The 144,179-nt window shown below is 39.6% G+C and overlaps 2 protein-coding genes across 21 annotated transcripts; one reads left to right on the top strand and one right to left on the bottom strand.

The window, feature by feature from the left end:
- Positions 1–7,486: 7,486 nt before the first annotated feature.
- On the bottom strand, positions 7,487–42,458 carry ICE1 (interactor of little elongation complex ELL subunit 1). Of its 11 annotated transcripts, none has more exons than XM_087766086.1 (21): positions 41,982–42,456; positions 41,091–41,149; positions 39,502–39,536; positions 39,037–39,055; positions 38,147–38,258; positions 37,083–37,159; positions 30,747–30,784; positions 28,742–28,824; positions 28,432–28,471; positions 28,286–28,342; positions 26,465–26,554; positions 26,330–26,383; positions 24,507–24,859; positions 19,157–23,950; positions 17,976–18,131; positions 17,261–17,429; positions 14,205–14,365; positions 11,699–11,889; positions 10,169–10,275; positions 9,315–9,413; positions 7,487–8,396 (listed from the first exon to the last, which is right to left on the bottom strand). In XM_087766086.1, the coding sequence occupies exons 1-21, from the start codon at positions 42,063–42,065 to the stop codon at positions 8,215–8,217; spliced, it is 6,960 nt and encodes a 2,319-aa protein (XP_087622212.1). In that variant the 5' UTR covers positions 42,066–42,456; the 3' UTR covers positions 7,487–8,214. The 11 variants fall into 11 exon arrangements, 9 of the variants coding, with proteins under 9 accessions (XP_087622212.1, XP_087622156.1, XP_087622152.1 ...); XM_087766030.1 differs by lacking the exon at positions 17,976–18,131 and having other exon boundaries at positions 7,487–8,100; positions 8,328–8,396; XM_087766026.1 differs by lacking the exon at positions 17,976–18,131 and having other exon boundaries at positions 41,982–42,454.
- A 27,505-nt stretch (positions 42,459–69,963) lies between these two features.
- On the top strand, positions 69,964–141,773 carry NFX1 (nuclear transcription factor, X-box binding 1). 10 transcript variants are annotated; one of them, XR_015706511.1, is made up of 25 exons: positions 69,964–70,094; positions 78,265–79,314; positions 81,817–81,978; positions 88,142–88,219; positions 90,316–90,421; positions 97,802–97,873; positions 99,003–99,142; positions 100,215–100,314; positions 100,449–100,666; positions 101,771–101,868; positions 103,241–103,271; positions 104,381–104,463; positions 105,025–105,133; positions 109,679–109,798; positions 110,471–110,550; positions 110,880–111,110; positions 111,404–111,477; positions 114,305–114,406; positions 117,376–117,417; positions 117,765–117,863; positions 124,194–124,260; positions 130,080–130,225; positions 131,818–131,880; positions 136,081–136,182; positions 137,716–137,747. XR_015706511.1 is itself a non-coding variant. In XM_087765982.1 (24 exons), the coding sequence occupies exons 1-24, from the start codon at positions 70,070–70,072 to the stop codon at positions 137,789–137,791; spliced, it is 3,411 nt and encodes a 1,136-aa protein (XP_087622108.1). In that variant the 5' UTR covers positions 69,964–70,069; the 3' UTR covers positions 137,792–141,773. The 10 variants fall into 10 exon arrangements, 4 of the variants coding, with proteins under 4 accessions (XP_087622108.1, XP_087622117.1, XP_087622126.1 ...); XR_015706515.1 differs by lacking the exons at positions 131,818–131,880; positions 136,081–136,182; positions 137,716–137,747 and adding exons at positions 120,290–120,338; positions 120,604–121,699; positions 122,399–122,471 and having other exon boundaries at positions 130,080–130,135; XR_015706516.1 differs by lacking the exons at positions 131,818–131,880; positions 136,081–136,182; positions 137,716–137,747 and adding exons at positions 120,290–120,338; positions 120,604–121,699 and having other exon boundaries at positions 130,080–130,140.
- The last annotated feature ends 2,406 nt before the right edge of the window (positions 141,774–144,179 follow it).

The following is a 144,179-nucleotide window of genomic DNA, read 5'->3' as shown; positions in this document are numbered from 1 at the left end:
TCTGAAGGTTAAGCCACAATGAGAGGACAAACTTTACTATACAGACAATTTCCATCATTTGCCCTAAATAATAAAGAACAGAGAATTAATAACCAACTTAGGTATCAGAAATAAATTATTATATGCTATATATACATCTAAAAGCCTGTAAAAAATGGCTTTGTATTGCTCTGTGCTCTCATCAGAACTGAGTAACAGGTGTTGCAGAATAAACACACGCTCTGCTTCAGGGATTCAGGCCAGGCAGGAGCAGTTTTATTGCTATAGCTGTAGGAGAGAAGGCAGAGCAACAGAGGTTCAGCTCTCCATCCATACTGGCTTAAAAGAAAAAGTACTAGGGCATATACGCATTTACAGCAGGTATAAACAACTTTGTGAAGGAGCCTGATATGGCAGAGCAGTGTCTGCGCAGCAGGAAGCTTTGTCACAGCAGATATACCCCTCTGCTCCTGATAACTCAGAACCTGCAGTGCTGCCTGTGCATCTCCTCAACCATCCCCCTCTCACTTGTGACACTGCTGTGTCCTTGGCCGACCTTTAGGCCTGGTGAGTCCTGCTGCCACACAGTTACCTGTTGTGACGGAAGACAATTTCTCCCCCAGTGTTTGCTTGGTTAATGAATTTTTTTCCAATTTTTCTATTATTTATTTACATAATAAATGAATTATATATGCACATGAAATCATGAGTTCTATGTTTTTCTGCCCATCTAAATAACTTAAAGCATACTCATTCAGGGAAGAAGGCATTCACACTGCTTAACTGTGGGAATCTGACTTAGGTTGCTTGATGGAGAGACAAAGTGAAAGAAAAATCTGAGAATGTCAACCCTGAGAACCAGAGGGACACTGGAAGGGTGAGCATAACACCACAAAAAAATGATAGATACTAGGAAGGGCTCTTTCTTTGTGTAACAATCTTAACTGGACCATTGAGGCCTTTCCCCATTAATTTGAACTATGAGTGGGTATTATTGTAACTGGTCTAATACACTAACTAGAGTAAACTAACAGCACATTCTTGGTTCCATATACATGCCCATACAGGTAGTTGCATATATCTATATCTATATCTATATCTATATCTATATCTATATCTATATCTATATCTATATCTATCTATATATCTCCCCTTTGTCTCAACAAGAGTTTGTAACAGAAGGGAGAACAGACAACTTTAATTTACGAGGCATTCCCCCTGCAGCTCCCGTAAACAGGCAGTCATTTGGCTTGAAAAGTCTGTGAGCTCTGATGCCAGTCTGCTGAAGCTCAGCTCTGAACATGTCTATATCACTGGACTGAGGAGGTGGTAAGATAGCTTTAAGCTTTTTTTGGCTGTTATGGAAAACTTCAGTGTCTTTTACATAAATGAGTTGAAACTGACCATTGTTTTTACCTAGATGTTAAGATTAATTAGTGTTTCCAATTTGAAACTGGACACTGAATGAAACATTCCTGTTTCATACAATTTGTTTCTAAGTTATTCGTGAAAAGCCCTATGTTAAGTGGTGCTTTGAGCAAGAAATTAGTAAGTACAACATAAGTCTAGACAGGCCACAAACCAATGCTTGGATTCCAAGTACAGGCTTTAACACATTTTTTATTCTATGGTTAATGGATCCATTGTGCTGCACCACAAATAAAAAAAAAGGATAGTAATTTAGATACGGAAAAATGTAAAAAGTGAAAAAGAAATGAAGAATAAAACACTACCTGCAGTTTCTTATTGATGAAGAGAACTTCAAGCTTTATTTTCTATCATTTTCTACACAAAACTGAAATTGAAGTAGTTTTGAATATGTGGACAATCACAAGAAACTGTTTTGAGTTAAATAATTTTACCTAAAACAAGTTATGTGTATTTTATTAAAATAACATTACGTTCAGAATCCTCAGGGAGGCAGTGCTTGCTCTTCTTTGTACCTTCATGGCTAAGTCGTTGCCATTCATTTTCAATTCAGGGACTTTGTCTATATGCTGCCTACATGCTGGTTTACTTTTGGGCTTTAATATCAAGTGAATCACATAAAACCTCTGATGGGAAGTCCTACCAGCTTGCAGAGAAAACCTACCAAATCAGAAAATAATATGCCAGATCTAGACAGGCTGATAGCCTAAGAGGCATCCACCTCCTTATCTGTGCTCAAGTTTGTTATAAAGAAGGGGTATATGGAGGTCCAAAGAGACTCGGAACTTTATTAACATATGTAGGGATCTTGTCTTCAGGCAGAGATTTGCTATTGGGCCAATGTTCCAGCAGTGATACGAAGCAGCGTACTGATATCACACTACCATTGAAGCAATGAGCAATTACAAAATCTCAGAAGAGCCCTAAATGAACACTACACATTTGTCCCTAGCATGCTGAGATTTAAAAAAACAAACCCAAAACAAACAGGTTATTGCCTCTGCAATCAATAGAGAATCCACCATCATCAACAGCTCTCTGGAGCCAGGCTCATGGCTGTATGTGAAGACTGAGGAGACAGGTTGCACCAAGTACTGAGCTGTCTCCTACTTGATGCTTAAACCATGTCAGAATTCATTCTGTCCAAGCCAAAGAATGCCAACAAAATGAAGGTTTTTATTTAGAAAACCCAGGCCATTTTCAGCAGCAAACATTTAGACATCTCCAGGGTGATGTGGCAGCTCAAGAAATTTGAGCCATCTAAGACTAAAATTCAAAATAATCAAAACCCAGTCCATTTGCATAAATATTTCCCTTATTTTCTTTCTAACTCCCATTAAATACCTATTTCCTTCATGAAGCTCCAGAATGGTTTTTAAAAAAATTAAATTTAAAAAGTGCAAAAAGTAATTTCATAAAGTGAGTTGCATTAAGTTGAGTGCAATAGATGGGCTCAGAACACCCAAAAGCATTAACATTTTATGGATCTATAAAACCTTGTAAAATTAAACAAGGTTCAGAATTTTGCAGATGGAGACCTCAGCCTACTCAGTCCAATAACAGTGTCATTACAAAGCCTGTCTCTGAAGAATCCCTTTCTCTCTAATTTGCCAGTCTTTTGATAGTAATCTCTGACTTTTCTTAAAGACAAAAGTTAGGTAGAATGGGAAGAATGTGAAGCTGTATGGTGATATTCCAAACTGATTTAACCACCTAATTTGAGCTCCTTGAAAACAAATATTCAGGTTCTCTGATTGGTTTCCATTCATACATGCAATTTCATCAGTTTAAACTGAGGGTAGAACATGTAATTTCATTAGTCATTTCAAACTGGAAAACTTGTAACCGCTTTGGCCTTTTTAAAGTGTCTGTTTCAGCAATCCTTTTTGTTCAAAACAGACAGGTGAAAGCAGATGGTAGGAAAGACAATACATCAGTTTTAGAGGGTTTGATAAAATAACTAGAGCTTAATTTTAAACAATCTAGAGTCCAGACCTTTCTCTTTTATGATGACAAACCAAGAACTGATTCACACCAGAAAAGATTTGCTGCTATACCTAGACAGGTAGAATCACCCTGGAAAATACCCTAATGGTATAACAGGCCAACAAAAAAATGGTAGCATAGCTCAAAGATGCTGCTTTTTATAGAAACATGGTTTAAAAAAAGGTATATACGTCCAAAATTAGTATTCCAGCAAGGGATGACTGTATGACTGAGTGTACAGTGGCATACTTCTGCCAATACAGCATGCTAGGATACAGACACGCAGGAAAGAACTTTTAGTATAGAGGCAGCTATACAAGTAAAATAAATAAATATAATTTTTCCTAGAATAACTTATTCCAGCATCCTGTTCATCTATACAGAAACAGACATAAAGTTAAACTGCTCCCCAATATTTATGACAGGTTTCTTTTCCTGAAGTAGATACATGTCTGTCAGGGATTTTTCAAATACCTGATAATACAGCTATGAAGTCAGAAGCCTGCAGTACAGAATTGTCCTAATAAATACACAATTGCACGTTTACTGTCTCCTATATTTGGGTGGAGAGAAGTGCTAGAGCTGAGTGTTTTAAACGGAGATCAATTTTGATGGGTAGCATTTTGTCTCAAAGGGCCCTAGATTGCTGACGTTAATTTCTTAGCAGCTGAGGCACCTTTTCATGTCTTAGTTTAGGAATATGAGAGGGCATGGAGGAAGTGCAAACTTGAACGTTCTCTGATACATATAGTTTGGGACAGACCACGTGGTCAACATTCGTGTGAGAACACAAGAAAGCAAAAATCTGCAAATGGTGACAGAAATCTGAAAATCCCTGTTTTAACGGACTAGGTGTTTTACACAAAATAGGATTTTAGTATTTGGAACACATATCGAGATGAGAAATGTACTTATGCAATTTCTGATTCTGAGAATTATATAGAGAAAGTTTTCCATATGGTGAAAATTGCTGTACTTTCTTCACCTGTTTATGGACATCGGCATTTTACAGGTCTTTAAATACTGTAAATTTGACACTGTGTATGGGAGGTACAAGTATTATTTTTATACGAGTGATTAGTATTTAACAGAATCAAACACCTTCAGGTATTAATGATTCTGATTTTGCTTATTTAAATGCAGTTTGATTGGACAGGAGAGAGTAACAACAGAATTAAAATCAGGCTCACGTTCTGGCACACGAAAAAATTATTCTTACAGTCCTATTAGCAGAACAGAAGATTTTTCATGTAAATGGCTTTGTGGGTTTTTCTTTTTTGTTTTTTATTTTGTTTCCAAATTAGTATAGCTGTAGATTTTTGGTCTTGGAAAGCTCTGATATTTCCCCTGTGAATTTCATATACTTGAAATGTCAGTGTTTTATAAAAATTCTAAAGGCAACAGGATTTTCTGTTTGCTGTGAAGATTTTTGGGTTGGAATGTTTTTGCATTGAAACATCTGGGATCCTTTTCTCACGTTGTTCCTTTCTTTGTTTTCTTTTATTTGATCTATTTCCCATTAATTTTCTTTACCAGATTTTTTAACAATACTTTTATTGTCAACCTTTGCTTACTTTTGTCCTTCTTCCACTCCAGATATTCTGTGCTCATTTTAATGCAAGAAAGATAAGTAAAGGCTATACATAAAATCTGCATAGCCCTCACAATCACCAAAATGCCCAGTGTTCCAGACATCATACTGTTTCAACCTGAGGCAAATTAATTTCTACGTATCCTTATTGGAAGCCTTCTTGATAGACACCTGTATCAATGCCAGTTGTGCACAGGTATTACCAATACTGCTAGACATTTTTCATTTACTTAGTTGGCTGTGTTTAAACTCACTTAGGTCAATTTGATGTCCAGAATGCTAGCAGCTATATCTGCAACTGAAATCAACGGACACTTTGCTCTGCATGGTTTCATTTCAGAGGAAAGGACCTCTCAGAGGGCTAGGAGACTGCATTGGTAGTCAAGCTCTGATGAGGCACAAAAATCACAGTGCTGTCAACACCAGCTCTTTGCACCAGAGCTGACCATGCCAGCAGCACTGGCAGCAGAAATGAAGACAGAGTTGAATGCCCCAGACTACAGTACTAGCACAAAGCTGGAAATGGCTAAGGGCCAAGGCAGCACCAACAAAAAATCAACACTAATGCAACTGAAGCCATCACATCACTGGTGCTGGCAGAAATCAGTCTCATAAGGTTTTGCCTCAGGTGTGGCTGGAAGGAACAGCTGTCAGCAATGATTTTCTTGGTGCTGAAGGATGGCCTGAATAGCTAGGCATTAGTCTGTAGTAATTACCAAGGTCTCCAGAGAGGCAGTGTGCTGAAATCCAGAAAAAGCAGGTAAGAAGACTAGATGGCTTGTAAGGCACTTCTCCTTTGGTCTTCCTTAAGCTAGTAGCTTTCAAAGGCAGAATGATCTGGCACAGATAAAATGACCCAGCCTCCTGGATCTGAAGACCTAATCCTTCTGGCACAAAGCCCCACAACTTGGAAGCTACTATGCTTCATCGGTCATATAGAAGAGCAGTGGAATTTCTCAGGCATGTTGTTCTAAGCTGTGACAATACAAATATGCCTGGAATGAAAGTCATGTAATAGAACATGACTATCACAAGTGGTACAAAAAAGATGCTTTTGAAATCAAAATATAATCAAAAAGAGTTAGACACAAAGTATTGCAATTCAGTGAGGAAATGAGAAGAACTGAAGGTTTGGCGTATGTGTTACCCCTTATGTCATGCACAGAGCATAAAGAACATGGCAGCTACAGATACCGCAAAGACAGACTAACTCTGGTGGCAGAACTGAAGAATGGACGTGTGAACTAAGAACTTGCTTCTATAGATAAGCAATAGAGTGTAAAGCAATTTGATCAGAAACACAATATTTATATAATATTTTGTACAGATTGTGTAAATACACAAAATATACAATTTGTATTTTATAAAATATATGATTTTGCTATAAATTTTGAACTGTCAGTACCACCTATTCCAACCCAGAATTTTACATTTCCAATGAATATTTAGAGACATTAGTGAATTGATTTTACTTCTTAAGTGTCTTTATCAGGGAGTCTAGAATAGGAGGCATAAGATATAAGGGAGGTTCTTATAAAATTCCATTCACACCAAAACCAGCCAGTACGTTTTAAGACATTAATCTGAAGTAGATGTAAAAACAAACTGGCAAGGCAGAATAAGCTAAAGCTTGTGTCTAAATTAAAGTTAAAGTATGATGCTACAGGCATCAATACACAGGCAACATGAAAAGCAGCACATCCTGTCTGTTGAACACAGTAGTTCTAATCAAGCAGAACTGCAGGAAGGGGATGGCTTTTCTTTCTTTAATGAGCAACTCAGCATGCTGCAGAGCAGAACCTCCAGGAAACACAAGATCTGTCAACAAGAGCTGAGAGCCTGCAGCTCATGCAGCAACTCAGAAACTGTTGAGAGGACTAAGAAACGCAACTTGGTCCTCAGGTGCCAAAAAAGTTTACAAGAACCAGGAGAAATTGTAAAGTGCTTGCTGCAACTGAAAGATACTGAACTGACTGAAGAGAAGCCTGAAAGCATAGATGGGCCTGCAAGGACACAATGCGTAGGAGAAAGAATTAGGTGTAAACTGTATGTTGCCCGATTCACTCTGAGTTAAAAGATTTCATCATCCAAGTTCATAGCTGGCTTCAGCAGACTAAAAGCCTTTTGACCTTTTTACAATCAAAATAAAAAGGAAAGAAGACTGACACCACATCAGAGCTCTGGCGGAGTCTAAGTCCCACTACAATGAGAATCTGCATTAGCAAAGCTCGCCCCTTCATATGGTTATAAATCAGGGGGTGAAAATAGAAGTTTTCAATGGATTTTTAAAACTACCTCCCCAGTCATCCCCAAGGCATACCAGAAAATTCTGGAAAGATTCAATATACCCTCTTTCCAGTGGCCAGAACTGCAGTGTTATGGGCAGCTCATTCAGTGAAATGACCTCATAGGTAATTTCCTCCTGCCCTCCAAAGTAGTATTTATATAAGCTAGAAACAACAGTTCATTCTGTGTTATTTAAAAAGACCAACAAAAACACAATGGTGTTTGCTTCTTTTATTATGAAAGATACAAAACCACAGAGTGTAGTGAAGCTATCATTAGAAACGTGAACTTTTTTTGGAACCAACTTTCTATTTACATACACAGAATTCCCCAAGTGGAACAATATCAAATGTGAGACACATTATCAGAATATACCATATATACAAGTTCAGAGATTTAATATCTCTGTTACTCTATACATGATTGTTATACAAAAAGTCAATTCCTACCTGTCTTACACAAGTATTTTAAATTAAGCTTATGAGACTACTCAAGAAAGATAAAGCAGAATCTGGGCAAAGTTCTGCTATCTGAACAGTTACTTTATAAATATAGTACAAAATAATAGAGCCAGGTTTTCAGCCAGGCTCAATCTTCTGTTGTGTTAAATAGCCCATGCTCCAAATTGATGGAAGTAAAATAATGGAAACTATTACTGATTTTTATTGACATCAAACCAGAAATATCTCAGGAGTCAAAGATCCACTGGTTTTCAGATCACTGATCAGTTATTAGGAAAAGCAAGTCTTTGTATTTATTTTTGGAAAACTCTTCCCTCAAACAGAAAAGCCAAATAAAATACTTCAGCTTCCTTTGTGTGATCAGACATTCTGTTAAAAAACAAAAAAAAACAAACAACACACCACTTTGTATTGTTTTTAACTGGAACCAACTATTGCTTAGTAAAATAAGGCACTTCTTCCTTTAGATCACTTCCCTAGATTTTAGTTTAGTTCCATTTTACACAGAGAAGTGATTTCAGCTATGCCACTTGTGACAGCAAAAGGGATGTTGTTAAGAACTGTTGCTCTCCAAGCATGGATGGCCTCAACAATACCTTCTGGATTGCTTGAACCCAAGTCACACAGTGAATATATGGCTGCCAGCTGCACACCCCAGGGAACATCTGCAAAAAGTTAACATAAATCGGCTTACAGAAACTTTGATATGCAATAATATTTTTGGGAAACCTGAATCTAAAGAAACTATTAGTTCAAGAATTGGAATTAAAACACATCAACAATTGGGATGCCTAAAACCAGAAAGTAGCAAGATGACAAGCTGCACACATATTTTGCAACATCTCATTTTATACTAGCACTTTCCAGTTTTCAAAATTCAGCAGGTTTTCAGTATTCAAAGGGCATAAAAGATTTGAGCATCTAGTGATTTTAGTCTAGTTAAGGGTGATCAGACTTTTATGAAAACAGTCAGGTTTACACAGAGTCTGAAGCAGACATGGACATATACCACTTACTGAGAAGAACTTGAGACTGCAAGGAAGAGGAGCTATGCAAGTGGTTCAAATCAGCTCTCTAACATCAACCAGTACTTCACTGCAAAATGTACTTAACATCCACAATAACTTAGCAATATAGATCTTTGCTGCCCTAATTGTCTTGCTTTGTCTCAATCAGGAATTTGGACTGTCTTGCAACCCTCTTCCAATACAACAATCTTGCTAGTAGCAAGCTTCAGCATGAGCTGCTCAGGTAACAAATTAGCTATTACTGCTCAAGTCAAATCACCTTTTAATTTCTCTGAGGCAGCTGATATGCTGTTACATGAAGCAGTGTAATTCCAAGGTGGCTGAAACTATCTCAGAGTTGTTCTCTGTCTCAAACAGAGGGTAATACATATGCTTCATTAACTTCGGAAGAGAAAGGGACTCAAACTGAAAACTGTTTGTACTGCTATGCACTAACATAAAACCGCACAAGCAGGCTGTTTTGGCATGTGTGTCTCAATTTGTGTGTGTTTGGTTTACATTGGCAAAACTTCATATTGCAGATGTTACACTAAAGTTCATCGAAATAAACATTACCTTCCTCTTTTGCATGCTGTACAAACAGTCCAATTACAGAACTAATATTCTTCACCGCAGCAAGATATCCTTCCTTCAAACCTATTTGGCCCAATCGACCTGAAAGAAAAAGGGTTACTATGTATCTGACATTTAGACAGTTGACTTCCTAACTTTTAGACTTACTGATTGTCTGTTGAAGTATCAACAGAAAATGCAAATTTCAATTACAAAAATTAGTCATTCTTGTTACCATGTTGTCTTGAGAATAGTTGTCCTATTCTTTTTCTGACTAAAGACCCCAAAGCATTTTTCATCAGATTGATCCAACCTCCTGCAGGTTTACAATTTGTAAGTGTAAAACTCTCAAAGAATGCAAATTCTGTTTAACAACCAATATTGTATAGCCTACATACTGAAAATATCTATTGAAACCCAAAGTTTATCTGTTTACCTTGAATGCAAAGGTAAATCTAGCCCCCCAAATAAATGAATCTAACTTAAAATTGCAGGAAGAGGCATTAAGTTGCATATAAAACCTTATTTTATACACTTTGCTATAAAGCATATGTAGCTACAGATGATTTCATTTTAAATACATAAAACATGTTGGTATTTGTTATTGTGAAATCAGAGTAACATCTCTCAAAACTTAAGTACATGCTTACCACAGGCTGCCAAACAGAAAATATCTGCACAGGATTGTAAAAGTTTGGCTTTTAAGGTGAAAATCTTTGAAGCAATTGGGGGGGGGGGGGAAATCAAGATCAAAAAAAAAAGCAAAAATACTTAAATTCACTTTCCAGGCAGGCTGACACTTTCAAAGGACATACTTACACAAAGCAGAAGTTCAAGCAAGAATTTAGATTACTTACCAATTAGCCTGAGTGTCAATGCTATAACAGTATCAGGAATGGATTGAGCAGTTTCATGCCCCTTTCTCTTCTTTACCCATTTATCCATAGAAGGCCAAAGCACTTTGCTGTGAAAGACAAATGAATTTGAAAATCTGATACTGCATGAAGTGGTGGTACAATATTTATACAATAATGAATACAAATGGTTCTTCTGTTTACCATGTATTTCCATAACTCTACTCACATCTTTAGTTCACCTTCTAGGGACACTCACAATATTCCAAGCATCCACAAATCTGAGTCATGTAAAGAAGGTTTTAAACCCAAACAATCAAAGCTAACTTTCTGGAGGAATCATTCCTGTTCAGAATAGTATTCCTGTCCATCTTCCTGCAACACTGTGCCTCTCTACCTAAAGTCAAAAACTTACTCCACTGACTTCATACATGTATATGAAATTGTGTTACTTTCAAATGTCATGCTGAGATGTTATGCAAGCTTCTTATATGACTGAAATTTCAGTTTGCATGGTATAAGGAGGATCTGATGCTTGTTTTTAAACCTGAAAGGACCTGAGTTAAGACTTTTTTCATCCTTAAAATGATGCTAATACACCTAGTTACCTATTATCAGCACAACTCCACACAGACAATCAAATCTGTATGGCTTTAGTTAAAATGACATACCTTTCACTGAAGCTAATTTGTATCATTTTAAAAGTATTTCACTAAAAATAACTTCTTTACTATTTGAAAGCATGGAACCTGTATGACGATTGTAAGTTATTTGCATTTACTTTATACTCAATGATTACGTTATGTCATAGTTAAATGCCATATTTTTGGAGATTCTACTATGTTATGTAACCTCTACATAGAAAATAGGGGTTCTCAGATCAGTGCAGGTATCAAAATGAAGTATTTCAAACCAAGTTAAGTATGGCAGCAGTCCATGCACTGGATTATAGGGTTCAAAGAAAATTTAAGACAGTGAATCTAAGTATTATAATGATTTTAGAATTAAAATCAGGCTGAAATCAGGATAGTACACTAATGAGTATGGTTACATTTCACTTTCAGTGCTGAAGGAGTGCTATTTACACATCAAAAGTTCCACCCCCATTTCTAGTGATGGGGGGGAGAAGAATTCAACAATTAAGTTCAGAGGAAGACAATCAATCATTTTGCTTCATTGACAAACAATCCCTCTCAAAATCTTTCACAGTTCTCCACATATAGCTATTTTAAAAGGAATTCTTTATTAGAATGGTTCAAAGAGGGTTAATTTCTTGGACAAGTACCATAAAATCCTACATTTCCTCATTGATCCCTCATTCTATCTTAAAATAAGGCACATAAACACAGTAGTCTAGGCCTCATCAGGTTAAAACACCCTCATTTCTAAGTATCTATGCAATGTTTTATTACGTTAAAAGCTAAGTCATAATGTCTCAAGTTTTGGGGAAAAAAAAAAAACAAACCACCACCAAAACAAACCATGAAAAAAAATGCTCAGGAAAACATTTGAAAGAACTGCTTGCCACAATACCTTATAACATTGTCATGTGTCCAATCCCACTTCAGGTGAGAGCAGAGTAGATCAACAGCAAATATGTACTGCCAAGCATCTTCACTCAGATCTTCTCCGTATTGCTCACTCAGTTGAAATTCTACTTTTGGACATGACTGCATTTCTAAAAGCAGGTTTGAGACCATAATACCAGCATCTAAAGAGGAACTCTGGAATTTTAGAAGGTGAGTATCTTAATGTATGAAAAGTTACCAACCCAGAACCAAACTCTTTCTTTACATATATTTGATTCTGACTGTTCACAGCACCTTACACCATAAATTCAACTTTCGGTTTGACTTAACACAAACAAAAAGAGTACATAAACTTCTTCAACACTTTCTTGATGCTTTTATTAAAAGGGGAGTTTGGAAAAAAAAGAACCCAACAGAAACCACAAACCTTACGCTCACTCCCTTCTCTCCTCCTACAGTTTGGGAATTTTTGTTTCTTTCAGTGAAGCTTTAAGGTCAGAAGAGTAATTCCAATGCAAGAAGATTAGACTAATCCTGCTCACTTTCTAAGTTGTTTTTTTTTTTTTTTTTTCCTGATGATGAAATTTGTTACTGTTTATTGTTCATTAGGGGCTAATTTCCAAGCAAGTACTTTCAATAATTGAGGTAGTAATAACTGAAAACGTGTCATGTGAACCAATTCTGCTAATTAAATAGCTAGGGCAATCAAGGAAATTTAAAAACAAACATCCTCTGAATATCTGAAGTATTAAGCAAAAAGTCTAGGCTTATCACATAAACACAGTAGGTGTTCAGCATATCTTCTTAGTACAAAAGCTCATAAAACTGGCAAGTTCTGCAATGGTGCAAGTCACTAAAATGGCATACTTTGACCAAGAACTAAATACCCATTCTACATGAGCTTTACATTCGTAAGTGGAATAATCTTCTCATAAAATTGTATGTATAACAGACTGTCGACCACAATCCACTTGAAATTTGTCCCTGTATTTCCACCTAAGTAAAAAACATCTTACAGATAGGATGATGTCATCTGTTATCATCAATACAGAAATTCCTGAGTTCTTTCTCCCCAGCTGCAGCAGCTCTCATATTTCATAGAGATCCATAAAGAAAGCAGGTAGTATGAGTGCACAGAATTAATATTTCCAGGAACATTTACTGAGACATACTTATGTGCATCTCTATTGGCATGAGATTGAAAGCTGTAACCTAACAGAATGGAGAATACAAATTCTTTGCTAAACAGGGATTGCAGTACAGCATAACTCTGAATACCAGAGCTTAATGCTACATCACAACTGTGATTTAATCAAAAAAGAAACATATACAAATCCATGCCCTCTTAACTCACTCCACTGTAAACCTGCACTAAATCAGGAGTGGTTTAGGGGCTGTAATTCCAGTGGTACCATATTAAATTCAGAGCTAGCTTCAAATCTAAGAAAAAACAAACATCATGCTTTTTCCACTGGGTACAACACCTAAAGCTATGCTGACAGCAGTAAGCCTAGCTGCAGTCCCCAAGGCAGCTGTGGAGCAGCACGTTAGGATAGGGAATAGATGAGCTATGAATCAAGATGACTTTGTTCACTTGATATTTACAGAACTATAGCACTTCCACCAAGCCTGCCTGGCATTAATATGGGGTTTTCAAAACTACCGGGGCCCTAGCCTTCAAGCAAACGCACAAGCCTGTTACACAGACGCCTTCTCCAGAAGCGAAGTACCTCTGGCTTTCCATCTGCATGACATAAATTTGCTCCTACTAATATCAAGTGTGTCCCAATTTTTCCTTTTTGCAACATCCCTTTCAGGATGGTAATATGTGCCTGCTGAAAACTGACAGAAATTAAATTACTTGCCCAAGGGCTCAAAGACTTGAAGTCAAATCTCAAAAGTCCTTAGGTTCTTAACATTGGTCACCCTTCTTGTGCCATCACTGCAGTTTTGTACTGATCATGCTAACTGCTTATGAAATTAATAGGCTGGTTTTTTTGGTGATAAATGGATATTTATAGTCTACGTCACAGAAAGATCATGAGTAAAAAGAGGCAGGCTCATCTTGAAATTAACTGTGATACATAATTACCTATTAGAAAGAGAACTATGACAGGCAGACCAGCCCAGTACATATTAAAAAAAAAAAAACAACAAAACAAAACAAAACAAACACCTCAAAGAACAAAGTCACAGTTCCATAGAGGGACAGAATTCCCTAGTCCAAGAACACTCCAGTCAAAGTTTAAAAATAATGATTACTTTTAACGTTTAATAGAGAGATTAGTATTTAATAGGGAAAACAAGAAAAGTGTTGTGTTCTAGTAAGGTATAGACAATCACAGGAAAAAGGCCTGAAGCAGCATTACTTGTGCAATTGTACAGACTCTATGGGAGACTCACAGAGTATCTTCACACCCCTCATCAGAAGTAAGCTGCTTGATTTGACTCAGCCAGCAAAGCGACCAATGCAGACAAAAGCTGATACTGACAATGAAAGCAGACTTTACCTTTTCCCAGTTGAGATAAGCACTCAAACAGGCCAGCACCTCATTGCTTGCCCTCTGCCTGACAACTAATTGCACAGCTTTGTTAATTGCACCTTGGAAGACAAATATGTCAGACCATACATTTGTGATAAATAAAATCAATTTTTCTGAGTCTGGAAAGCCTGTGGAAAAAAAAGAACAAACTAAGTTTTTAACATTAAAAAACAACAAAAAATATATACTCAGGCATTAAAAGCTAGTACACTCTTCAGCAAGTAACTAGGAAAGAAGGCATATAAGTCACATAACAGCTGCAGCCCAGGGAAGGGGAGCCATACTTGGTCTTGGAGCACTGAAACTGGGTTCTTTTAGGATGAAATTAAACTGGAAGATGCACTCCAGAAGCCTACCTAATACACTCCAGTCACAAACAAGCACTCTGATCAATGGCTTAAACCAGAGCTAGTCCAAAAGAAAAAAATAATCCTGAGATGTGCAATAATGCTCTCAATAATCAGGTCTTCAGTACAAATCCACAGCACTTGCTAACACCTTGCACCCACACACCTACGAAATCCACATGAAAAAAAGAAAACAACTTTGCAAAGAACTTTCATGCAATTCAAATATGAAATCTGATATTGCTCAGCAATTTTCCCAGACTCCATCAGGGAAATGATAGATTATACAAGTTGTAGGTAAGCGTATATGAATGATGCATGTCAAAATTTGTAGTTCCATAGACACAAAATGTGTGCTACTGATACAGCTGAAGAAACCTCATTCATTAAATTAACTCACAGCAAGTATCTGACAACTGTATATCCACAACTATACGAATAAGAGAGGACAGAGTTCCAGGCCATCAAAGGGAAGCTAATACACCCTTCTGAACACCAAAGCAGAAATCTTCAAGGCAAAATATTAAGATAAAACATGAATGTGTAGACTGCAGGCAATAAAAAGTACATTGGAATAAGCAAGAAGTAGATATTACTGTCAAGCATGAAATGCAATTCTGCAACACATATGCCTGAAACACTACTGTCACTATAAAAAGCTACAAAAAACAATGAAAACTGAAAAGCTAAATGCGTCTTCCATCTTCACTTCAGCATACCTTCTACATTTTTAGAAAGATCTTAAGAACTAGAGAGCATATGAAAATACATCAAATCAAGAAGCTTTAATGGATTCGCTGAGCATAAAGAATTTACAGAGTTCTATCCGATGTCTTGGATGGACCTTCTCTACTCTGAAGTCTCTCATCACATAAGAATGAACTTTTTTTTGTCAGAACAAGGACTGTTGCTAAACTAGAATTATCTACATGCTGCAACTTGAATTGCCTACCCATGAATTTGGAACACTTAAAAGTGATGAGTAAGAGTTAAAGAGGCATCAAAAGAAGAAAACAAAAAAAGAAAAGAGGAGGGGAACAGAGGAGGGGAACAGAGGAGGGGTAAAAGGAAAAATAACCAGAGAAAGATAACATTCAATTTATAGTCATTTAAGGCAGAATACCTGAAACGAGAACAGGAAAAAAGGATGGACAAGAAGTCAAGAGAACAGATGATGCAAGTCTAATGAGGTAGTGCTGACTGACTGTAGTCAATTTGGCAACTGTGTAGCTGGAACATAGCTCACACTTTCGTTGCCATAATTCTGATGGGAATTAATACATGAAACTACATGAAAGAGAAAACCCTAAAATGAATGCATTGTAATCAAATAAAAATAAACAAATTAAAAAAAAAAAAAAACAGCCCATAAGATGTGTTGATAGCTGTTCACACTCAAAAGATAACAATAAAACCACAGAACAACCACAACAGGAATTTATGCAATTCAAAGTACAGAACAGAAAAACATTCAACAAAAATACGCATTTAGCTACTGAAGTTTGGATCTTACCCAGAAAAAGAAAGGAAAAAAAGAAGAATGTTTAATATTTGAACGAGCCCAGAAAAAGTCAAAGTACCAAGGTACTGCAAAACAAAAGGCTTAATTGTTAATTTAGACTAAGAAAAGATATCTGACAAGTAATAGTTTCTGACATGGTGCAGTATTAAAACTATTAACAAGAAAAAAAGTGAAAGGAGAGTTATGATGGACTGCACGAAGGACAGAAAACAGATAAGAAAACAGGAATTCCAAAAAGAACCCAAGCAAAAAAAAACCCAAACAAAAATATCCCAACCCAACAAAAAAAAGATAATTAAGACAAAATAAAATCACAATCCTTAATAAGATAAAAGAAAGAAAAAAGAAAAAAGATAGGAATGATATGTGGAAGATAGCCACTAATTGAAGCAATCAAAAGTTGTAGCATTTTGCTCCTCAGTGCTCTCAAAGTTTATTTTATTTTAATTTGAAACATAGATAACAGTATACTGCTTTGAGCCCTGGAGGGCTCGGTATTTTCAAACTAAGTGAAGTCCTTCCAGAACAAAGACAGACTCTTAATTAGTACAGTCATTGTATGTATTACCTTTGTTACCGGAAACAAAAGGAAGGGGGGAAGAGGAGGGGAACCAAAATGAAAAAAACTCTCAACCAAGCGAGACTTTGGATAATGGGAAGTAATTAAACTTTAAGCAAGATATGTTGTACAAATGCACTGGTTTTGATCAAGGTATTGTCCAACTCCTGACACTATTTTAAGCCGCTACATGTTTTTAAATCACACTTGCTTTATGAATCAATGCTTACTCAGTTAATATAAGAAAATACTAATGAGCAAAAAGTACAAAATTCCCTGGAATCACATTATCATTTTGGAGATGGTGGGGCAAAAATGAAAGCACAGAGGATCCTAAATAAAATATTTGGAAAAATGAGTAGACTACTAAGAGCCCAGGTCATCACCAAACTGAGACACAGATGTGGAGGAACTGTGAGAAGGGAAATTTCTTCTAGAACAGTTTATACTTCTTCACTATAGAAAAAAGTTCTAAGGAAAATGTCCCTTTCACAGGATTTTTGTTTGTTTTTTTTTACAAACATAATCATTCTGGAACACTACAGCAAAGACACACAGCATATTTAAGATACAAGACCACTAAGTAACACTATACCTTCTTTAAGTAGGCTATAGCAGAAAAGGCGGGCTCTTTCCAAATCTCCCAACTGTCGACAAATTCCTGTATAGACTCGACATAGAGACTGATTGAAATTGTAATTTGTGGCATTCTTCTGAGCCTTGAGTTTATTGAGAATAACATGCAGCAAGGACTCTGCTAAATGCTATAAGGTACAAAAAATATTGTTAAGACTATTATATACTTGAGAATATTTGATAACATTACAGTAGTATGACAAGCAAAAAGAACTACTATCTTACTTGCAAGAATAATGTTTGCATACATAAAATAATGCAGAAAAGTAAATCAGAGGCAACCAGTGAAAGAAAAAAGAGTGAGGAGCAACTTCCCAGAATAAACATGCCTTAAACAGATGAGGAATAGGACTACTATTCATTAAATAGAAATTTTTTAGTTATGTGATTAAAAATTCTTCCTTAAACAAAAAGTGAGAAGAGGAATAACGACAGGTAGAGGAACCACAATAACTTAATCAGAGCAAATGGAGCACCCTGACTTGGCTACTCCCCAAGCTGTCACAGGAGGATGAACAGCCCATTGTCTAGGTGTAAGACCCATTAGATCAATCAACTCTACCCAGATCACCTTACACACTGCAGGAGGTGGGGAGGGGGTGTTACTGTCTACAGTAACAGGGACTCAAAATGAGATGCAAGGAAGGAGAATATTGGGATTGTGCAAGACTTACTATAGGATGTTTAGAGGGAGGACTAGAACTGGGGAGTAGAATGAGAGGCTTAGGAGCCAGGTGCTGGAGAGGCCACAGGTTTAGACTGGGTACCTGCAAACACCAGGGAGTCTGAGTGCTGGCTTTGTGAGGAATCAGAAGGTCCAAGCCAGCGACCTGAAAACCAGGGTTCTGAGGATCAGATGCAGGTAAGGCCATAGGTCTGGACCAGCTACTGGAGGGATGTGTGTGCACTTCTGTGTCTGTAAGTCTGTCAGTGCATGAGACAAGTGGGGAGAACAGGAGTTACCTACTGGATATACTAAGTGTCTAATGTTAGCTACTGGAGGGATCCATACTGTCTGTATATATATGTAAGTATTTTCCACTACCAGGCTTTCACCCTGATCAGCCAGAGAAGGGAACAAGATTAGGCACATACCGCGTGCACGTATGCCTATTAGGAGTACATACTCTGCCTTGCTACTGGCTGGACCTGAAAACATAAAGCTGCTGCAGCCTTGCTTCTATGAAGTTACCAGATTTGGCAACTCCTAACCAAGATGACCCAAGAACTTCTGTGGAGAACTTAATTACATTCAAGAACTTAAACAGGGCAAAATGCTGCCATGTTAGTGAATTGCTCTGCTGTAGACTACAAATTCTCTATGAGAAAGACGGCAATTGAAGTGAATTTTTTCAACACCAAGTTCTGAGAAACAAACTAATGGAAGATTTTTCCAATAAAATGCATTTGAACAACCTGATGTAGAATAATAAAGGCAAACATGGAATGAAAGGGTATGTCACTATTGTATATACAATGCAGTTTATCTTATTTAATTGAAAAAATGAAAAAAGGTAATCAAACCTCACACTTCTAGAGGAACTCCTTCTACAATTTTTAATGTTATCCACTACAAAAAATGCTGCAAAAATAAAGTGTTTTATGCACACATCAGGAAAGCAAAAGTATTTACAAATACAGTTTTGCATCTTGGACACCACTGAACAGTAATTTCTTGTAGAGTTCTACATTTTCTTAAGTTATAAAAGTTTAGATGTGCGATAAACTTCCAAGACTACAGTTTGGCACTGCAGATTTCCTGAACAACTGAGAATTCAAATACTACATACTTACACCCTTTTCATCTGCACAGAAGTCATTATTAAAACACAAAATCAAAAATTATGCTACTTACCTTGTTTTTTATACCAAATTCATAGACAACTTCTTTCTCTTCATTTCTCATTATTGGAATCTTTGAGATATTGCCGACATACACGTGACCTTTAATAACTGGCAACAAGTCAAAACAGGAGTCAGCAATTTTCTTCAATGCCAAAGAAACTTTCTGGCAGTCAGGATCAATAACCTTCTTTACTGGTAGTGATGCTTCTAAACTGGAACTGTGTGCTGAATCGCTGATTTCACAGCTTTTGTCATCGAAAGCCTCCTGCATTTCAGAGATTGTATTTTTAGTATTTCCAATAGCAGCAATATCATTGAGCTCCAGCTTTGGTGGTTCACTGTCCAACCTCAGTCTCTTTGCACTTTTTGGCATAGATATTGGCAATAGCGTCCGTTTTTCAAGATGATTTGATGAGCCTGAAAACAATTGCTGATTTTGCACACCTTTGTCTTGATCTTTGCTACTATCAGATTTTAAATTGCTCCCAGTTTTAACAAAAGCAGTTGATGTAGATGCAATTGCTTTGAACCCACCTATTTGAGCCACAGGTCCTGGCAAACTTTGGCTGTCTGAAAAAGCACATCGGTTAAGCTGAATATTGCCTTTCAGAATGTTTAATGTCCTTGCCCTTGCAGACAGCTCTGGATACATAGTGTCCAATATTTTCACAGAGTTCTCCTGAGGAGCACCTGGAGCAGCACTATCAGCTGCAAACAGAGGAAATCTTCCTGGGACAGGAAGTGCATGCTTTGGAATGGAAGTACAAAATTTCAAAGGTGAGGAGCGAATCCTTCTACCTACTGCCATTTCTGAGGGTGAGGGAGGAGAAAATAAAAGAGCAGATTTTACTGTTGGAGTATCTGCTAATGGAGACATGAGAGGAGGAACAGGAGTTTCACGTAGTGGGGATATCAGGTCATCAAGAGGGGAAAGCAAAGAGGATTGACCAGTAGAAGACATTACTGGGGATATGGTACATGCAGCTTTTGGAGGAGTAGCAATCAAAGGCAGTAGCAAGGGGGGCAGAGGAGGACCCATCTCTTGCCTAATTTTATTTATAGTCTCGGATGAGCATTTTGTTGGCACAGAGGTATCAGCATTTGCGAGAACTGGCTGAGTTAGTTTAACTTTGAGTGTCTTTGTTTTTCTTTTACCTTGAAACAGCCTCTTTGATAGCTTGGCATGCATTACTTGGGCAGCTGTCTTGGCCGAAACAGTCAAGATTTCAGATGGTTCTTGCTCTTTGCACTTCAATTTATTGCTGTCTTTGAGAGCAACATCCACACAAGACTCTGACTCCAACATACATGGCTTCTCAAATACTGTTTTTTGTGGCTCAGAAGGCTGCCTAACTGTCTGACAATTGCACTCTACATCAGATATGGCTGGATTTGGAAGATAATTGACAACATTTTTTTTTCTACTGCTACCATCTAGGATAACATCAGTACTGTTTTCTCCTATGTTGCAAGCAGTGCAAGTTTGATTATGATTATATTCTTCAAACACTGAGACCCCCATATCAACACCATGTAGTAGACTTTGCTCCACATTTGACTGAAGTTTTTCAGAATCATTTTCTTCTAAGAAATTGCCAAGGCCTGACATTCTTGTATTTAATTTACTGTTTTTTACAGCCAGTCTGCATGTTTCTGAGAATCTGGTTAACATCTGGCATAGTGGTAATCTATTTTTTGATGCATTTGGCATCACAGGGCTTTCTTTTGATGCCCCAGTTTTTAACAGACTTTCCTCACTGTCACTGATGCATCCAGCTCTGTTAGAACCTACCATGCGTTCATTAGCACCCTCAGCATTTTCAGAGGTTACTAATATACACTCTCTTTTGCAACAGGCTAAGTCTTTAGGATAACCCTTCCTAACCACACTTGACAACTCATTTGCAGTATCTGGAGAGGTGTTTGTTTCACTGTGTGTTTCACTGTGTGTATCCATATCCACCATAGTGTCTGCATTTAGATGACTAACTGTCAAAGTATTTCCTGGGTGCATTGTTGAATGAAGTTCACATACTTGGTAATTAGCATCAACAATTGCACTGGTTTCCAGAGCACCCACTGCAGTTCTCCTGGAAGCTCTCAGTTCCTTTCTGCACATGGGAACACATTCAGAACATTTCACATATCTAACTTTTTGTACAGAACAGTCTTTCTCTTCAGATTCATTGCTCTGCTCTGGCACATCAAGATCATTTTTAGATCTTTTTATGGCATTTTTCCCAGACGCCTCAAAACTATTCAATTCTTTGCTTTCTCCCCCAGCTGTTAGTGAACCAGTGCTAGAAGGATCTGTTCTAACCTCCCACATAGAAGTCCTGCATCCTGATTCTTGACAATCAAACTTTTGGAGAAGAGAAGTATTATTATTATAAGAGTCTGCATCCAGGATCTGTGATGTAACAGATGCCTGAGGTTCTTTATCTACTGGCTGCTCCTTCTCATCTCGAATTTTCACTTCATTTTTGTGTATGTATTCCCTCTCAGGGCAGTCCAGTTCTTTGCACATGTTGTCTTTTTCAGCAGATAGGGTCTCAGCACCCTCTTCCAAGCTTTCTAAAGAACAGTTAAATGCGCTACCCGTAACACAATTTTTATCTCCTTTGTTTTCCTGTGTACGGGAAAAAGCAGTCTTTTCTGTGAAATTAGTTTCAACAAAACTGACAGCTTTCTGAAGACTGAAATTTAGATCATGAGGCATTGTGGATTCTGAGCAAATTCCCACTTGCACTGGAGAATATGTTTCTTCAGTATTTATACAGCCCACCTCCGAGTCACCTTGAGTAGAAAAAGCCACGCCACTGTTAAAATCCATTTCTGAAGTAGGCTGGCAGATGATCTCTGAAACATTATTTTTCTTCACAACATTCTCTTCCCAGTTAAATGAACTGGAACAAGTCTCTGTCACCAATTCCTCACTTTGTTTATTTAATTCCCCTTTTATTTCATCACATTTAACGTTTTCAGTTACCGAGAACTGATTCAGAGGTTTTGGAAACTGTGCCTGAGAAGTAAGATTACTTTCTACTAAGACAGATTCAATGGTATCCACTCTTTCCAACAGCTCACTGCTTTCCTCTCTGAAATCTTCTGGATTAATTTTGAATTCAGTCTCTTGAGATTCAAACACTCTCAAGTTTTGAGTTTTGGACAATCTACATTCTAATGTACTACACAGGTTTTCAGGTTGTTTTATTTCACCTTTTATTTCTGTAAAATCTAACACAGAGGATTCAAACTTAGCTACACTGCTTTCTGCATCAATAATGCATGCCATCTTCGGTAATGCAAGTATACTTTCCAAGTCTGACTTCCCTTGTGATAAATTACTGCCATTTTCATCCTGGTGTGGTTTGCCCTTTAAATATCCTTCCTCCTTTATATCTCTTAATTTTCCATTTTCTGAAATATGGAGTAGCTCTGACGATTCAGGTATTTCTGGAACACTTTCTCTGTTAAATTTCACGGCTAGTTCAACAGTTTCAGGTCTGGTTGTATACCTGTCTTCAATTTTGAGCTGTTCATCATCTTTTGGAAAGGCTGACAAAGCAGTCCCCTCCATACCTACATTTTTGTCTCTGTCAACCACAGACAATGAATTTCTGATTCCTTCAATAGCAGATACAGGTAAATAATGTCTAGGGACTTTAACAGTCTCTTGTTCACATTCTCTGTCCACTTCATCTTTTATTGTTTGCACACATTCTTTCTCCAGTATCTCTTCACTGTCATGTTTTATTTCAGAGCACTGAGAGTGTGCAGAGATCTCAATAGCTCCAGTGTCTGCCTCAGTCTCCATAATTATTCCCTCCCCATCACACTGTATCATTAGGTCTTTAGGACACTCCACTTCACAGAAGGATTTTGAACTACTGAAATTGGACAATACATTTTCAGAGAGCTCTCTCTCATTGCTTGCCTCTGCAGAGAGTCCTTTCATCCGTATTGTAGCTGTTAATTCCTCTCCAATTATCACTTGTTCTATGTTTTCCCCTACATTACTCGTCATATTAGTTACTTTGATTACATTTTTTGATTCATTTTCAACCACTTCATTCTGTATCAACACACCAGATTTCTCCTCAGAATCTTCACTCTGAAGCACAATGCATTGCTCGGGTGGCAAATGAGTAACATTTTGGGGAACAGATACTGCCCTGGGAGTTACTCTCTCTCCTGATAATCCACCTCTCTCTGCTTTCATTAATTCACCACGCTTTTCATGTGTACCCTCATAATCAACAGCTCTGATTAAGATTACATTCTCCTCTGTTTGCTCTACCTCACTACATTTTTCCATCTGATTCTGAAGCTTGAAACTGTGTAACATAAAATCAGCTGAAGAACCTTCCTCTTCACTGTGTATGTCCTCACTATCTCCCTTCTGTTCTTTGATGGCTTCCAATTCATGTGCTGCTGCTTCAGTTAGTTCTCTCTTCTCAGTTTCCATATTCTCAGAATTCTCCTCCAAACAATCTTTGTTGGCTTCCATGTTTGTAATTAAAGTAGCAGCTTCAGCTTGCTTTGTTTCAGCATCTCTCTCCTCCTTGCTTGACATCTTTGGACCGATATGAACATTTTTTTCATTCCAACTCAGGTTACGTGAGATTTCTGCATCAAGACCATGCTCACATGATTTGCTCTGTCTGTTACACTCCTCATTGAGGCTGAATACATTACAACTCTGAGGCTGAACTTGGTTGTCTTGTAAAATATCCTCCACTGCAGAAGCACCACAATCAACTTCTTCATCACTGGAACCTGTGACTTCTCCAAACAATATATCCTTTAATAAAAAATACAAAGTTAATATTCCAAAGCCTGGTATCAGTTTTAAGATCTATTTCTCTAAACAAATACACTGATGGCTCTGACATGCAGTAGTTTTGAGAGATTAAGACTTATCAACAGAATTACATCCTTCTCCAACGTTGCTCTTCACAGCAAATGGAAAGTACCTCTGTGAAAAGTTGGAGACTTCTTCACCTACCTACTTGCATTCTAAGATTACTGGAAAACAACATTTGAGTAGGTTCCCCTTGACTTTCAAGCTGTAGAATTTTGCTATGAAAGCCACGTTTATAGTCAACAGGAGCTGGGACTGTAAGTCGGCAACATTGGGAAAAGAAATTATGACAGCAGTTGAGACACGGGTGACTTTGTTTTAAATATACTTCTGAAAATTATGTTTTATCTAAACACTCACACAGAGACCCTTTCAGTGCATGAGTAACTGATACTGATACTCAAAAAAATTAAAAAGCCCAGGAATATCAAATCATTATTTTTGCAGTAATTATACGACCAAGTTGGTGCCAAGTCAGGCACATCCTGAAACTCACCTGTGTAGTTGGTGGTGAAAGCTGTACTGGAGAAAGCAGAGCAGGGAGAGGCCTGGCCCAATTCAATATATCCATCACGTTTCCACCTGGGCCCTTTTGCTCCTGGTCAGAGAAGTCTGAACTGCTGTGTGCCCCATCTGTCTGTATTATCACATCTACAGTTTTATCCTCAACACCATGCAGACATTCTTCAGTAGTCCTGTTCTCAACAGAGTCACCTCCAAAAGGCTCAGTACTCACTTGAAGTTGCATGGCTGTTACGGAATTTTGCTTTCCAGCACTTTCAAGTGGAGAATACCAAGGTAGCGTTTTGCCATCACACTTCCTGATCTTTTGGTGGATTTGTACAGTTTCTAAAACACAAGAATATTATTATGAATTCTTTTCCCCTCCCATTTTTCTTTATAGAGATAATACACCATGGTAATAAGAATGCATTACCATCTTTTCAAGTGATGTTCCCATAGACTAGTAATAAGAAGCACTTAATGTCACTTTCAGGAATATTTTCCTTACAGAGATCAGATGTTGTTATTCACAAACAATTCTTTTTTTCATGAAAAAGTTATATGTATGTGCAAAGACCTCCCCCCCAAACCACTTTCTGACTTGAATCATTAAGACTGTTCTTCCCAATTTTTCTTATCAGGAATGGCCATACTGGGTAGGACTGAAGGTCCATACAGCTCAATGATTTATTTCAGTTTTAGCCCAGTAACTGATGTTCAGGAAAAGCAGGACAAGCATGCAGTGACATTCCCCACTCAGGCTGTAATTCTCAGCTTAAAGCAACCTGCAGCTTTGAGCCAGCAGCTGCACTTGCAGGCCAGTTACAATTATACCCTGCCATAAACACAGTAAGGGAGTTCTTAGCTATATTCCTAATTGTATGATTTAATACATACACACTTTTAAAGTGTTTGTTCTTTAAATTTCAATATTGAGTCTAACTGTACAAGATTTTGTCTTCAATGATGTGACTCAGTTAAAGCTGAAGTCTTAAAAAAAAAAAAAAATCTTAGAGGTGAGGTTCCCCCTGCGACATACCTATGCACAATTTTTACAATATCTAGCCACTCCAACAAAAGCAAAAGAGGGACTGACTAGAAGGGACTGTTATGGACAATTGCTTCCTTTTGTGAAGGTACTGTAGTTTCCTTGAGAAGATATGAATAGGAAAGATGGGACAGGACTTCTGGAATCTAAAGTTCCCCTTGTGGTGGCTGGGAAGGGGATGACACTAGAACCTGATATCCCTGAAATCACCCATATTTCACACTCTTCAGTTTCTTGTTCTTGTTATTTGATTGGCCCTTTATCAAGAAATCAAATTCAGAATCTCAGGGGACAACTGTCTAGCTCAGTTTTGGAGCTGAAGCCACAGATCTGCTGCATTAAACTGGTGGGAGTGAGGCTGATAAACTGGCTTACGAGCCGGTTATTTTGGCACCTCTTATGTGGATTCCACTGGAACACAATCTGAAACTAGATTCATTGGGATCTACACTGGTAGCAAATTTTCAGACTTAACAGGGTAGGGAGACAGGATAACAGTTCACCTTCAAAGCTCTTAAAAAGGCAGGGTACTTATCCCAGACAGTATCTCTACAGCCTGAGTCACTGTTTACATAGCTGTTCAAATTAATATATGCAATTATTTTCAAATATTCTAATCACACATGTACTTGACCAGGCAATCACCAAGGAAAGTACTTAAGTCTGTCAAAAAAGTGTTATGCAAACAGTACCCAACCTGATGATATCCCAGTAAGACTAAATTAATGCACCTGCATATCAATAAATTCACATTTACTGGAACCTACCTTCTGTAACAGTCAGTCTTCTTTTTTCAGGCCATGCCTCATCCTGAACAGAAGCTGAAAAAATGTAGCAGTATTTATTTTTGGTCAGAAAGAGACAACTTCAAGAAAATTCCAAGACTTTGCATGCCATCTCACCCAAGACAGGATCATTTTCCTGATTCTCTCTTTTTCCTGTTGCACTGTCAATGCACATCCAGAGTTCTTCTAACAAAAGCTTTATTTTTTCTGTTAAAATAAATATTTTTATAAATTGAGGAAAACCTCAGTTGCTCAGAGAGCTAAGAATTTATGTTTCTTTATTTTTACTCAAAACACAGACAATACCCACAGCAAAAATTAAGACAAGGGACATAGGGGCATTTTAGCTTCAGAGAAAGAGAAACGCTAGATGCCATTGAGACAATAGATCATGTATTGGCCATTGCCACACAGCAGACTGAAGGAACAGTTGCAGGATGCTCTAGCTTTTCCTTTCTATAGTGAGGGTGGCAAAAAGTTGTAGCAGCCCCCAGAGTAAAATGTAAAAGCAGCATGTATGTAGCAAAATGTAGCATTAGTGAAATTAAACAGCTTTCTAAAACAACTCAGGTGACATGAACATAAATGGGGGAGGAAATCTTTTAGGAAGAAAGTATTTATATCACATTCTTTCTTTATGCCCACTCAGTAGTAACTCATCTTAGTCTTGCCATGCAGTAACAGCACATTGAATGTTTCTGAACTAATTATCAGGTCACAACATTAGTAGGCATTGTCTGGAGTCCTAACAGCACCATTGCTAGGTGATGCCAAACAACCTAGTTCCAGAACCAGAAGGGCAGGTGGAGAGGGAGAAACAGACCAAAAACTCAACAAAATACACAAGCACCTCACCTACTTATGCCAAAACCATCATCAGATCCAACAATCAGGAACTGAGACTATTGGTTTTGTGCCAATTCCGTAAGTCAAAGACCACAACAAACTGCTATTGTTTTATGAAGAGACATATTAAAAAAACCTCAGCACATAAGAGGAAAACCTGCCAAATTTTGTATGACAGTTATTAACAACACTAGCATTTTCTCATTAGTAATAAAGCCTTGTTGCTATTTGAAACTCAAATTAGAGCTCAGATCTTAATTTTCCCATTTTGCCATTAATTAAAAATTAAAAGATGAAATTGGGTACCAATGTAGTACAATCCAAAAGGCAATAAAAATATGCCAAGACACACAAGAACTGACAAGGTCTTCAGAAAGTTTAACTTTGGCAACAAACTTTATATACAAATATTGCAAAGCAAGAAATAGAACAGGGAAGTTCTTCTTTTGCCTGCAAATTGCCTTCAGAATTTCTAAACAATTCAAAAGCAATATCAGTAGTTTAAAAGACTGCAAAAATGCAAAAAAATAAATTTGCTTAAAGTTTGGCCTCAGTACTTTAGAGGAAGTTTAGGAGTTTGCTCCATTACACAGTTAGATCTGGATAATTTGTAGCAGGTATTTTAGATCATTAGGGAAAAAAAAGTCAATAGGGTAAGAAACAACTATACATCCTGGATTTCCACTTGATTTACAGAGCCTCACATAGAAATTGTAGCAGATTACACTCCTATATTGTGTCTTTTGCTTTGCATGCTTCCTTTATGATTTCAATGAACGTCAAAGACAATAGGATTGTTTGTATTTTTCGCAGTGTTTGCATTCTGTTTTATAATTGCACATCAGTTGACTTCACACACGCATGGGGTAGACTAGTGATTTTAACGAATCAAGTATTTTCCTTATTGCAAAACTGAAAATAGTCACCTATTACATTAGTCCTTCATCAGTGTAACATATTTGTATCAACCATATCTGCTCTTACAGCGTTCCTGTCAGTATCCTCTGTTTCCAAAAATGCAACTCCAGAAGAGTTGCAATAAATTCATAATGGTTGGTTCTGCACAGAGAACCATCTTGCAAAAAATCTTACCTTTGTCTATATCTGTTGTAACATCTTCACTTGAACTCTGGGTCTCCGCGTGCTTAACTATAAAAAAGAGGAGAGGTGGGAAAGGAAATGTTTAAATGGAACAATACCACACATAAATCTGAAGGCATTCAAAGGTGAACACTTACCTTTTCTGCACTTCTCTTTAAGTACACCATCAAGTTTTCCCTGTTAAAATTAAATAATATTAATTTTTCATGTCATACATAGTTTGTAGAGCATCTACTCTTAACTAGCATGAAATCTAAACCAACATTTCAAAGGTCATGCTTCAGTTGGAAAATTTCTATCTTTTAAGGTGAATTGCTATGTTTAGTTACTCAATATCCCCAACAAATGTAATTTTACTATTTCAGTACCTCTATTACTAGTAGCTTCCTTTTCCCCCCCCCAGAAATACTAAAAGAAGCTTCATACAAGAGACAAGGAAAGTCTTACTTGTGCCTTCTTTAGCTCCTTTTCAAGCCTTTTCTTTTCAGTTTTCAGTTGTCTGAAGTCCTGTGTATGCTTTGTTGCAGCCTCTTCAAGAAAGAGAACCAAAATTCAAGTTAGAAACTACAATGTAAGAGACAACTAATTTAAGTTGACCAACTAATTAATTGGTCACCAGTTTGCAAATGAAAATACCAGAGAAAAAAAAGATAGATAGTGTGAAATACAGATCCATTGAAGTTATATTTTGGCTAATTACGACAACAACTCATGCATACAAGTATGTCATCTTCCACTGCATAATTACTGTTCTGAACTACTGAAATAGATTTATTACTTTTCTCGCTTACATGCAAGAATGGAGGGTGGGTCATATTGTAATGATACTGTACTGTAGAACAATAGACACCAAGTGAAAAAAAGGAATAAAATTAAGAATCAGGTGCAATGTTTTTTTCATGTGTTTTATTCTCTTATTTAAAAGAGGGCTCTGGTTCAAAGATTAAAACAGCATAGCCAACTGCATTAGAAAGATGTAGATAGCACTCAAGACTAACAGAGAAGAGCACCTTACCTCTTAATGTCTAACAGACACCTGGGAAGAGTGCAGATGGGTGTGAATAAAAACTACAGAGCAGGTAAGTGAGGGCTGAATATGAGGTTCCTAGGGAAATTCTCAAGCAAGAGAGATACTTGGGAGAACTCCTGAGAGATCAGCTTGGTGACTTATACACAGACAGCAGAGAAAAGACAGAGGGAACTTGCCTGCTGATCAGATCAGGTCACAGAAGATAGCGTATCAAAAGAAAGAGCATTAAAAAAGCAGCTCAGGTGGTAGGTTGACAAAAAACAATCATGGGAAAATTTCAGATTGACAAAAGATACCAGGTTAAAATACAGGTTCAGGGACATTTAATGAACACAGAAAAGAACAAACCAGATAAACTAGTCACTCAAATTGGACCTAATGTAAACTATCTCACAATATTTTGTTCTAGCTCTGCCAGCATCTGAGTTTTGGGCGACAGGAGCCTATAAAAACCTTGCTGCCACATAATGGAACTCCAAAATGCTCATCAAAATAAACACCCTTTACCTGTACTTTACAGCAGGATTTGGGGAGTTTCTAACACCAAGATACAAGTCACTCAGTTCACCGTACTTTAAACTGTGGTAAGCACAGCTTAAGTGTGCCATGAATGAAAGTATTTGCCCTGCCAACTAACAGTACAGCAAGTTAAGTATCAGAATGCTTTATGCATATCTACCCTCTACTAGCGAAACAAGAAAACCACAGTGCCACGAGGCAAGTGCTTTATCTCTACTTAAAAGGAAAAGAAACAAACAAATAAAAAACCAATTGCCAGAATATTTAAAAATCAGAAAACATGTGTCAGGATCACTGCATATTTAAATATGATTACAAACATGACTAGAAGAATCCTGCCAAGATTATTAGAACGCTGGAGCACATACCCTATGAAAACAGGCTTGTTGAACTAGACTTAATTAGCTTGAGAGGGAAAAAAAAAAACAATTAAAAAAAAAAAACTTTAGAAGGGATCCAAGCACAGCTTTCCTGTACCTACAAGGAGGTCTCCAGAAGATGGAACATGACAGTTCAGTGGTGCGTGGTGGGAGGACAAGAGACATCAGGCATAAGTTGAAACAAGAGGTTTCCAACTGACTATAAGGAAAAGCTTTTTCGCCGTGAAGACAGTCATGCAGTGAATCAGGCTGTCCAGACAGGCTGGGCAGACTCCATCCTATGAGGTTTTCATGACCAGAAGTTCCCTTCCGACTTCATTTACGCCATGCGGCTAAGATACTCAACAAAAAACATTTTGCAGGAGGGCTGATGTAATTCAGAGACTTAGCACCATGCATAGTCCTGCCCTGCCTTGTTCCTTGGGGCCTCAGAGTTAGAAAGTTGCAATTACTTCTTTGGATAAAAAAAGGAATGAAGAGATGGAGTAGGACAACAGCACAGTAACACAATGTAGAAAGTTACCTTCAAGTTTCTTCACTTTTGTTTCCAGTTTCTTTCTCCTGTTAAAAAGAAGGCATTAATACATCATTTTTGTATAGAATTATGTTGCATGAAAAGAAAAAAAGAAATCTAGCCATTTCAGAGAAAACACATTTCCTAGACCCAGGACCTTTGAGATGAATGTGTCCCTGAAGCTGAAAACTTAAATCAGTGGAATGTTGCTGACATTCTCACAAACAGCTGTATCTGTCACAGAGGTAGAGTTTGCTCTTAAGAGAGTCAGTCCACTAATCCAGTTACATAATATACCTTCAGCTACAACTTGGAGTTACAAACACAATCCAAGAAAACTGGCTTCTGGTTTTTGCATTTCTATGATGCAATGCAGACAGGTTAGTTTTACTCCTTAAAAACAATTAAGCCTTGCTTACAATCAATAAGACCTAAGCAATGAGATAATCAGGAATAGCCTTCAGCCATCACTTATGTCCCACAGCTTGTTGTTCAGAATACCCAGGTGTTTACTGAAGCCAAAACAAAACAAAAAAAAGTGATGCATCCTGAACAATTTTGACTTCAGCATTTCCAACCCTACCTTACATGTAAAACATACACAGAACTGGAAAATAAATAAAAAAGTAAACACTTCTATTATTTCCTTCTGTTAGATCCCAATATCCCAGAAACAGTTTTTAAACTCTTGTTGATAAGTAGAGGACTCTGTCCTGACAAACACAAGCTACCAATGCGCGCTGATCACTTTCATGAAGAACAACACAGTTCACCCATTCCCCATATTAAAACTTCTATAATGGATTGATATTTACAGCCTAAGACTTTCTGGATGTGCAAGCTTTAATCATTACTTCAGACATTAACTGGAATACATTTGAAAACCCAGAAACAGGATGATTGACCATCTTTGACATGTTCAGTAATCAAAGCATTTATACTATAAAGTAATAGACCAATGCTCTTGGACCTTCTCAGCCTGAACAGGTTCATACTTAACTCTCTCTATACTCAGATAATGGCTTTGACAGTCAAGCCATAGGTGAGAATTTCAGAAAAAAATCCTCATAAAACATCTTTGCAGGAAAAAAGAAAGAGAAAAAAAAAAGGGTGGTGTTGTCCTTTAAAAAATAGCAGGTAACAAACTTCTGTTTCTCTATAGATTATCTTCTGACCAGTGCACAGAAGTACTGCATCTACAATGTATGGACATTGGAAGCAAGGACAGGCAACATCAGAGGACTACAGAGGTGCCATTTGCCATTGTAGGGAGAAGATTAATGCAGTCAAACCTTGATTAGAGTTCAAGCTGGCCAGTACTCTGAAGGAAAACAAAAAAGGGCTTTTTAAAATATGGTAACAGCAAAAGAAGGATCAGAGATAACATTGGTCCATTACTTGATGAGGTCGGTCACCTAACAAATAGGGACATAGACAAAGCAGAGATGTTTAATGCCTTCTTCACCTGTCTTTAACACCAATGATGGGCCCTGGGACTCCCCGGAGCCATGTGTTGGAAGACCATCATTGGGCAGATGATAAACTCCCAGCCAACTCTGAACTTATTCAAGACTTGCTGCTCTAGCTGGATGCACGTAAGTCTATGGAGCCTGATGGGATTCATCCCAGGGTACTAAAAGAGCTGGCCGGTATTATCACGGGACCTCTCTCCATTATTTTTCAACATTCCTGGGAGTCTGGAGAGGTCCCAGCTGACTGAAAGTTCACAAATGTTGTCCCAATTTTCAAGAAGGGTAAGAAGGAAGACCCTGGTAATTACAGGCCTGTCAGTCTCACTACAGTGCCAGGTAAAATTATGAAGAAGGTTATTATGGGAGTTATTGAAAACACTTGAGAGACAACACAGTCATTGGTCATAGCCAGCATGAGTTCACGAGGGGAAGGTCCTATTTAACTAACTTAATTTCCTTTTACAACAAGGTCACCCATCTAGTTGACTAAGGGAAGCCAGTAGATGTGGGGGTTTTTAGCTTTTAGCAAAACTTTTGATACTGTCTCTCACAGTACCCTTCTGGACAAAGTGTCCAGCACACAGCTAGACAAGTCCATAATACGTTGGTTAAGCAATTGGCTGAGGGGTCAGGCTCAAAGAGTTATAGTAAATGGGGTTACATCAGTTTAGCAGCCAGTCACCAGTGGGGTTCTCCAGGGCTCAATTTTAGGGCCAGTGCTCTTTAATGTTTTTATGAATGATCTGGACACAAGAGTCGAATGTGCACATTAAGTTTCCGAATGATACAAATTAGACTCCCTCGATGGTAGAGAGGCCTTACAGAGATATCTGGATAGACCAGAGAGCTGGGCAATCACCCACCATATGAAATTTAACAAGAGCAAGTGCTGGATTCTCCACCTGGGATGGGGTAATCCTGGTTATACATACAAACTAGGGGATGAGAGGCTGAAGACAAGCCCTCCAGAAAGAGATCTGGGGGGCTGGGTTGAAGGCAAGTTGAATATGAGTCAACGGTGTTACCTCGCAGCCAAAAGGGCCAACTGTGTCCAGGGGTGCATCAAGCGCAGCATAGCTAGCCAGTCAATGGAGGTGATTGTCCCACTCTACACTGCACTGGTATGTCCCCAACTCAAGTACTGTGTGCAGTTTTGGGCTCCTCAATGTAAGAAGGACATCAAACTATTAAACTGTGCCCAGAGGCCCTAGGATCACCAAGATGGTGAGAGGTCTCGAGGGCAAGACTTATGAGGAGCAGCTGAGGTCACTTGGTTTGTTCAGCTTACAAAAGAGAAGGCTGAGGGGTGACCTCATCACAGTCTACAACTTCCTCAAGAGGGGCAGCAGAGGGGGAGGTAATGATCTCTCTCTGGTGACCAGTAACAGGACACAAGCAAATGGAACGAAGCTGCATCAGGGGAAGTTCAGATTGGACATCAGGAAAAGGTTCTTCACCGAAAGAGTGATCAGTCCCTGGAACGGGCTCCCCAGGGAAGTGGGGCACCAAGCCGGTCAGAGTTCAAGGAGCATCTGAATGACGTTCTTAAGTCATACGGTTTAGTTTTAGGTAGTCCTGCGAGAAGCTAAAGCTTGAGACAAAGTTTGTCTGTAGGAGTGATTTCATACCTAAAACCTTCTTCACAGTGGACATGCATATTTGTCTCAAGTTATCATGCTTATTATAAGCTTAGAATTGGGGAATTGCCATCCTTGTAAATATTCAAAACTCAACTAGACAAGGTCCTGAGCAACCTAACTTTGATGCTGGCTCTGAATGGCAGATTGGACCAAAGGACTTGAGAGATAATTTTTGGCCTAAATTATTTTACAGTAAACTGTAGATTAACATTCATTTTATGAACAATTCACTAGAATTCTGCTTCTGAACAAACTCAGCTCTCAAATTACTGAACTCATGTGACCTACTGCTTAAAATGGCCTCGGCGTCAAAGGTATGTAAAATAGCTGCATCATAACAGAATGGTTGAGGTTGAAAGGAACCTCTGGAAGTCACCTTGTCCGACCCACCCTGCTCAAGCAGGGCCACCTAGAGCTCGCTGCCCAGGACCATGTCCAGATGGCTACTGAGTATCTCCAAGGAACCTCCCTAGGCAACCTGTGCCAGTGGTCAGCCACCCTCACAGTAAAAGTAGTGTTTCCTGATGTTCAGAGGAGCCTCCTGTGTTTCAGGTTGTGCCTGTTGCCTCTTGTCCTGTCACTGCGCACCATGGAAAAGAGGCTGGCTCCGTCTTCTTTACACCCTCCCTTCAGGTATTTATAGACATGGATAATATCACCCCTGAGCCTTCTCTTCTCCAGGCTGAACAGTCCCAGCCCTCTTAGCCTTTCCTCAATGGAGAGATGCTTCAGTCCCTTAATCATCTTTGTGGCCCTTCACTGGACTCTCTCCAGTATGTCCATGTCTCTCTTGTCCATTCTGGGCTCCCCAATACACAGTACTCCAGGGGTGGCCTCGCCAGTGCTGGGTAGAGGGGAAGGAGCACCTCCCTCAGCCCGCTGGCAATACTTTGCCTAATGCAGCCCAGGATACCAGTAGCCGCCTTTGCTGCCTGGGTACATCGCTGCCTCATGTCCAACTTGGTGTCCACCAGGACCCCCAGGTCCTTTTCTGCCAAGCTGCTCTCCAGCTGGGTGGGCCCCAGCATATACTGCTGTGTGTTGTTGCTCCTCACCAGGTGCGGGACTTTGCACTTCTTGTTGAACTTCCCGAGGTTCCTGCCAGCCCATTTCTCCAGCCTGTCAAGCTCACGCGGGATGGCAGCATGCCCCTCTGGCCTATCAGCCACTCCTCCCAACTTTGTGTCATTGGCAAACTCGCTGAGGGTATGCTTTGCCCCATCATGCAGATCACTAATGAAGAACACGAAATGAACATCATGAAGATGTTAAACAGGACTGGACTGAGTACGCAGTCCCTCTCCTCTCCCCCCAGGGTATGCTGCTAGTTACTGGCCTCCAACTAGACTTTGCATCATTCATCACCGCCCTCAGGGCCTGGCCGTTCAGCCAGTTTTCAATCCACCTCACTGTCTGTTCATCCAGCCCTACAGAAACAGCTTGAGGGGCTGTGAGGCTCTTATGGGAGACAGTGTCAGAGACCTTACTGAAGGCCTGGCAGACTCTAGCCACTGCTCTCCCCTCATCTACCAGGCATGTCAGCTCATTGTAGAAGTTTATCAAGTCAGTCAAGCATGACTTCCCCTTGGTGAAGCCATGCTGACCACTCCTGAGGAGTTTCTTGTCCTTCATGTGCCTGGAAATGGGTTCCAGGATGAGCTGCTCCATCACCTTCCCAGGGATCGAGGTGAGGCTGACCGGCCTGTAATTCCCTGGCTCCTCCTTCTTGGAGATACGAGTGACAGATAGGAGATAGGCAATATATCTATATTGATACAGTATATTGCCAGCACATCAGGGTGGTCAGTTCCCTCTTAAGATGCAGTTAGCAATGGGGTAGCTGCTCTCTGCTGCTCTTAGGACAATTTGCTAAAGATTCCTTTAAGCTCACAGAACATAGACTACCATATGTGAAATAAGTGCAGTCTGGCAGAAGAAATGACAACAGCAAGTGACAACAATGCTAGCTTGCTTGTACAACCTTTTGGATGATAGTGGCTTGCTGCTGTGCTTGTGAGTACTGCATGTTTCACAAGCCACGTAAAGATACTAGGGTATCCCATTTGAGAGATGCTTCATTGGACTCTCTCTAGTATGCCCATATCTCTCTTGTACAGAGGAACCCAGAACCGGACACAGTACTCCAGGTGTGGCCTCACCGGTGCTGAGTTAGAGGGGAATGATCACCTCCCTCGACCTGCTAGTAACACCAAAATAGCTTAGGAACACCAAACTTAAAGATAATAGCCAGTTTACACGGAAGGAAGTAAGGAGTCACCAGTGGTAGTCCCACTGGGATGTGTGCTGGAACACATCAGAAATAAAAGCTGACCACAAAAAACAGTGGAAAGGTCTTAGAATTCCAAGGAACTGGAAAGCAATCATTGGTGTTGATAAATGCAAAGTGATGCACATGAAGAAAAATAATGATAAATACAAACTCGCAACACCCAGCTATATATTAGCGGTTCTCTTTTGAGAGCATAAGTACCTTCCCATACAATACTCAGAAATCACAGTTCCCTGATACAGGTGATTTAGAGGCTAAGAGCATAACAGGGTTAAAAAGCCTCTCTTCATTAGAGAGTCCATGAAAAGCTTTACGACAGGTAACACACACACATGCTCCAGGCAAGGAAGCCTTTGAGTCACTGGTTACTGGAAGAACAAACTTTGGGAATTACCAAGGCACAGCTTCACAATATTCTGTACTACGGCAGCAAAAATGGCTTCTACACTTCTGGTGCCAAATCCCTCCTGCTTATTTCCAAACATGGTGGACAGTTCAGGGCCTGTTGAGCTGTTTCTTTAAAAACAGCTCTTTTAAAGCATGATTTTAAGTGCAGATCACTTTGGCAATGTCATTTATATACTGGCCTCAGAGACTTGTCAGCAAAATGGAAATGGACGGCAATAACAAAAAGCCAAGACTAAGAACCACTTAAAACTGAAGAAGCTACAGCTTCTTCTCTAATCTCATCCTCTTCTTAAAAACCTTCTCTAAACAACCACCAAAAGTCACTTCAAGGCAGGATAATAATTAAACTAATACTACCTTCCAGAGTGACTGCTACAAAATTTAAGACCATTCTTCCACAACTCCCTGTTCTAAGAACCCATAAGCATAAAAACTTCAGCAAAATGGAAAGCATAACTAGGTAAGGTACAAATCCAAGTTCTGGAAGAGGTAAGAGGGGGAAAGAAAGGTTGTGAAAAAAAGAAGCATCACTCACACAGCATCACTGTTTACTATTTCTTCTTTAATTTTAACATATTCCAGTTGACTCTCCCGATAAATCTTGAGAGAACTCTGTGGAGAAGGAAAGCACAGTTAAAATATGTCCTTACTGAGGGCAAAAAAAATAGACGGCAGACACTTTACCTATTCTAATGAAAACAGCGCGTAGCCAAAAGTAGTATATTCAATGAGAAAAGCAAATTGAAAAATCAGGTTATTCTTCTTCTTCAAAGGCAAGTTATAACAAATAGATCTATATCTATCTATCTTTTGAATATGTGCCTCCAACACCTATCTGGATAGGAACTCAAAGCTGAAGTCAAGAGCACAACTAATATACACCATACATCTAATCCTGCTTTTTCTGAAAAAGTGCCATCAGGACATCAGGACTAATGCTTGCTGAGGGAAGAGGATTTAAAAAACAGTTCTAACACAGAAGAAAAACTAGGTACAGTGACAAGACAAATGTTAATATCCTACCTTGTATTGGCATGAAAAAACTACAAGAAAGAGGTTGGGGTCTTTTTTTCAGACATAATAGTTAATGTCTAGAAAATACATATGTTTAGGAGATTTGAACAGTCAAAAGCTTCTCTTCTGTAAACTAAATCTCAGCTAAAGGATGGGAGAGAAATCAGGAATAAACTCAAGTAGCTAATAATGTAAAAGCATGTGTTCAAAATGGTAACAGAAGCAAAATCCTATTCGGCACAGACCCTCTTTGCACCTTTTTAGCAGTACAAGTTATAAAGAGTTCAGTAATCTATGAAGATCAGAACAGAAAACCAAAGGAATTTGAAAGTATCTCCTTCCTTCCTAAATAAAGAAATAAACCACAAATAACCTGATCAAAAATCACGGGAACTACAAAAGCGTGAACTTTTTGCCTGTCTGAAACCTGCTGCCATTAATTTCACCTAAAACCAGAGCTGTCTGTCCCAGTGAGCTGGAAGTAACAACTGGGCTCATCAAAGCCTGCTTCATTAAGATGAGCATTAAATATATACATTTCCTTCAACAGAATAAGCACAAGTTATTTAAACCTTACAAACATACCTTTTTCTCTTCCAACTCTGCTTTCAAGGAACCCAACTCTTCCTGGCACTTTTCCAGAGGCAGGATTTTCTGCAGCATCTGCTCCACTTGGCAACGAAGAGCAGAGATCTCTCTGAAACAGGAAGTGTAATTAAAAAAAAAAGTTGCCAAAAAACATGGGTGCTTTCAAACTCAATGTTCTGATTCTTCAGGCAAGTGTCTGAGTATTTTGCTCTCCCCTATGGAAAAATGCTGTGACAGATATGTGAGGCTTTTAAGAGTCTAAGTGTTCTCATTTTTCCATCCAACATTTTACATTCAAAGAAAATTCAAGATCTGATTTAAAAACATTAAACTGAGCCTAAAGCTTGATGCAAGCAGATGGCACATGCCACACAGGAGTACTGCCCAGCTGCCTACACTGAAGCACCAGGCACATAGGCAGTGCTGTGAAATAAGAGCAGGGTCCACCTCTGGGATTTTTCAGCAGGCAGGATGGAGTCCGTAAGATTATATGCTGCCTCTTCCTCTATAATCAAGTAGCGTAAGCAAGGGCACACAGCTACAATTCTAAGACAAAATGCTTCATACAAATAGGGCCACCCCAAATACGCTTACACTGAACCACCACCACCAGATAAGCTCCGCATCTCCACTTCCTCAGTTTAGACTCTTATGTAACACAGGGCCAGGAAAGAATTTCACACAGGTATTGTAGAACAAGGACAGAATTCTCTCCTCATCAAGGAGATGACTTTGCTAACTATGGCCTAGGAAGCGTGGTAAAAGAAAGGACCATATTAAAAGCTCAGCCTAGACCCAGGGCTGTTGCTGTTACAACTCAGACTCCTAAAACTGTCCAAGACACAGAGAACATAGCATCTTTAGTAAACAGTTTAAATCAAACTTACCGTTCAGCAAATTGAAGCTGTAATTTCTTGTTAAGGGAGAAATTAAAAACCATTTATCAAACGTCCTTAAGCATATTTCAATCCAATCGCCACTTGCAAAGAAACATCCAATAAAGACTTCCACCCAAAAATCATACAGCTTGCAGAACTAAGTGTTTAATTAAAACATTTCAATACATTTGAAGTGAATAAGCAGAGCTTCTTCTGTTACATGAAAAAACTTGAGTCATTCTCAGCAACACAGATTTCAAATAGTCCATATTGAGCCATATATTAGATAAGCTGGATCTTAAGTGGATAGTTTTAATTTCATAGCCCTATTTTCTTTACAAAGCCTATCCAGTCTGTTCTTTACTAGAGGCATCATCTGTTAACTTAAACCTTAAACAAAAAGCCTCAAGCCCTCTTGTAAGAAATGCTGATATACTAATTCTGGAAGAACACTAATAGAAAAATAAAGGATATCAGTGCATTTCTGTTGATACTCTGTCAGCAAACGACTGCAAGGGAAAAAAAAAAAAAAAGACATTACTCATTTTCCCACCTGATTTTGACAATCATGTCTTGGGATACCTTTCCTTTTGCATTATAAATATGAAAAGTGTAAGATTGGTTTGCATTTTCTGATAGTAGTCAATATAATCCTTTTGTTTCATTAAGCTGTTCAAACCTCAAATCAGGCTGCTTTAAAATAGTAATTAAAAAAACCCCAAACGAACAACCGGCAATTACAGGAATTTGTAGCCATTAGCTATTTGTAGCTTTAAAAAACAAACAAACAAAGCCCCCAAAAAACATTATTTAGGTAAAGAACATAATATACATAAAATCAAAAAATATAATTACAAAATCCTAGTTCCCAAACTTAAAAGGATGTTTTCCTAGGAAAGAACACATAAATGTAAGAAAAATAGTTCAAAAGACCCTAAAAGGCTTTAATCTTTACACTATTCTTCTAGCAGCCATAAGAGGGTAACACTCTGATCCAAGGTGTACGGTAGGCCACAGAACTGCACCAAGGAAAGTTATTCTCTCCTTTCCTCAAATGTGGTTTTTAAGAACAGAGAGAAGAAAGGACAAGAAAGAGAAATACCATGACAGTTCCTCCAATACAGAGAGCGCTGCATTACTTTGTCTTGCAACAGTCAAGAGTAATCAGGTAAGGCAAAAAAGAAAGGGGCTGAGCTGCAAGTAGTTAAAGGAGAGGTAATTCCCACAAAAAAATGTTTGTACTGGCAGAAGGAAGAGGGACACAAAGTTTCAAGGTACAAAAAGGAATCTATGGACACAGAGTAAAGGATCTTTGAAGAAAAGGGTCTCAGTCAAGACAGTGAGGGCTCTCTTAAGTACTTTTTGGAAACCAGAATGCAGGACTAGAATTTAGATTCGCTAAAGCCAGATTGACATGTACCTGGGAAAGGGTACATGAGAAATAAACCATTAAAATTAGGAGACATAGCAAGGATATTAGGCCGTAGTATGGAAGTATACATAACATGTCTTGCTACGTTTTTCCATACAGTCTTATATTGATGGTTATTGAGAAGAAGTGGAAGCAATCACAGAAGAGAAGGCAAACTATGAGAAGCATTTCAGAACCTTACTGTTCTGACTGATGTTTGGCCTCGCTTTTCATATTCTGATATTTAATCCCAACAGCTTTCCACACCTTAATGCTCGGACTAAATTCTGTTGAAAAGGTTCGTACACACCGGTGCTTGACTTTTAGTTCTCATACTATATTCTTCACAACAGATAAAATGAAATGAATCTCTTCAAAGAGCTGCTTCTGCTAGTATTCGTAATAATATATGAGCTATTATAGCTACACAAAATAGCCCTGCTTTACTACCATTACACACAGATATTTTAGGACATAAAGAAATCTTACAGTCTAGATTTAGGACCTGTTTGTGAAGAAGTTACTTGCACTTTGAGAAGGATTAAGTTTCGTGCATTAATGAATATCTACATCCCACAAAACGTATTTGCTTTAAGAACTTAAGAGCAATAAAAACCCAACAAAAAAAAGACACTTGTGCAATTGTACTTACTCGCCATCAATCATTTTTTGCTTCAGTGCAATTAATGCGGCTACATATTCATTTATATTCTGTAAGGAAGAGTCTCAAATTGGTAAAGAAGATTCACCCCAAAAACCAGTACTACACACTGTAAATAACTTCTAAACTGATTGCTAATCTACGCAATACAATAATCTGTTCAAAAAGAACAAGTTAATAACTCACCGAAAATATATTCATACAAATACACACAGAGAATGCAGGCTCCACAAGAAAGTATGCATACTTAGATTAGGCTTTACTACAAAAGCTCTTAAAACTTTGCCTTTACAGTAATTATATACTAAAACCCCCACAACTTTTTTTTTTTTCAACATCAAATTAAGCTTTGGCAGAATATTACCAATAAACGGCATCTAGCTCATTTGAGCCTACAGATTTTCAGATTCTCAACCCATACGCATTCTAAGAGTGCCCGAAGACCTTCTCCGCCCTCTAAACTCTCAGCAGGGTCTTCCCCTCATTTAAAGGGGAAACAGACACTGCCTAAAGCGTAATACTATAAAACTACACGCTCGCTTAAGAGCGCTGAAGAAAGGAGGTGAACGATGACACTCCTTCCACTGCACCGAAGCAAACTCAAAAGGATACGCCTAGATTCACTAGCAGATCCCGCTAGGCACGCCGCAGAAACACAAGCTACTTTTCCGCATCTCGCCCGGCTAAAGCCCGCCACTGCCGCTCCTGTTAGAGCCCGTTTGCCACATTCGCTATCTGAGCTCCCGCTGCACCGGGAGCGGTGACTGCGGCACCCAGCGCTTCCCACCCGCCAGCGGCCCGGCGTAGCCCCACGGTCGCGTCCTTAAGCAAAAACCCCGCCCCAGGCGCTCCAGCGCCGCCGGGACGGCGGCCCGTTGCTACCTGCTGGAGAACGCCGCAATTCGCGCAGGCCGCGGCGGCGGCTGCAGTCCCGGCCGGCGGCGGCGGTGTCTCTCCAGGCATCATCGTGACCGCCGCGCCCCCCGCCGGCCCCGCTGCCCGGCAGCGCCCGCGCAGTCACACGCGCCCCTCCGCCCAGCCCCGACAACGGCGCGGGGGCGCGGCCTCAGCTGCGTCACATGTCGCGCCGCCGCTTCAGCAAGGACCCGGCTCGCCTTCGCCTCCTCGAGGGCGACCCCATCGCTGCCTGACTAGCGGTAGCGGAAAAGACGGCAGAACGCGCCCTCTGCAGAGGCCGAGCGTTGGAAGCGTCCGACGAAGACCGTCTCGGCCCACTGAAAGGAACGACTGGTCCCGTATCTGCCACGCCCTCCTACGAGTACTATTTTTTTTTTTTTTTTTAACGCACGGGCGCTTCCGAGGGGCGCTGCTGGGTCCTGGCGCAGGCGCGGGCGAGGGTGGCTTTCCTCGCCTGGCGCGAGAGGCTGGATGAGGCCGCTTCTGGGGCGGGGCGCCAGGGGGGCGGTGCCTGCGCGCGCTGCTGCCCCGCCCTCTCCTCTCGCGGCGCGGGGCTGGGGCGGGCGCACGCCGCGCCGCCGCGGCCGCCCTCCCTCGCCTCCGCCGCTGGCCGCTGGCGAGGGAGAGCTGCCGTCCAAACATGGCCGTACGTGGCTGCCGCTATTCCCTGACATACACAGAACCAGTTCTTAAAATGGGAGCATACCACTTCCACCCACTGAGACAGCATCTTGCAGGAGCGTGCTGTTCATGGCGAGAGACCAAGCTTTTCATTGCATCCAAGCACTCGTAAGGAGATTTTTAAGGGCAATGTTTAGCATCACTTATCATCATGGCTGCCTGCATCTACCACTTACACAACATCTTTATCGTAGAGAGCGAGCTAGAAGATTTCATGCATTGCAGGCCATGGCTTCGATCACTTAAAGAAACAGAAGTTAAGGTAATAACTGCTGACTGTGTTGTTCCACATCGTGTTATTGTTGAGGTATGGCCCCATTGCACTATTTCCATAGCAGTCATTCAGTATCTAGTACACAGGATAGCTGGTTGCACACAGTGTGAACTAGTTTGTGGGTTTTTTTCTACCCATCTCATGCTGTTGGACTTTATGTACTGAATGCTCTTTGTGATGTTGCTGCTGCTTACACACCTTTTAGTCCACCTGAAACTTTCTCTGGCTCACAGTTTATCCAGGTACTTCAAATTGATTTTTCACTCTTCTCTTCCTGGTAGTTTGTACACATTCCTCAGGGGAGTAACTATTCATCTCTGGATCTGTGGACCCACGTTGAATCTTCCTTCTCACTAACAATAGTGCGTACAGCTCCGCGGTTACCTGGACCGTGATTAAAATATTGAAACTTGTAACTCCTGTATGAGTGCTCGGATCAAACAGAATACTTCAGACTCTCTCAATCTTTCTGCTTTGAGACCTTTACATCAATATAATAAGATATTCATTAGAGCAGGAGTAGAGTTTAAGTGCCAGTGTCACTGGAATGAATCACTCCCTCTGAATTTCCTGTGTGAAGTGCCCTTTCTAGCGAACAGAGTTGAGCGCTACTCGTTTTAGATTTGAGAGGCTCACGTCGTGGTTAGGTCAGGTAACAAGGCACTTTACTAGGTGAAATAGTTAAGGGCAGGGTTCTGCAGAAAGAAACTGCACTGTATCAGAAAGAAGTGAATAGATAAGATGTTTTCAGAAGAGTTCGATGTTTCTTGTGAGTATTCGTGCTGAAGTGAAAATGTTATACTCAAAATTCTGTTTTAACATTGAAGATGCCCAAATTTTCTAGTTGTTTATACTTCTTCTATGAAAGGTCGTAAGTTTCAATGCTTCAGACTCTGAATACATGCAGAACTAGGCAAGTAAACTTATGAAAATTCGGTATTGCTATTTTATTTTTTGTTAAGTTCCCATTCCTTGACAAGAAGAAAATATTTTAAAACTGTTTTAACACACCCTATAAAAACTAGTTATTAAAAGCATTTCCTTCAAAAAATTAAGAGATTTTTAAATTTAAAACAAAGACTATGAAATAATAACGTAAACTATATGCTTTTTTTTTTAATTGCACTTAACTTGATTAGGCCAAGAAGAAGAGAGATGATAGGGCTTGGAGTTCTGAAGTTCTGCTTCATTATATCTCAAGTGATGAGCACATCAGAGTTCAGAGAGGATGCATGGGGATGGGAGGACACTAGGAAGGACAGACAGGATCTAAAAGAGGAGGGTTATAAATCTGGAATTTAAAAAGCCCTGTGAGTTCAACAGTAGACTTATACAGGGCTTAGATGTGTGTGCCATGAGGTCTGAGCCACAGAGACTTTGGTCTCTTTTGTTGATGATAAAACAGAAAATTGGCCACTGTTGATAGCTGTGAATTGCCTCATTGCTGAATGGCACCATTTAGAAAGAATGAAACAATTTCTGCAGGGTTATTGCATTTATTTAGCAGAACTGAAATAGCCAGCAGCACATAAACATGATTTATTTACTGTTGCTCATAGAGACAACATAAACTGTCCCTCCTGTTTCTCATGAATGAAGAACAGGAAGAATCAGATGTTCCCAAAGAATACAGAACAGAATCAATCACTGATGTTCCCGAAGAAGTTCTGCGCAAACAACACTCAGGTGGTCGTTCATAGCACAAAAGTGTCATCCTCTCACCACTGGTAACTGAAGGCAATATTGATGATGATAGATGCAATTAGAGAGGCTCTGCAGAGGAAATGAAGATGCCTAACCATCTTCACAGCTTGTCAACATGACAGTACGATGGTTTCTGGTAGTCTCAGCTTTATAGCATAGAAGTTTATTAACTACAGCAAGTGTGAAAGAGTGGTATTAATCCAGTACTGTAGTTTTATTCCCACATACTTCCCAGAGAGCTCTTGCATAAACAAAGCCTTAAAGGACTGGATGATGTTTGAGATGTCGTTGGATTTAGTGTTCGAAGCATCCTAATGCAGCCTCCAGTTGGGGCAAACTTAAGCCTGATTTTCATCATTAGTTTATTAATTGGAGAGATTATTAGTGACTGTCATTACTCCTGAATAATACCACTTTCTTTTTTTTTTTTTTTTACAGTAGTGAAGAACTCTGAGTAAGAAGTTCTGTTTCATTAAAAAAATGCATAAGTGCTGAAAGAGAGCAGTAGAGAAGTACTACCATTTACATAAAATCAAGATGTGAACTAGCAGAATGAAGCAGACAGAAATACCTGCTGCTAGCCAGAAGTAGCAGTCAGAGGTTAGAACGTCACATTATGAGCAAATCAAAACCAAAAAATCTCCATGTTGGATTTCAAGCACCTCTGACTCAAAGGTGCTTGACTGATAGGAGGCCACTGCTTGCAGAGGGAGGCAGTCCTGAAGGGCAAAAGAGCCCAGGAAGGCTGGACATTCTTCAAGAAGGAAATCTTAAAGGCGCAGGAGCAGTCTGTCCCCATGTGCAGAAAGACAAGCTGGCGGGGAAGAAGACCGACCTGGCTGAACAGAGAGGTTTGGCTGGAACTCAGGAAAAAAAAAAGAAAATTTATGACCTTTGGAAGAAGGGGCAGGCAACTCAGGAGGACTACAAGGGTGTCATGACTTTATGCAGGGAGAAAATGAGAAGGGCCAAAGCCAAACTAGAGCTTAATTTGGCTACTGCAGTAAAAGACAATTTAAAAAGTTTCTATAAATACATTAGCAACAAAAGCAGGGCTAAGGAGAATCTCCATCCTTTATTAGATGTGCAGGGGAAACATAGTGACAAAAGATGAGGAAGAGGCTGAGGTACTTAATGTCTTCTTTGCTTCGGTCTTTAATAGTAAGACTAAAGGTTCTCAAGGTACCCAGCCCCCTGAGCTGGAAGACAGGGATGGGGAGCAGAATGAAGCCCCCAAAATCCAAGAGGTAATGGCTAGCGACCTGCTACACTACTTAGACACACACAAGTCTATGGGGCTGGATGGGATCCACCCAAGGGTACTGAGGGAGCTGGTGGAAGCCACTTTCAATCATCTATCAGCAGTCCCAGCTAACCGGGGAGGTCCCAGGTGACTGGAGGTTAGCAAATGTGATGCTCACCTACAAGAAGGGCTGGAAGGAGCGAGGGAAGGTTATGGAGCAAATCATCTTGAGTGCCATCACGTGGCAGATACAGGACAACCAGGTCATTGGGCCCAGTCAGCATGCGTTTATGAACAGCAGGTCCTGCTTGACTAACCTGATCTCCTTCTGTGACAAGGTGACCCACTTAGTGGATGATGGAGAGGCTGTGGGTGTTGCTTACCTGGACTTTAGTAAGGCCTTTTACACTGTTTCCCACAGCATTCTCCTGGAAAACTGGCTGCTCATGGCTTGGATGGGTGTACTCTTTGCTGGGTGTCCTGGTTTCAGCTGGGATAGAGTTAATTTTCTTCTTGGTAGCTGGTATGGGCCTGTGTTTTGGGTTTAGGATGAGAACAATGTTGATAACACACTGATGTTTTGGTTCTTGCTAAGCAGTGCTAAGTAGTTGCTAAGTGGCGCTCACACTGGTCAAGGACTTTTCAGCTTCCCATGCTCTGCCAGGTGCACAAGAAGCTGGGAGGGAGCACAGCAAGGACAGCTGACCCAGACTGGCCAAAGGGCTATTCCATACCACATGACGTCATGCTCCGCATAAAAGCTGGGGGAGTTGGCTGGGGAACAATGATCGCTGCCTGGGGGACATGCTGGGCATCAGTCAGCTCGGCGTGTGGTGAGCAATTGTAGTGTATCACTTGCTTTGTATTACTATTGTATTATTATTATTATTTGTTTTTATTATTATTGCTATTATTGCTATTACTACTGTTCTATTTTTTACTTTACTTTAGTTATTAAACTGTTCTTATCTCAACCCATGAGTTTTCCCCTTTTGCCCTTCCGATTCTCTCCCCTATCCCACAGGTGGGGGAGGGAGCGAACGGCTGTGTGGTGCTTAGTTGCTGGCTGTGGTTAAACCACAACACTGGGTAACTGGCTGGATGGCCGGGCCCAAAAAGTTGTGGTGTAAGGAGTTAAATCCAGTTGGCGGCCGGTCACAAGTGGTGTTCCCCAGGGCTCAGTACTGGGGCCAGTTCTGTTTAATATCTTCATCAGTGATCTGGATGAGGGGATCAAGTGCACCTTCAGTAAGTTTGCAGATGACACCAAGTAGGGTGGGAGTGTTGATCTGCTGGAGGGTAAGAAGGCCCTACAGAGGGACTTGGACAGGCTGGATCAATGGGCCGAGGCCAACTGTATGAGGTTCAACAAGACTCAGTGCCAGGTCCTGTGCTTGGGTCACAACAACCCCATGCAAGGCTACAGGCTGGGGGAGGAGTGGCTGGAGAGCTGACTGGCAGAAAAGGACCTGGGGGTGTTGGTTGACAGCCACCTGAACGTGAGCCAGCAGTGTGCTCAGGTGGCCAAGAGGGCCAATGGCATCCTGGCTTGCATCAGAAATAGTGTGGCCAGCAGGACCAGGGAGGTCATAGTGCCCCTGTACTCAGCACTGGTGAGGCCGCACCTCGAGTACTGTGTTCAGTTTTGGGCCCCTCACTACAAGAAGGACATTGAGGTGCTGGAGCGTGTCCAAAGAAGGGTAATGAAGCTGATGAAGGGTCTAGAGAACAAGTCTTATGAGGAGCGGCTGAGGGAGCTGGGGTTGATTAGTCTGGAGAAGAGGAGGCTGAGGGGAGACCTTATTGCTCTCTACGACTACTTGAAAGGAGATTGTAGCAAGGTGGGGGTTGGTCTCTTCTCCCAGGTAGCAAGCAACAGGAGGAGAGGAAATGGCCTCAAGCTGCACCAGGGGCGGTTTACATTGGCTATTAGGAAAAATTTCTTCACCAAACAGGTTATCAAGCATTGGAACAGGCTGCCCAGGGAAGTGGTTGAGTCACCATCCCTGGAGGTTAGATGTGGCACTTAGGGACACGGTTTAGCATTGGACTTGGCAATATTAGGTTTACCGTTGGACTCGATGATCTTAAAGGTCTTTCCAACCTAAATGATTATATGATTCTATTCTAGATTAGGCCAGCAGTCTCCGAACTGCTCCTGTCTTGGGTTCTGTGCAAGGAAGTAGAAACTATTTCAATATCCTGTGTCACTCATACCTTCTTCCTAGATAGTTTTAGGGTTTCATCAAAGTGCAGTTAATGAAAGACTCCTGCTTATTTCAGTGGATATTGGTCTTTGCATGTTACACTTCTGCTTTGTAGTTTTCCGGAGGAATAGCTCAAAAAGTGGAACATTTAAAATAACTAGAATATTTTCAACCAACAAATTGTGGGGTTTTATAGACTAAGTCAGTTCAAATTCTCTTGGCAAACAGAAAATTTTCCCACAGTAAGGCTTCAGTTACATATTATTCCTGGGTTAAATACTTTCATTAGTAGGCAAGGAAGCCCTGATTCTTTTATAAATATTTTCAAGAAAATAGAAAATAAAATATTCAAACTGTGTTATGTAAGCCGCAAAATTATTTATTTAGTAAGCATTTTGAAAGATAAGTTTTTATTTCATAGTTGGAATCTTGGTTTCATTTCAGTATTCCCAGCCAGCGCTCTCATGCCAATGACTAGGTATTGACTATGCTACAAATCTTTTCAGCAATAGCAAGAAAATAAACATTAAAAGTAGATTGATTTAGTCAGTGTTTTGAATTGCAGTTGTTTTGTACTTAGAACTTGGGTTTTGTTTCTAGTCCTGTCATAGCTAAGTTACAATAATGCTTATTATTTACAATTGGCATTCAACAGGTCTCTATTCATAGTGTCTTGGGTTTGTGTAGCAAGGGTTTGGGGGCAGGGGGCGCTGCAGGGACGGCTGCTGTGAGAATAGACGAGGAGATGCCCCCATGTCCAACAGAGCCAGTTCCAGCCAGCTCCAAGATGGACCCACCGCTGGCCAAAGCTGAGCCCAGGGTGGTGCCCCTGTGATAACATATTTAAGAAGGGGAAAAAATGCTGCACAGCAGCTGTGAGAGAGAGGAGTGAGAATATGTGAGAGAAACAGCCCTGCAGACACCAAGGTCAGCGAAGAAGGAGGGGGAGGAGGTGCTTCAGGCATTGGAGCAGAGATTCCCCTGCAGCCCGTGGGTAAAGACCATGGTGATGCAGGTTGTCGCCCTGCAGCCCATGGAGATCCATGGTACAGCAGATACCCACACTGCAGCCCATGGAGGACTCCACACTGCAGCAGGTGGATGTGCCCTGAAGGAAGCTGCAGCCCATGGAGAGCCCACACTGGAGTGGGCTCCTGGCAGGAACTGTGGCCCCCATGGAGAGAAGCCCATGCAGGAGCAGGTTTTCTGGCAGGACGTGTGACCCCGTGGGGGACCCACGCTGGAGCAGTCCATTCCTGAAAGACTGGTGACCCCATGGAAAGGACCCATGCTGGAGCAGTTCTTGAAGAACTGCAGCCCATGCGAAGGACCCACATTGGAGAAGGTCATGAAGGACTGTCTCCTGTGGGTGGGACCCTATGCTGGAGCAGGGGAAGAGCGTGAGGAGGAAGGAGCAGTGGAGACAACATGTTATGAACTGACCACAACCCCCATTCCCAAACCCCCTGTGCCACTCGGGGGGTGAGGAAGTGGAGAAGTTGGGAGTGAAGTTGAGCCTGGGAAGAAGGGAGGGGTGGGGAGAGGAGTTTCTAGATTTGTTCTTATTTCTCATTATCCTACTCTCTTATTAATTGGCAATAAATTAAATTAATTTCCCCAAGTCAAGTCGATTGTTTTGCCTGTGACAGTAATTGCTGAATGATCTCCCTGTCCTTTTCTCCACTCACGAGATTTTTAATCTCATTTTCTCCCTCTGTCCTGTTAAGGAGAACAGCTTGGTGGGCGCTTGGTGGGCACCTGGTGGCCAACCAAGGTCAACTGACCACAGATAGCCTCTGTTAGAGAGGATCCACCAAATCTAATTGCTTCTCCCTCTTAAGTAATCCACTCCAGTACCATTTGGATGAGGAGTCAGTATAATCATCTGCTATAGGAGTAATTAGGGCATATGATCATCCCAGTTGTTTAACTGTTTGCACAATGCTTTGGGGCTGTATTAGTCAACATTCTTCCCAGCATGCCTTGGCCAACTATTGGATAGCTATTGGGACAGGACTTAGGTAGCAATGTGGACAAGTGTGTGCTGTTTTGGCAAGTACCGTCCTCTTGGCATGGTCTGGGATCCAACACACATACACCCTGTTACACAACATACCTAGGACATGCCAGATGTACCATCAATAAAACAGCACAGGAACTCACTTGCAGAGGCTATGAAAAAGCCCCTTATTACTTGTCTGGAGTCTCTATGTGACAGTAAGGCAGGAGGATGTAAGAGGAGACTGCTGGCAGAGCCCCAAGGGCACAAGCAGGATTTGACTGCTCTAAGCAGCCTCACTTGAGATCTCTATACATGCCCTCTGCCCATGGACCCAGGAACTGCATTTAAGCTCAAATGTGGGTCTCCTGTCTTTGAATGAGCTATGTGTAATTGTAAGAGAGGGGCTCCTGTGGAAATTGTGATCTTCCCCTTGGTAGTGTATGGGCTTCAGAGCTCATTTTTTTCAAGGGAAATCGCAAGAAAGAGTATATTCCAAGTTTTATCTGTTTGAACCCTCAGTACCAAAATTTTGATCCAGCTTTCAGTCTTCCTATAGCATCTATGTGGTGTCCCATGGACCAAGTGTAAGAAAAGCTGTGGTGCCAAAATGACAACTCTTTAGTGAATGGTAGGAAGTGAATCCCAAAGAGTTATCTAGGCAGGAGGGAGTGGCTTTAACATAAACCATGGGATTCCAGATGCTAAAATAATCAGCAGAAACTAATACCACTGAAAAGACCAGTGCCAGCTTTGTAAACTGTAGGGCTATCATTTATTTGTTTTTCCTTAGTAAGCCTTAGTATATTATGTTGCATTCAATAATATTGGAAATTATGCAAAATATTAAGGAGCAGGAGTGGAACCTCAGTTGTTCAATAGAGATATGTATTGTTTTATGCAAAGACAGAAGTAACTTCTGTCCTTTGAATCCTAGATGATTCACAGTTTGAACTTTGCCAGTTACCAATAAAAATCTAGTTATGATAAAACAAGTTACTTGCATTTTGAAGGAAATTCAACTTTATTGCTTCATTCGATGTCAGAGTAATGACAATCTGTAAAATAGATAAATGAATGGATGGTCTGCCATGAAAAGAATTTTTCTCATGTATCCTCCAACATGAGTTTGCAGACATCCAAAACCACCTATACTACAGTTGGAAATATTGCTACAACAGGTAAAAAAGCATCCTCTATGGAAATCTTAACATGATTCTCTTAAGTCATTTTAACTTTGTTTCCTGGAGGAATGAAAGATAGGCAGTTCCATTGTGTATGTCATTCATTCCCTCATCCCTGAAATATTTTTGAATCTATTAATTATTTGAAATCATATTTGGTGGTAGTAAGCAGAGAAAATAAATTATCACTAAGCCACTGTATAAACCCATCACATGCCTGCATCTTTTATGTTGTAAGTTGTTCTTTTTTCCCTCTTCTCACTTCAGCAGTCTAAAAAATTGATATAGCACAATCAGAAAGATTCAGAGAAGGGTGTAAAGGAGAAACAAAGGTAGGTAATACACGCAAAAACATGCAAGAACTCTGAGAGAAGAGAGGTGACCAAGGGATTTTTATAAAAGCCTATCAGAACTTGAGTTGCGTGAAGGACTGTTTACTTTGCCTTCTGATATAAGAACTGAGAACATTAAGTAAAGTTGCTGAGTAACCATTTCAAAACAAACAAACAAAAATTGTTCTTCACGTAAGATTCCATTAAACTATGGAAATCCTTGACACAGGATACTACAGATGCTGAAAGTTTACTCTTCCAAAGGGTCATATCAGGTTGCTTGCTGAATGGATTTTACAGCTGTCTCAATTATGAATGACAATTTCATACTGCAAAAAATGTGTCCAATGGGAGGAAATCTTATGTTAGATCCCATCTTTGCAGGCAAAGACAAATGGATCACAAACTTAGAAATTAATGCCTGTTCAGATGATCATACTTTGACTATATTTGTCAGGGAAAAAAAGTAAGAATTGTAACGTATGCATGCTTTTGTTTATAAAAGTTCCACAAAACTGAAAAAACATCTTGAGCTAAACAAGGTGAGAGGAAAGCTTGAAGCAGAAAATCAAAAAGGATTGCCAGGATGATTTCATCATTAAATTTAAGTGCAGGAATCTATCAGAAAAGTAAATTCCCATTAAATTGGGTTGTTTATCCTGGAACAAAGGAGGCTCAGGGGAGACCTTATCGCTCTCCACAACTACCTGAAAGGAGGTTGTAGCGAGATGGGGATCACTCTCTTCTCCCAAGTAATAAGCAATAGGACAAAAGGAAATGGCCTCAAGTTGCACCAGGGGAGGTTTACATTGGATATTAGGAAAAATTTTTTGACTGAAAGGGTAATGAGGCACTGGAACAGGCCGCCCAGGGAAGTGGTTGAGTCCCCATCCCTGGAGGTATTTAAAAGATGTGTAGATGTGGTGCTCAGGGACATGGTTTAGTGGTGGACTTGGCAGTGCTAGGTTAATGGTTGGACTTGATGATCTTAAAGGTCTTTTCCAACCTAAACGATTCTAAGATACTATGATTTTTTAGTTCAATTCACTGACAGAAAACAGAAAAGAAAATTTCACTGCTCACGTTAAAGATATTGGTCCTGAATCTGGTTTTACTTTTGCAAATTTCTGAATCTACACAAGTAAAAAAGCCCTTATTTTGAATTTAGTGCTAGAAATATGACACTAGTTTTGATGAGGTTAGTAGGGAAAAACTGAAGATTGAGACACTTTCTTCTGAAGCTGCTGACTAATCCACAACTTATTATCTTGTATCACCCAGCAATTGTAAATTAAACTTAGTGTGATCTGAATTAAATATCTCAGTCCTGAGCTTCACGTAAGAAGGCTACCAGTCAGACTTGACTACTCAAAAGAGTAAAATTGTTTTGTGCATACCAATTCCTATGAAGCTCAGAAGGCAGCATCAAACTTACCAATTTTTTTTTTCTATAGCAATCAGAAAAGAAAGCTAAATTTTCATTGGATGAAAAACTGATACATGGATAACCAATGTTCTTCATGAGTTACTTCTACTCAATTTTAGAACAGAATGTTCAGACTTGCATGTGAGGATGTTCTTAAATCTTCATTTTAGAATAAGCACAAGGTTCATTCTATCATTAGAAATGCATCCTTTGTAAGAGGGGGCTAGGATTTCTGTAAATTTCCTCTATGGCCTTTGTCACGTCCCACCTGGGGAGGAGGGGGGAGGAGTGGCTACGATTCACAAATCCTCTCGGTGTGAATTAAAGTGGGCCAACACTCAAGGTCCGTACACAAACACCAGCTTCAGTAGAAAGCTTTTATAGAGACAGAGATGGAGTACTAATATTTGATACCCACCAACCCTCTCATGATTATCTCTACCCCAGCTATGTGGCTAAGCTATGTGGCTTTACAGAAAATCGAGGTAGGCCATGCAGTACTCTTAACTACAATTTATCAACTTTGACAACTTAATTACCTTAGAAGTGAAAAAGAGAGAAAGGGAGAGAGAAAGAAGGAAGAAGAGAATCACCACTCCTGCATCCAGCTTTGGACCTGCCATATGTGGAGAGAGCCCCTGAGAGAGAGCGAGAGTCCCTATTTTACAGATCTCAGTCTCTGGACTTCTGGACCCTTCTCTTGTCCCAGTTCCAGGAGTGGTAGAGATACCTGTCGAATTAAGAGGGGCGACCAGTCAGACCAAGAGAAGTGATACCAGGACCCTCCCCCAGGTGGTAGGGGTGTGTGTGTGGGAATAAGAGGCTTCACAGCCCGCGGGGGATGGGGCCGAGGCAAGGCCGCCCTCTCTCCACAGGGCTCCCTCCCTCACCCTCACTCCAGGGCACTGTCCGGTCCTGGTCCTAGCGACCCTCACTCTGCATTGTGGTTTTAGCACCCAGGCTGTTTGAGACATCTCGTTGTTTTGCAATAGCAGTTCTCTACAGCCTTCTAGTCACAAGCTGCTAAAACTTGTTGAGATTTTCAGTGTAATTGAGATTGTCTTTAGGGAAAAGTAGTTGCTTAAAGCTCCGCTGCTTGCAGGCAATACAAGGAAACAAATATTTTTGTAGGATGAGGGGGTGTAACTCTTACACAAAAGTTTTTTCCTGGCTAAAATTAGTGAATGTCAGGGAGCAGCGAGGGCCAGTTGCTCCCCAGGGGATGGGAGCCAGGGGTTGAGCATGATAACAAGACTGGCAGGGCAGGGTCCTTACCAGCCAAGCAAGCAAGACAGACCCAGGGTTGGCAGCTGGGTTCAGCCAAGAGTCCAGATCATGGTGACGAGGCAGGTCTGAGGTCAAGCTGGGAAAAGAAGTCTACAGGCCAGGGTCCAGATCAATGAAGTCCATGGCCAGACACAGGCATGGCTGTGACAGAGCTGGAGACTGGTACTGCTGTGACATCGCTTGGGCAGGAAACAAAAGCCCAGGCCTGAGATCAAAAATGTATCCTGGCATCCAGCTCATTCAGTCCCACCAAGTGATTCCACAGTGAAGCGAATGTGAGAGTGACTGACAATGACAGATTCATCTGTCTTAAGGAGATTTCATCTATTTTGGTACCAAGTCCAGTCTGGGGTATCAAATGGTGACTTGTTCCTTTTCCAGGATGGGGAACAATGTTTTAAATTGTGTCACCTACATCTGTCATTTGTTCCATGTTCCAGAAGAAGAAGGGAGAGCGGCTCTAAACACACAGGTAAAATAACACAAAGCTGTAACTGCTTAATCAGAACTTTTGTCTGGATAGTGTAAAGCTATATTTGGTATTTTCACCTTTAGTTAATTGATTGATAATCCTATAATTCTGTTGTTTATTGTTCATCTCCAGGTAACTTTACCTTCAGAGAAGCTGAGCAGCTATAGTTTTGTTGTCAGGCAGCTTCTCTTTAAAAGTCTTGTGTGATTTACGTGTCTTGGCTGACTTTGAAACATATTAATGTAATTATGCACACATTTATCATGCAGTAAATCCCAGTGAGGTCCATGAAAGTAACATTCATATACCTGAAAGTACAAGTTGTTTATTTTAATCAAATATACATACAGCTGTCAATTATTTTAAAAAAAAAATTATAAAATCTATCTGCAAAGAAAATTTTAGTCACAGAAAAAAAAAAAAATATTACTTGATTGACCTTAAGTAAGGTCAGCTATTCAAAATGTGAATAGTTTTCCCTTCTTGCAGATGCCTTGGTTTGACATTCCAAAACTTCAATCAGGATAACTCTGTTGCAGTCAGCAATGAAGTATTCTTGTTGTCAGCTTTGATGCTTTTGGCATATGGCATTTGAAAGGTCTTACTTTCTCACTCTGCTAGATTGCATGTAATCTTTTCAAAGTTATTACCACGGAGGAGTAAAAACTGCATTGTCCTTCTGCCTCCAAATTATCAGCAGCATGAAATGCTTATGTAAATTTTATCACTCAGCCAACACAAGGATCATCAATACAGTTACTACACCCATTTGTTTTTTTTGGTATTCCCATGACGAGTTATGCCAGTTGCAATTTGTCAACAAGCAGTGGGAACATTACAGGTTAGCACAGTGATCAGACCTGATCAACAAGATGTTCTGGGAAAATTTTCTTGAGTAGCGTTAAGTGTTAAAATTTATTTTGGGCAGCGGTGAAGGACATCTCTGCTCATGCTTCATGTTTCAGTGACATATTACTGCTTCCAGGTCATCATACAGTACTGAATTTTATTACTAAACTCTTGATAAGGTGATGAAGACAATGTCATTGAGAGATAGTGGTGGTAGTTTATGACACCACTATATATTCAAAATTTATATAGAAATTAGGAGCATGGGAGCTGGAAGAAATCTGTTGAATCATTGAGCCAAGCATCTTGCAGTCACATGTAATCCTTTACAGAGATTATCAGCTGTTTAGATTTCTTATTCTATGTTTATTGGGAGCCGGTCCAGAATGTCACTCCCATTTTCAATTTCCAGTTTAAATTTAGTCATAGCCAATTAATATCTTTTTGTTTGTCTGCCAATGCTTCTGTTACCTTAAATAGTACTCTTCACTTCCAACTGTGTACCCCTATGCTGTATTTACAAAGAACAAAACTATCTTGTCTTCTCTTGACCTTGTCCTGTTTTGTTTTGGCCTCTGATAAGCTAAGGAATCTGAGCTGGTTTTGCTTTATCTCTTAGGAGAAATCTTCTATTCCCTGAATTGTGGATCACATTTTCTTAAACATAAGTGACCGGGGAGGTACATGAATTAAATTCCAGATGAGGAAATGCCAGATGAGTTTTACTTGTGCTTTGGATAATGGCAACTCAATTTCTTTAACTTTGCAGACAGCTTATCTCCTCTCGCAACTGAAGATCCTACTTGCTGCCTTCTTGAGTTTCTAAACGTTGTGCATCTCACCTTTCACTGAGATGCTATTGCTTCATTCTCTATAATATCCAAGTAGTTCTGTATGCTCTTGCAGTTCCCCATGGACAATGCTTAGTGTCCTCAGAAAATTCTATTATCATGGACTTAATCTTATGTGAAATACATTAATAAAAATAAGAAATATTATCGGGCTGATATATATTGGACTGATTATTAAGGATTTATATAAATGAAGTTCCTTGGCCTGATTCCTCTCACCTGATTTTGGTTTTTTTCCTTTTAAGCTTACACCCATACAGTTCTTGTACCAGTATGAATTTTCACTAGTATAACTAATACTTTGCCTACATTAAACTCTTTCAAAGGCTTTACTGGCATCCAAATGTCTTACCTGATGTTGAACAAAAATATCAAATGAGGAATATTACTCCATGGAGACGTGCCAATTCCACCTGTCCCAGATGTGATGATATGCAGAGGTACTTCCGATGCAGAATTTCTATGCAGTCTTTCAGCAGAATCTCTTGTTTCAGCTGCTCTTGCCGATTTCAGATTCTTGTGGTGTTCCCCTATTTACAGTCTAATGTACAAGGTCTCTGAAGTACTTCACATCTCCAGAATGGAAATGCAGACAAATAGGATCCCACTGTTCTCACTAAAGAGACAACACTTTGGGATGGAAGTGCAACTTCACCTTTTCTTGCTTCCTATCCCCAGTACCCTGGGATGCAATAATGGTAAGGAAACAACTAATTTAAAATGGACTTGAAACACCTATTTTATTTAGACATTAACAGGCAAGGATATTATGATTTTATTATTATAATAATATTACAGCACCATAGAAAAAAATTAGCTTGCAAGGGACCTCTGAAGGTCTGTAGTCCAACCTGCTCAACATGGATTTAACTACAGGCTAGATCAGGTTGCTCAAGGCCCTGTCCAGGTGATTTTTTAAAATCTGTAGATTTTAAAAATCTGTAGATATAGATCCTACCAGCTCTCTGGCCAACCTGCTTAACTGTTCTAAGAGTGAAGAGTCTTTTTCTCCTCTCCAGTCAGAATTTCTGTTGCTTCAGTTTCAGTCTGTTGCTTCTTGTTTAGCTGTGCATCTCAGAGAAGAGCTTGGCTCACTTTTCTCTATAAAGTCCCATTCCTCCAACTTGTCAAGGTCAGTGTGAATGACAGGCCTGCCTTTGAGCATATGATGGGCTCCCTGCAAGCTCAGGTCATATGCGAACTTGCTCAGGGTCTTTCTGTCCCCTTTTCCAGGTCATTGGTAAAGATGTTAAACAGTATCAGCCCCAGTGTTGACCCTTAAGAAATGCTATTTAATTAGGCTGCCAGATAGATGATCACTGGCAGTTAGTCACAGAGGACTCCTTTACCTTTTGTCTCTCTGGTATATCCAAACTTCTCTTCTTCCTATTTTTCTTCTCTCCCTTTCTCTCCCTCACTCTCTGTACAGGTATGTGCACACACGTTCTGCAGAATTGCGAGTTTGTGTTACATAAATTGACAATAAAGGAATTTGAGACAGAATACACTATTTTTTGCTCTTCTGAATGGCTCGATTTTCACCTGCTTTTTCAGGTTTTTCCTCTAGTGTAAGACAAACCCAGACACACCAGTTGAACAATACACTCAGCATTGCAGACTCGTCCGCTGTGTTATCACTGCATAGTATTCAGAGTCCTGAGAATAAATATATAGGAGCTTTTTCAGGTGAGTGTACTACAGGACCCAAAAAGCTCCTGTTTCCTATAGTCTCATGGACATTGTGTAGGAATCTGCGTGAATCAACTCCTAGTTCAGGGTGAAAATGATGTGTCATATTCTTATCTCCCTTCTCAGGCTTTCTCCTTCATTATCCTATTTTCTGAGTCCTTTGTGCATATTTCTTCAGTACTGCAAAGCCTCTTTTTAGATCTTATTTTTTTCTTTCCCTCTCTGATTTGTCAGATGTTGGAAAGCAGATCTGTTGCCATAGGCTGCTCATCAATTTAGAGGTACAGTTTCTTCTGATTATGAAAATAACTCTGAGAGGGGCTCTGCTTCTTTGTTGTGTTACCATGACATCAAAGATTTTTTCTGTACTATTCCTGAAGTATCATTCTTAGTGCCTCTTCTCAGTATTGGGAGAACATCCAGGTGGTGAATTATCTGGCATGGTCCTCCTGTATGCTTTTACTGCGTGCAGTGAATTCTTTTATTTGTTTGCATCTGAGATTTGAATGGTAAGTGGTAGAGGAAGGAGAGCATACTGGTTACAAGGATCTATTTGAAATCCACCATGTTTGAATTTTAAGATCTTTCTTTAAAAAAAAGATTAAACTTATTGTAGTAAATTGGGTGACACATTGGTAGAATTCTCTTGTATTCTTTTCCTTGAAATTACATATAGTAGGAAAGGTTGACTAGAAATCCCAGGGATGTGACTATTCAGTGCTTACATATCCGCTGCATGTCAGCTGTACAGGTGACAGATGCACGTGGAGCAAGTGCCTTGTGTTCTGGCTAGAAGTGTAGTTAACTGAGAAATATATGCATAGTAAGCTCAATATGTTGGATTTTGCATGAGCATTGGAGATGCTTTGTGTTCATACTGGGCATCTCAGCAGCACGTAATACTACTCGTAGAGATTTTCCAGATAGAACCATGGATGCTCAGAAACTTTGTAACAAGATATAGTTTACGTTTATACAGCTAAATTCTTCTTCTTGCCAGGAGTCCTTTAGCATAAAGGCCTTTGGTTCTAATTGCCAGCGTGTCTTTCTAGTGTGCCATGCACATCTGCCTTTCCTTACCTCCCTGTGGATGCCATTCTAACACGATACTTACTCTGTATCTGCAGACTGATCTGTGCTTAGTTCCTGGTAACACAACGTGCGGGTGATGCACGTTCCTACTTCATTTGCTGTTTGTGTTCATGCCAGACAGCTTTCACCGCCTGCTTAGGCCTGTGGGGGGACCTGCCTCTTTCTTCCACCTAGGACAGCACAGAGCTGCTGCTTGCTGGAGGCTCCAAACCAAGATGCAAGCTCTGTGGAGCCCTGTGAGGCTGGTCCAGTATCTCAGCAATGTGTAAAAGGGAACAGTTGCTGTAGGCCATCTCTTTTTGTCTGGGTAAAAGGGCTGTGTGGGGACTTCAGAACTTGTCCTCCACAAGCTGTTCATTGGGGAAAGCAGTGTTGGGACCTGGGACAGCGGGACCAAAGGTAGAATCAGCTTGTGCTGTGCACCTCAGAAATCAGAAGTGTGTACAGAATTTCAACATGTGAAAAGTCATCTCTGGGACTCCTTGCTGGGCCACTGTCGTGTGAGCACATCACTCTAGAAAGAAAAGAAGTCCCTGGAGCCTTCTTATGTCTGGTCGAGCCTTGATTTTATTTATTTATTTATTTATTTATTTATTTATTTATTTATTTCAGATTGCTTTATTTTTCTGTCTTTGTTCAGCAGTTTATGCAATAAAACCAGAATATCCCTTAGCTGGGATGACAGATCTGGATCTTTCCTCTGTCAGCTAATACTCTAAACAGTTGGACTCAATGATCTTAAGGGTCTTTTCCAACCTAAATAATTATAGGATTCTATGACTCTTAACACTCTGTGAGAAGACTACTAGGTGTTGGCCAGCTCATGATAGACATGAACCATGTCTGGTCTGTGGTGGCCATGTTAATAGGGCTGCATAGGCCTTTTGGCCTACCTAGACTGTAGCCAAAAAAAAAAAAAAAAAAAGCTCTGATTTCTCTCTCAATATGTATCCATATGCTGGCAAGTTCTGCAAGTTTCCCCCAGCTCCCTTCCCTAGCTGCATTCTCCACAGACACATTCAGTCTCTTCTTTCTGTGTCTGCCTCCCCAGCACATGTGCAGGCAACCACGATTTATATCCACAGTAGCAATCTCACAGGATGTATCCACTTCCACTTCCTGCTGAGACTGCTGATGTCTTTCCTCTGCCAAGTCATACAGGGCTTTGGTGCTGAGTGGCTGACTGCTCCCGAGTTGGGCCTTCCTGAACTGAGGCTGCAGGAGGTGGTGCTGCTCTGCAGTGTTTGAACAAAAAGATCTTCAAAGGAGCTGCTTGTCTATCTGTGACTTGAGCTGTTCCATCTACTAGAAGAGTTGGCTGTTGAGAATTGAGTAATTCTGCTAGCATAGAGTTGAGAGCACACAATGCCACAGCACGTCTGCATTGTGTCCCAGCTGCTCCTGAGGTAATGCCTGCTCTTGGTCTTGCCCCTCCCCTTGTAAGAGCCTTTCCAGGAAATAGGTGAAGAGCCATCATCTTCACTCCTGCCACGTTGATTAGGGCAACCTCTAGCCTCATCCTGACTCCTGTGGTTTCCAATCTCCAATGCCCCTGTGGAGAAAGAATATTGGGAGAGACATGTTTCTTGGTGTTGTCTGGAGATACGCACTACAGCACAGCATTGCCCATATTCTTCCTCCCTGTAGACACCAGTATTCCAAGCCTTCAGCTTGCAACAGAGCTGGAGGAGGCCTGAGCTAGGCTTGTTCCTCTGCAGACCATGTCCCAGGAGAACTGCCAAGAACCAGCCAAGACTCATCTTTTGTGGGCCCTTTTGGCCTTGTCCAGCTGAGTTATGAGGGGCTTAGAAACCTGTCAGAGTTGTGTGAGCAGATCTCCAACTTGCAATTAAGCATGAAGCAGCTGGTGTGGCTGGATGACTTCACGGCAGGAAACCAAAGTAAGCAAAGAATGGGGTCTGCTGTGTAAATATATGGATGTTATTAGCATGGGCAAATACTACCAATAGGAAGATGGTGACCCTTTCATCTTTGGAGAAAGTTACTGTAACACTGGATGTATTGGTCCAGGATTTGATTGATGATCCGTCTGATGACTTGTCTGGGAGATGGTACAAGAAGGAGAGGCGGGTTTGCACTTGGAGAAGACCCACAAGTTCCTTTAAAAATCTGGCTGTTAAATGGGCCCCTTGGTCACTAATTATGCTGTCTGGGAGACCATGCTATAGGAAGGGTGAGGCAGTCTGTCGGGCTATGGGCAACTTTCTGAAGGGGATGAAGTAAATTATGTTGGTGAACAGGTCCACAATCACAACCACTGCACTCCACTCCAAGGGGGGCAGGTCTGCTATTAAATCCATAGTAACAAATAGCCAAGGCTATTTGGGAGCAGGGAGGAGCTGTTAGGGACCCTGTGATCTTTTGGTGCAAGCACAGCTGTTGTGGGCCTGGACATAGTCAGCCACATCTCCCTGAGATGTGGGCCATCAGGTAATCAGGTACTGCATCATCCAGCAGTCCCTGTGTCTGGGTGCAGGAACATGATGGCACAGCAGAAGACTTGTGTCTGCAGTGGTCTCTGTAGGATGTACAGCTGCCTGCCATGGTACAGGCAACCATCCTGTTCTTGCAGGCTGAAGGCAGTTGTACCAATGGGATGCTGTGTTAGGTTCAGGTTACTTCCAGTGGCCAGGAAAAATTCTGCAGTGATTCATCCTCTGCCATGGCTGTAATGAAATGTCTTGGAGAAAAGAGTGTTGGGGTGCATGCAGAAGGTGTGCATCCGAATCTGAATCTTCCTTCCATGCCAAGGCATCTGCCTTGCTGTTCTGCTTTCCTGGACATAATGTGAAAGTGAAGGGGAACCACGTAAAGGAGGCAAGATGGAGAGAGAAACGCTTCACCCATTCTTACTATTCCATGTTCTGATGGTTGGTCAGCAACACTGTTGTGTTTTTTCCCCTCTCAAGGAATTGCTGCCATTTCTCGAAGGCAGCTTTGATTGGCAAGATACTCCTTATCCCAGATAAGCTTCTAATTCCTCTCAGCAGGGAGGAGCTGCTAAGAGAAGAAAGGGTAGCACTCCTGTGTAAGGCCAACCTTCTGCGGGAGGATGGTCACTCTGGCTTGGTTTGAGGCATCTGCTTCCACAACTTAAAGCCAACTGGGGTCTTGGTAGAGTAGGTTAGTACCTCTGCTGAATGCTCATTTCATTTTCTCAAAAGTCACGTGTATGTCAGGCATTCACCAAAAGGAAGCCCACTTCGGGTGAATGCTCCTGTAGGAACCACAATACCAGAAGAAAACCCCTTCATGAATTGTCAACAGATGTTGGCAAATCCTAAGATCCTGTGCACTGCCTGCACACCAGAAAGTGATGGCTTCAACTTTTTTTGGGATCCATGTGCAAGACATTGGGGCCTCAGGAACTCCACCCTCTGCTGGTCAAAGGACCATTTCTCGAGTTTGGCATAGAATTCTGTGCTGCCACAGGAAACTCAAGACCTCCCAGACATGGTCATGTAGACCATGCCTCTTAAGTGGTGGTCATGCCTCTTAAGTGGTGCAGAATATCAAAGATGTCATCTGGATATGCTGCTATGTAGTAATGAAGCAGGTCCTTCACAACATCATTTACAATATGCTGGAAGTTGGCTGGAGCATTGCAGAGAGCAGATGGCATCACAACATACTCTTAGTGGCTGTATGTGGTGTGAAAAGCAGTTTTCCATTCATTCTCCTGCCAGGGCTCTCACAGGTCTAGCTTTGTGACCCAGCAAGTTCCCTGCAGATGTTCATAGAACTCCAGGGCAAGAGGCAGAGGGTGCCAGTTCTTTACTGTGGTGACATTCAGTCCACTGCAATCTACACAGAGACTTTTTTTTTTTTTAAGAAGGAAAAAAAAAATAGAGGCCCCAGCAGGGACATGGGAGGGGTGGATAAACCTACATGCCAGACAGTCCTTGAGGTCGTCCTTGCAGGCTGCTAATTCAGGGTGCTTTAAGGCAAAGATGTACCTGAAGGGCATCCCTGTTCCTGGTGCCAGGTCAATGTGGCAGTCATGAGTAATAGGATAGTAGTGTTTTCTGCGTCCTTCCCACAGACATCCACAGGATCACTCTATTTATCTGGGAGCATAAGGGGTGGGGAGCAGAGGCTGAGGTAGAGGTACAGTCTTGGCATCTGGCAAGACAGAGCTGCAGTGGTGTAGGAGTATTGGGCTGAGCCTGTGCTGTTGTGCCTCACACAGTGTACAACCAGAAACATGGGAGTCCAGACCAACCCTCATGCTGAAATGGGGAAGACAGCCCAGAGAAGATTCCAGGGCAGATTTTTGCCCTCAGGATCTGGGTATTCCTTTCCTGCAGGCAACACAAGAAACCCAGTTGCCGGTTAATGAGAAGGTTGTGCTTCTGTAACACAGTGGACTAGACATAAATTGCAGGGCTTCAGCAGCAGGTTGCAGAGGTGACATGTGCAGGAGAAGATCAAGTATTGCCCCATGACAGTCACAGCCAGTACCAGATAACTCTGAAATCAATGTAAACAACCCACTACACCCCAAAACTTCAGAGGAGCACATGGCACCCCAGCTCACACATATGTAAGCAGCCACTTAGGGAGGAAAAGAGGAAAAGACACTGAGAAGAAGCAGAGGAGACATGAAAGGAGAAATGGAGGAAACACATAGAAGGAGATATTGTTGGGGATACAGCTGGACAGGCACTCCTGAAAATGGGTGCTCTATACCTGTGGAGGTACACCCCGAAGGGGACTGCAGCCCATGAGTGAGCCATAGCAGAGCAGAGGAAAATTAGTAAGAAGCAAGGAGCAGCAGAAAGAAACCATTACGCAAATTAGTCCAACCTCTTGCACCGCCCATTGCCTCACCAAAGGAATGAATTTGAGTAGGCGGTAATCTGTAGTGGGCATTAAGGACCCATTCTTCCCAGCCAGTTTTCCACAACCAATGCATAAATTGGATTGTCAGCAGCCACCTGGCTTCCCTGCTGGAGCTGGCAATCACAGCCACAGCTGCACATCGATGGTCCCCAAAGGCACCACTTCCAATCAGTGAATAATGCTTCAGGGTTCTGGAAAACAGTCATTGCATTTCTTATAGAGGTGACTCAATCCAGGGCCATCCTGAAAGCCAGGAGATTATGACTGCAGAGCAGCTAGTATCTATTGCCTTGGCTGTAAAGATGAGCCATGTGTGCCTAATAAATCCCTGAACCCTCACCTGATCCCTGCTGAAGGGGGTTTGGCAAAGCTGGGGGTAGGGGAGACTCTGGGCACAGGGGATGTTAAAGAATTCTGCAGGGCTGTGACCTATCTCTGCTTTCTGGCCAGGGTTTGGAGATTAGCTTGGAGCTGTAGGGAGCCACTGGGGCTAGCCCCTGCACAGCCTGAGGGCCTGGCCCTGCAGTGCCTAGCTCAGAGTTCAAGAAGGCTTGACCCCTCAGGCAGGAGTGGGGACTGCTCCACAGGGGAAGACAAGCCAGGACTGACCATAAAACAGGCAGGAGCAGTGATCTCACCACTCAAGGTCCAGTCCTACAGTACCCAAGCAGGGTTGGTGATAACAGTCTTCATCAACAGTCCAGTGATCATCAGACAAAGGCAAGGTGGTCAGTCAGTTCTGAGGTCAATCCTGAAATCCAGGAGACAGAACGAGCAACAGGAGACAGAAGTGGACACAAGTATACCTGTGATACACCTATGATGTAGCTCAGGCAAGAGTCAGGGACCCAGTTGTTAACTTAAATGGAGTTCCTGGGCCCATGGGGCAGTGGGTGTGGGTGGAAGCCCCAGGTGAGGCTGGTCAGGGCAAGTAAGGTCTATTGATGCACCTATGGCCTTAATTTTCCTGGGCAGTGCTTTGGGATGGACACTCAGATTTTTCAAACCAGACTAGCCGTTCTGTTACTACTATCATGTTATCAGTATCAGTATCCCACCACTATGTTTTCTTTCAGCTTGTTTGGATCATCAGGGCACCCATACTTGTTAGGTCAAGTGCAGCTTAATCTTGACATTTTACCTTCTTTCAGTGCTGCCTGGCCAGGACTACAAATGATCTTTAATTTGACAGCACCTGTCAAAGGTCAGTGTTCAGTCTGTTTCCTCCCTCTGTGCTGCTCTAGATTTTGCAGACCTCTATCATATCCACACAGACACACTTTTTTCCCACAAGGTTTATCTAAGTCATTCTTTGTACAGAAGACACTGCATGCTTATGATCCCTTTTTCCTTGCCCTTTTCTGAACATTTCCCCATGCCTTTTTACTCTTTTTGAGATGGAGGACTCAGATTTGTGTACAATATTTATCAATTTATACATTGTCTTGATGTTTTCTCTGTTTTATTTTTTACTCCTTTCTTAGCAATGTTTAATAATTGATTTGCTTTCTTTCACACTACTGGGCACAGAGAAGACATTTTCATACAACTACCTGTTATAACTGTTGCAACAGCTCAGGGATTTTCCTTTCAAATGTGAAGACAGAACAGTTTATTCCCATATGCACTACCTCCCTAAATTCCATTTGCCATTTTTTGCCCATACACTCAGTATCCTCAGACTCTTGCAGTTCTTCTCAGCCTGCCATTGCCTATATTTCCCTAAATAACATTGTACCAGCAGCAGATTGACACTGCCATTTCCAGATTCTTGAGAAATATGTTGCACAGAGCAGGTTCCAGAACCTGAATCCTTGCGGGACTCTCTTGGTGACCTCCTTTTACTGTGAAAATGGACTATTGACTCCTACTGTCTTATTTCCTGTCTTTCAACCAGTTACCCCTGCAGTTATTTATTTCTTGGCAGTGTAACTTTTAAGAGCTTTTGATGAGTGACCTCCCCAAATACCTTCCAGAAATCCATGGTCAGGATTCCAGGATCTATCTCAGCCACAAGCTTGTTGACTCATCAACATTTCAGTAGGATCATGAGGCAGTTCTTCCATTTACAAAAGCCATTTTGACTCACCCCCTATTGCAGCATCTTTATACATATGCTTGCTAATTTAATCTATCTTACAGTTGCCATTAAATTGCCTGCTACAGAGATCAGACCTATATTTTTCTAGATTTCTTACAGCATCCTTTTAAAAAATTGACGTCACAGCTGACACATCCCTGTCTCCTGTTACCAAAGCAGTTTTATACTAGAGGTTGTACAGGCCAGTTTGTAGTTCACCCTTGAATTCTTTTAGAATTGTTGGTTATATACCATCTGATCCTTGTGATTTGTTACTATTAATTTTGCCTATATGTTCCATAACCAATATGTTCCATACTGACTTTTTCAAGACACAACCCCTGGTGAGTCCCCCCCATAAAGAAGAGATGGCTTGGGAATCTCATTCAGCTCTGCTGTAGTGAAGAGAGATGTAAAGAACTAATTTAAATTTTCTGTTATTTTCTCTGTATGCTCCTTTAAATTTCTTTTAATTTTCCTGGTGCTGCAGACTGTCTGGCAGGCTTCCAGAGCATGAAGTGTTTGAAAAGGGATTTATTATTAGATTTTATGCCTTATGCAAGTTGTTCCTCAAACCCTTTTGGCCTGTCTCATGGTGTAGTTTACTTTTCATCTCTCACAGGTTTGGATTCTATTTTGAATTTTAGGCCCAAATTTAGCTTTTGGAAAGCTGCTTCTGAAAAGCTGCCCCCAGCAACAGGCTCCCTTGTCTCTGCTGCTTAACCACGGCAGGTTCCTTTTTCTCCTTATATGCATTTGCCCTGAGCCTCCAGTATGGTATCCTTAAAGTCTCCATGTAATCCTCAAAGACATAATTATTTTAGCTGTGCCTCCATTTTTAACAAGCTTCTTCATTTTTAGGTAGTTTTTGTTTTTTTTTTTTAAATGAAAGCACATATTCGTGGACATTTTTTTTGCTTGTCTCTAAGGGCTTTCTGTAAGAAAGGAAAGGACAAAAGAGACAGAACATCACTGTGTCCTGCAATGCACTGTGCTCACAGCACCTTATAACTCTTCCTTTGCCTTGTGGAGGGGTACACAGTACTGTATTAAACTATTGCTTCTGGCTGCAGGAATTGTAACCCTAATGGCATTTGGAAACTTCTTTAAAAATCAGGAACTCCAGGAAATCCTTTGCACAAAAGGGTATTGTGTGTATGCAGGAGACTCATGCTGAACACCTAGACTTGCAGTTGATTGGCTGTAGTCCATTTTGCCTTCCTCACCAGAATCTCAGCATCATGGCAACCTTGCTCTCTTCATGTCAAGGCATCTCCTGAGCAGTCACTGACCCCACCATGGGCTGACTGGTTCTTAAAAATGACTGTACCATGATGCCAGCTCAGGAGTTAGTATGTTAGTATGCTGGCACTGACGGTTATGGCTAGGGTTTCCCTTCCTTCTGCTTCCCTACCTCATCTCCCCTCTCCCCTGAAGGCAAGGCTGTTTACCAGCTTCCCTGCTGCATATAGGAGAGATCTGTGACTGTAAGAGCCCTGAGTACATCTCCCCCATGTCCCTTCCCACCACCCTGGGGCTTTGTCTGGATGGGCTCAACACCAACTTTTATAAGTAGCTGTCAGGCCTCAAGAAGCCTCAATGGGTGCCTGCCCCTCATTCTTTCCCACGCTGCTTTAAAATTCATGTTCTTGTCCTTAGTGTCTGCCTGAACTACACTGCAGGTATGCTTGTGCCTACCCTCTCTGATACTTACCCTCTGGCTTGACTTCTGGCTTGAGCTGCCCTGTCACTACAGGCTTGCCTGGCAACCTGGCCTGTTGCCTGAAGTGTTGGTGAACCGGCTCTGCTCTTCTTGCTCAGGTGTTGTGGAAGTTGCTGACGCTCAGCTTGCAGCTCTACTTTCCATATGGAGCAGTCTGTCCCTGCTGCTTCCTGACAGTCATAGCGGTCAGATGGAAAAAAGCAGCCACTGAGAAAAGAAATGAGTGATAAATGGCAAATGGATGGGGAGATAAATATTCAAGCATGACAAAGTAGAAACAAAAATATGTTTTAAGGGACGGCATATGATATAGTGGGGAGATCCTTGCCCCTATCCCTGCACTGAGAAGGAAAAATGATGAGGAAAAGATAAAAAGACTATTTTGGCCAAGCTAAAGAAGAGAATAAAATCGCCTGTGCAGAAATGCTGGGCAAATAAGTTAGGCTATCAGGAGTGGATGGAATTGGCCCAATGCAAATTTAAGACAAGAAAGGAAAAAAAGCAGAACTGTTTAGATAAAACGGGAAAAGGGGGAACAAAGGAAAAGCTGTATAGACCTAATCATTGGCAGCATATACAGGTGCAAATCCCTGTAGTGCTTTCCGTACCACAGCTCGTTTTTTGGTGGTAGCAAAAAAGAGTGTGGATACTGAAGTGGTAGTGCTGTAATATTCATGTAAAACAGTGTTAAAAATTTGCAGTAGTTCTATGTGAATGGTATGGTCACATCTCTACAGTAGTGACAGAGAAGTCTATGGGAACCAGAGGACTATTGCAAGTTTCTTGACAGCAGCAGGAAAGTCTCTGAAAGGATGCCACTGCCACATACCTTTCTTTGCAACCTCAGATGGTCAGTGTGTGCATACAGCAAAGCACTTCAAACACACTCAAAATCCATGGCAAAACATGTAGCATCTTTATAAGGTTGTTGCCATACTGGTTTGCAAGCTTCCTTTGCAGCAGTGGCAGGAGTCTGGGGTGCATTTCAACAGCTAGTGTTTCTGCAATAAGCCCAGTGGTTCTTTAAGGGCTTTGGAACCATGAACTCTGCCCACTAGCAGGGGAAGGACTATGCAGCAAATGGAACTTTGATCTGAGAATTTCACCAGGAGGGTGTGGAGGGCAGAATGCAGAGACTGTATGCAGCAGTGTTCCTGAGGTGCCATTCTTCAGAGCTGCAGTTGCCATGGAACTCTGAACTTACTCTGCAGTGTCTGAAAAGATCAGCAGCTCTTTAAGGACTCTAGAGCCACGCTGCAGCAGTAAAAGCATAGAACTGTTCTGTAAATGTACTGTAACCATGGCACTGCAAACCTCTGCAGGGAGGTGTGAATCATACAATGGCTAAACACTGGTGCTGAAACCCGCAGTATGACAAAGCGTGCAGTTCTATGGAGTATTTGTAGCTGGAGAATGGTAAGATTTGTCTGTAGCACCAGCTGTAGTATGGGAATCCTTGTGCGGGCTTTCCAACAGAAGCTTAAGTTCCAGCACTCATTTGGGATGACAAGTGTGTGGCTCTGCCACCTCCCCAGAGCAGCGCATGCAGGATGCAATAGATAGCCTGAGGACACATCCCTACTTTCTACCCCGTCCCTAAAGAAAGCACCTCTTCTACGCACTGAGACAGAGCGACGAGCTGTCCTGTACCCATCTGGGCCTGCTTAGCCAGGCCCTGAAGTGCAGCAAGTACAGTAAGCCCATTTCAGGAAAAGGCCACAGCAGGCAAGCTGACTGTCATGCAAATGGCCAATTTATTGCCAGAGACAGCATTTCTTTCGCGCTGTTAGTCTTCCTTTCTTCCTCCTTTGCAGCATCGGACAAGGCTCCTGATTTCCCGCTTATTCCGGCCCCGGCAGACGCAGCGCCGCTCGCCCTGGGACCCCGCCTGAGCACGCGGCCCTGCGCCCGCGCCCCGCCCGCCCCCGGCCCCGCCCCTCCCGCCTCGTACCCGCCTCTGCTCTCCTGCTCGCGCTGGCCGTGCCAGTGCGGCTGCGCGCGCATAGCCGCGCTCCGCCGCGGGGAGTGGGCACGAGCTGTGCGCGTGCGCGGCGGCCAGGAAGCCGGGCCTCGGACCGGGGCGGGCGTGCGTTGGCATGGCGGAGGCGCGGCCCGGCGCAGGTAAGTGCGGCTGCTGTGCTCGGGAGGGAGAGTTGGGGAGGGGGTCGGTGGGGTGGGCTGGGCGTAGAGGGGAGGAGCAGTCATCGCTCCGCAGGGATGCTGTGGGGCAGAGGGCCGCGCTGTGGCGGTCGCGGCCGGGCGCTGGCGTGTCGGAGAGCGCGGGCTGCGGCACCACCTGTTGCCGCCGCCCCGCCCCCGCCCGCCGCAACTTCGCGGCGCCTGTAGCGCTCAAAATGGCTGGGCTCGGCTTTGCCGCAGGGCGTGCTAGGGAGACTTTGCCTGAGGAGGAACGTATGAGCTTCTAGTATGTGACAAACGAACGGGAACAGCAGAAAAAAATACGAAGAGGCGGTTGGTTTCTGGAAAACTTACTACTCTCTGCCCACCCGTGCCGGTGAAACCCGGTAGAGGGCGGTGCTGCCTGCGCAGGGCAGCCTGACCTGTCCCAGCACCACGGGCTGCTGTAAAATTGCGGCGTTTCGTGGGGTCTCGCTGGGGTCTAGGAGCAGAGGTGAGGGGCGTCCAGAGCAGGTGCCACCTGCCCAGAGTGATCTAGGCAAGGGCTCGCGGGTGGAGAGCGGCTTGGGGACCCGACCTGGCCTGGGATTGAACGCCACAAGTGCAAGAAAAGATTTGTTTGTTTGTTTGTTTGTTTTTCCCTTCTGGCTTTTATGATGCAGGTTCAGATTAACTTTCGTTTTACTGGGTGTGGCTGCTGAGGAGGAGGGGGAATAGCCTTTCAAGATCCCTATTCCAGCCTTGCATTTAATGATTTATCGTGTATTATGGGCACTTAACAATAGAAGAACCCTTATGTAATTGTGTCTTGAGCATGTGACTAGAAATAACACTGTTGCCCAGAGTCATTCATGATATTTAGTGTGTTCATCATGTCTCTTGATTTTCTTGCAGTCTGGGTAGACTTCTCAGGTAATCAATGTCACTTTGGGGTCACTTGATGAGCTAACTCATTTCATTGTTTATAGAGCTGTTAGATTTCTGCCAGGAAGAATCCTGGACTTTTGTGGCTGGGGTGAAGAAAAAAATATGAATCGCTACTTTTGCAGCACCCTGATGTTAATTCAGATTAAGGTTATCACTAGCCTATATCCTAAATAGCATCCTCTGTCTCTTCTCCTCTGTTCTTGGCAGCCTGGCTATCATGACAGGAAAGTTATTTGAGTTTATTTTCTGATGGGATGAAGATGGGTCCACAGCTGCCTTGTGGGAAGTGGAATAGTCTGGGATATGGTTCAGAGAGTAGAGGCTGATGGTTTCAGTAAAGAGAAGCTCGTGCAGGCAAATATCTGCTTGTCTGTTTATGTTCCATGCTGTCAGGCTGCAAGTCAGCTCTGGTCCTGAAACCTTTTGTACAGTGTATATGTATTGGAATAAAGGGTCTTAAATAGGTATACTGAGCTAAAAATAGCTTTACTGAAAAACAGTAGTTTAGTCTGGATGGTACACCATTTCTACATTTTCTTCATAATACTTAAGCTAACACAGATATTGTCACATGGCATTAAGTTCTGGAGTTCATTCCTTGTTATGGTAATACATACGATGTTATCAAGAACCATCTCATAGGTCAAGAACAATCTCATAGGTAAGTTTCAAATTGTGCTTGTGCAATATTAGGATGGGAACTGGCTTTTGCCCTGCAACTTCATGGACGGACTGACTGTATGATTTTGAGAGCTTAAATATGAAAGGTATTTCTGCTCTCAGGGTAGATCAGGGGAAGCAGTTGAGGTTGAAGAATGACATTTTTGAGTCACGGCAGATGTGCAGCCCATCAAGGATATTTTGCCAATAGTGAACAATTATTGAGACCCAGGGAATGAGTATAAGAGACAAAGGGGAAGAATATAAGAAACAAGGCAATTGTAAAATAGTTATTCATATTGATATACCTTTCTCATTTCCAGCCCTGTGCACTGAGAAGGGACGTGGTATTTGTATTTAATAGCCATTAATGGATTTTTTTTTTTCCCATCAGTTGCCATAATTGCTGTTGAATGTAGTTTTGTTTTTTTGCCTTCACAATGAACAGCTGGGTCATTATACATGGTACAATGCATCATTAAGCTGAAGACATCAGGGAGTTGCTATAAAGAATTGAGTAGCCTACTGTAAGGAAAGTGAAAAGTTATAATACATTTATTCTCCTTATGCAAAATCCATTCTGTAGTAGATATTTCTCTTAGGGTGATGAAGCTACTTGTGGCAAAGTTGTATTTCTTTCCCTACTTTTATGTTTCTCCTATGTCATCTTGAAATGGGCTAGCTAAAACTTCATGTTCTGTTTAGAATGTGGATACACTGAATTTGGACAATAGCATAAAAAGATGAACACATAACACTGTGCACTAATATACAGAGGGGGCTAACTAGCTGGAAAGCACCTCTGCAGGCAGGGACCTTGGGGTCCTTGGTGGACTATAAGCAGACCATGAGTCAGCAATGCACCGTCTCTGCAAGGAAGGCCAGCAGTATCCTAGACTCTATTAGGAAGAGCGTTGCCAGTTTGTCAAGGGAGGTGCACCTTCCCCTCTGCTCAGCACTGGTGAGACCACCCCTGGAGCACTGTGTCCAGTTCTGTGCTTCCCTGTACGAGGAAGACATGGACATACTGGAGTGAGGCCAGCAAAGGGCCATGAAGATGATTAAGGGATTGGAGCATCCCTCACATGAGGAGAGGCTGAGAGAGCTGGAACTGGAGTTCAGTCTGGACAAAAGAAGTCTCACGGAGATCTTAGTGCTGTGTACAAATATCTGATGGGAGGGAGTAAACAATATGGAGCCAGATTCTTCTCAGTAGTATTAAGTGAAAGGACAAGAAGTTACAGGTACAAATTAAAACACGTGAAATTCCATCTGAACACAAGAAAAAGCCTTTTTACTATGAGGATGGTCATACACTGGAACAGGATGCTCAGAGAGGTCGTGGCCTCTCCGTCCTTGGAGATATTCAAAACCCAGCTGGACACAGTTGTGGGCAACTTGCTCTAGCTGACCCTGTTTGAGCAGGGTATTTGGAGTAGATGATCTCAAGAGGTCCCTTCCAACCTCAGCCGTTCTGTGATTCTATGGTAATGGTGATTTTACATGTTAATCTTTCTCTAATAATTTCTGGCAAGAGTTGTGGGAAGGAAGCGTATCTTTTATTAGATGAGCTATTACAGTTGGAATAAGCAATAAGTTTTGGGTAGGCAGATTGTTTTGCATGAAAATGGGTTGCACTGCCTGAGCCTTTAAGCCTGAAACAGTGTAACTCCTGTTTAGGAAGAAATCCAACCTTTTGTAAATTTATGTCATATCTGGAAATGGTAGGATGCTGTAGGTGAATATATAAAATGATAAGAGAAGACAGAAAAGATCCAGCTTGGTGTTCTGTGTGGAACAGGTTTACAGCTTCCATGCTATGGGGAAAGCCTCAGATTTCCATAATGCACCATTCCTGGGTTCTTTTGTGCTACAGTGTAATATAAGTACCATAAGACCTGCAGGGAGTGTCTTCCCTGTAACTTGTGCTTTGTGTTCAGCTGACCGGACCATTTCTTGTCTGGATATATGCAGTGCTGACACAAATAGATTGTTGTGCATGTACTCTGTATATCTGTCTTCAGGTGCAAGAATTCCTTGAATTGCTTTAAAACTGAAGGCATCTGCCGTGAAATTACCTTTATCTTCTACTGGGAGCCAGTATATAAACACAGCATACAATTGTAGAATATCCTGAGTTGGAAGGGACTCACAAGGGTCATTTAGTCCAACTCCTGACTCCACACAGGGCAACCTAAAAGTTAAACCAGATGTCTAAGAGCATATCCAAACACTTCTTGAACACTGAAAGACTTGGGGCCGTGACCACTTTCCTGAGAAGCTTTTTCCAGTGCTCAACCACCCTCTTATTGAAGAACTTTTTCCTAATACTTCCCCTGATGCAGCTTTAAGCCATTCCCTCGTGTCCTATCACTGGCCACCAGGGAGAAGAGATCAGCACCTCCCTCTCCGCTCCCCCTTGTGAGGAAGCTGTAGACAGCAATGAGGTCACCCCTCAGTCTCCTCCAGGCTGAACAAAGCTAGTATCATCAGCTGCTCCCCATAAGTCATGTCCTCTAGTCCTTTCACCATCTTTGTTGCCCTCCTTTGGACACATTCTGATATTTTTATATCCTTCTTGTATTGAGGAGCCCAAAACTGCACACAGCACTCAAGGTGGCACTATTTTTGGTTGAATTTGTGGGTATCTCAATAAGAAGTGGTCAATTAAAAAATAAGTGCTTGTCAGAAGCAGTCAGAAAGACTGGTACTAATCAGTGTTGTTTAGTTCTAGTTTTGTATTGATCTGAAGCTTCAGAAGGAAAATTGCAGTTCTTCCTATCTAGGAGACAGAGCTGAATTCATTTAAGAATAAAGAAGTACTACCTCTGACACCTAAGGGGCTATCCTGTGGACTTTTGTACCCATTATATTTTTTTTCTGTCTGGACTTCAATGTTTTTTTTCTTTCTTACATTTATTCTTAATTATCAGCTTCATACAGTCTCTGCCTAATTAAAATACATTGTTTAATGGCTCTTCAAAATCTAATTGAATTTAGCTTGCTGAAACTGTGCTAAGAAATGTCACTTAGGTATGATGTCTTTAAGTGGCACCTTCAAATGTTATTATTGATGTCTTCATAAAAAAAAGTACCTAAGTTATTAAGTTTGATGGCTGTACTAGTCCCCAAAATAAACTCTTTTTGAAGCAGAGCTTGTACTTATTAAAATGAGACATGTACTTACTAATTTGCTTCATATTTTTAAAAGTGTACTTATCAAATTATTTTCCTGAAGGATAGTTCACACAGACTACCTAACTTTGCCAGGGCATTCTGGTTCTGTCCACAGTTAATGCTGAAGTGGTGTAATGTGTAATGTTATGGCAGAACAGGCATGAAATCATGAGAGCTTCATATGCTTGTTTTTACTTCATATTTAAGCTCTTAGGAATATTAAAGTCTGCAATGCAGAGGTTGTTTCTAAATGTACTGTTGTTTTCTTTGTTTATTTTCTAGAAATACAGGCTGGAATCTAGCTTTGGAGGTTCCCTTTTTCTTGGTTTTTTTTTTTTTGTGTATGTACATGTAAACATGTCAGAGGAAATTCAAGCCAGTGTTAGCTACTGATTATTACACTTGTATATGTATTTTGCTGTTTCTTGTCTTGGCAGACAGAAATCAGTTTTAGTAGAATTTACCACTCCTTTGGAATTTTTTTATAATGTAAAAGCAGGCAGTAGGAATCCTATTCATGGGTGATATAAAAAGTCCTAATGAATTATTCATATTTTGGAGGTGCTTTTAAATATCTGAATCCTGGTTTCCCATCTGTTTCTTCAAACTTAATAGATTATTTTGAAAATGCTTTCAAAAATATCACTTCCACAGCTACATTTCAAATACTGGTTATGCTGCTTGGAGGCCATGCTCAAAAGTAAATTTGACTGTATTTTAGAAAAACAGCATTTTAAAGCCATGTCCAGCATGTTTTTTATGTCAGTATAAGATAGTATGTTTTACTGATCTACAAAACATACTTAGCTTATTTACTGCATTCATTTGTAAGCCCTCTGCAGCAATCTGTTTATAATTCATGCATACTTTTTACATATCACATCTCGTAACTGAAGAAACAATGGTCTTTAATAATAGAATATACTTTTTAGAGGCAAGCTGTGTGATTTTTGAAAAACATGGGTTTTTTAAACTTTAAGAAGCCATTTGGTTTACCTTGTTATATCTATCTATCAGACTTTAAATTTTAGGGTATACAAAAGAAATCTTAAACCAACTAATAAAATGGGTGGTTTCAAATAAGGTTAGTATGTAATTATAGGATTGCATCCTGTCTTCAAATCAAAATATGTGAAACTCTATTTTAAGTGATCTATACTGAATGACTGCTGTTTACATTGTAATGTAAAAGGACTACAATTAATGTTTGTAGTCATCTTTATTAGGGATAGGAAAGAAACTGGCAAAACATTGGAAAAACTGAAAGTAAGTGTTGTTGTAGAAAGTGAAAAGGACAAATTCATATTTTGAGTTCTTTACACAGGATACATGTGCTAAGATGAGAAACATAGAATGTTTCCAAGGAAGCTGCTTGCAGTCCAGATTCTTTCAGATGTACAAGTCTAATACTTTGTACCTACTAGGGTCTGCAGTCCTAATGATAGAATAGAATAGTTCAGGTGGAAGGCACCTACAGTGATCATCGAGTCCAACTGCCTGACCACTTCAGGGCTGACCAAAAGTTAAAGCATATTATTCAGAGAGTTGTCCAAATGCCTCTTAGGCACTGACAGGCATGGGGCATCGACCACCCGTCTTGGAAGCCTGTTCCAGGGTTTGACCGCCCTCTTAGTAAAGAAATGTTTCCTGATGTCAAGTCTGAACCTCCCAGGAGAGACGCAGGTTTGAGCCATTCCCATGTGTCCTGGCACTGCATACCAGGGAGAAGAGATCAGCACCTCCCTCTCCACTTCCCCTCCTCTTGAGTTAAGATTGACTCTTAACTCAATCGAGTTAAGATTGAGTTAATGTTGAGTTAAGATTGACTCTTAACTCAATCCCCAGCTGTTTTGAAAGACCTCTGTCTGGTGTTCTGACTCTGTTGTCTCAAAATCAGGTTAGCATTACAGCTTAAGAAAAACCCAAACAAAACCCCAAACACTTTGTATTTGCCATTTATATCTAGTGTAATAATAACATATAATATATAGCATAGCATATAATAATATAACATATACCATATTATAATATTAACATGTTAATATATTAAATATAATATATGATAATATATAATAATATATATATTGTCTTTGCAAAGAGAAAAAAAACCAGTGATTTCAACTGAGTCTCTTTTTAAAAACAAGTATGAATTATGTTATGTGGTTAAGAACTTCCTTAAATGTATTTTTAAATTCCTAATTTTTAGTAAGCTTAAAGCTTCACTTCTATGAAGTTGTATGTTATATTTTTTCTTTGGCCACCAAATCTCTCATAGTAGTTATGACCATTCCTAAAGGTTTAAAAAAACCTGTTACATTTGAAAGTAAATGAAATTCACTGAAAAAGATATGTTAATGCTTTGAAGTGTTCTGGCTTTTTCTTCCCTGCAAAATGTTAATTTCCACAATCTTTATTGAAAAGTTAAAATAATAGGTAGTTGAGAGACCCAGATAGCATTAGCCTTTTGGAGAGTCTCTTGTGTTCATAGCCCAAGTGCTTTGAATTGTCCTGAACCAGGAATAAACTGCACCTGCCCTATTGTCAGAGGTAACCTACCTAACTTATAAAATTGGCATTACTTCCATGAGATTTTAGAAGCCTCTTTTTTTTTTTTTTTTTTTTTTTACACTACTGTGTGAGACTTAACCAATCTGCCACAGCCCATTAAACTGTCCCTGATATTCACCTGATAATTCCTGTTGCAGGCAAGCCCCGCTGGCATGATGTGATATGAAATTGAGCAACATAGGATTTCTAACATGCATGTCTTTCTTTTATGTAGAGACATAAAAATGACAGGAGACCTCTCATGTAGGAGCATGGTTCGTGTTGATGGCCTCATAACAGAAAAATAATTTTGCGAAGCTGTCCTGGGTAGTCCTTCTACCATTTAATACGTCTAAGTGTGGAACAGCGTAATCAGAGTTCATGCAAGCATTTACTGTTGCTACTCTTTGGCTGATGGATTTTAATTTATATTCAAAGTTCTGTGTAATATTAAAATCTCAGATGTAGACATATTTAAAGGACCCCTTTGTGTGTGCATATAAACATGGTAGGAAAAACTTCAGCACATGTTAAACACTGATTATTACACTTGCATGTCTTGTATACATACAGTGCTGCTTGAAATGTTTCTCTTCACTTTACAATTTTGTATTCTTATCTTAACTCTGGGTCATTATAGTCTTTTTCCAGTGATGACAAGAGAAGGTAACTTTACAAAGCGCTGTATGATTCAACACTAGTTTCTGGAAACTTGTTTGTAGTTTTCTGTCAAGTGTGGGGTTGATTGAACTTCTGGACCTTTGCATGTATGGTAATTTTGCTGAAAAGAAATGTTTATTTAATAGTCTTACATGTGCGTTTTTATTTTTTCACTTTTTAGGTGCACTGAATTTCACTCCTGATGCTGCTGATTCCATTCCAGGAGAAAGACAACCTACAGATATAAACTGGGTAAATAAAGTTAGGAAAGACTCTAACAGTAATCAGAATAGAAGTAATTTACCATTTCCTAGGCTGTCTTCTGAAAGAGCTACAGATTATGAAAGCTCTTCCACAAAGCATCATGGCTTTGGTAATCCGGAAAGTCAGTATGGGAATTCTGAAGACTTCCACCAATATTTTGGTACCAGTAAAAGTTTGAAGAATCGCAACTTGCAAAGCCAGAGGTGGCACAGATCAAGAAATGATAGCACGTGTACTAGAAGTAAGATAAAGCAAAGTACTGTTGATGCTGCTGCAGGTCCAGGAATTTCAGATGCTGCAATAGTACCTGGGAGAAGAGCACCTCCTAGAGGGTACAATGACTTTCTCTCCTCTGAGAGTGACAGGGAGGTACCTAATGCAGATAGCAGAGGGGCGAAGCCAAAGAAAACACATCTGATGCATGCACCTGGAAGAGGTGTCAGGGAGAAGGGAAAGCAAGTACATGACCGGGAAAAGAGAGTGAGCACTAAACAGAAAGTAGAGCTGTTTGAAAATGTTCCATCTTTGGATTTGACTCAGTCTGACTCTTCAGAATCATCTGTTGGAAAGGCATTCTGTGATGCTCCTGTTGGTAGTGGGGATGAGCAGAAAGGCTACAATTATGTACACAAAAGATATCCCCGGAAGCCTGTGTGGAATAAACCCCCGGTAGAAAAGGAGTGTCAGAAAAGACATGATTCTCACCGTAGTAAAAATACAAAAGTAGGTAAGAAGTCTTCTCCTGCATATACTTCAAAAGATAAGAATGAGAGGAAGAAAGAACTCTCTGTGCACAAAAATGATGAAAACCTGACCAGTGAAATCAGGCATCAATTGTCTGATTCTGTCAGATGTAATGGAAGAAAGTTCCTGCTAAAGGGGGATCAGGCACCTGCACTTCATTTCAGCTGGACCCAGTACTGGAAAAAGCAAAGTGATGTACCAAAAAACAAGGAAACTCATACGGGTAAGCTTTCTAGACTGTCCTGTACTCCTGTATTAAAGATATGATCATGAATAATTTAAACTGCCATCACATTTGACTAGCTGAAGAAGCTTATTATTTCACATTAGGTCAGCGTCGGTTTCAGAGGACAGAACTAAATGTAAATGTGTGGCTTCTGAGTGGGGAGGTGTTCTGTACGTTTACTAAGGAAGAACAGATTTTGTTTAAAGTTTGTTTGTTTGTTTTACTACCAAACTGCAAAGGATGGCTTGGTCAGGCACCATGTTAAAACACGTATATTGTGGGAGCAGGGAATAAATTCTGAGCATTTTGAACAATAGGACTTGAGAGGGACAATCCTAAAACTGATTTTTGCAGAATAAGTTTTCTCATGTTTTATGTAGAAGTAGGAAAATGCCAGATAGAGGAACTGTATTCTGCTCCTGACTGGATTTTTTTCTGTTGTTTTGCAATGGTGATATCAAAAGGTAATTAGAAATAGAGAAAATCTTTGGATACTATTTTTGGAAGTTGAGAATAGGAACATGTGCCATTGACAGTGTAAAGCAGACCCACAGATTTTCACTGTCTGAGTGAATTTTGTGCCAACTCACACCACTAGGGACTGAAAACATTAAATGGAAATCAGCTAAATCTCTTCAATGCCACAGTACTGGCTTCTGTCTCTAGACAATCTAGGTAGCTTTTTCTTACTGTTTCAGATAAGCTTAAGTGTGCACTGAGAAAAGTTTTGTGTTATTCATAGCACCCAGCAGAAGTCCTGTTTTCTTTCAGAGGCAATAAGGAGAGAGATTTTCCTCCTTTTTTTTTTTTTTTTTGGTCCCTTTCCAGTTGAACAAACATTAAGAATATATTTAGTTGGTTTTTACAAAGCATCTCAACCTGATCTCCTGCTGCCCAGAATGATAGAGACAGGTAGACTAGTTCTTGTTACCTTAACTGTGGTATTAAATCTTTTGAAGGTTTTGCTTCTCAGTGTCTCTTCTTTTTCAGAGCTGAGAAAGTAGTAGCATAATCAGGAAGCATAAGATAGTTCTAGTCAGAAACTTTGTTCCCTTAGGAGAAGATCAAGATTCTTCTTGATCCCTTCTAACTTAAATACATTGACTTTCATGCTCCTGGGTTCTACTTGAATTGTAAAATTAAAGATACCTCAGTCTTTCTCCCAGCATTATTATTAAATGAAAAACATCATATGCAATAAGCAGGAAGAGAAGTAGTAATCTTTTACAGGGAACTTAAGGAACTTCTTCCTCTAAAATGGCAGTCTTTCTTTGCATGCTTTAGTTGGGAGCTATTTTGGAAACAGTATCTGCCACTGTTTTCAGTGAAGTGAGTCTGTGCTTTTTAACTATTTTTGGGACTGCTATCCTTTGAGTATAGCTTTAGTCTTCTGGAGAAAAGTAGTATGTTTTAGGTGGGGATGCTTTCTTTGCAGTGGGTAATATTCATGGGGTACCGAAAGCAGAAATGACTGTTAATTCTAAATCTTGTGGTGCTTGATGCAGGAGAACTGGAAGAGAAGCTTGAAAGTGCTTGTATCCTATTAAGGAGGGCAAACAGTGTTAACACTTTGAAGTCTGCAGGCAGCCATGGGCTTGCTTTCAGTCATGTGTGGTACATTTTGAATTGATAGTAATTTTTCTTTCATTATTTTCATTTTTTTGTCCTTCATTATGAGTTCTAATGTCCCTTGTATTGGCACCATCTAAAAATGGTACATTTTTACACTTTACACTTGTAATTAAGATATTTTCAAATTCTGTGGGCATAGATCAAAGAGCATTTCTAAGGTGTATTTGGTAGCCTTACCTTGATGGGAGAGTTAATCTGGCAGAACTGATGTGGTGCCTTTGTTATGGTTATACATCTAACTGTTTTCAGGCTGTTTTGTCTTTCCTGTGGAGTTCTTTTTTTATTTGCAAAGTTTTTTTATTTTCATGTTCTTTCATATGACTCAGAAGGCTTTGTACTTTGACTATTGTTTCCCAGTAATTCCGCTCCTAAAGCAGGCAGTTTATGAAGGGCTTATTTCCTTAATCCATGTACTTCACTGTTAATATTTGTTGTGTGGTCTTACAGGAATACTTGAGGATGGGAATGAAATTCAATTTTGGCTGAAACTTCTGTAGTTAAGAGCTTTAAGCTTTTTAGTTTAAACTTTATGCGAAGATAAATTTCCCATGTAAAGCGATGAGTAAAATCTCAAACTTCTGCCAAGCTTAAAACTACTAACTGATTGGTAAGATCAGAATGATTGCTATTCATCAACAAGAATTATTGTTGCCACTTTTGTGGGAATCTCATACTCCTTCCTTCTCTGAAACTAGAGAAATGCGTACTAAGTATCAAACTGGAATCTTCCAGGAGTAAACTAATACCTTGCTTATAGCCACACAGGAAAAATAAGTTCTGTTATAATTTAAATGAAATCTTGGAATTTCACTTGAATTTTGTCAGCTAGCTGATGCTTCATGCACAGGTAATGCATTTTATTTGCAGGGTCATTGATTGAACAGCTGACCACAGAGAAGTATGAGTGCATGGTATGCTGTGAGGTGGTCCGAATAGTAGCCCCAGTGTGGAGCTGTCAGAATTGTTACCATGTATTCCACCTGAATTGCATTAAGAAGTGGGCACGATCACCAGCTTCGCAAGCTGAAGGTTGGTATTCTCTCTTGCACACACTTTCTCCCTCAAATATATGTAATACCAAAGTTAATGTGTTTCTTATGCTGGAAAGCTACTTATAAATATTGTCTAAGGTAACCAGTAAGCTGTAAACAAATAAAGTTTTAAATAAAAGCATCCAAAGAACCCTGAAAAACCCCCATTTTTTTATTATTTGTATAATCCTCCTAACTGTTTTGATTCTTTCTAGTATTCTAGCTAAAATTAATTTCCAGGTTTGGATACATAAGTATAAGATTACTTAGTGAAATCAGTGTATCAAGGTGCAAAGCTCTGTGGCTGTTTTTACACACTAAGAAATGTCTCATCTTCTGTCATCTGTGCTTGGCTCAGCAGTCAAACAGAAGCAGCACTCTAAGCATTAGTTGTCTGCTTTTTCTCAACCACTTTTTAGTTCTGTTCTCAGATAAAGTACTCCTGAAATCTGTCACCAATGCCATGCAGTGAAGTGAAATTCAAAGAAGACTGAAAGCTTCTGCCTTTGTCGTTAGCTTAAACTGTTTCAGATTCTTTGTGTTATACTACTTTTTGAAACTCTTATACCACTTCATTCTGCCCTTTGAATGCTTTGGTGCAAGTTAAGGCTGAATTGCAGCCTCTCTGCTGTGTTCAGTTGTGTGATGTAGACAGGCTCTGAAGACTGTAATGTTAATCTTGAAGTAGGGTTAATTTTTTCTGTACCGTGCATATTTTGCATTTTCCATTCTTCATGTGTTTTTCTGTCTCTCTCTGGGCAGACCGAGGAAGTACAGTCTGTCAGCTACTTCCACATGTTTGAGAGAAGTTCTTACAGACTGTAAATCTCTTGCAGAAAGGATTGGTTGCAGAGTTCTTGGATTTCTGAAGATGCATAGACAGACTTCTGGGTAGGGCTGGTCATGCTTCATACTGACAGTAGAAAGGAAGTTAAAATATCAGCACAAGATTTGAAACATAAAGGCATTGCAGTGTTTGAGAAGGGAACAGATTTTGGGGTAAGACTGAGATCCTAAGCCAAACTGAGAGTGGCTACTGAGAACCTTTATCTCCTGGCTGTTTTTCTGTCACCTTCTTTGGAGCTGATTTATCTCCCTGAAACGGCTTATTCCTTGATCCAAGAGTATCTGCTTGTGTAAGGGAGGTTTTGCTTATCTGTTAAGACAGTGACCTTAGATACTTGAATCCTGACAGCATTTCAGATAGCTGTATCTTTTGGCCATTTGCTTTTCTTATAAGAATTTGTGGACTAAATATGCTACTGTATCATGTGTATGAGAGAACTTGAGCTAATCGTTAATTGAAATTAAAGGTGGTAGCCTCAGTAGCACTGATTCCATAGTTCCAGTAAGGACACTGATGCATATTTCTTGACCTGCAAGGCCCTGCTACCCTATCTTGATTAGAACTTGTACTTCAGTGTGTATTTGTTTTATTGTAGGTTGTTTCAGTGTAGATTCTACTTTTCAGGATTTGTATAATGTTGAGGAATTCACTAGAACCCTGGCAGTAATTATTGTCTACCAGAAGAGAAATAGGACACTAATCTACCTAACTCAGTAATTTCGCTGTTTTTCTGGAAGAGGAAAAAAAACTGGGTTTTTTTGGACACAATTTACTTTAAATCTGCTCAATTCTGCAAATGTTACAATGAATTCCAGGAAAACTTATCTAATCTCAGCACCCAAACTTTTCACTGCTACATTTCACTTTCAGCCTACTGAGAATGTTTTGTTCATAAGATCAGTTTTGAGTGTTCATTCCTTTATGTTTTTGAAGCAACTGAATGTTTCAGTGAGAATGTCCCTCCACTTGGGGCCTTACAGCAGCTCTTATTTCTATGACACATAGCAGGAGGCTGAAAGTATGTATGCGTACATAATTTCTCACAATTTTTGTGATCACAGCCTTCTATCGGAGAAACCCTGAATACTTGGATGAGGTAGATAACGTCCTTGGGTATCTTCTCATGTAGTTCCATCTTCCAGATCAATAGTAATGGGTATCTGTTATGAGGGAAAAGCAGGTGTGGATCCCTTGGGGACTAGGCACAACACTCAGCAAGTGAAAGCTTTGGCTTTAATGGAAGTGTAGCATTACCATGGTGGGAGCCCCGGGACACCAAGGCTAATCACATGGGGACCCAATGCAATGGAACCCTGCTCAGGAGTGAAGCACAAAGGAATGCACTGCAGGGATAAAACTTGTGCTGATTAACATATGGTCCATATGCAGTGTCCTGTTTTGCTCATTAGTCACTTGCTGATGTAATGCAGGTGCTGTTATCTGAATTCTGAGATCTGCAGCTGGCCGTCAGGTTGGCCCCCATGCAAAGGTGGGGGAAATGAAGTATCCTGGGTTACCATGTCAATGAGATAAAACATGCTTGGGACTCTATGTACATGGGTGGGAAGAAGCAAAGAACTATCCTAGGTTACAGTAACAAAGTCTTCTCGCACCCTACAGTATCTCTCTTCTCAGGGACTCTTTCAGATGTGCTTTACTAAAGGTGTCTTCCCTCAGAGGCTTCTTTGCCTTCTATTGTCTTGAGGGTCATCTGAAAAATGAGTTTTAGTTTGGCCAAGCCAGGTGAAAGAATCTCCTGATTATCCGTGAGGAGTCATAGGGCATTGCGCATTCTTGGTCTGCGTAGACTGTCAGTGGCACTCAGAACTAGAGAATGGATTTTCGTTGTGTATTAGAGATGTCCTGATCAAGAGGAGGAGCTGTGCTAGGCATCACTTTGTCATCATGTGGAAAGATTCTTTTCTATAAGGAGGAACATAACTTTCTCCTTAGCAAGCATTTTTACTAACATTTTGAATTATGTCTTGGAGGAATGTGACCTTTAGATATTGCACAGCTAAGGTCAATCTGACAAAAATACCTTCATTGCACACAAGATCTTTTACTTTGTTATGCTTATAAAGGGGAATTTGTTGTCTCTTGTCCCCTTCCTTCTTATACTTCTTTTAAAAACTGATGCTTCAATGGTGTTTGACTTGTCTCCTTGCATTGATGGAACAAAAGTTTAAGCCATTTGCTCCCTTCTTTGCAGGAAAGGTAGTTTTACTGGTATTTTTATTTTGGCTGGAAGGATTGGAGATATTTGAGTTATCACAACTGACGGTCTCTCTGCTCTCTCTGCTGCCCCTGCCCTGCACTTCCAGATGAGCTAGTGGTTTGTACCAATCCAATATTGCCCTCTAAGATGGCTTTTGAGTTTCAGTGGTCAGAGTATGAATCTACTTGCCTTTTTTTCTTAAGCCATGCTGTTCAAGGGCTGAAGCCATTCTGTGTGCCTTGGCTATTAGACAAATGTTGTCACTTTTTTGTTACTGGGACAAATGCTTTTGATTGTGTCTAGCTGAGAAGTCAAAGCAATAATTTATTCTGATACAAATTATCTCATTGGAGAACTGCATAAGACCTTTTAGAAATGGTAACTTGAAACTGCCAATGTTGATTCTAGTATATTCTACTACAGCTGAAGTGACTGAAATCGTTTGGAGTTCTTTTCATGTACCTATCATTGTATACACGTTGAAAATTCCTGCTGTACTGCTGCCTTTGGCAATGTGGCCTTTTAGCATTCACTCTTTATTCCAGCAGATGTGTTTGGATCCTTTCTTATGTAATCACCTATGACTCATCGTAGGCAAACATGTAAAGAGAAAAGTTGCTTGTTTGAAACTACATGTAAAGATCCCTAGTCTGTATATATAATTTCCAGTTCTTCCTACTCAAGGATCTTTTGAGCCCTTTAATCCTTTAGGATTCTGGAAACAGGAGATCATTCACTGTGCCTTTATGACAACAGGGATGCAATAGGAAGGGGCAGGGTTCTGAGCATGGTACCACATATAAAGATTTTTTGTGGCTGAAAGTGCTACAGATAGGGATGCTTGCAATATGAAAGTGTATAGAAAAAATTTTGGTAAATAATTACAAGTAAGGAATCCTTTTATCCCAGAAGGAAGGAGAGGATAGCAAATTCTAAAACAATCTGTAATAAACGGGAGTGAGGTGTGTTGATTTTGCATAGACAACTGTCCTTTTGGTGTCTTTGGTTGGAATTTTGCCTGCTTCACTCCTGTTCATTAGAGGATTCATGAGACTGGAATGTTCATTCAGTAGAGTCATCCTCATTCTCACTTTCTTCAGTAATCAGGATTTGTAAAGAGTCATTACAGGACCACTCCTTACAAATGTGGGTGTCAATAATCATCCTACTGTCATTCAATCCTACTGTAATTGCATCTGAATCCAGGAAGAAAACTTTTATTTCTTGAATTTTTGGAGGAAAGCAACCGTGCATGTTCCTTGTGGGTGGACCCACATGAATGTAGTTATGTCTTAAAGGAGCAAAGGATAGTCAATGATTAAGAACAACAAAATATATCTTGAAAGGCTGTTTTCCTTGGTAAAACGTTCCTGTTTTACAAGGACCTTCACTATACTCTAGAGAAACTGTTGCTTGTAGAAGACTCGGCATCCTGCTTGGGGAGAGGTGTTGATAGGAGAGGCCTTCTGCTGGGTTTCCTGTAGCTTTGATGATAGGCTTACCTTCACAGCTTTTGAAAAACATAACATGGAATAACAATGAAAGAAATTATATTTTTAATGTAATAGTTAAGTATACTGTACAAAGTAATTCTATAGGAAATCCCTTAGGGTTGAGTATCCTGCCTTTGGGAGGAGCCACATAAGGTGCTGACAGCTTTGTCCCCTTTCAGTCCCCCGCTGCCACTTTTTACCTGTAGCTTTTAACACTTCTGTCTGAGATGCTTCAGTTTGTAGCAGTCAAATAAAAAAAAATCGTGGTCAGGAAATGCAAGTTGGTCTTGAGCATGAGAGTATACTCCTTGTGCCACTGTCATATGGGTGCTCAGCTCATAATTGTACAGCTCTCTGCAGCAGTCTTGGTGGCACAATGAAATGAACCAGGATAACGAGGGGTATGAATAGGCATCAAGTATTGAAAAGAATAGACATGCTTTAGATTTGCATTTCAAGAGTGTCAAAGTAGTCTATAATCTGTATCATGTCCACTTTGTGAAAATTTTTGCTGTTGTGCATTATGATGGCTAATGTAAGAAGTCTCGGATCCAATTGATAGCGAACCTAGGTGTGCCTGTCATTGCAGTGCAGTTGTCGTGTCACACATAGGGTTTCCTGTTTGCAATCCCTCCTGTATTCATAATGTGAAAATATCATAAATCTTGGTCAGATTTCTTAATCACAAATAACAGTTCTAAAATCATAGCTTTATTAATTTACCAGCACACTGAATTGATTGGTTAGGAGAGACAGTAAGAGCTAATCAATTTATATGGGTGTGTATATATATTTTTTTTTAATCTCTCTCTCTCTATGTAAAAAAATATCTCTCTCTCTCTCCTCCCTGCCCTGCTTTGTGTTCAGTAGTGCTTTCACACTGGTATTCTTCATAGCCAGATATGTACTGAATTTGGGAAACATCTCATGAATGTTGCTTTCCTTACACTGAAGTTCTTCCTTTACTGCTAACCAACACCCTTCTGAAACACAGAAGCAAGAAAACTACTGTTTAATAAAATACCAACTTGAAGAATAATGTCCTAGTCAATAGCTAGGTATTGTCACCTTTAAATTAATTAAAGTAGATTATTCTGATTTATATAGCACTAATTTATTCTGGACATGAAGCAATACTAAATTGGTCTTCTACAAGACACAAACTCATAACATGAGATGATAACGAAAAGGAAAATACAGGTGGTGCTTAAGACTGTAGGTAATTATATATTTCTCACCAATTTCCAACACTTTAATGCTTTTTTTTTCTCTCGCATCTTTAGATATGGTGAAGACTGTCTATATTCTAGTAGAATGTCTTATAACAGGGTATGTGATAATAGAAAAAGTGCGATTTTAAAATTTGTTCTTGCCTCTATATAAAGTTGGAGCCTGATCAGATGAAGTACCACTTCTGTGTGTATCTTGATACTGTATAAAATGCATTTTTATTAACATGCTTTCTCACCACTTCTGAGTAAATGGAAAACTTAGTTTGGTTGCAGCTGTGGTAAGAAACCCAGTGAGAGCACTTATTCTAGGTTTGCAAATTAGCTCCTTTATTTCTTCAAGTCATTTTTATCTTTATTTTTTTTATCTACAGATGGTAATAGTGGTTGGAGATGTCCAGCTTGTCAGAATGCTTCTACGCAAGTTCCTAAAACTTACACGTGTTTCTGTGGTGAGTTTCTTGCTTGCTTTTGCAAAGAAAAACAATTTTGTCACTTTAATTCTTAATTTGAATTCCGATATTGCTGCTTGTTTGCCTACATCCCTGAAGTTTAACCTTGTTTAAAACTTTATTGACACTGGAAGGTGGCTGTGCAGAGAATCACACACATGTTGCTTAAAACATTTAAAAATGAAATATTAAATCATAAGTGATAAATATTTTCATATCACTGTGTAAAAATAGTGATTTTTATAAAATAATGATAGAATTGGGCTGCTATCCTACAAGCTTGCTTTCTGTAGGACTGAAATAACCTGCATGTGTTATGTCTTTCTTGAGTTGTGAGTACGACATTCACTAAGCTGTAAGTGTATGACAAAAAGGGAGAAATGAATGATGTTACTTAGTTGCATACATGCAATTAAATTTTGTTTCGGATTTACACTTTGAAATTTGTGTTGATTTCATGTAGCTTTCCCTTCCTTAAGTCAGAGTCACTGGACAGTTTCACCTTGCTTTCTACAAAACAGAATATTCTGGAATTGAGACAGGAACTAGGTGTCAGTGAACTTGCTCTAAAGAAACTAGACTTATGCTGTAATAGGTGAGAATTTTATCTAAAGTTCTGTCTATCTAAATGTGTCAGTGAGTCAGTTAAGAACAGTGCAATGCAGGTAAGACAGAGTTTTTATATGACAACGTGTGAAATCTTACAATTACAGGGATAATAATTCAGTTACCATTAATGTTTTGATTCCAAATGAAAATTACACTTTTAAGACAGGTCATCCATCTGTTAAATAGGAAAGAAATTCTGCCTAAGCTTAAAGACTGTTTCACAGTTTTGGGAGATGTACAATAGGAACCTCAAGTTGTCCACAGGGTTAATATTAGCAGAGCACTGTGTTGGAACATAAGACTTTAATCTTCTATAGGTAACTTTACATTAATGATACAGCATTTGGACATCACCGGTTGCTTATGCAAAGCTATCTTCTATTTGATGCAAAATACTACCTATGTGTTGAGTATGGTTAAGTGTGGTTTGTTGTTTTTTTTCACTATTCCATGAGGAAATTCCTAGTTTAGTTTTCTTCTTAATCTTCTAATTTTCAGGGTTTACCGGGGTATTCAACTAGTTTAATTGAAACTCTGGTGAATAAATGCCAAATGTGGTGTTTATTTGTATTTTACTAACTTGCTACTTGTAGAATACACAAAAATGTACTAAAAGAGTTAAAATTATATAACTGTGTCGCCAAAAATACATTTTCTTGGTGTTTTTAGTTGTTGCAACTCAAATTTGTAACATTGGCTCAGTTGCTTCATTGTTAATTTCATTCCCCTCTTGCAGAGAGCCAAATTAGGTTTGCTTGTGTTAACCATGGCAATTAACTTCAACCTTGATGATCATCTCATGCACTCAGAGCTATAAGATCTGCTAACAGCATTTCAGATTAAAATATGGTTTGAGTACTTATCTGAAATAGAGAATACTTGAAACTAACATATGGGATTTATCAATTCTTGTTCAAGACTTCCTGCCGCATTCATAAAAATGTCAACCTTTAATGTTTAGATTTATGTAGAGTCTGCTTCTTTTGAGAGAAGTGACTTTTATAATTTGCCCAGTCATTTCATTCTGCCCCTATTCCCCATCACCTTACCAGCTAGATCTTACTTTCTGGCAATGGTGTCTTTTTGTTTGTTTGCTTGTTTTCTTCTGTGTTGAGGCAGCAAGGGAGTTTCACCCTTTAATTTTCTTACCTACTATGCACCCTGACCAACTAAAGGGGACTTTAAATTAAACTGATAAAATAGAAGAAAATTAAATGTAAAATACTAGCTACCTAAGTGCCTGCTGGGAGCATAGAAGGAAAGAATCTTCTAGAGCTTGATATTCCAGTGGCACTTACTTTTAAAGAAGTTGAGTATATATTGACACCGAAAGCTGAGAAAAACATAAAACATCTTGTGTCATTTTGTTTTTCAAAGACTACTGCCAGTATTGAAAATACAGCTTTTTCTTTTTGGTGTGATATTTTTCTCAAATTCAGTATTGTATTCAAGGCAATAAATATGTTTTTGTCTTTGACATGGTTTAGGTAAGGTGCACAATCCTGAATGGAATAGAAATGAAATCCCACATAGCTGTGGGGAACTTTGTGGAAAGAAGAGACAGTGTTTGGACTGTCCACATCTTTGTAACATGTAAGTAAATGTTTATTATATGAATATTGAAATGATCTAGAGAAAATTTCTGAAGACTGTATCTGGGTATTTTTTGACTATAGGATATGGTTAGAGGTGTATTTGGTTTATAGCTCAACTGAAGCCTGGAAGAAATAGAGGCTATTTGTGATTGTATGTCTAAAGTGAGTTCATAGGAGAGAATGAACAGGAGGTCAGCAACAACAGTTGTAACAACATTTCCATTATATTTTAGGAACTGAACCAGCTGCCTGACTTTGTTTCAAGAACTTTCATTGAAGTAGAGAAATAATAGTGAATAGAAGTAACTTTAAATGTGTGTCCAGTGGTCCACCAGACGTTTTAAGTGCTGCTTTTCCTGTAATAGTCTTTGTCTATCTTAATCTAAGAGCAGTGGTACTTGGTTAAACTAAAGAACCGCTTACTTCTGTCCTTTGTTTCTTTTTCTTTTCTTTGGCTTATAAACTGTTAAGAGGGCATTATATGTATTTATCTGTTTGTTGAGACCACCAGATGGTTGAACCAGAATCCCTCATGGAGATCTTAATCGGTATACATAATTCGGATTGTTTTTGCTAACATTTATTAGTATAATTCAATGAAGAAAGGCAAAGAAGACCAGTTCTATTTTCAGTTTTGGATGCTTTCCTTGAGATTTTTTTTTAGCACTGTGGTAGTATTATATTGATAAGGTTAACAGCATTAGGCAAGCTTTTTCAATGTATAAATGGGCTTGCTAGTCAGAAAAATAAATCATATGTTGTTCCTAGTGTATCTAGCTTCATTTTCCATGTATGAAAGTTGGTCCATAATGCCTGTTGATATTTCTGTTTTGAGAAGTTTTTAATAGTCAGAAGCAATTGTTTCTGCTCTTGGTACACAATCAAAAACTTCAGTCATCTTACACTTTTTCCAAGGTTTACTAAAACTCAGAACTTTACTAGAACTTTACTCCAAACTTTTTCTTTAATGCGTTCTGTTTCAAACGTATTTCAACATATTGTTGAAAGAAAGAATATTTCTTTTACTCTTTAATACTTCTTTCCCACACATGAAAATATTATATTTGATTTCTTTTCAGACTGTCATTTCAGTGCTATAGCTGTTTTCTTAATTCATTGTCGTACTAGATCCTCCTCACTGTGGTTTGCAGAGTAAAACTGAAACACAGATCAGCTTTCAGACTCTGCTTGATGTAGCTGATATCCTGACTCAGCAGAACACTGATTGTCTTGGAGGCCAGCTTCTGGCTTCCATCTCAGGAGAGGCATGTGTCCGTGGAGAACTTCTTTGCCCAGTCAGAAATAAGTAGACTCCTTGACTACTTTGAGAACTCCCTGACTGCAGTTTGCTACCTGACAAACTTTCCTATAGTGCTTGGAAGAAACAGCTCTTCTTTTCCTCTTCTTTCCTGTGCCACTCTACAGCAGAGGCTCAGTCTCTGGTATTCTCTTCTGGGAAGTCTTCTGAGCAGTGGTGGCAGTATTGTGCCTATTGCAAGCTACAAATTCATACTCCCTGGTAGTCTGATCTGCATCAAGAGCTGTGAAAATTGTGACTTTTTAAAGTCACAATTTGCTACCAGTTTAAGTTGTAGCAAATTTAAAAGTGTTATCATTCAGCATTGTTCCACATGAGTAAAACCATGCTGAGATCATCCAACCCTGAAGCTAAGGAAACAGCAAGAGTGCAGATCAAGATAATGGGTGGTTTTGGCAGTCTCTGATTTGTGATAATGATCTGGAGAGGAATGCACTTTCAGCATCAGTGCTACCCAGTTTGGGACATTGCTCAGTATATGTTGGACACTTCTTCCTCCCGTGTGGGAATCTTAGGTATTTATGAGGACACACTCTGCCTCTATCTGCTGTATCAAAAAGCAAGTAGAAACCTGGTTCCCTCTTGCTGTATCAGGAAGTGGTGGAGTTAGAAATGTGGAGCTTTATCATCTGAATGCATCTTTGGCAGTCTATCTTACCACCTCCTCTCCACTGGACAACCTCAACTGATCTAGAAGTCCGGATCATGATCTGTATCTGGGCAGAGTTTTCCCTCGAGAGAGTACTCAAAGGTGGACTTGTTGCCATCGGGACCAGGAGTCTGTTTTGTGGCTCTTGCTTGAGTTTAGATGATCTCAGAACTCCTTCCTGCAAGCACTTGTTTCTTTGGATTGTGGATCTGCTGTGTACCTTTTTCCCTTGCTCCCACAGGTTCCCATGAGGTGATAAGGTTTGAACCAGAAAGGCCATTCTGCTCACTGAGATCCTAAAAGCCTTTCTGTTTTTCCTTCCCCTCCCCCCCCGCCCCCCTGCCCCGCCAGTCTAACGTTTCGTGTCATTGTCAAGACCTTCTGCCTCACAGTATGACTGGACAATGAATTCTCTGGAGTAAACTATTCATGCTCTTCTCAAGTCTGTGTGACTTTAGTTAATAGTATGGCTGTGTCCATTGTTATGGGCAGTGGACTGAGTCTGGTGTGGTGTCTGAGTCTTGGTGTGGCGTTCTCGATGTTGCCCTTTCTCCAGTATTTAATCCCATCTATTCTGGGAAACCTTTTGTAGTTGAAGTATGTGGGACTGTCATTTAAAGTCCAGCTCCATCCATTGTCTTCCAGTTGAGCAGACCTCTGTATCTGCAGTCCGTGAGCCTCTGACAGAGATAATCTGGATGAATCCTGTTATGAACACTGTTCATTGGTGGGACTTGAATCTGAGTCTTGGGGAACCTGCTTTATGAGTCATGGGATTCTTGCTTAGTTCTTATCTTTCTTTGTGGCTATTACATCAACAATCACAGTATGGGAGATTTAGATGCTTATAGCTATCCTCTGCTCTTTATATCAGAATTACTTACGCAGTGCTTAGCCACAGAATCTGAATTGCAGTATTGTCGATGAGTTTTCAGAAACCACACACCATGTATCTACACTGCAGCTATCTGATGTGATGTTACCAGGATCAAACAAACATCATCCCCTTTTCTCCTCATATGTGACATCAGAGGAACATTGCTCTCATTGCTTTGCATTGGGATACTTGTATTTGCTCCCTCTGCCACATAGATGAAATGTGCAAGTACAGGAGGTGGTGTAAGTAAGCCATTGTAATAGTTGTTGGTGGTCTAAACTTCAGCCTCCCTCCCGCTGCCTGCCTTGTGTATGCATTGTGTTATGCTATATGCTAGCCTTGTGCAAACGATTGTCCCCTGTGGAATGAGCAACTCTGAGAGTGATGTGACTGGTGACGTAATCTTTTGGTGGTGGCAGTTGTGCTATTCCAAGTGCTGCTTAGGTGGTTACATTATTCTTAATGTAATATGAAGTAGCAAGTCGAAGTGGATCAAAATGGATTAAGTTACTTGAGAATCTGTTTTCCCTTTAAAACTGAGTAAGCATCAAACTCTTGTGGCTGAGGAGAAAGAATCGGATTAAAAGTCATGGGAAAAGATTTGGATCCTTTTGCTTTAATACTTTGTAAAGTGATTAGTTTTATCAAGAAAACATTAAAAATACAGGGATTTTCACCCTGCTGTGTTCCCTGAGTAGGAAATGAGACCTTCAGTTAAATCAGAAGGTGGCAAATTCAGAACGCATCAAATGCATTCTGCTAGGCAGGGCATCTCCTTGCAAGAAATTGATGCAAATAATTAAGTTTCAAAAGAGATCAAAAGATCCTGATGTGGGTAATAAGAATGTCTAGAGCTCTCAGCATCACATAAATGCTTTTGGAAAGGATATTAAAGCTCATACCCTAGTTGAGAGATTAGGATGACAGTAAGGTTCAGGCAAGAAGTGTGTTGTATGTGGGAGGGGTCTAATTGATCATAGTTGTCTACTTTGCAGTGTTAGACCATTGTTTTGGAGGCCTTTGTCTTTAAGCACTGTCTAAAATTTTGTAATAACATGTATGCATCCTGCATATTTTCAGTTTGAATCAGAGCTATGTTTCCTTAGGTTTTATGACCTTGGTGGTTATGGCTTTCAAATTATTTGGCATCTCTTTTACACTTGTAATTAATGTCTGAAATTGGTGTTCAAATTTAAAAAATGAGTTTAGAGAGATACAGGAATTCTTCAGCCTACCAGCTTACACCTATGTGTTGATCCCCTTTATACCACCAGAACAAATGATTTTCTACTGAAGTGGTATTTTGGTTATTCATTTATATTTTGGGGTTTGGGGGTTTACTCCCTTCCTCCCCCGCCTCACGTATGGATATTTTAATGGTTGGCCAATTCCCAACTGTATTTCCTCAATCTGACTTTTTTTTTTTTTAAATGTAGATGCCATTGTGTTAATCTCCTTTCCGTGGTGTAGAGTTTAGTTGGATGCTTAAGTGTGGCACTAGCTAGCCCATTTTGGTGAAAATGAATGAGACTACTTTACACGGTTTTAATAACAAATCTTTAATATTTGCTCAGATTTATTGAAATGGGTTAGTAGCCATTTATATAAACAGCTCTCTTGGCTGAGCTGAGGAACAGGCAAGCAGCTGTTTGAAAAGAGAGTGCTTTGCAAGCCTTTTGCTAGTGTAAGTTGTGGCATGCATAGCCCTTATCAAAGTGAGTTCTTTTCACGTTTTTAGTTTAAATACACTGAAATTCATTTCACTCTGTTAGGTTCTACATCAAAGAAAGATCTAGCTTAGTTTTCAAGAAAATGTTCCTGATAATAAACTTCATGACAATGAACTCCAAAGTTCAAACTCTCAAGTGAACTCTGAAGAACTCTGAAGATCTCCCTGCCAACTGGAATCATGCAAGGCCTTGAGAGCATTTGAAAAAGGTCTTACAAAGGCAGTAAATGAAATTTTCTCTCTACTAGTTTAAATTTTAGTGTCTGGACTTCCTTCATACATCTTTGATGCTGTAATCTTTTCCACAGCAGTTACTGGAAGTCCCTTTGGGCTGTCTTACAGTATCTAGTATTTTCACTGTCAGGTAAATGGAAGTTTAATTTTTCCTACGTCTAGATGTATCTATCATCACAACCTTTCTTGTATGCCGGTTCTCTGGAGCAGCAGCAGTAAATTGTGAGCTAAATCCTCCATGCTGATGATAGGTAATGGAGTTTCAGTAAAAATAAGACTTTGTTCACTGAACAGAAGTTAGAACTGAAGTCTTCAGCCTGTCTTTTTGAGTTTAGTTTGTAACACTATTAAGTCATTTAACTTTAACTTTTTTCTTAGTCCCTTAAAACAGACTAAAACTCTACAGTATCACCCATCTTTATCATCTAAGGAGAATTTTCTGCACTTCCTGTGTGTTTCTGTGTGCTGAATGAAATTTGAATTTCTGTCTTAACTGTTGTTGTATCGATCAAGTGAATCCTGGAACTGTAAATATACTGTAGCTTCTGCATAAACCAAATTGTACCAGAGACTTGCTAAATAAGTAGCATGCAAGTGAGTGTATCTGGGGGGAATGCATAAAGAATACTTATTTTTAAAGACAGAAGTTTGGTTTCAAAGGGTTAGTTTTTTGCATTACTAGAATTTTTCTGTTCATGTTAACAAAATGACACAAGCTTACTTAAAATTGTCTCAGAAACACACATTATCAAAACTTAGAGATGTCTGGAAATCAATTGCGTGATACTCTCCTAACAGAAGGAATCTTGCTGTAAGATTGCAGTCTACTATTATAGGTATTTACAACTTAAAAATATCTGTGATCAGTATAAATTGCTGTTGTGTGGTATAGTATCATCAGAAAGCACGCCAAGACTGGGCTCGTGGAAGCAATGTTAACATTGCTTGAATATGACAGTGTTGAGGAAAATAATATACCAGGTAGAAAACGTAACGTGACAAGATTTCTGAAGATGATGTGTCTTCTCCCTTTTCCAGGTTGTAACCTAGATCGTAGTATTTTGAGTTTATATCTATTTTTAATCTGATTCTTAAGTTTATAAGCTGGCATCCAGCCTTTAGAATCCTACATGGGTCTGTGAGAATTGAATCCAGGACAGTGAAATATATAGTGCTGTCCTTTTACAAGAGGTTTTCTGTTGCAGAATGCATAAGTTAATTCTCATTGCCTGAAGTTCCACAGTACAGTTTTAATTCATTTAATTCTTTTGCTTTCTTTCTGTTTCCCTCTGTATCGTATTTTCTGTGCTCCATCCAGTTTTGCTCTTTTCTCCCTTTCCTTGTCCCTGCTCTGGTGCTTATTTAACTCTTCATTATGCCATAAAACTGATTTATCAAAGAGGGAGGATTGTGGTTTTTTTGGTGGTGTGGGTTGGTTGGTTTTTTTTTGGTGGTGTGTTTTTTGGTGGTGAATTGGTTTATTGTGTAATCGTTTGACTTTACTGTTAGAGCTGACATAAGTTGGGTGATAGATTAGACCTTGTTGTCAACGGGGAGGAGTGGTAGAGGAAAAGGGAGCCTGACCACTGTTGACAAACTGCTGACGTGACTCAATTATATTGCATATGACTGTAGTAACTGGTGTACTAATTAGTATTTGTGTAGCGACTGTACTTGGGGAATTTAGTAATTACCATGTAATTGGGTAGTCTGTGTTTATGGGGGTTTTTTGCCTTTTTTTTTTTTCTTTTAGCTAGGGCATCTGGGCTAGTCAGTCCTGAACAATAATAATTGCTCCACAGGAGAGTTGCTGTATTTGCAAATGAAAGGAACTGGGAGCTAGCTAAGAAAGAGTGCAGACAAGTTAAATGTAATTTCACAAACCTGGGCTTGTCTGTGCCCAGCAGAGGTCCTATATGCAGATAGGGACCATCTAGTGTTTCTTTAAGTAGGAGGTGAGATCTGATGATCAAGTAGAGGACTGGCATTGACGACACTCACAGGGAATTGTACTTGGTGGTAAGAAAGAAAACTGAGGCAGACTTGCCGCATCTCCCATGCGTTACCTTACAGGAAGAGGAGCAACAACTCTTACTGGTGGCGTTAGAAATGCTGAGTTCAAAGATAAAGCCACCAACTCAAAAGAAGAAATTCATAGAGAAATTTTTCTCTCTAATTTATTTAAGATCACTGAAGAAAGAAATGTATTAATGGTTTGCACATGTGATATTTGTTTTGAGTGTTATCAGTGATGAACGCAGTTGATGCATGTCTGCTGGTGAAATGCAAAATATGAAATGTGTTAGTAGCACTGTTACTATTGATTTGACAGCAGCAGGAATACTGCTTTTCCTTCAACATCAGTGACATTTGAGACTGATGCAACTGTAATAATCTAATATTTTTTTTTCCTTGTGTTAATAATGCTTTCATACCCTGCAGCAGTGTAGGTGGCTTGTATAATGTTCTGATAATGCACTGCGGATTGGGTCATGGTGGATTGTTTCTCTGGGACTGTAGTAAAGCTAAAGGTAACTTTACAATTTTGTTTGCTTTTCTGACTTTTTTAAGCCTGTGCCATCCAGGACCTTGCCCTTCGTGCCCAGCCTTTGTGACAAAAACATGTGAATGTGGACAAACAAGGTGAGAACGCTTCTATTATACAAACAAAGTTTATATAAGAATAGTTTATTAAAAGTTTATATAATAAATTTTTACTTTCTTATAGTTTATTAGAAGTTTACAGAACAAAGTTTATTCTATTCTAAGCTGTAACTTTTATTTGTGCGCTAAAATAACTTGGAGAATTTTATATTTTAAAAAAATGCAATTACTTTTAATCTTTTAAGAAAATAAAAATAATTTAAAAAGAGTGGTCTGTATTAAAATCAGTTTATGATACATGTAGCTGAATTGTCCAAGCAGTCTGTGAATTGATTTAATTTTGAAATCCTATTCTAGTATTTCTTTATTTTATTTTGTAGAAGAGACGGAGGAAGAAGTAGAAAAAGGTTCACACCTTTTCTGTCTGAATGGAATGTAATGTTGAGTTACTCCATTCCAGAAATAATAATTTCAAAAATAACACATACATTTCTGGGACGCTCTACCACTAGCAAGAGAGAAGTCTGTAGTATATGCCAGACTGAAGGCTGTCTTTTCCTTGCATGTTTGACGCATATAGCGTCATTGCCAACAGCAAGACTGTACTGCTCATACTATCTGTGATCTCTCATATTCAGTTGTTCTGAGTCTTTAGAGTCCCTGTTCTAGCTACCTGGAACTGATTCTGTGTAATAAAATGTTTGCCTGTGCTCATTTCCAGAACCAAAACAAACCAAAACCCCGTTTCAGTGTTAGCATTCTTGCTCTAGAAAAAAGGTTTTCAGACTTTTACAATTATTTCTGAAAGTTCGAATGTAATATTAAGTGATCTTAGTTTTTCAAAAGAAGGTACAGCTATTTCTGTGGCAGTATTTGTCATTGAAAGCACTTTGTCTTCAGTAGAAAAATGGATTGGTTGTAGATTACTGAATTTTATTTTACATAGCAAGATCACATAGACTCACTACTGTGATAAGTGTCCTATTTTAGGGGAGTGGGAGATGGGAAGCAGAGGGAAAGATAGGGGGAGTTATTTCCTAAAAACTCTTTAATAAGTTATGCTTCCTTTCAAAGGCTTTGGCATTTTACTGAAAAAGTATTTTCCTTTTTAATAAATGCTCTGTAGATATTAAGGTAGCTGACAGACTATGGTGTCGTTTCTCTACAGTCATTCAGTTCGCTGTGGCCAATCAACAAAAATTCATTGTTCTAATGTATGTGGAAATACTTTAAACTGTGGTAAGCACAGCTGTACTCAAGTGTGCCATGCAGGAAAATGTTCACCTTGCCAATTAACAGCACAGCAAGGTAAGTATTGGAATGCCTTATGTATATCCACTCTACACTATGAAAACAAGAGGGTGAAAAAAAACAGTACCAAGAGGCAAGTGCTTTATTTTTACTTAACAAAACCAAAATCTATTGCTAGAATATTTAAAAAATTGAAAATGTGTCAGCATCACTATATATTTAAATAAGAATATAAACATGACTAGAAAGAGTCCTGCCAAGATGATTAGGCTGTTGGAGCATGTGCCCTATTAGGACAGGCTGGTGGTAATGGGCTTTGTTAGCTTGAGAAGGCTGAGTAGTGGCATTTCAATAGCTAATAGGAGATAATCAAGAAGACAGAGACAGGCTGTGCATGGGGGGAGGATGAGAGACAATAAGCCTAAGTTGAAATGTTATAACTAGCTATAAGGAAAAACTCTCTTGGAAACTTGGAGGTTTTCAAGACCCAACTGAATAAAATACTGAGTAATGTGGTCTGATCTCATTGCTGACTCTGCTTTAAGTAAGGGCTTGGACTAGCTGATCGCCTGAGGGCCCTTCTGACCTGAATTGTCTCATGATCCTATTTAATCTTTTACTATAATTCTGAGACTTGATTAAACAGTACATGGAAGAAGAATAGAAAGAGTTAAAGGAAAGCACATTTCAACAAGCTACTCGTGGATTCTGTTAAAATTTTCTAAACTTGGTCTTGAATGGAAATTAAATTGTCCAAGTATGTGTGCCAGTATATGAACGCATTTTTGTTGAACAGTTTATATAGAAAACTGCAAGTTAATTTTCTCAACTTTTAAGGTAATAATTAACTTGTTATGTATACTGCTTTAATAAGTAAGCTTTTTCTCCGGATAGTGATTCACCTTTAGTTTTTCTCTCCTTATCAAAATAAATAAAACAGGTATTCCAGCTTCTGTAGGACTGAGAAACCTCTATTGCTGAAATAAATCTAAAGAGCAACTTCATTATCCTTCTAAAAACTGACTGTAACAATTTTTCACATTTTACCTTTTTATAATTGCTGTACTGCTGGAGGTGTTTTCTCACTGATATTCTCTTGTGTTTTCTGTGGAATATTGCTTTCTTTCAGTGTGTTACTGTGGAAGCAACTTTAAAGAAGTATTGTGTGGGACAAAGGAAGAATTCTCAGATGGATTTGGGAATTTCTCATGTCAGAATATATGTGGCAAGTAAGGTCACTATAATTTAGGCTTCTGAAAAGAAAAAGGTCATTTTATTCACACTCAGTGATCATGATACTCTTAGATAACTCCCCTTTTTCTTTGTTTTGTTTTGTTTTTTGTTTCATTGTTTTTTTTTCCAGAAAATTAAATTGTGGGAGGCACAACTGTACGCAAGTATGCCATCCTCAACCTTGCCAGCTCTGTCCACGACTTCCACAAGTAGTGTATCGCTGTCCCTGTGGTCAGACTCCTCTCAGCAAGTTACTGGAACTAGGATGTGTTGAACGTAAAATATGCACAGACCCTATCCCATCGTGTGGAAAAACATGTGGCAAACCCCTTTCTTGTGGTAGCTATGGTAATTAGAACTTTCTGCATCAGAGTATTCAAATTATCTCATTGTTTAAAAAAAAAAAGTGATCCTTAACTGTTTCATTTTAAGAAATAAATATTTGATCAGTGATTTTGGGTTTTAACCAAACTGAGTGTAAAAGCCACTGCAGAGTGTGCAGTCTGGTCGTTTGTTCATAATGATACCTTAAAATGAGGAAATATATTTGTCTAGAAAGCACTAACACTAGCTAGCCTTTTAAATTTTGTTTGCCTGCGTGTTTCCTATATCGGTAGAGGAATAGAGCTGTAGGAATTTCCAGAGAGTAGTAGGTACTGATGTCTTAAAAGCCTACCTAGATTTTTGACTTTCATGTGGAGACTGGTAGAGATAAATGACTTTGTTCAGATACCTTCAGTAAATACTCATTTTCTGCTGCTGTAAGAGGGTCATGAAGTAAAAAGTAGCATTGGAAAGTTGGAGAAAGTTATGAGCAGAAGCAATTTGACACTGCAATAAGTACATTAGGTAACTGAAGTGTATTTAACTGTGAGATTGTGTGAAGCTCCAGTTTTACAGACAACATATTTAATTGTGATTTGTTAGACTTTAGAGAGGAGAGAGACCAATGTTGTCAAGATGAGGGCTTCTTATTAATGACTTACGCATTCTGTCACTCCAAGGTCAACAAGTAGAAAAGGAATGAGTAATTTTGCTTTTAGTTGAATTTCAGTTAACCTAGTTAAGTGAAATATGAAGGTATGCATAGTAAGGCATTCTTTTGGGCTGAAAAGGAAGAAAAAATTACTTAAAATTCCTGGAATTTGGGTAAGATAGTATCACACAAAATCCCCCCCCCCCCCCCCCCCCCCCCATACGTTAATGTAAAAAATATTTAAAGTGTATGCATTTTCAAAGTTAATTGTAGACCTGAAACTCTAGTCTATAGATTCAGGATTACAAAGTTGAAAATAATAGCAAAATTTTATGCACATTTAACTTAAAATAGTTAATTTGTTTGGAAACCCAGCTACACGTAATCTTTGACCAGTGATGCTCCTAATAAATATGAAGTTCTAGGCCATGTTTTTTTTTTATTAATTGTTAATCTTTGTATTTTCATTTTGCTAGAGTTCATTCATACATGTGAAAGCCTTTGCCATGAAGGAGACTGTAGACCATGTTCTCACACATCAAATATTTATTGTAGGTGTGGCTTCAAAAAAAAGGTGAGTTTATGAAGCTTGACCATGGAAACAGGTAATCTTTGTTGTTTTTTAAAGCTGTGGAGAAAAAGGAGCTGAAGTAGTTGATGAAAAGAAAGCTAAGAAGTGTAAGAGGTGCTGTGCTCCTTAGTTGCAAGAACCTCCATTGTATACTGACTGATAGATGCTAACTAGATTATACTGTGAAGTGCTAGCAGAGGCTACTTACTGTGAAGGCAATTTTTTGAAGTATTTTTTGCAGAGTTTACACAGAATTCTGCTTGTTTATGCTGGCTGCAAAGTCCTGTATTATCCTGCAGTATTTATATAACACAAAGAATGGTAGTTTTACCAAGAGTTATGTAAACTGAGAGAAGAAAGGTAGCCTAACATAAAAAGCTAACTAAAATTTTATAGTAATAGCTTGTAGGTTTGTTCTAGAATTTTTTGGGGAGAATATGAAGTTTTCACTCTTCGCCATTCTTTGTACATTTATATAGTGACCCAGCAGATTCTCAGCAATTGTTATATAATAATTAGTATATTTTTCAACTATGCTACTTTCTGTGATCATAGCTTTGAAATCTTTGGCTACTATCACAGGAGTCTTAATGACTTTTCTGACCTATTATGTATCATCTATAAGCAGAGATGGCTTCTGAATATATGTCTATGAGTTCATAGAAATGTCTGAAGTTTTGCTTGAGATTGGAACAGATTTCTCCTGCAAGTTTGCTGAAGGTAGTTATGGAGTAGAAGGCTTCAGATTATCTTTCATTTTGAGGCCTGAAACGAAGTAGTGAGATTTGGGGGTTAGTTAATCAGCTTCTCAGGCACCAGAAAGCTGCTGCTTGAAAAAGTATGAGTGAACTACAGTGATAATTTAAATCAGTCATAAAAATTGTAATGCTCAGAAATGACAACTCAGAATGTAAAGTTGTGATGACTGAAGGTTAATGTAGTCGATCAACAATGTTCTTTTCATACATCACCTTTTATTTTCATGTTGAGGTCTTTAATCTAGGTAAGACTTCTTTGATCATGAGATTTGACTTCACTTTCTCTCTCTCTCTTTTTTGGTTTCTGCCATGCAAGTTTCTGGTTTCTTAGGACAAACATGTTTCTGTCACTTCACAGCATTATCTGCTGAATTAAGTGGGGAATACAAAGCTACAATTTTTTTTAATTGGTATTGAACCTCTAAGGAAAAAGTATTGTGTTTAAAAGATTTGAGGATTTTTTCCCAGCTTTTGTTTCACTTCTGTATACAGAAAGTATGCATGTATACACATGAAAACTGAGACTGCTGCTTTTTTCTGTATCATGTGACTAGGTGTTTTCTAGATAAGTAAGTTTCAATCTGTTTTAACCTAATGGCTACCTGTTTGCTTCCTAGGAAGTCCCATGTGCTCTCCTCAGAAATAAAGGTACAATATTATGTTACATATATAATGTGAAATTGTTTTAAAAACGATACACAGCTCATATTAATTTTGGGGTTGATAAATGAAGTTGGGAAACTTCTGATCTGTACTGCTTCTTTTATCCATACTTCTGTGCCAAGTTGGTAATTTCTTGAGATGCTGGTACTTTTGGGAAGAGGTTTGAAATAAACCTCTTTGATTTCTATCCATCTTTTATATAAGGAAAGACTTCTTCAGCATTTGATCTCAAAGATTCCAGACAAGCTGTCTATTTCAATTTGAAGAGTTTCTTATGCCACCTGCCATATTCAGTGGGTTACCCTCGGCATCCTGCATGCCTTTGGGTCAACTTGCACAGCTCAGATGCAAAGTAATGCTTTTGCTCTGCTCTTATCTAAGTTCCTGGGGAAATACAAGCTTTGATTGTGCTTCACAGTTGTATGCTGCTGGTCTTTGCATCTGAGCCTGGCTGAGTGTTCCCATTTGACAGTTCTTGGTATTCTGGATGTAGCATTTCAAAATTCACCTCAGTGACATGTTTACTTGATGGACCCCTGTCATACTGAGGTACTTATTTACAAGATATATAAGGTAGTAATAGGCATATTTCCTAATTTGAGCTTTTGTCTATGAAGACTTTCCTTTTCAGAATCCAGAAGTGATTGCTTTTGTTACCTGTGGATAGTGATAAGGATGTTCTTTGTTAGCACTAGTTTCATGAGCATATCAGCAGTAGTTGTATTTAGCTGACTTTTACTGCCTTACCAATTTGGACGTTTGTGGTACTCTGGTGTATCAGGATATCCTGTTTTCTGTGTTCTGTTGTGCAGAGTTTATGGTGTAAAGACTAATGTGAAATAAACTAGTTTCATGTATTCTGCTCTTCCTTTCTGTTCGTTTAATGGAAGCCAAGTGTTCACATGGGGAGTTAAATGTGGAAGAGCAAGTAAATTAAAATTTGCTGACTTACTCTGTATTAGTCTCTTCTAGACCATGCTCTGCAACAGCCTTAGCATAATATTGTCACCGCAGCTTTTGTTCTCAGCATAAGCAAAGCTGTATGAGTTGTGACTGGTTTTGTTTTGTTTTTGTTTTGTTTTTGTTTTTAATAGCTGCTATTACGTTCATGTGTGACAAGCGATGCAACAAGAAAAGATCATGTGGACGACACAAGTGTAATGAAGTTTGCTGTGTGGTAAGTTTATGTGTGGTTTTATAAAACTATTCATTGTGGTGTGTGTTTGGTTTTCGTTGTGATGTTGAAAGATTTTTTTGTTTTTGTATCTTTCAATTTTTGTGCATCTTCAGTCTCTATTTGCAGTATTGGTCATGCTCAAAAAGTTCGTGTGTGTGCGTTTATTTTGCAGCATTTGTTTTTATGGGTATCGTTATAAATGTAAAACCATGTTCCAGCCTTAATGCAATTAAATCAGTGTAAAGGTGCTTTTTGTCAATGCAGTGATTCCAGGGTGAATGGGGAGGGGAAGGATACAAGAAGCAAGATACTTAATAGAATACTTAATACAAGATACTTAATACAGGAAGCATAAGCTGTGATGTAGCTATGTCTGCAACAGAGGTCTTAACAGAATCCGCTTTAAAAGTTGTGTATCCATACAGCGACTGTATAGATCAGGCCTAAGCTATTTTTTTGCACTATACAGTTTTGTCAGTTAGTAGCTTGTGACCTCACAGAGAAAAATAAACAAATGGGGTTTATAGTTTAATTCTCCTTTTCTTTTTTGCCTTCCCCTAGGACACAGAACATAAGTGTTCTTTGGTTTGTGGTCGTAAACTCAACTGTGGGCTTCACAGATGTGAAGAACCCTGTCATCGGGGCAGTTGTCAGACGTGCTGGCAAACAAGTGAGTTACGTGCAAGAGTACATTATTTCTTATGTATTATAGAAATTTATTCACTTAACTGGTCAGAGTTGGACAGAGAATGTGATCCAAATTGACCCAGAACCTGAAGAATGTGCAGTTGATTTTGATTGTATGGTTTTTTTCATGAAAGAGGAAGTTATTTCATTTTAGATGAGTTTACTAAGTGTTGGATTTTAATAGTTAAAATTGAATTATAGTGAAATATATTCAGTTATATATGTTGATCTGCAATCACTTAAAGAATTTGAGGAATCATGCGAGGAAAAAAAAGCAGTTTAGAAAGATAATTTCTAAGTTAAGGGAACTCTTGTTTAACAATGTAGTAACTGTTAAAGATATTGAGGTATGTAGCAGAATTTGTTTAGCTGCTTAGAATTCAGACTTTCCCAACTTGGAACACTAGTGATTTTTCTCTGGACAGGACCATCTGAAGAAATAAGAGATGTCAGTCATGTGTGTCTTAGGCCTTCTGGTCACGTTGTGGATGGTGAAAATTAGTACTGAATTGCTAGAAATAGATTGACAGCCAGCAGGTATTAATTTTCTTAGGACAGCTGAACAAAAGATTTAAGCTGGTTCAATAGCTAGACAGGTATGTACTCTATTAAAAGCTGTGCCAGTTCTTGAGTCTCTAAAGCTCACTGTGGTTGAAATAGTTGTAGTCTGTTTTAATAGCCTATGAGTATGACATGCATGCTGACTGTACCTCTCTTTAAAAAAATAAATGTCGACAAAGCAAAATAGTAATCTGACCGTCTCAAAGGTCCTGTTAGTAACTTCTGGTCTAGTTGAGTCAGAATGCACAGATTTTTCTGAACGGTTGTTTTTCTTCACTGGATTTCATGGGTTTGATCTTCAAGATCATTAAACTTCTCCACATTGCTGCAATATTTTTGACGATTATATTTCACTCTCAGACCTAAGATTCAGATGCCTTTCTTAGCCTGAAGAGACCTCCCCTGTAAATTGTTCCACTGTTGGATGTGATGCAATTGAGAGGTCAAACTTCACTGCTGAAATTTTGCAGTGAGGCCCTTTTCTGAGCACAGGAAAAGCAGCTACCTATTCAAGGAACCAGATACTTATGATGATCTGGCTTAAATCTTTGTGTCCCTGAAGTCTCCCATTCTGAATCTGTCCAGAGGTAAATCAGCTAAGCAGCATCTTCAGAGACTTCTTACCTGCTTTCTCTGGATGCTGCTAGTTGAGATTTCAGATCATTGTGTGATTCTGACCCTGTAGCTGATGGGGAGTGCGTCTCAGCACCAAGAAGTCCATCCTTGGCTCTGATCCACTTGTCTAGCCACCACTTTGCAGTTGGGCTGCATCAGCCATGGTATCATGGGCCATGGCATGGTCAGCTGCAAGGCACTTGCCCCTCATTAGATTGGATTTCTTGCCCGGGCTTTCATCTCCACTACTGTGTTTGCTGGGAATGGTGAGGGCTGGCATCAAGATGCGATACTTCTGTGCATCTGCACCTCTGTGGTTCTGTGTGCTTCCCAGGTATGGTACTTTTCCAGTGTCGTTTCCTCTGTGATGAGAGGTGAGGTCCCTTTCTATGCTGGGGTCTCTTTATACACACCTGGTCTACTTCAAGACAGCAATACATCTCTTGGGGAAAATAAATGATGTCAGCATTAGACAGCTGCCTTTTTTTTTTTAAGTTGTATTTCCACTCTTTGGATCAGACCTCTCTGCACTCTCTCCCTGTTACCCTGATTAGTGCTAGTTAAGGAACCTTCATTACAGTTCATATTCTTCACCTATCGCTTCTCATCAATAACAAGCAGCCAGTGTAGCTGTCTGACACTCAGATCTTCCAGGGACCTTGGTTTCTGGTCTTTCATCTTCCTGGACCAAGGAAGACTTGTGGCTTTGAAGCCTGGAGGGTTACAGGTAATTTCAAGACCTTTAGTGAGGGACGACAAAAGCCCTATGCTTTCCCATGCTTGCTTTCCACAGAAAATCGATGGGCATTCTGAAAGTTCTCAGCTTTTTCTACTTCTTTCTTCTAACCTTTAAAGTTTTGTTCTCCCCAGCATTCTTGTTTGCTGGAATTTATTGTAACTAAGTCTCCTTAGACAAAAATTATGATCCTTTCTACTAACTGCTGCACTCTAAGATGCAAATGACTAGGACCTGGCCTGAGATTTAACTGACTGAACAGACCACAAAAAACAACTGGACATGAGAAATTTCTGAACATAACAAAAAGCACAGTGAAAAGCTGACAAAAGTTTCAAGGTAGTGCCATGAGGAATGGATGGATTTCACAGAGGTTAAGGGTGAGAGATGACTGAGCTTCCCAGAGATTTGGTGGAGGAAAGTATTGGGAACCTTTTTGGGAGTGGAATATTGCAAGGCCAAGAGAACTTAAGTAGTTGTGTGATGCTGGGATGACCTAGCTAATGATACCAGAAATAGCAGATTTGGGTACAGATGTAGCTAAACTGGGACCAATGAGGAGAAATGTATTCCTGTAGATTATTTGGGAGGAATCAAGGTGGATGCATGGGAAAACGGAGAGGAGGAGAGATGAAAGGCACCACTTGCACAAATGAAGCTGCTGGTCAGTGTACTTCTCTGGCAGAGCTGTGTGCACCTGACGACAGCTATCTATCCTGTCCTAGTTAAGATTTAATATCTTTCAGTGTAATCTCATTCTCTGTTCTGTGTATGAGAGGTTTAAGTGCCAGCAGCTGGAGACTTGGCTGCAGATCATGGGAGCACATAGTCTCTATGCTAGCAGCTGGAGAGACCAGGCAGACTTAAATTGTATGCCCAGCAGCTGGAGAATGGGATCACAAGTTACAGGTGCCCCTTGGTCTGGGAGCCAGCACCTGGAGAGACCGGGGGTGAGGTGTGATTCCCTTGTTAATTTCAGTCCTGTGTGTGCCTGTGTATGTCTAGATAATTTGCTAATGAACTTGCTTCAAAGGTGGACTGGCTGGCTGGTGGAGGAGATCTGCCTCTGGAAATATGTAAGGTTTCAGCCAGTGACTGGGTAAGGGGTCTGTCCAGGTGTGGATATTAGACAGTGCCTATGCTAATATTTGAGATCCATGAATGTGGTGTGCATGTGAATCTAGAGTGTATGCGTGTGTGTGTGTGTCTTCACTAGTGAACTTCAATCCTGATGAGCTGGAGAGGAGGAAGAGGACTTGGCTATTGGTATTCCTGTTTACGTGAATCTTGTTCAGTTGGCTCTGTGTTAGTCTGTGTGTCTGGTCATGTTATTGTCATGTATGTATTGTGTGTCTTGTCTCTCTGGAATATGTGTTCAGACTTGCTACTGGCCGGACCTGCATATTAATCCAGCAGCCATCACATGCATGGAAGTGGGACAGTAGGAACCTTTGGGGTTTTAGAGTTCAACAGATTTTGCTTTGGTAGACTAGGAAGGGAGGAATCCTGTGATTCCCAGATTCAGAGAACTTGCTGAATTCAGCAGCTCCCTTAACACACTCATCATCTTTTCAAGTTGGAATTGTTGTATTGTATTTTTATTGCCCCATTATTCTCTTACCTCCTCCATCATTCTCTCTTGTTCTCCCTGATCCACTATCTCTTTATTGGTTTATAGACCAATCAGATTCTCTTTTTCTTCTCAGATCTCCTTCTATATTACTTGTTAATATTTTCTGTTAGTATCCTGTTTTTCTAAGGATTTATCTGTTTGAACTGTAATTTGCATTCCAATCAGTTCCCTCCCAGTTTCTTTAGAGTCTGAAAAACAGCAGTGAACTGTATTAATTTTTGTGCAGTGTTAAGTTTTGGTTGGGATGGTGTATGTAAGTATTTCTATTCCTTTGTTTATTTTATCACCGGGATTTGGAATCTTGTGATAAGAGTTTAAAATCTGTTTCCCAGATGTGGAAGGGGGTGGGGGGGTGCGGGGAAGGAAAGTATACTGCCTGAGACAGAGAACTTCCAAGACATGTAAAGTTGGCTTTGAAGTATTTGGACAGGTTCATAAGCTGCTTATGAAGATCCATGTAATACTAAATGACATAAAGAACTATACAGAAGAAATTATAGGAAGAAGTCTACAGACTGGTGGCCTTTTGGTCATTTTCTCTGGAATCTTCCCAGTACCATGTGCAGGGCTTGGCAAAAGGACAAAATCTAACTACTGATCTGAAAAAGTGATGGTGGGGTGAAGTTTGGAGCACAAGATTTGGATGATGTGCTTTCTGGAAGGGAATTCAAGAGATGGCTCCCAATTTTTAAGTCAAGGATAGAAGAGCAACAGCTTTCAACTTGACATGAGCATTTCTCTTGCTCCAGTTCAAAATGTCGCTGTCAAAGAACTACTCTCTAAAAGCAAGCATTATGCCTAATGAAGTGATCATAGTCCAGTTTTCTTGTAGGAGCCGTAAAAGCTAATAAATTCACTACAGTGGTGCTTAATATCGGAGAACAAAGCTGGAGTAAAACATTTGCATGTTATTGAAAGATTTATCGTAGTGGAAAAGTGCAAATACATGTAGCCATTGGGATATATTTGACTTGTTTTTTCAGGTTTTGATGAGTTAACTTGTTATTGTGGTGAATCTGTGATTTACCCCCCTGTCCCCTGTGGCACTCAGCCACCAGAGTGTAAAAAAACATGCACCAGGCCCCATGACTGTGATCATCCAGGTAAGTCAGGCCATTCAGTTTTGCTTGGGTTTTTTGTTTTGTTTTAATCAAAATGTGGAAAAGTGTATATAGGTCTGTTTGAACATATATTTGCTTTTTTATTAGATGCTTTTTCAGTAGTTTGTGAATATTTCCAAAAGTCTACACTTAAAAGCCAACCAACTAAAAACTTGCTATGAATACCAGTAGTGGTACTTCTGACTTGTAAAAGCATTGGATTTTTTTCTGATCATTATTAATAGTCACAGCACATTAAATGCTGTATTCCAAAGATTAAGTGCTCTGTTGAAACCAGTAGGATAATTTAGTGAACAGTTAGTTTCTATGTTCCTTGGAATTGCGTTGGCTGATTGCAAAAAATATAGCACAGGTCAAACAGATACGCTTTCTGACAAATTCTGCCTGGTAGTATAACCCTGCTCAGAAGTTACAAAATTCTCTGCTATTAAATTTAGAAAATATGGAAGAATATTCACCTAAAAACCTGCCATCATAATTTTTAAAGAGTACTTTAAAGAACAAATTATCCTTGCATGAAGCATCATACTTCCCATAAATTGTGTAGTTCTGAAATGCAAACTCATGTTTAATAGTCTTTACTGTCTCTTTTAATGCATTTGACTGAAGTATGTTAATAAAACTGTGCTGGCTTTTATAATTTTGTGACTGCAGTGTACCATTCCTGTCATAGCGAGGAGAAATGTCCACCCTGTACCTATCTCACTCAGAAATGGTGTATGGGCAAGCATGAAGTAAGTCTGGACACTTAATGTTTTTGAATGCTAAATAATGTTCTAGAACTGTAGGCTTAGATTTTTGTGGCCTCTTTGGAATGGAATATGTTACTAGAGTTTGAGTTTAATGTGATTAAATTAGAAAAGTATATCTTTTGTGCCATACGCATTCAGCAACTGCTATATTGGACTATGATATAAAAATTGGGTCATAGTCCTAAGATATTTCAGTATTACGATTTTTGCATGGACAGTGCCAAATGAAGGTGTGAACAGTGAAAGTACTTTGAGGTTTGCATTTATAATATTTCATTTTTAGTTGTCATCTTTTTCCTCCCCTCTTCCAGCTGCGAAGTAATATTCCTTGTCATCTCACTGATATTTCCTGTGGACTTCGCTGCAATCAAATGTTAAAATGTGGAATGCACAAATGTAAAAGAATATGTCATAAAGGAGAATGTCTTATAGATGAAGAGTGTAAACAGCCATGTATTATTCCAAGGCTATATTGTAATCATCCCTGTATGGCTCCATGTCATCCTTCTTCACCCTGCCCGACAACATCCTGCTGTGCAAAGGTCAGATACCCAAAGAAAATTCACTGTAAATTCACAGGTTAATTGTATGGTTTAATTGTCAGCCAATAACAGTTGTGACAAAAAATGGCATGTTTGTATATTCATAGCATGACATTTTTTCTGTAAACTTGTAATATAGAATTTTTTTTTAAAAAACTACTATTCACTTTCAATTAGTCATTATTCCACTGAAATGGGACTTTTTAAAGGAGTAAATTTACCTCCTTCACACCCATCTATGGCCATAAAAAGACAAAAGTTTTAGAAAGCTGCTCTATTTTGTGGTACAACAGGTTGATCTTCAATGTGAATGTGGAAGAAGAAAGGAGAGTATGATTTGCTCAGAAGCATCTAATACATATCAAAGGTTTGTACTGTAATAATTATTTTAATTCCTTACTGGACTGACTTCTTTGCAGTTCGATTAAATTTCAGGCTTGACTAAATATATTTAATTCACAAGCTTTTTCACACTTGCTTTGTACTTCCACGTACAGTTTCTTTTTTTTTGTATTCCCCTGAGCTTTCATACCAGCTGTGCTGTACTAGAACATATTCGTCTTTTCACTGTTGTTAGTCTAACTGTGGTGGTGTGTCAAAGGCTAAATCTCCCATCTGTGGAATGCTGCTCTACCCACACAGAGCAATTAGATATAGACTAATTGAGCAGGTCCAGATTCAGGCTCCTTAATGTAGGTGATTACATATAGCAGTCCATGTGTGAGTTGCTGTCTAAGTTTCCCTTAATGTGTAATGGAACCTAGTCAATACAAATGATGGAAGCTAAAGATTGGTTTAAAGTCATTCTGAAATAGCTAAATTTTAGGCAGGAGAGCTTTGGCATCTAAATCTTGGTTCTTAATATGCAAACTGAGTCCTACCCAATTCCATTTATTACAATAGATTTGTCATCGGATCCTATTTCTAAACTTATTTTTCTTTCTCTCTTACGAGAGAGGGCAAGGAAGGGACAAGGAAAAGAAGAAAAGTAGGGCTTTGGAACTTTTAAACTGAAAATAGCAAAACAGTAATAATAATAATAAAAAAATATTATTCTGAGGCTGTGATTGAGAGGGAGTCAAAAAATTAATCTAGAGAGTTGATATGCAGCCAGAGTTCTGCTCTGCATCTCAATTGATAGGAGAACACAGTCACAGATTCTTCCTGGCTTTCAAAGAAAGCTTCCTAATGATTGTTTTATTTGGAACTGCTATTTGAGGGCCTGATACTGCCCCAGTTTAGGATATGCTGCTTTATTCCTTTTGAACATTGCCCAGATTCAAATTCTGACAGAAGATGGCTTAGCATCTGTGCAGTAGGTGCTTAATACTACCTAATGAAAATGAGGAGAAAAATGTGCTAATCAGAAACAGCTGAGAACAGTTGTAGTCAATACTAAGTTGAATGCAAGATAGACGTAGTGGTGATCACTTTTTCTTTTTTAGAAAAAAAGGGGTTTTTTTTGTTAAGATCTATCTCACTTTAGATACAAGTCAGAAGACTGACTCAACTTTGAAATACCAGTTTAAATTGAGACATGCTTGTCATTAAAGATAAGCTGGGAAAGTAATGTAATTAGAAGTCCAAATTTTTGAAGGCTGTTATTTCTTCACTGTTTCTGTAGCTCAGGCACTGCAAAAGTATTCATACAAAGAAAATGGTTCTTTGAAGTCAGTGGGAGTCCTTGCATGCATAAGCTGAACACGGGTATATTTATTTATCTAGTCAGAGCCCAAGTCAAGAAGGGGGGAAAGAAACATTCAGTTTAAAGCAAGTGTTTGTATCTCTTTGTTCAAATGTATTCATAGACGTTTACAAATTACTCTTGGCCTGTGTGATATTAACAAAAGCAGCATTTAATGCCAGCTAAGTTTGTATGATAATTCCAACTCTTCAGGTTGCTGAAAGATTAAAATATTCTGATTTTGTGTGCATTGGGTTTGGCTTTTTTTCTCCACTGTCTACACACTTGGGGAGGAAAAAAAATAAAACAGAAAAAAAAAAAAACCGGACAAAAAAACCAAACGCAAGTAACTCACTCTTGTAGTACTGCTGTGGAAAGGTTAGCAAGTTAATGGGGCATCCAAGTTTTTTCAAAAACGTTACAGGAGTGATGAAACAGCTTTGTCAGTGAATGTTAGTGAAACAATGCCCAAGGGAGCAGGAAAGGGAGTGTGCTGCTGTATCTGTACACACGATACAAATGATGATGTCATATCATCTGATGGCCTATTACCTAGACTTTGTCACCACCTCATAAATATGAAGCTGATGGTGCCTCTTGGTGCTTTTTGGTTTTATGTAATATTATCACGTATTATATTATTATTATATAATATATAATCCTATTAAATTACATTATTACCTATAATACACATATACATTATATATAATATATATACATTATAATATGTTATATTATTATAATATAATATTATCTTCCTTCCTGATAGATTATTAGTTCTCTGAATGTGATGCAAAACATAGAGACAAACATATCCTTTTATCTGAATTTAACAGAAAAGATGGTTCAGAGGATAGAATGTTCCATTTTCAGGATTTTGTTTGAGCATGGTGTGGGATATTTCACTAAAAACTTGCTGTATATTATATTTTAGTTATAGACATTTTAGCAAGAAAATGAGACTGGGAGGGCTTGTTATTGAAGGGAATGATGAAGAATATCTGTAAAGAAAATCGTAACAGTCTCAGGCATTTTGCTCTTTCCTTATGGCTTGTATCACCCATATTTTCTAAGCAAATTTCTAAGTAATTTATAAATTCACTTTACAGGTTTTAGTTGCACACAGTTAAGGAAGAATCACATAAAAGTTAAAAAGGCAATTAAAGCTATATGGTCAGCTGTAGTTTGCATATTAAGCAGGTGAGAAAGAAGAGTATTCCCATTGCCTAGTTTAGATTTGCTTAGAATTGATGCTCTAAAAAATTCCCTGAAGAAGCATGTCCATTTGTTAGTCTTGCTCCGAGTTGCTTGAGGGAGATGAAATTTAGATAGCTAGATTAGACTCCTAAAACTAGATGATGTTGAAATAGAGACCCATTTTGTAATCTGATGAGGAAACGGTCAGTCTGTCTTACTTCTTCCACCTGGAGGTTTAAATCTGCAGCTTTATACATCTTTTCAAAGGTTTATGTGTTGCCTCAAATGAAATCCTAACGCTCTTCTTTTTCAGAATAGCTGCTATATCTATAGCCACTAAGTTAACAGATCTACAGCTTGGGGATTCAGTGGAAATCAGTAGGCTTATTACGAAAAAAGAAATGAAGCAGGCCAGGTAAGGAGATAAACGTTGAAACATGTTTTAAACCCTTGTGTGTACCTGAAACATAGGCGATGTGGAAAACACATAATATTGTGAGCAAAATCCCAGCTAAAATAGGAAGACTTAAAATAGCTTCACTCTGCTGTAACAGTACTGCTAAAAGAGTATTTTGCAGTTCCTTAGCAGTTCATGGTTTTGCTTTCATGTAGAATGAGTTCTCTATCATTGGCTCGTTTGTTGTTATAATTATATATGGAACAATATAATTGTGGTTTCAGAGTTTCTTTCTACCAGCAAACTCCTTAGAGTTCCTCTGGATTTTTTCAGATTTCTAGACAGTATAACTTTTTGCTTCTGTTTCAGCATCCAGCATTCTGTCCTGGATGATTAATAGGGCATATTTTCCCCTAGTCATTGTCTTACTATTTATAATGTTTTTCTGTTACCCTTTTTAGATTTCTTACATTTTTGTCTCAGTTTGGCGCTTCTGTGTTCTCATACTGGCTGGCACTGCAAATCTGCTTTTAAGTCACAAAAACACTTACGACTTAAGTTTGGTGATTTTTCTGTTCCTCAGGATTGGAATAGGTTATATTTTTACTTTTAGCGTCATTTCTTCAAGGAATTGTCAAGTTTCTCCAAGAGCCTTCTGTCAGAAACTTGACTTCCTGAAGTCTTTGCCCTTGAAGTCTAATTTCTGTTTTTAGTTTATTTTCTATTACCATCTCTCCTCTCTTAATTGTGAATTTGATTATTTCAGAGTCAGTCTGTGTGTTAAAATCTAATATTCCTTTATATTGTGTAAAGTCAAAATAGTGAAATTTCCCATACAGTTGCTTAATGACTTCCTGTATCAAAAGCTAATACCAGCATACTTCAAGAACTTTTCCTAATCATTCTGTTCTGTTTATTTGTTTAATGTCTATGAAATTGGAGCACATTATTACCAAATCCCTTTGGATTATTTTCTACACTGAAATAATTTTAACTCTGAATGCATGTGCAAGATGAACTAACACCAGAAATGACACATGAGAGCACCTGCTCGTCCCACTCTCCAGCTTTGTTCTGGTTGGGCCAGTGTCATACTTCAGAAGAAAGTTGGGGTAAAAAACAAGGTGAAAGAGGGAGAGCCGTACTGATTCCTGCATGCAACTTTAAAGAGCGTGGTATTAGAAGCATGGCATAAGAAAGGCACAAATAGGAAACAGTAACTGAGTCTTTTTTTAGCCTACCCTGTTTGTTTCAATTAATTGAATACTCAGAAATGTACAATATAACAATTAATTTTTGTCTTTAGAATTACTGTAGAATAATCTCTGCTTTACCCAGATTGAGCCTTAACTACTTTCTTCCTATTTTATCACAGTGCCAACCAGATACAAATATGCTCAACAATATGAAGCCAACTTCAACTTTACAAAAAAAGAGTCACTGTTTAAAGAAAGCAACCATTTGGCAGTGCTAGAACTCGGTGGGGAGGATGGGAGTCTGGGCTGGTAGAAGAAGGAGGGGGGGACGACTTTTTCAGCTACTGAAGCTGCAAGTCTGTCATAATAGCTGTATACTTGCCAGGAGAGCAAATAAGACACTCTGTTGGTGGTTCAGCCTTTGCAATGTGTAATATAAATTGTGTTGTAGTCACTGCTGGGCATCTTTCTGTGTGGACAGACTTATACTGTCCTTTCCTTGAATAGTTGAAATTACCAGAGATGACTTTTCTTTGTGCAAATCTTTCCTAATACGATATCTGAACTGTGGCAGGTAGCCTTTATTCAAGGACAGTCAGGGGAAGTATTCTCCCTTCCCCACTCTTCATCTACCAAATACCAGAGCAGGGAAGGAAAGAGATTATGGCAGATAAAGTATTCTTAAATTTTTAGTTTATTGTCAAACTCCAGTATTTTCAAAGTATCTTACAAATCTGCTTCATTCATTTACAACAGCAGAATATTTTATGTAAACTGTGCAGAGATTTCCTTTCTTTGTTTCTCTCTCTGGTCCTGCCTGTAGACATTTTGTACTTTAGTTTGGTTTCCTTATTAGGGTTTGGGGTTTTTTTTTGTGACAAATTTGGTCAGTCCTAGAGTAGCTTCTCTAAATTGGCTACATTCCTCTTTTAGAGGAGGAGAAAATTATTCTTCAAGCAAGTGACTTTAAACAGTACCAGGTTGATCTTAGAGTGCAAGTACGTTAGCTTTCTTCTGCCTCCTTTGAGAAAACCACCAGAAGTTCTGAATCTTATAGCTGTGTGTCTCCAAACATAATACATGTCACTGAATGAACCAGTTTCCCGTGTAGAAATTATTTGTTTGAAATCGAGGAACTATTATCAACAGAATCAATTCATGTATGCAGACCAAGGGGCAGAAGTTTGTAACTGCCACTGTGAAATTCTGGAGAACTCTTGATCCTTCTCTGACGTTTTAATCCCTTAAAATTATAAAATAGCTTTCAAAGATGAGACAGAAAACTTAAATTCATAACTCTGCTGACACTAGAAATTATGAGCTCAGTTGAGATACTGATTTTTATGGTGCATCATAATCCTCTACTTTCCTGTTTTCTCTGGCTGATAATTTTTTCTGATGCAAAGGAGTAAGTGACCTTGTCACATCTTCCTTTGCTAACTTCCCATCCTTTGTAGCATCCCCTCAATGCTGATATCAACTGCATTTTTTTCTCAAATGATCTAATTTACCAATATAAGAAAATCTAATTCAGAAGCTGCCTTTGTCAGCTTTTATATGGCTTTGGCAATTGCTGCTTCTGTTCAAGACCTGGAGAAGGGCTTGTGTGGTCAAAGATCTTTGGGTTTTGTTTGTTTTTAGCTGTATTATCTGATCTAATATAATAAACAATTCTCACATACTCATCTTACTTCTTTAGGCTGTGATAATGATATGACACCAACAAAGCTACAGTTTGAAAAGTATGAGTAGCAGCAGTGATTCCAATTGTATTTTTCTTTCATCATTCAGGTTGCAATGTGATGAAGAATGCTTAGCTCTTCAGAGGAACAGGTGAGCAATGAACTTGCTTGCTTTTTTTCAGAAGTAGTCCAGGTTCAGAAAGTCAATGTTATGTGGAAAAAAATCCTTTCCTGCATGACCTAGATAAATGTGGAGATGATTCCTGTGTTGCAGAGATCTATATTGAGTGATCTGAGATCTTACTAGAATATTCTATTCCTAAATGAGTAGTTTCAAATGTACAGACTGTATCTTTTGCAAGCTGTTCATCTGTATTAGTAACCCATATTTTTAGTCTTCAGTGACAACATGTTTGGGAGGTGGGGGGATTTGTGTGTTATTTTTGTTTGGTTGTTCTTTGTTATGTATTGTTTTTTCCCTCCTACCCTCAAATTTAGGCGTCTTGCTGAGGCTCTTGAAATAGATGATAATTCTGATCCTTTTAACATCCGTTCTTCTGGACCAAAGTACAGTGACCTTTTAAAAGAAGATGCGAGGTATGTGTTCTAATGATGCCAGGTGTCATAAGTAAACAGTGTTGAGCGGAAGATGGGAAATGCAGAATAGTTCTATTTACTCTTGTAGAAATGCCCATGTTTACTCTCTTCTCCAGCCTTGGCAATAGGTGATAATTGAGGCAAAGGAGGTGATGTGCACTTCTCAAGACCTCCAAAGTGTGAACCTGAAAAGTAAAAAGTGCCTGACGGGTTGCTTTGTTCTGTAACAGGACGAGATTTAGAATGGGAACATAATTTTCCACCATTCTTCTCACTACAAATCAGTACCTGTACTTCTCACATCTCCACTGCTTTCATATATAACCAACCCCCATCTTGTTGCTCTTTGTAAACTTTTCAAGACAAAGACAAAAGTGATAGCTAAGTAATGAAATATGCTCTTACATCCTGACATTGGCAGAGGGAAATAATCTCATTTATTTTTTTGCCTTACTGCCTTTATTTTAAAAATAAAGAAATGGAATTAATAAAACACTTGATTGATGCAGAGCTAAGCCTATGCCAGTGCTGACTGCAAAGAGGGCTGCTAGACTGAAACATCTGAAAATGAGGCAGTAGAAAGTCAAGGTAATATCAAAAGCATCACACTAATAAATACCACACAATCTGGAATGACAAGGAGGGATCAGACACATTTTTAAAAAGATGCTTAAATGATAAGTGTCACCTAAGACGTTTTTACTCGTGTGTGTGTTTGTAGGCATGACATTAGTTTTTACCAGCTCTAAGTTTTTACAGGAGCTGAATCTGTTTTGCTTCACTATCCTAATGATACATAAATTTCATATTTTTGTGAGGATGCTTTCTACTTGAAAATCCCTTATTTAATTTGCTGATATATTGAGACAAGTGAAAATTTTACATAAATAGCCATACAATTTAAGAGTAAATCACCTCTTGCTTTACTTCCAACTGATTAGCCTACTGCAAGATAAGAACTGAATGTTTTCATTGTGGAGGTACTGCTTTATTAGTATTTACACTTAAAAGTGGTACTTTATAAGGACTATCTTCTTAAGTGTGTATAGAATGTGTTTTGCTTTACCTCTTTCAGAAAACAAAACACACATTTTCACTTCCTTACTGTGTTGAATATCTTGTGTGTAGTCCCTTCTCTTTTTTTTAGTACAGTCCAGTCTCACCTTCCTGTCAGCCATTCTCTACCCATAGTGCAGTGTTCATCTTTCATGAACAGAACTGACCAGAATCATGCACTTGTATTCCAGATAATCTAAGAGATACCTTGAAAAATAGCCTTAATGCTTCTACACTTCTGTTGTGGTTTAACCCCAGCCAGCAACTAAGCACCATGCAGCCGCTCACTCACTCCTCACCGGTGGGATGGGGGAGAGAATCAGAAGGGTAAAAGGGAGAAAACTCGTGGGTTTAATAATTGAAGTACAGTTTAATAATTGAAGTAAAATAAAATAGAGCAGTTAAATAGGCAAAGCAAAAACCGTGCATGCAAACAAAGCAAAACAAGGAATTCATTCGCTACTTCCCATGGGCAGGCAGGTGTTCAGCCATCCCCAGGAAAGCAGGGCTCCATCACGTGTAACGGTTACTTGGGAAGACAAACGCCATCACGCCCAATGTCTCCCCCTTCCTTCTTCCCCCAGCTTATATACTGAGCGTGATGTCATATGGTATGGAACAGCCCTTTGGCCAGTCTGGGTCAGCCCCCCTGACTGTGCTCCCTCCCAGCCCACCCCGCGCCCACCCACCCCTACCCCCCGCCCCCCCCCAGTGCACCCGGCAGAGTGTGGGAAGCTGAAAAGTCCTTGACCACTGTGAGTGCCACTTAGCACCTATTTAGCAACAGCCTAGCACTACTTAGCAAGAACCAAAGCATCAGTGTATCATCGACATTGTTCTCATCCTAAACCCAAAACACAGCCCCATACTGGCTAACAAGAAGAAAATTAACTCTATCCCAGCTGAAACCAGGACAACTTCTCTCTGAAAATCTCAGTCATGCTGTGATTTTACTTGCATTTCCTTTGTAGCCACTGTATATGGGTAACTCACAATAAACTAATACACCCAGGCTTACTGATTTACAGCTTAAAGCAAAAGGGTTTTTTTTGTTTGTCCTCAAGTCAATGACTTTGCACATTCAATTACTGGTTTTCATTTATCTAGTCTTCAAGATAAATGAGTTTCTCCCTCTAGTAACATGTGTCTCCTTACATGAGCAGCAGTCTGCAATTTGTAAAGCTATGGCTTTATGAACTTACTTCCTTGACTGCTCTTGATGATCTTTTATCTCGGCAGTCTTGCAAAAGATCTGGGTTTCCCTCATAATGGCAGGATCTACAAAGTGTATCTGTTACGGTATTTTTTTTTTCAGATAGCTCAGCATCCTGTATAAGTTTTGACACGTGCATTTGTTCTTGCTTGAGCAGGTCACTCCAGTAATGCAAGAAGTTCAGGGCTTGTGGTTTTCTGCAGAGTGTAAGTTATACTTCTATGTATGGGATCTGAGAATGGTGAGAAATATGACAGCTGCCTTCCTGTGCATGCAGGGTCAATGCCTCAAGAAGAAAGCAGCTGCCAAAACCATGAGTAGAATGCTGCAATATTATCTTGTTTAGGCAATCCATTGATCTGTGAAGATGATACATTGTCAAGGGCTGAAAAAAATGCGTGTCTACTAATGAGAAAACTTGACAAAGCTGTGAGAAAACTCCTGATTTTGAGCTGTAGTCTTTAATTACAGAACCATAAAGCTCCAAGATGCAGTACAACTCCAGTTAACAGGAAGAAGATGAGTAAGTGGAAGCATGCCAAGATAATATTTCTTCTTTGTGGGAGAGTGACAGGAGAAGGGAGCACCAGGAATAGCATGGTAATGCTGCTCAATGCTGATCTTGCTGATGCTTGTCAGAATCTGACAAGGAGTCAGAAGAAAAGTCTCTACATTGTACAGCTATACATGAGGAGATATCCTGCTGCCAAGAGGAATCCATCTTCTAGCATGGAGATGACTGTACCAGCACAACTGAGCACATATCAGGGGGTACAGATCCACTGGGTGGACACTTCAGCAATGACCTTTCTAAGAGGCTCCAGAAATAGACACAGAGAGCAAGCAAATGCTCAAGTTGGCCCATTGACATGAAGCTGGAGGGTAGACTGGCACAAGTATCAATGCCCACTTTGACAAGGATGGTGCTAAGGCTGCTATTTGATGAATTAAGACTACTGGAGAAGGAGAGGAGGACATCTGGAATATCTGGCCCCATGGAGCTACACAGAAGATAATTTTCTTATTTTGTCACTGGCTGTGCAAGACCCCACAGCAGCTGTATGGACCAGGGAAATCTTGGATCAAATGGCTAAGTCTAGAGGGGCACAGAGGGAGATGGGTCCTTTGTTAGGTGTCCTCTTAGCCAGTCTTCCCAAGAGTTAACCCTCCACATGCTGTTGTAGACAATGAAGGCAGAGCCAAGCACTCCTGTGTGTGATCTGGCAACAGGAGCAATGTACAGGTTTAGGGGTAGGAGAACTTTGTAGCTTTCTTAAACAAGAACTGAAGCCTGCAGGAAGGTGCAGTGAGGGCAGCTTCTCAAGCACGTGACTGGCAAACTGCAAGCCTGGAATGTTAGTCACTTGGAGGCAAAATCTTGCACTGTCAAGTGTTGCAAGAATAAGGAGATTCTTGGCAAAGGCAGCAAAATCTGGGGAAAGCGAAAAATATACAGCAAGAACTACAGTGAAAAAACAAGCAATGCGGAACATTCTTATTACATAGTGTGGTTGAGAGGAACTGAAATGGCAGTAGGCCTGCTCCTGCTTACATGCAATGCAAGGAGGTAAGGAGAAGCCTAATATACACCATTTATAGACACTGCACAGAAAAAGAGACTTTTAAGTCCCACATTGCAGAATTTCAGTATACCCAATGTCAGATCAGATGTGTTTATTCTAAGAACCACTTCATTTCCTTACTGTACATTGTTTTTCATGAAGTGTCTCCTGCAGGTTAGAACATAGGAGCTCACAATGGGTGGTTTGCTGGTTGTTTGGCCATAACCAGTCATAAATAGCTTAATTGAAAGTAATTGTTCAAATCACAGTTTCTGTGCTAGTAAGCAATAATGATATTCCTTTTAAAATAAAACAACAACAAAACAACACACATGGCAAAACTTGGAAAACTTATTAGAATCATAGATTCGTTAAGGTTGGAAAGGACCTCTGAGATCATCGAGTCCAACCTGTTAACCCAACTGCCTGGTCCGCCTCTAAACCATGTCCCTAAGCACCACATCCACCTGTTTTTTCAATACTTCCAGGGACTGTGATTGTAAGAGCTCAGATGAGTAACCCAAAAGAATTAAAAATATTTGAGAAAATACTTCAGTCAGATAATAGATACACATCAATATCCTGGGAAAGGGAGACACTCTGTTTGGTTTTTGATAGGGCAGTATGAATTGTACATTGGTTAATTTATAAATATACAAGCGAATTCCAGTTCAGGACGACCACAAATGAAATTCCCCAAACAGGATATGAGCAAGCTGATGAGACACCAAAACAAGCAATCTAAAACTGCAAGACCTGAACCAGAGACAAGTACAGGTGAGAAATAAGCAGTAGCCAGTTCTTACTGTCCCTACTTACCCAGGTATCTGATCAGGATCATACAGAGAAGACTACTGAACCTGCAGGATTTTTTTTTTTTTCATCTTCTTGTGAAATGATTTACAACAGGTTTAATTTTCTTCCTCATCTTAGTAGATAGTTTCTGTTACCCTTGGCCTTTCAAGACCTTTGCTAACAGTGAAGCTTGCCACTGCAGGCTTCTTTTTGCCCTTCAGTGAAGTGTGGGTTCATGCTTCTGTACAGCTAGGAATAAAGAGTATTCTTCCTTGCATGTTGACCTGACACTCCCCTCCTCTTATGTCATAGCAGTCTAATGAGGTTTGCTCCCAAATTTGGAAAGGAAAGACTGCACACTGTTGAAAAGAGACTTTATTTTTTTCTTCACTGTCCCATCTGGTGATATCAAAGTTTGATACTGTAAAAAAAATCTTATTTGTGCTTTGTCAGCCTTAGTGACAGAGGAGTAAACAGCCTGAAATACTATTCTTCACTCTGAACGTCTAGATACAGAAGATGCATCTTCCTGTTGGATTGCCTTAGCTGTTCACTGATGCATCCAGAACTCTTTAGGGCAATCCAGATGTTTGTTGAGGATACCTCTTTCAAAGGAAACTTTCAGATTAAGGAATACTGAAGTCCACCATTTCCTTGAAGATTCCTCAACCCAAATTATGCTCCCTCAGAATCTCCTTGATGATTCTAAAGAAAAAGCAATTGTTCTGTCTCTCCCACCATCTGCATTGGCCTGCCTTTTGTTGTTCTTGTCTGTACAGTCTGTAAGTTGGGGCTCACTCAGATCATCAGGTGGCTGAGGGTTGCTCTTCCATGAAGTTCTTCTATATGGAAGATTCTGGAGGTACAAAGTGCACATAAAACACTTGCCTCGTCTTTGAACGCACATATGGGTAGTCACAACTCTGGCATCGTGTAGTATGTTACAAGCAAAAGGGAGTAAGATCCTGTTTCTGCTCTTTAGAGAGTCATTGGAACTAGGGATGTTAGGTGTTGCCCATGAAATTAGTTTCTCTACAGTTCATCTACTCCAGTTCATCTCACCTTTTCCTACAAGGAAATAACATTTAATCAGTTAATTTCTGTTGCCACCCCTCCCCCCCCATCCCCCCTCCTGTCCCCAGCTTTCTGTTTTGTCTTCCTATTTGAGTACTCCAGTCTTGACTATCTTGGGATTTCTTGAAGCTGAGAGACGTTCTAAGTATTTCTGAAAGATACTGTCTTGGAAAAGAACACTACTCTATTTAACCAATCCTCATTTTTGTGTCTAATCATGTATTCTAATTAAGTGAATTGCCTTAATGACAGTGAAGTGAAATGCCTTAATGATTAAGTGAATTGCCTTAATTTAAAAACACTGAAATGGCAACTTTAAAATCCACATTATCCATTTGAAAATGTAGAATTATATTGTCAGACAGTAGAGTTGTATTATAGAATTTTATGCTGGGTTCCAAGAGTTGAAGGGAAAATAATTCATGATTTTTGTAATAGTGATGACATACTAACATTTTTTAAATGTAAATAGTGTAATATGTAAATCAAAATGTGCTCTCACTACTGCTTTTGCTTCAGTCAATTGAGTTCTTTAATTTTGTTCTTGTTGAAAATAATGTTACGAAAGATGAAGATATTGTATCTTTGTACACTTTCTTGCGTTGTTTACCTAGACTGCTGTTCTTGCAGGAAGGATTTAAAATTTGTCAGTGACATTGAGAAGGAAATGAGAATGCTTGTGGAAGCTGTGAATAAGGTCAGTATTCAGATATTCTATATGACTTATTATAAGAAACAGTTTAGTTTGGGGGAAATTTGATATTACTAAACTTTATTAATACTAATAGTTATGAGTTGACAATAGATCTGTTTGGGCTCCAATAGAGTGCACATTTTAATTATAAAGAAAACAAAATTTTTAGGAGACATAGTAGTTCAGGATCACTTTGGTGACAGCCAGGCTTTGTTTAAAGATTCCCCCAGTGCTAGGGTTTAATGCATCAATGGATTATTACTAATTTTTGGATCTCCATTAATAAAGTATTAATTGTCAAAGATGGTGTTTAAAGGTTCAGACTTTGAGGAGGAAAGCCTAGATTCTTCTGATCCCTGTAGTGGAACTTGCTCAGAAATTTGTGGATACTTTCCTGCATTTGCCAGTGTGTGAGGTAGTCCTCCTCTTTCTATAAGGAGACTCTGATTCAGCCACAGTTGTTTGGCAGACTCCAGTATACACCTAGAGAGGTTGACACCACGGACACAATCATAGGTTTTTCAGTGTAAATAGAATTCTGCCTTCAGGCCTGTCAGGTTAGCATACTCCTGGCTTGCTGCTGCACCATGCCTGACCTCGTATATGTGGTTCAAAGGACAGTGTAAACAATACTATCCCCAGTTGCCCTTAGCTCTAGAAAGATTTAACCTTGTGTAGAAAGCATTAATTTCCTTCCCTCTACCCCCTGAGGACAATTACTTTACTTTATTCCTTCTTATGTATGATGCTTCTTAAACAATCTTTGTCCTTGTCCACGTGTCTAATGTTCTTGCCCATTGTTTTCCACACTGGAATGAAAGTCTAAAAGGGGGCCATCTGTGTCTAATTATGTTCAGGTCCCTCCAACCTCTGACACTTGGTAACAGATGCATAGAACAGTTGTTATCGCCTAAAAATAATTTGCCCAGTGTTGTGTTGCCTGTGGTTATTCTATTTTACATATACCTTCATATATTGCCTTTATTGTACACACATGTACATGAGTGTGTGCACACATATATATATTTCTATATATATAACTGTGTATACCCATGCATATGCCTATACTAATATCAAACCAAGATAAGTAATATATATTAAAAAGAAGGGCAACCACAGGTCTTGAATTTGCAATATACAATGAATTAGTGACATGAAATATGACAGACCAAGAGAACCATAGAGCTCAACAGCATCATCAGTACTTTAGTTCTCAGCAGTAACTATCTATTCATTAAATAATGATCCTACAAAGCAGACAAATGGTGTCTGTTAAAGAGCATCTACATTGCAGGAGAGAATGAAAAAATGAAAACAAAGCAGATGTGACGATCTTTTCCCTGTCTGACCTAAAGGGAGAATTACACAGTGGTTACTTAAGCTTTTATCATGATCAGGATGAACGAGTTAGGCCCACATGACAATTCCGTATCTCAAGGATCAGTTCTGCACCATCCTGCCTCTCAGGCTGTTGGGAATTGCTATTCCATAAGGTACAAGAAGTCCCCAGAAGTCAAAGTATATTTCAAAGGGGAAGAGATTTCTTTCTGAACACCAAAGGCAAGTGACAGAAGCCTTGAAGCTTGGTATCCGTATGTTATAATGTAAATGTAGATAAGAAATCATTCTTCTTTCATGAAGTTTTCAGTAGGCAAACCCAACAGTTACCTGAGGAGTTCCATGACAATCTCAATGTTCTGTCCCTAAAAATTCTCTATTTAATTACATATTAACTTTCACAAGGCTGTCAAATTCCTTCTTGAAATGTTTATATTCCTGATTACCAGTTTTCTGTTTAGATGCCCATTCTAGATCTGCATTATTCACATTGCTTACAAACTCCTGTGCTTGTGCGCATCAGCCCATTTAGTAACAGCAGATTGACTTGTGCCCTGCTACACAAGGAGGCTGTAGTTGTTTCACAGAATCATGGAATGTTTGAGGTTGGAAGGGTCTTCTGGAGGTCATCTTGTACAACCCCCCCTACTCAAACAGGGCCATTTAGATCCAGTTGCCCAGGACCATGTCTAGACAGCTTTTGAGTATCTCCAAGGATGGAGAGGCCACAACCTCCCTGGGCAACCTGTGCCAGCGGTCAGCCACCCTCACAGTAAAAGAAGTGTTTCCTGATGTTCAGAGGAGCCTCCTGTGTTTCAGGTTGTGCCTGTTGCCTCTTGTCCTGTCACTGCGCACCATGGAAAAGAGGCTGGCTCCGTCTTCTTTACACCCTCCCTTCAGGTATTTATAGACATGGATAATATCACCCCTGAGCCTTCTCTTCTCCAGGCTGAACAGTCCCAGCCCTCTTAGCCTTTCCTCAATGGAGAGATGCTTCAGTCCCTTAATCATCTTTGTGGCCCTTCACTGGACTCTCTCCAGTATGTCCATGTCTCTCTTGTCCATTCTGGGCTCCCCAATACACAGTACTCCAGGGGTGGCCTCGCCAGTGCTGGGTAGAGGGGAAGGAGCACCTCCCTCAGCCCGCTGGCAATACTTTGCCTAATGCAGCCCAGGATACCAGTAGCCGCCTTTGCTGCCTGGGTACATCGCTGCCTCATGTCCAACTTGGTGTCCACCAGGACCCCCAGGTCCTTTTCTGCCAAGCTGCTCTCCAGCTGGGTGGGCCCCAGCATATACTGCTGTGTGTTGTTGCTCCTCACCAGGTGCGGGACTTTGCACTTCTTGTTGAACTTCCCGAGGTTCCTGCCAGCCCATTTCTCCAGCCTGTCAAGCTCACGTGGGATGGCAGCATGCCCCTCTGGCCTATCAGCCACTCCTCCCAACTTTGTGTCATTGGCAAACTCGCTGAGGGTATGCTTTGCCCCATCATGCAGATCACTAATGAAGAACACGAAATGAACATCATGAAGATGTTAAACAGGACTGGACTGAGTACGCAGTCCCTCTCCTCTCCCCCCAGGGTATGCTGCTAGTTACTGGCCTCCAACTAGACTTTGCATCATTCATCACCGCCCTCAGGGCCTGGCCGTTCAGCCAGTTTTCAATCCACCTCACTGTCTGTTCATCCAGCCCCTACAGAAACAGCTTGAGGGGCTGTGAGGCTCTTATGGGAGACAGTGTCAGAGACCTTACTGAAGGCCTGGCAGACTCTAGCCACTGCTCTCCCCTCATCTACCAGGCATGTCAGCTCATTGTAGAAGTTTATCAAGTCGGTCAAGCATGACTTCCCCTTGGTGAAGCCATGCTGACCACTCCTGAGGAGTTTCTTGTCCTTCATGTGCCTGGAAATGGGTTCCAGGATGAGCTGCTCCATCACCTTCCCAGGGATCGAGGTGAGGCTGACTGGCCTGTAGTTCTGTGTCCCCTCCTTGCCCATCTTGAAGACAGCATGTGTGGAAGCCATGCTCTGACTTTCTTTTCCTTCAAAGTGGTGGGGTGTATGGTATGAAAGAGAACATGTCCCTTGCACTGTAAAGTTGACCTGTTCTCTTTTACTCAATTCTTCTTCTTGCATACTTCTTTTATTTCTGGAAGTCTAAGAGGCTTTATTTTCTCCCTTATAAGAGTCATGTTTCATCTTGCAGCCCACAGGTATTTATGTTGTCTTGGGCATGTCTCTCTACCTGGTAAGTGTTAATCAGTGTTGCTCATTCAGGCCTATGTCCAACCTGACCAAGTCAACTCCCCCTTTTTACATAGCCAAAGATTGGATTAATATGTTTGACATGGCATTATGCAAGGAGACTGTTTTTAGTTGTTCTTTTGCCATGATTGCTAAGTCGTTCTTATGCTTGAGTCTGTGTTCAGTTGTTTGTTTATCATGACTCCTAAATCCTTTCTGACTAAAGATGTGGCTTATTTTCTTTGTTTCTAGATGTAGAGCTTTACTGTATATTTGTATTAAAAGTATTTTGCATGCCAGTCTATCAAGCATTCAGGTAGCTCTGCCTATATCAGTACTATGTCTTTCATAGTTACTATGTCTTTCGTGTTACTTATGCTTACACATTTCACTTTGACTTTTTTTTTTTGCACCATGCCTTTGGAGGTGCCTTTGGAGGTACCTTTGGAGATATTTCAGCTTAACTGAATAAATGAGTAATAAAAAGGATTTTGATACTTAAAAAGCATCAGTATGGTTCAGCTGTAGACGACTTCATATGACTTTGCTTGCCTCATGAACATCTGTTCCCCTAGACTAATCAGTATGTATCCATCTAATACAGCAGAGTTGTCATTGTTGATATATGTAAGCAGACAAGACAGGAAACATTTTTATATCATCCAGCTCTGTCTGCATATGGGCAGAAATTCTGATGTTTTTCTAAGTGTGGAACTGTTGCCACATTTTTAAAGCAAACGTTACTAGTCATCATAAATAGGTACAGAATCTGTAGAGTTTTCTTCATTCAAATGCTTGTCTGTATGCTGGAAGTGTTGTAATAGGTGGGAGGTTTATTATTGTTCATTGTTAAGTAAAGATTATATCCTGACAGCATGTGATTTCCCTGAAGAAAGGAAATCATTGACCACAGTTTCTGGTCCAGTTCCTATTCATAATTTAGCTATTTTGCAATCTAAGAGGAGACAGATATTAACCCTCTATTTACAGGGTAGCTACAACGAACCTCTGATGTGTATCTTACTCTATTACATGTGGTGGTCTTTAATTTAGGTGACTGTCCTTTTGTACATCCACGTTGACTACTCCCAGGGACCTTCTCCTTCATGTACCTAAAAACGGCTTCTAAAAGGACTTGCTCTATGATTTTCCCCCAGGCTTTGAAGTGTAGCTGATCAACCTGTAGTTCTTGGGTTGTTTTTCTGTTGTGGTGGTTTTTGTTTTTGTTTTTTTTTTTAACATAGTTGCAACAATTACCTTTCTCTAGCCATTGGGTTCCCACCCCATTCTCTACAATCTTTTAGAGATGATAGAGGACATCGTCCTGGCCTCTCAGTGCCCTTAAATGCACTGCCTGCAGTCCCAGGAACTTGTATGGGTTGGGATTTCTCTAGAAAGCCCTGACTCAAACTTTTTCTGCTACTGGTAGTTTGTCTTCCCCTTGAACCCTGTCTGTAGACCCAAAGACTTTGTTGGTGACAACCAAGGCAAAAGCTGAACAAGTGTCTTGAGTCCCTGAAGCAGACTGAAGCACTGAGTGTCTCATCCTCATCTGCATTTGCTGTTACAAAGTCACCCAACCCATTAGGACAGGGCTCATAGGGCCCTGCTTTTTTGTTTGTTTTTTTTACTGTTTATCTAGCAATCGGTGTTGAATCAAGCATTATCAGTCTTTGTTAACTGAAATTAAAACTACAATTTTATTAAATAAAAAGTCTTTTGATGCCATTACATGGCAGATTTTGCAGATAAATAGCTTCTTTGGTAGAAGGAAGTGGTAAATAAATCTGACACCTTCGTAGCTGTCTGCAATATATGTGCATTGCAAAGCCAGTCTGAAAAATAAAATTAGATCTGATTCAAAATTGGCAGATCTTTCTGAAAAATAAAAATTCAGAAAAAATCATTTTATACTGCTTCTTTGGGATGTAAGTAGAATGGATACCTTCAGGATTTTCAAATTTAAAAGATACGTGTATATGTGTGTGTGCATACTTTGAGGTGGTGGAAACAATAGAGAATGCATAATTTAATTTTTGGGAAATGGATATTTTTAGATGAGTTTTCTGTCAATATTGAGATATTACCAATTTATGGTACTAATTTTGTCATAGTGGCAAATTCTTAGAGGTAGAAGCACTTTTTTTCCTTTTTTCTTCCCCCTGTCCCCCCCCAAGGAAAACTTTTAGCTTTCTATTTTCTTTTTTTTTTTTTTTTAAACCTTTTCTCTTGAATTTAGGGCAAGCATACAAAGAAGAGCCATTGTTACCCACCAATGAACAGAGATCACCGCAGAATCATCCATGAATTAGCTCAGGTTTATGGCATTGAAAGTGTGAGCTATGACAACGAACCAAAGCGTAATGTTGTTATCACTGCAGTGAAGTATGTAATTCATTATTGTTTTCAAATCTATTAACTATAGTTTAAATAATTAGATGTTTTTATCACTTACTTGAATGAATTTATTTACAATGTAATTTGCAACATGCAGTAACTTCCAGTAGAAATTTTTTTTAAAGCAGTTTTTAAATTGATAATTTCATAGGCTTCTATTTCCACTAGTCAAGTAAATCTTCAGAGAAGAAAACGCAATTAGAAATTAAAAAGCTAAGAAAAGATTTTGCGAGGCTGTTTTCCATACATCTTAGCAGTACCTTTTTGTCTTTTGGCATCAGCTAAATTTGATAGAGGTATCAAAGATAATAAATGTCATAAAATTTTGTGAAAATTAATTGCTGGGTTGAGAAGTCATACCTAAATTTGCACCTTCTTTGAAAAAATCTGGTATTGGAACTTACTTGTTCTCCGTCTATCTGAACCTGCCACAGAGTATACTCCCTCTTCAATGGACAAAGAGTGAGCTGGAATTACTGCAAACTGACGAGATTTCTAAGCAAAACTGGAAATATTTGCAGAAGACCCACAGAAGGCAGTTCATATTAGAGAAGGAAATGCAGGGAATATAGCTGAGGGAAAAGCAAGGTGATTGCACTGGAGACATAGTATGGGAAGGCTTCCCAAATCAGGTATCAGGGCTTCCTTGATTCTGCTGCTCACTGAGCAGCATATTTAGTTTAGCACTGTCAAATTGTGGTTCTTTGACAACCAGTTGTTTTTAACTGTAGATACTGGCTGTAGTTATAAAAAAAAGGAAAAACCCGACACCATCCATTCTACTAGAGTGCCATGAGCTGCTCCTGAGCCTGTTCATGGGTTAGTAGCTTAGCTACGATATTGATAGAGAGATGGAACACCACTTTGATACCCCTTTCTGTTTCCATGAAACGATTTAAGATACTCTTTTTGTTTCTAGTAAAGGAAGGGGAGAAGAGAGATCATATTTGAAAAAGCTTATTTAAGAAAAAGAAATAGATGGGGCGGGATGAGAAATTAGTGAAGAGGATAAAGTGTCAGAGAAAGGAGCAGGACAGATGGCTGTGCTTTAGAAACAAAGACGTATCCTGCAACTTGACAATGGGAGGCCTTCCTCTGGGGTTTTAGGAGAGATTACACACTTGCTCCTTCCCTTGTGTTGTTCAGGGAACAGCGTACTGTGCAGAATGCACATGCTGCTATTTCACCTCTGCCACTCTGTTAGAGTGCTCTACTAAGAATATTCTTCAGCTGCATAACAATGTTTCTTATTTCAGTGAATACCTTCTGAACCAGGTTCAAAGGTAACATCTAGACTGGTATGGTGAAAAGGGGAAGGCTTTCCTCTCCAAGTTGACACATGCGCTTCACTGTACCTGTCAGTGGTTTCTTTGTCTTTTACTCATATGAATTTCCTCCTCCAACGAATAACTCTGGATGCCAGAGCCTGTTAAGGGGCGTCTGCTGCTTGTTATGTAGTGACCAGTGTTTAAGCAGGAAACAGAGTTATTCTCTGGCTTCTTTAAGTTTTTCTGGACACATTTAGTACTTGATCTCCAGGTACAAGTTCATTTTACTTAATAAGTTAACTGTCTCTGCAGCCTTTCTGGTATCTGGAATAACTTCACTGCCAATTTGACAGAAGTTTGGATGAGTTCCTGAAGGTACTCTATCGCTTTAAGGACTTCTATTCTACCTTTCACTGTCTATAAATTTTCTCCTCTGCCATGAGGAAAAAGCTAACTTTCTCCCCACCCCGTTTACAGTCACAAAGGCCTTTTCCAATGAATGTCCTTTTTCAACACCTCTAACCTCTAAGGCTTTTTGAGCAATTTAAGCACAAATAATGCTACAGGTCACCAGCCAAGGTGGTTTTAACAGCAGTCCTGCTCCAGAAAAGAGCTACATCTTTCTTGTTATTTTTCCTTCAATCTTGACATCGTTTGCCCTGAAAATAGTATGTGTTGCCTCTTGACAGCTTATGACATAGGATATGTGAAGTCTAGACAACCAGGAGATTGTTTGAGAGCCACTTGCTTCATTATTCCACCCAAACTGTATCAGCTTTTGGAGGCACTTCTCACAAAAACCTGCTCTGTCTGAAAGCTGATGGATCGTTATTGCAAGGCTACATGGAGTCAGTTCTGGACAGATCAGTGGGCAAAGAATTTTGTAGTAGTTCACATCAATGCTGATCCATCCTGGAGTTATGAAAATTGAACTTCCAGTCTTTAAGGAGAAGATAAGTTTGAGTCACGATTTCCACAGTTGGGTTTTATACAACAGGCCATCCTGTCAGCACTACCAGTGCCTTATAGTCAGCAGATAGTTATTTATATTCTCCTTGCTTTTCCCTGGAGTGCTGCTAAAAATTTGTCATCTCATCTTTGTTGCTTGGGGCAGGCAGTTATCTTTTTTCCTTACTTTGAGAATAAGTTAATAGAATGAAGAATGGCAACTTTCATATCAAAATGTCCAAAGTACTTGCAGAGCCATTTTGGTTTCATCTCCACAGTTCTATTACAACTGATCATAGATAACCATGATTTACATTAGCAGGAAGGGAGGGTCTGCTTTTTTTCCATTGCACACCTATTTAGTGGAATTCAGTTGTTTGGTTTTCTTCCAGATGAGATGAATATGATTGGCTGTTTAATTTCTTTTTTTTTCTTTTTTTAAACCAATTAATAGAAATATTCACAGAATTTTGGGGAGATTGGAGTCAGTCTAGTATTGTCCTGTGTGTCACCAAGGTATACAGGAAGTGGTGTACATTTTGCTTGAGTGTGAGTTGATAGATTTTTGTCTCTAAAGCCTCTGGTTTCATGGCTGGACAGTCTACTGTATATCTCTTGTGCTTTTTTTTTTTGAGGGACACTAAATCTTGTCAAAGCAAAACCAGGGCTAGGCCTTGATGTGACCAAAGCAAATTTGGTTCCAGGATCTCCTCTAACTGTCCACAAGGCTTTGATCCCTCATTTTTAAAGGTTTGATATATTAACCCTCTACATCCTGGGAACATTTCACTTCAGAGCAGAGCCACTATATTTACTTTCTTGGAATTCGGGAACATTCTCTTTTCTAGTAAGAATTTTTTTTTTAGCTAATTGGAGAAATAAGTGCACATGTATTCTTCCAAGTGTTCTGTTTTCCTGCATTCCAGAACTGTCATTCATTTACTTTTTTTACTACACAAGTGAGATTTAGCCTGATGTTTTAAAGACCAACACCTTACTTGGTGAAGGCCTTCCTAGCCTTTCTTTTTTTTGCCTATTTACCACCAGTCAATGGGGTTTCTATGTTTTTGCACGCCACAGTTTATAAAAATGAAAGAAGACAACAAGATATTCTCCCATGTACCTTTGTCCTCTTTTAGTCTTTTCAGATAGAGCTCTACAGTTAAGAGGTAACTGAAATGATAGTGGGGGCATTTGGCTTTATATGCCAGGCTTGGAGTTAAAGGAGTTTTTACCCATTTTATACAAGAGGAGGAAATCAGCTGTTGTCAACTGATAGGACACTAATATACTTGCTTGTAGAGTGTACATGTAAATGTAATATAATCTTGAAAAAATTATGGTCACTGGCAAGTAACTATTTTTCAAATAATGAACACTTTCAGTGTTGGGGAGATGGGGACAGTTTTTGAATTGGTGACCTATGTTTGCAAGATTTTCCAATTCATTTGAACAGACTGTCAGTACTCAGTTTAAAACAATACTGAAATGGGGTCAGGGATCATAACTTCATATTTTAGTGGACTTCTGACTTATCTTGAGAATGTTGTGGAGTTTTTCATCTGTGTTGCCACAATATCACAGGAATTGGCCATTATATTTTCAGAAATGATGGAAACAAGACAAATATGATGGAAATAAGATGAATACTTAATTTTTTTTAAGCTCTGAAATAGAACTAATGTTCATCTGTGTACTGATGTGAGATTTCAACTGCTTAGAGCTCTGAGGGAGGTGGGGAAAAAATATGAATTACCAAGTATGTGACAATGCATGGAACTCTTAACACATACACATTTCTGATATTATAAGAATACACGAGCCATTGTTTTGCAGCATTTTTTGCTATTCGAAATGTAATTTTGAAAGGAACAAGATGAACTTGAAAGTAGGTATTTAATGTGATTAGTAAACAGAGAATCTCATGGTCTAGAGGACTCTGCTCTGGGAGGAGTTTATTTAAAAATTCATGAATAAAATAAACAAGGAGGAAACATTATTTAGTGATTGACATAGAATTATAGAATCATTTAGGTTGGAAAAGACCGTTAAGATCATGGAGTCCGACTGTTAATCTAGCACTGCCAAGTCCACCACTAAACCGTGTCCCTAAGCACCACGTCTACATGTCTTTTAAATACCTCCAGGGATGGAGACTCAACCACTTCCCTGGGCAGCCTGTTCCAATGCTTGACAACTCTTTCAGTGAATAAGTTTTTCCTAATATCCAATATAAACCATTCAGATAGAAACAGGAAAGCAATGCAGTTTAGTGTACCAGAAGTAGTTTGGTCTTAAAATGTCAGTAGCATGGGTTTAGAGGAAAGTGCAAGAAGGGTAAGAAATTGACCTTGACAAGGTTTAAGAATTTTAATTTATTCAGCTTATTTGCCCCAGAAAAGATCAAAAAGAAACTGTGAATGGAAAAGATGCTGATAGTGGAAGGTTTTTCAGTCTTGCAGTTAAATCATAACAGTGACTGGAAGCTGAAATAAAGCAAGCTCACTCATGAAAGTGGCTCATGAATTGATAGGAAATTTTAAGACATCTCCACAGCCTATTAGAGATATAGTGTGTTTGGTAATTATTGGGATTTTTTTTTTTTTAATTAGGTGCCTTTTTGGAACAATCTTTCTAGTTTTTTTTTCTGGGTGTGGGGTTTTTTTTATATCCTTCCTCTTTCTCCAGCCAGTGCAGTCTTTGAACATGGATTGCCATACTGAAGTTGAGTGTGATTCACAGACAATGTATGCCTAAAGCATATAAATATACATGCTAAAGTACACTTGTCCTCCTATATCGGAGAAAATACTGTCCTGCACCCCAGCCACAGGGTGGCCCTTGCATTGCAGATGGGACAAGCACAAGTGGGATGCTTCATTGTGTGGTCATGATCACATAATAGATTGTAACTAGTGTGGAGGGCAGGAGGAGCTGATTTCCCCTGCCCTGCAAATGCATAATGTTATTTTTCTGATCTTGTTCACCTGGGCTAGCTGACAAGGAGGAGGCAGTGTTGCTGCATTGTTCCTGGGAGAGTGCTGCTTAGCAGGGCTGCTTTCAGTGCAGAGCGATAAACAAGTTTAACATGAATTACTGCCAGAGTTTAAGAACGTGTTTCCAAAACATTAGATAACATGTTGTGAAGGTGCAGTGAACTGTGTTCCCATGATGCCGAGTTAAGCTATTAAGTTGTTGCTTCTGATCTTGTATCTGTTCTGTGAAAGAACAGATATATGTTGCCCTAGAATGCAAGTATTGCATTTTTGGTATTTTAACAGTTGATCATTTTGTGCACTTCATAGTAAAAAGGAGTTGTGCACTTCACATGGAGAAAGGAAGGAGCCTGGGCACCAACACTCAAATCCAGTAAGCCGCTTCTGCATCTTTTATAGACAGCAATCAAGACATTTAGAATACTGAATATCTTGTTCTTGGTAATGAAAATGGACTTTGCACACTTGGTGTCCATGGTTGGAAAATTAAATATTTGAATAGATGATTTAAGTATACAAGTATGAACTCTGACACCAGTACTGCTACTTACAAATGTAACTTTTTTTGCCCTAACTTCTTAATTAATATAATTTCCTATTGAATTGAATAACTTTTCTTTTATTTCTCTAGAGGGAAATCTATTTGTCCAAGCAATACCTTAACTTCTGTGCTCGATAAAGAAATGCAGAGCAGGCCTCCACCTCCTATTCCTCATTACAAACAAACAGATAAGTAAGGAATTTGTTTTTAAAAGCATATTCTTCAATTTTGTGCTGAGTTACCTGAGGAGAGTGTTCCTGAGCTTCGACTTTATTCTCCTTGTTTCTTTGTTTTCCCAGCCCGCACACAGCTTTGGAACTTGCAGCCTGCACTAAGATTTAATTTCCCCAGAAGTAAACATGAAATGAAGTGCTAAGAAAATGTAGGATTGACTATGTGGTATAGGAGTAGTAATATAACAAATATTGTGGAGTGGGGTTTTTTTATTATTTTTAATAAGGATTAGATAGTTGGGAAGAGGTGGCTGTTTTGGAGTTTTGGGGATATTTTCTACATTTAAGTGTTCTATGTAAAAGGGTAATGTCTCACTGGCATAAAATGATTTATTTAGACAGGTAGTAAATGTATTTTTCTTGTGTAGATACGACTACGCAGTTTACTAAACGTGAACTACCATTTTTCTTAGATAGTGAAAACTACTGAAGATAGGATATATAAGGCTTCTTGGTGAATAGTCTAATAGAACAGTCTTTACTTTGTATGACCTGCCAGCTTCAAGTACCTGTAGTCATCTCATAGTTATGAATTTTTTTAATAGATGGCTTATTTTCTTTGTTCAGGTTTACCTTTCAGAACTTTTTTCCCCAAGTTATTTCCAAATTAGCATTTGAAATCATGTTCTGTGAAGTACCATTTGCAGAAAGGGACAGCTTAATTTTACAGTAACTATTGCAGTAGCTATTGGGTGTTTAAGGTGCTGCTGAAATACAAAGTAGGCTGTTCTGAGAAAATTTAAATTGTTTCAGAACTACACGAAACACGTCTAAAATGACTGCTTACGATGTAACTCAATGTGAATTTAAAAAAGTTTATTAGTCTTTATTTCTACTTACTTCTGTGGGATTCCTGCCTTCAGTGACCCTAATGAAAGGGGATTATGTGGCAAAATTAAATTAAAAAAAGGGCTTTAGCCATTTATTTTTAATTACTAGAAGTGAAATTTCTTTAGAAGTGCTTAATTCTACAAAATCTTCCGGAAGATCTCATACCATCTTATGGAAAAAATCTTTACAGTGTTTGGATTTGGTATTACCATGTATTTTTTGTTACTCTTGCTTTTAAAAGCGAGCAGATTTGATCATCAGCTCACTTCAACAGTATTTCTTTTGCTCTTTCTTTTAAAAAGGCATGTTGAACATTTAGTCAACATCTAGCAGAGTTGTACGTTAGTACAGTATTTTTTTTGTAATAAATATTACCAGTAAATGGTATTTTCTGGTAACCCCCCCCCCCCCAAAATTGTATCAATTCAGCCACACATTGATGTACATTAATTCAATAAAGTATATGTTTTCTTCCAAAAATCTGTTAACAAAGGCTTTCTGGAGCATTAAGGTACTTCTATTAAAACATAATTTAGAAATGCATGCCATTTACCAATGCAGTGTGCGTGTGCACACTGAGACATAAGGAGAGTTTGTGATTTCAGTTTGCTTTGTATCTTGTTTTTCATGTGGGTAACATCTACTATTCTTATAATTTCAGGAGTACTGGAAACAGTGGTTTATCCAAACCATTAAAAGAAGAGCCAGTAATTGACTACTTTGATGTCCAGGACTGAAGTGATTGATAGAGAATTATGATATAGAAGCTTAGAGGTGAAGATACTAAGTTATTGTGTGAGGCGCTTTTTGGTTATCTGTCAAATGATCAGTTTTTCAGCATATTCATGATTTAACATCTAAAGTTAGATTGATTGTGATACTTTAAGAATTTATGCATTTTTACAGTTTATGTAACTGCATAATACCTAACACAGTAGTATAGCTTTTTAAACCTGGGTTTAGTGCAATTTTTTATCTAATGTGCTGTCAGAATGATGTAGATTTCCATTGATGCCTTTGAAGTGAGAGAACGGGTAACCAAATATATTTTGGGGGTAGTAAGAACAACGATAAATCTCAAAGATTTATTTTGATATATCTCACACAACTTAAAATGGACCAGAAATAATCTGTGTCAGAACGACTGATGGGAACATTCTTAAAGTGTTTTCATATTTTATTAATTCACTTTTTTGTTAATGTGGTAAATTTGGGAATTTGAGTTACACTTCTACATGGAAGGAAATACAAAATTTAGTCTTAAGTATGAATATATACACTAAGTGCCCATTAAGAGCACAGGCTTCCTTTGGTATCTGAAGAACCAGGATTTGGGGAAGGTGGGGAATTAAAACTTAATCTGCTTTATCTCAGATTTTGATGGGGGTGGGGGGGAACCAAACAAAAAACAAACCAAAACCACAAAAAAAAAAAAAACCAACCCCAAAACAAAGCAAAAAAAACCCCAAACCCTGAAAACCCCACCCCCACCAACACAAGAAAATTAATACTTCGTTATTCAAGATCTTGAACAAAATCAGACTTTATATATTATTTTGGTGTTCTATTTGGTTTAATTTATATTTAGATATGTTAGCTTGATGGTCTTCTGTGGGGGGGTTGCATGGTTTTATTGGGGGTTTATAATCTTTTTCTGTGCTGTGCAAGCTTAAGGTGAATGTGTGAAGTTTGGTTTAAGTATGTTATGAATTTGGAACAATATTTGTAAAATTTATAAGACCATCTGTCTAAACTGTTTGGCAATGGAAGATCTTTGTTTTATGGGAAATGCGATAAACAAAATGGGATGATGATTTAAACAGTGAAAGACACCAAAGTGCTCTCATAGATGGTGAATTGTTTCCAGATTATGAGTTAAGGTAGGTGAGTAGCTCTCTGGGAGAGGAGATTGTAGGTCTGACCAGACGAGGTTGGCATGGCTCTGAATTGTGAGTCATATCTGTTCACTTGAGGAGAAGATTTTTTGAATTAGTAACTTTAATAAGTCTGACATCAATGCACTCTGTTTCTTGTTCCTTGTGGCTGGCTACATGTAGCACTAGAAGTGAGTACAGCATCAGAGGCTACTGCTAAAAGGGGTTTAGCATAGTGAAGAAACAAATCTAGCAGAAGGCTTGTCATGTGTTGTTGATTTATTTTTCAGCCAGCTCACAACGGTGTAGCATGAGATTTGTTGCCAAGAAAATGGAAGGCAGTTATCCATGCTTAGATTCACTTATAGTTATCCCACGACCCTGAGCCTTAACTGTGAAGCATTCTGTGGCTACATTTCATCTTGAATAGCTTGTGAAAGAATGAGCAGCAAACTCATAGACCATATCTGTCCCCCAAAATGTTTTGAAAATTAAAATGCATGCTGTTGCCTATTTTTGTAGGAGCTTCTTATTTCACATTAAAAAAAAAAAATGCAGTCTTACATGTTTCTAAACATTTGAAATGCATATGCTTCAGGTAAAACAGTTACCAGAAGGATTCTCAACCCTCAAGAGTGTTCAGGCTTTTAATTTGCATGTAGTGGTTTAAATTGGTTTTACCTTTTTTGTGTAATATTTTGTGAACAGAAATGAAAAATAAATTAACATAGCTTATATTGCCCTTAATTTCCTAAGCAAATTAATGTTTGATTCTACAAGGTGTACTGCTTTGCTAAGTTCAGGTGAAGAAGTAAGTTGCTTGGCATCTTTCCAGGAAAGTATTTCTTCAATCCCTTCATTGTGAGGAGTGTATCTATTCCAGTGCTTGCAGACAAGTGCCAGCTCAATGTGGCCAGACAAAGGCTAATTCTGGTTTTGAAACTCAGAACTACATTAATATAGCACTGTTTTCAAGCTAGTAACACCTGTTAGGGAGAACGTATGTAGTTATAGTGCAAAAGTAGGTTCTGGACAGGAGCTGGCACACATGTTCAGCGAGCTGAGAGTACAAAGTTAGATGCACATACACTGGAGCACATGCAGTTGGTATACTATAGGTAGACCTAACATTACAGGAAACCAAAGTGATTTAGTTGATAATAAACAGAATAAAGCTGAAGCCTATTAACTTTTCACACAGTTTCACATGAATATAGCTAAAACTTCACATTTGCACCTCTAATTTGAAGTTTAAAACTTAAATTGTTTTAATAGCATTATATTTAGCTCTGCTCTTTGGAATTTGTATCAGATTATGGCTTTAACATTTAAAAATATGAACTTTGGTGAGATGCACTTCAGCAGTTAAGTATTCTGCTAGTGCTTTTAATAAGAAAACCCAAGTAATCTTCAGCTTCTCAAGATGAGACTAATAATTATTACTGAATCTTTTCATACTGAGAAGTCATAATTCTCATCACTAAACCTCTTCACTACATGAATGTTAAAACATTTAATAGATCTGTATGTTACATATCTCTAAAGCATGGCTGTTGGAGTGTATCTGTAGTTATGAAGCAAGTCACATGTACAGAAATATTTATTTTGAAATGCATTTTAATAACTTGTTTAAAAACATGATACCATACATTTACCTGGGAAAGTGATACCAAAAAGAAAGTATTGATGTCTTTCTTCCCAGAACACAATTACATGGCCTTAAGAAGGAGCTCAGCAACGTTTAGCAGTGGTGCTCTCCTCCCTGTTCTGGTTTGCTTTTGCTGCAATCTGTGATTTTCATATGGAATAGTATTAAAGGCTGTAGTTTTGATATCTGTGATAACTCATCTTCATATTGCACGTGTGCCTCATAGAAGTATTTTTCAAGTAGCTATTTTGTAAATCTGAGCTGGCCTTTACACCTTTTATCTAATAGAAGAATGAGTGGATAAAAGAAATCTTTGCATCAGTGAAGTCAGTGGCAAAAATCCTATTGACATCACTGGAACCAAGACTTAAGCTTCGATATGCTAGTCATTTTCCACAGCCCTAAGAATAATATTGTTTCTTGTAAATTTATTTGAAAAAAGTACTCTGCAATAAGCATCTTTTGAAATAAATTATGTAACATCAGTTGGAATTCATGCAACTTCATGAAGTGCTTTTAAAATTGTGTATAAAATAGGCAGATACTTTTGCATTTGGGTTGTGTTATTGCCTATCTATATTGTTTAACATGTTTAAAGTGCTCTGAATATTCAGTGCTTGGATTTAACCTAAAATTGTGTAAGATGTGTAAGTAGACTTCAATACCACTGTTTCTGTGGCAGTTTTGTACAATATCTGCTGCATAATGAAATGAGCAAATTTAAATTGTTCTACAACACTTAAGTTATTTGTTGTAAGTTTTATATTTGACTTGATTTTTTCAAGTTACTGGTATAAAATTACTTTCTTTATAAACCTGAAATAAATCTAAGTCGGAAGTTCGGTGCTTTGGAATTGTTTGCAAGCTTTGCCTTGGTATTCCAAATTCGGAAGACTGAGATATCACAGAGAATAAAGATTTAAATGGAAGTTTGAGGAGTCCTTTTCCTTAAATTTTGAAATATGAGGTATGATTTCCTGCTTTTTGAAGTGATTTTAAATGAATGCTGTAAAGAAAATGAAGCAAGTAAAGAGGGACTCCCCAGGAAATGGAGAGTAAGGACTATCTGCTCCCTTCCTGGGATTCAGAAATACAGGAGAGATGATTATCTGAATAAAAATGTACATTTTGGTTATCTGAAAAACCCTTTACTATGTCAGCCTAAATGCTACTTGGCAATAAAATGTATGATTTTAACTCATTGTCCCTTCATTGTTGTTTGCCCACTATTCAACTGTAGTGGGGACTGTAAAGAAGAGTGGTATGGGGCAGGGGCAGCAGCAGGCAGGGTGGGGGGGGAAATGAGGACTAATGTAGGCATTAGATTTAAGAAATACAGGATGACAAATGTTACGGGCGGGGTGGTAAAAAAATTTCCCAGCAGTTTGGTAGATGGCAGGGAGACTCAAAAAGCAAACAGTCTGAAAATCAGAAGTTTGCAATTACTTGATGTAGAGAATCGGTACCAAATGCGGTTTTGTCTCGGCATTGCCGCTGCAGCGCCATCCAGCGTCGCGCTTCGAGAAAATCCTCTTCTCCACAGTTTGGAGAAAAACAACCTCGTGCGCCTGCGCAGGGACTAAAGGCGCGAAAAGAGCAGAGGCGCGGGCAGCACGTCCGTGGCGAACAGCACGTACGCATTTGTGATCCGCGCATGCGTGACAGCCCCTATATAAGGAGCACACGTGCCCCTCGGCGGGGGCGGCGCGCGAGACCACTCCTTCCGTTCCTGCACCCTCAAGGCCCCCCACCCCCCCTTCGGTCCCTGACGAAGCCTGAGGCCACCGAAGACCCTGCGGGAGATCATCGGACTCGAAGTGGTGGTGATAAACTCCTTCTCTCTCCCTCTCTCCCTCTCTCCCTCTCTCCCTCTCTCTCTCTCCCTCTCCCTCTCCCTCTCTCCCCCCCTCCCTCCCTCTCCCTCTCCCTCCCTCCTATTCTTTCCCGCTCCTCCCTTGCCCTCCCTCCTCCCTCCGTTCTCTTCTCCCCTCCTCCGTTCTCATGTTGTATGACATCTGACCGATTCCAGCATCTTAATCTCGTTCTTGGGATTGTATCGAAACCTCCCCCCGACATTGGATCGGGACACTTGAAGTGCTTCCTCCTGAAACTTTTATAATACCAAGTAATGTATTTCCAACAGCAAAAGCCACAGAAATGAAGAATAGCAGCAAAAAATCACAGTGGCCTGACCTGATATTTCAGATGGAGAGCAAGATGGCTCAACGAAATTCAAGAAATGATCTGAAATTGAAGTGTTCTTGAAAGACAGGTGAAAACCTTTTGTCTTACTACCTCAACTGCCAGTAAGTTTGGACTTTCTTTTCAGGATTTTTTGCAGGATGAAGATGGCATGTTGCAGGTATATAAGCATTGCAAATCAGATCTTAATTGGAAATCTCTGCTTGAAAAAGATACTTGCACTTCAGTTCAGGACTGTCATTGACTAGAAGGTGACCAAACATCATTGTTATCAGTGTGTGCAAATGGCAGCAAAAGAGACAAATCAGTTTTGCTTTCTGTTCACTTACCTTGTCTGCATTTGGAAATAGTCATTCAAATCATGACACGGTCACAACAGTCCCCTACTAGGTTGAAAAAAAAAAAAGCTTAGATAGATACTACTGTTCAAATAATGTTGGGTTTTGAGTATTTTAGACTTTGTAGATGCTGAATTCCCAGCGGAAGCCTTGCTACTTAACAAATGTTGTTCTCATCCTTTACTAAGATGCTGAATTCATAAGATGGTTGATGTGCAAATTTTTATGTCTATACACTTGTTATTTAGCCATGAACCAGAATGCCAGAGACATTAGAAAGGGTATCTTTAGATGTATTTTGGATGCTCCTGAGCTATAGACTAGGTTTCTTAGTCTTTGTTGTGTCAGGATTTTTGGAGTGCAGCTTCTTAAGCAGAGGGAAGGAGACCATGTTGCTGCTATCCTGGTAGAAGCCAGGTCCCAGAAGGATCCTGGGAATACTTTGGTGTTAACAGGACCCTGTTGCAGGTAGCAACATGTGGATCCTTTCAGCTTCCAGCCAAAGGATAAGTGAGTGTGCTTTTATGTTCAGTGGGTGAAATCTGCTGCTGAATATGCTTTGCTTCCTTCTAGAGTAGGGCTGTGGTATGGGTGAGGTGCCCTTCTACAGTCTAGACTTATGTCTTGTTCTGCCACCCTATGAGCTACTTTTTCCACCACCGTATATTTTTTTTAAGTCAGGGTGTCCAATTTTACACCTGTATGGAAAATACAGGTCTCTTTCACAATAGAAAATGATTTTTGCCACTGAAAGAATCTTTTTCAGAGCACAGACCAAGGCATAGCACCTTTCTGGTGTTTCAGGCAATCCTGTAAACCGGTTTAGGCTCCATCATTGTATGACCTACTGTTGCCTGCTCTGGAGCTCTTTAGAATCATAGAATCGTCAAGGTTGGAAAAGAACCTTAAGATCATCGAGTCCAACTGTCAACCTATCCCTGCCAAGTCCGTCTATACCATGTCTCCAAGCACCGTATCTATCTGTTCTTTAAATACCTCCAGGGATGGAGACTCAACCACTTCCCTGGGCAGCCTGTTCCAATGCTTGACCACCCTCTTGGTG

The sequence above is a fragment of the Nipponia nippon genome, unplaced genomic scaffold (genome assembly GCF_047370975.1).
Source record: "Nipponia nippon isolate SJK-2023a ecotype South Korea unplaced genomic scaffold, ASM4737097v1 scaffold_1, whole genome shotgun sequence".
NCBI classification, from domain to species: Eukaryota; Metazoa; Chordata; class Aves; order Pelecaniformes; family Threskiornithidae; genus Nipponia; species Nipponia nippon.
The sequence above is the reverse complement of the archived record's forward strand: the minus strand, read 5'-3'. Positions and strand labels throughout refer to the sequence as shown.

Bases quoted from the DNA above. Each gene is read 5' to 3' on its own strand.
- ICE1 (XM_087766086.1), bottom strand. From the start codon at position 42,065: ATGATGCCTGGAGAGACACCGCCGCCGCCGGCCGGGACTGCAGCCGCC. The intron at 39,537-41,090 runs GTAAGTACAATT...TTTCCCTTGCAG, and splicing joins CAAAAAATGATTGATGGCGA to TCGTTTGCTGACAGAGTATC. The intron at 37,160-38,146 runs GTATGTTTGTAA...CCTTCTCCACAG, and splicing joins CAGAGTTGGAAGAGAAAAAG to AGTTCTCTCAAGATTTATCG.
- NFX1 (XM_087765982.1), top strand. From the start codon at position 70,070: ATGGCGGAGGCGCGGCCCGGCGCAG. The intron at 111,111-111,403 runs GTCAGATACCCA...GTGGTACAACAG, and splicing joins CAACATCCTGCTGTGCAAAG to GTTGATCTTCAATGTGAATG. The intron at 114,407-117,375 runs GTAAGGAGATAA...TTCATCATTCAG, and splicing joins AAAGAAATGAAGCAGGCCAG to GTTGCAATGTGATGAAGAAT.